The sequence below is a fragment of the Emys orbicularis genome, chromosome 7 (assembly GCF_028017835.1).
Source record: "Emys orbicularis isolate rEmyOrb1 chromosome 7, rEmyOrb1.hap1, whole genome shotgun sequence".
NCBI classification, from domain to species: domain Eukaryota; kingdom Metazoa; phylum Chordata; order Testudines; family Emydidae; genus Emys; species Emys orbicularis.
In genome coordinates, this window is record NC_088689.1 from 98,954,391 (window position 1) to 99,096,778 (window position 142,388).

The 142,388-nt window shown below is 51.7% G+C and overlaps 3 protein-coding genes across 3 annotated transcripts in view; all 3 read right to left on the reverse strand.

The window, feature by feature from the left end:
- Positions 1-4,424: 4,424 nt before the first annotated feature.
- CDC42BPG (CDC42 binding protein kinase gamma) lies at positions 4,425-66,518 on the reverse strand. The gene is made up of 36 exons (XM_065408584.1): positions 66,362-66,518; positions 39,691-39,782; positions 39,229-39,312; positions 38,775-38,870; positions 38,161-38,309; positions 37,896-37,989; positions 37,420-37,620; positions 35,917-36,165; positions 35,549-35,628; positions 34,909-35,024; positions 34,078-34,199; positions 33,632-33,874; positions 32,355-32,465; positions 31,482-31,681; positions 30,178-30,271; positions 27,972-28,096; positions 27,325-27,439; positions 26,936-27,084; positions 26,373-26,461; positions 25,243-25,295; positions 24,619-24,723; positions 24,159-24,227; positions 22,435-22,540; positions 21,968-22,101; positions 21,380-21,519; positions 13,985-14,066; positions 13,347-13,563; positions 12,876-12,938; positions 10,980-11,567; positions 10,454-10,551; positions 9,929-10,013; positions 8,677-8,797; positions 7,664-7,781; positions 7,069-7,183; positions 6,511-6,596; positions 4,425-4,490 (listed from the first exon to the last, which is right to left on the reverse strand). The coding sequence occupies exons 1-36, from the start codon at positions 66,516-66,518 to the stop codon at positions 4,425-4,427; spliced, it is 4,812 nt and encodes a 1,603-aa protein (XP_065264656.1).
- Positions 66,519-72,733: 6,215 nt separating this feature from the next.
- Positions 72,734-105,089, reverse strand: EHD1 (EH domain containing 1). The gene is made up of 5 exons (XM_065407248.1): positions 104,686-105,089; positions 100,676-100,773; positions 81,909-82,321; positions 76,775-76,939; positions 72,734-75,546 (listed from the first exon to the last, which is right to left on the reverse strand). Exons 1-5 carry the CDS (start codon positions 105,087-105,089, stop codon positions 75,022-75,024), a joined length of 1,605 nt encoding a protein of 534 aa, XP_065263320.1. The 3' UTR covers positions 72,734-75,021.
- A 28,825-nt stretch (positions 105,090-133,914) lies between these two features.
- Positions 133,915-142,388, reverse strand: part of LOC135881392 (atypical kinase COQ8A, mitochondrial-like) — an 8,593-nt gene continuing 119 nt past the window's right edge. The window contains exons 1-14 of the mRNA XM_065408042.1: positions 142,370-142,388; positions 140,940-141,224; positions 140,562-140,628; positions 139,981-140,058; positions 138,622-138,744; positions 138,249-138,334; positions 137,961-138,101; positions 137,379-137,460; positions 136,907-137,000; positions 136,415-136,556; positions 135,989-136,096; positions 135,000-135,065; positions 134,723-134,809; positions 133,915-134,193 (exon numbers count right to left, since the gene is read on the reverse strand). The exon at positions 142,370-142,388 is cut by the window's right edge and continues 119 nt beyond it. Of these exons, the coding sequence (XP_065264114.1) occupies positions 133,915-134,193; positions 134,723-134,809; positions 135,000-135,065; positions 135,989-136,096; positions 136,415-136,556; positions 136,907-137,000; positions 137,379-137,460; positions 137,961-138,101; positions 138,249-138,334; positions 138,622-138,744; positions 139,981-140,058; positions 140,562-140,628; positions 140,940-141,224; positions 142,370-142,388 (1,657 nt within the window). The remainder of the gene's footprint in view (positions 134,194-134,722; positions 134,810-134,999; positions 135,066-135,988; positions 136,097-136,414; positions 136,557-136,906; positions 137,001-137,378; positions 137,461-137,960; positions 138,102-138,248; positions 138,335-138,621; positions 138,745-139,980; positions 140,059-140,561; positions 140,629-140,939; positions 141,225-142,369) is intronic.

The following is a 142,388-nucleotide window of genomic DNA, read 5'->3' on the forward strand; positions in this document are numbered from 1 at the left end:
TGAGGCCTCACCAATGTCGAATAGAGGGGAATGATCACGTCCCTCGATCTGCTGGCAATGCCCCTACTTATAAAGCCCAAAAGGCCGTTAGCCTTCTTGGCAACAAGGGCACACTGTTGACACAGCTTCTCGTCCACTGTAACCCCTAGGTCCTTTTCTGCAGAACTGCTGCCTAGCCATTCGGTCCCTAGTCTGTTGCAGTGCATGGGATTCTTCCGTCCTAAGTGCAGGACTCTGCACTTGTCCTTTTTGAACCTCATCAAGTTTCTTTTGGCTCAATCCTCTAATTTGTCTAGGTCCCTCTGTATCCTATCCCTACCCTCCAGGATATCTACCACTCCTCCCAGTTTAGTGTCATCTGCAAACTTGCTGACAGTGCAGTCCACGCCATCCTCCAGATCATTAATGAAGATATTGAACAAAACCGGCCCCAGGACCGACCCTTGGGGCGCTCCGCTTGATACTGGCTGCCAACTAGACATGGAGCCATTGATCACTACCCGTTGAGCCCGACGATCTAGCCAGCTTTCTATCCACCTTATAGTCCATTCATCCAGCCCATACTTCTTTAACTTGCCGGCAAGAATACTGTGGGAGACCGTATCAAAAGCTTTGCTAAAGTCAAGGAATAACACATCCACTGGTTTCCCCTCATCCACAGACCGAGTTATCTCCTCATAGAAGGCAATTAGGTTAGTCAGGCATGACTTGCCCTTGGTGAATCCATGACGACTGTTCCTGATCACTTTCCTCTCCTCTAAGTGCTTCAGAATTGATTCCTTGAGGACCTGCTCCATGATTTTTCCAGGGACTGAGGTGAGGCTGACTGGCCTGTAGTTCCCTGGATCCTCCTTCTTCCCTTTTTTAAAGATGGGCACTACATTAGCCTTTTTCCAGTCATCCGGGACCTCCCCCGATCACCATGGTTTTTCAAAGATAACGGCCAATGGCTCTGCAATCACATCCGCCAACTCCTTTAGCACCCTCGGATGCAGCCCCATGGATTTGTGCTCATCCAGCTTTCCTAAATAGTCCCGAACCATTTCTTTCTCCACAGAGGGCTGATCATCTCCTCCCCATGCTGTGTTGCCCAGTGCAGCAGTCTGGGAGCTGACCTTGTTCGTGAAGACAGAGGCAAAAAAAAGCATTGAGTACATTAGCTTTTTCCACATCCTCTGTCTCTAGGCTGCCTCCCTCATTCAGTAAGGGGCCCACACTTTCCTTGACTTTCTTCTTGTTGCTAACATACCTGAAGAAACCCTACTTGTTACTCTTAACATCTCTTGCTAGCTGCAACTCCAAGTGTGATTTGGCCTTCCTGATTTCACTCCTGCATGCCTGAGCAATATTTTTATACTCCTCCCTGGTCATTTGTCCAATCTTCCACATCTTGTAAGCTTCTTTTTTGCGTTTAAGTTCAGCAAGGATTTCACTGTTAAGCCAAGCTGGTCGCCTGCCATATTTACTATTCTTTCTACACATCGGGATGGTTTGTTCCTGCAACCTCAATAAGGATTCTTTAAAATACAGCCAGCTCTCCTGGACTCCTTTGCCCCTCATGTTATTCTCCCAGGGGATCCTGCCCATCAGTTCCCTGAGGGAGTCAAAGTCTGCTTTTCTGAAGTCCAGGGTCCGTATTCTGCTGCTCTCCTTTCTTCCTTGTGTCAGGATCCTGAACTCGACCTCATGGTCACTGCCTCCCAGGTTCCCATCCACTTTTGCTTCCCCTACTTCTTCCCGGTTTGTGAGCAGCAGGTCAAGAAGAGCTCTGCCCCTAGTTGGTTCCTCCAGCACTTGCACCAGGAAATTGTCCCCTACACTTTCCAAAAACTTCTTGGATTGTCTGTGCACCGCTGTATTGCTCTCCCAGCAGATATCAGGGTGATTAAAGTCTCCCATGAGAACCAGGACCTGCGTTCTAGTAACTTCTGTTAGTTGCCGGAAGAAAGCCTCGCCCATCTCATCCCCCTGGTCCGGTGGTCTATAGCAGACTCCCACCACGACATCACCCGTGTTGCTCACACTTCTAAACTTAATCCAGAGACTCTCAGGTTTTTCTGCAGTTTCATACCGGAGCTCTGAGCAGTCATACTATTAGACTAGATTAGAGAGTAACACACAGAGAGAGAGTCTCTAAGAGTGAGAGACACAGCGAGGCTACTCTCTTAGCGGAGCAAGCGGGAAAGAGACACACCAAGTCGTCTCTCAGAGGGCCCCAGCCAGGAGGGGAGAAAGGCAAAGGCATTGGAGGCGGGCTCGGGACTCCGCAGCGGCGGCTCCGGTGCGCTCAGACCCACCCGCTGCTCCAGCTCACTCACCTCTTTGCTCCGGATACTGCGCAGCCACCTCTCACTCACACGGAGGCTACTTCCAGGTTTGTACCCAGCTCCTGCCTCCCCATTGGCTACAGCCATGACCAATAGGAGACGCTTGTTATGGTTAAAAGGCGCTTGCTCGGCTTCCACCTGCTTGTTCCTAGGGCGCCTGCACCGGACAGCTTTTTCGAGCCATGGGCCTTAGGATCAGAAGCGCCACTAGGGGGCGTCTCCCCATGGCCTGGCCTCAAACTAACCCCTGCACTGAGGAGGCAGCTGAGTGCTCCACACTGATCGTCCCCCCACCCCAGCAGAGGGGGAATTTTTCCAACTCGCTTCTGGTCACTATATTTTCCACAGTGGCCTCTGCTCTCTCCGGTCACTGCCAGCCAGGCACCCACTGGTGGTTCCCAGGCTGCTTTCCCACTCAGGTACCACAGCCCTCTTTGCTGGAACTTGCACGTGGGTAACCTATTTAAAACAAAATCCCATCGCACCTGCTGGCAAGCACAGGGTCTCTTACAGCAGCCCTGGGCCTGCTCTGTTTTATGCAGAAGGCCAGGCACACGCCCTGCAACGGACGCCTGGAACCCACATTTGCCTTCTGCAAGGGCAGCAAACACATAACTGACAACAAGGGGCCATGGGTTTTTCATCTGTTCATAACACCATTGAGCCAAATCTTGCACTAACACAGCTGAGGCACAAGCAAGTTTTAATGCCGTCATCTCAGCGTTGAAAGCTAGAAGAGCCCACTAATGTCATCTCATCTGGCCTCCTGTCTGATGTTCCCAGAATTAATTCCTGTTTGGTGTAAAAACGTCCAGCAATGGAAAATCAGTCCACAATTCTTGGACAACTGTTCCAAAGCTTAATCACCCTCACTATTAAAAACCTGTGCCTTAATATCACACCCCCCTTAAATGCACCCACAAGCCAGGATCCTTAGAGTATCAGTTGTCTCTGTCCCTCTTTCAGCACATCCTCCCTTGCTGTATAGAACACAGCAGACTGCAAATCTTTGCACAGCATTTAATGGTGCAGTTGTCCAATTATTTACACATTTGCTTCCTAAATAAATCCGGTCTTTGACCCACCCTATACCTTTAAATAAGTGTCCCCCAGAATTTGAGTTCCTGGAAGGATTCTCTCCCCTTCCTTTGAATGGAAATAGATAATCTTTGGTTTCAGCATTTCTTGGTTCTTGCAGGACTATGAAAGGTTTAAGGAAACACTGAAGGAAATACAACCAGGATTAAACAATGTCATGACCATTCAGCAAAGCAACCCAATCCCTGAGTAGTTCAAAAAGAACCCTGGATATACAGTGGCACAAGACGATCCAGATAGAGCCCTGTGAAACCAGATTTACGCCAATGGATCGATACAGGTGATAATTGAGATCCGAATCTGGCCCAAGCTGGACTAATTTCTGTTAAACAGCAGTAAAAAAAAAGCAGAATCCGTCCCTGATTCAGATGGCTGCTAGGATTTGGGGATTTCTGGGAGAAGCAACACCCCCACCACGATCTTTGATGCTTTCTGCTCTAGTGGTTCCAGGTACTGCAATAGTACCACCCATGGCCAGCAGGGTGTGCTCTTCAGGCGATGCAGCTCCAACTCCCCAGGTAAGTTAGGGTGCACCTTCACCTGCTTTCTTTCAGGCTTTTCACCACTTGGGGCATCATCCCACTGCACTATCCAGAGGCAAAGAACAGAATGCAAGCAAGGAGACGCTATTCTCCCTGGTGAAAGCATGCATGTGTGAGGGGGATCTTTCTTCACTGCTTTTAACACTTAGCGGATTGCAGCTTCCTCTCTCTACAGGGGTGCCTCAAAGACGGTAAGTGGTATGTCCCGGGGCAAAGGTTTTTTGGGTGATGCATGGGGGGGCAGAGAGATAGGGGAGATCAGGTGGAGATATTTTGGTACCAACATTTATGTATTTCAATACAGGATGGACAAATTCCCCAGTTGCAGAGCACAGCCTCAGTGAGGGGAATGTTCCACGGACGGTGACGGTGGCAGCAGCATTACAGCACCTTGCGGTGGCATCTCCGGCTAAAATACACAGATTATCATGTGGTTTGTGGCATCGGTCCTGCCACCTTAAGAACTGGAGCTTCCCTGGCTGGAGCTGACAGAGAGGTGGAGGCTGCGGGTCTGATCTGAGATCTGCAAGGAGAGAGAGAAGAGTTAGGGTGGAGGGGGACCACCAAAAGCAAGGAACTGGCACAGCAGGGCAGCCTGTGATTACCACCATGTGGGTTACAGAAACACCCAGAGGCACAAATCAAAATCAGGGCCATAAGACAGTTATTGTTTGCTTCATCATTAAAAACATTCCTGGTGACCAGATACTCAACACAACTAATATTAACAACAAGGGGGAAGGAACACAGGCCAAAATAGGGAAAGAACAGGTTAAAGAATATTTAGCGAAGTTCAATGTCTTCAAGGCAGGAGGGCCTGATGAAATTCACCCTTGGATGCTTAAGGAACTAAGTGAAAGCAATCTTGGAACCGTTAGCCATTATCTTTGAGAACTCATGGAGGACGGGTCAGCTCACAGAGAACTGGGGAAGGGCAAACGAAGTCCCTATTTTGAAAAAAAGGGACCAAAGAGGACGCAGGGAGTTACAGACCAGTTGGGCTAATTTTGATACCTGGAAAGATATTCGAACAAATTAGTAAAAAATCAGTTTGTAAACACCTAAAAGATTAAGGAATAGCCAGCATGGATTTGTCAAGAACAAATCATGCCAAACCAACCTAATTTCCTACCCTGACAAGGTTACTGGCCTAGTGGCTAGGGGGAAGCAGAAGATGGGATTTATCTTGATTTCAGTAAAGCTTTTGACCCAGTCCCACATGCCATTCTCAAAAGCAAACTAGGGAAATGGAGTCTAGATGGAATTACTGTAAAACTGGATGAAAACCTGAACTCAAAGAGTAGTTAGCTACGGTTCACTGTTAAACTGGGGGGATGCATTTAGTGGGGTCCCGCAGGGGTCTGCCTGTCTTGGGTCTGGCACTGTTCATTATTTTCACTAATAACTTGGATAATGGAATAGAGAGTTTGCTCATAAAACTTGTGGATGACACACCAAGCTGTGGGGGTTGCGAGCACTTTGGAGGACAGGATTAGAATTCAAAACAACCTTGATAAATTGGAGAACTGGGCTGAAATCAACAAGACGAAATTCAATAAGACAAGTGCAAAGTTTTACGCTCAGGAAGAAAAAAAAAATCAAACAGAACTATAAAATGGGGAATGACTGGCTGGACAGCGGAACTGCTGGAAAGGATCGTGGGTTAGAGTGGATCACAACTTGAATGTGATTCAACAATGGGATGCAGCTGTGAAAAAGGCTAATATTCTGGGGTGTATTAATGGGAGTGCCACATGTAAGACACAGCAGGTAACTGTCTCACTCTGCTCAGCACTGCTCAGGCCTCAGCTGGAGTGCTGTGTCCAATTCTGGGTGCCGGGCTTTACAAAAGAGGTGAACAAATTGGAGAGAGTCCAGAGCAGAGCAACAACAATGATAAACGGTTTAGAAAACCTGACCTATGAGGAAAGGTTAAAAACCTGGATATGTTTAGGCTTGAGAGAAGAAGACAGAGGGGGGACCGGGTAACAGGCTTCAAATATATTAAGGGCTGTTATAAAGAGGATGGGGAGGAGGACAAGAAGTAATGGGCTTAATCTGCAGCAAGGGAGATTTGGTTAGATATGAGGCAAAACTTTCTAACTCTATGGGCAGGTAAGCTCTTGAATCACTGTGATGGGAGGTTTTTGGGAATGGTTTGGACAAACAGGTGTCAGGGATGCTCTGGGTTTACTTGGTCCTGCCTCAGTGAACCAGTGCTACAGTAGTAGCACCTAGAGGCCCACACTGAGATCGGGGCCCCGTTGTGCTGTCTGAGGTGACAAAGGGTGAGAGGGGAATCAAGGCACCAAGAAAGGAAGGGACTTGCCCAAACAGCAGGTCAGTGGCAGACCCAGGAACAAAGCCCAGGAGTCCTGACTCGCAGCCCAGGACCTTCACTACCAAACCAGGCTGTCTCTTGAAAAATAGCTTTAAGTATTAGGGTGCTGCAGCCCCTCACCTCTCAGTGGGGTGACGCTGAGGGTATTGGCAAGGGAGGCCTGTCCCTCCTCGGCCAGGTCTGGCTGCTTGGGGTCTCTTACCTCCGTCAGCATGTCAGTGCCTGTGAACAGGCCCTGTGGGGAGGTGAAGGAGTCATCAGAGATGGAGCTGCCTGACTTACGCTTCGCTGCAAGGGAACAGAGAGCTGTAGTCACTGGCTGGTGCAAACCTTCCCAGCTACTGCACAGGGAATCTGGGACCACCACCAGCCTGGGTCCTAAATCCTGGGATAGAACCCAGGAGTCCTGACTCCCAGTCCCCACCCTGCTCTAACTGCTAGACCGCACTCCCCTCCCAGAGCTGGGAATAGAACCCAGGAGTCCTGGTTCCCAGGCCTCCCACCCTAGCCACTAGGAATCCTTGTCCTGTTCTAAAGGGCTCAGATTCTTCCCATTGCAATTCTGGATCTTTGAACGTGGCCTCAGGGGATTTGGGGTGCATGGGGATGCAACGATCCCCAGTGGTTAGAGCAGAGAAGCACAGCTAGTCTCACAGGACTTGCTGTCCCCTGGGAGAGTAATTCCACTCTGGGCCAGACAGGACCTGAGAGGTGTCTCCCTCCCTGATTCATTCCCCCTCCAGTCGTGGGATCCCTTTACCAGATGCAGAGTCCCCCAGGGCGGTGTCGCTGCCCGAGGACGATGGGTGCCGGGTCTCGGTGAAGCTGCGCCGACGCAGCTTGGCCTGTGACTCCCGTCTTTTCTCCTCCTGGGCCTGCGAGACACAATCAGCATAGGGCTGAAAGCCCGGAAAGGGGAAGCACAGAGGCGGGGGGGAGCCCGGCTCAGCGTGGGGACATCAGCAGGACGGAAAGCAGAGACAGGGGGTGCTCACCAGGTAACCCCTCCCGCCACACCCCTCTTGCTGTTTGCTTATATCCCTTCAAAGAGGTGACACCTCCAAGCCAAGGGTGGTTTGTTACCATCAGGTCACCAAGGGCCCACCGGAGACAGTCTGTCACTGTAGGGTCACCAAAGGCTCACTGCAAGGGCAAGTTTGTTATTGTAGGGTTGCTCCAGCTCACCCAGGCTGGCTTGTTATTGTAGGGTCTCTTGCAATCACGAGGGCTAGATTTTGGTAAACTCTACCCTGGCAGAAGATCCTGCCCTCTCTGCAAACCCAGAGCTGGTTGTAGCCCCACCCCTGCCCTGGGCAGCATCTCACTGGCCGGGTTGCCACCCCCTCAGTGCTCACCGTGGGCAGGTCCTGCAGCCGGTGCTGCCCGTCGCCCGGCCCCACGTGCACCAGGTGGTTAAAGTTGGTTGGGCCGGAAATGAGTTTTGACCTCACACTGGGGTCTCGCATCATCTCCCTACAGGGGGAACAGAGAGGAGCAAAGAATAGCTGGAGCATGCCCTGACCATGGACTCTGCAACACCAGCAGGGGGGGCATGCTTACAGACAGACACACATGGGGGTGGGGGACATGCTTAGATAGACACCTGGGGGGACATGCTGACAGACAGAGACACATGGGGTGGGGGTGGGGGGGGACTACATGCTGACAGACAGATATGACCCACTGCCCCAGATTGCAGCACCCAGCATGAGGAGCCGGGCCCAGCCTGGCTGGACAGGAGCCACCACTGTGGGGTGAGTGCGGGGCAGGCTCTCCAGCTGTGTGAACATTCATGCTGTACACCTCCGTTTGTCACCTGCGTAACGTGCTCAGAAAGGCACCACACATACACCTGATGGCTTCGGGGGGGGAGTGGGGCAGTCACTTCCCCGCCCCCATTAGCTCTGCCAGTGGACTTAAGATGCCGGCCACAGATTCAGAGTACCTCACTTCAGTTCCTGGCTCTGTCACAGACTTCCTGTGTGACCTTGCCCAAGTCACGTTTCCCTTCCTATGCCTCAGTTTCCCCCCCCGTAACATGGTGAGAACTATCTGCTTGTCTGCTCAGCCTATGAGCCCTTCAGAGCAGGGACCGTCTGCATTGCGCCAGGAAGGATGAGTTGTAGGCCTGGAGGTACTACCGTAATAGTACTAACACCACACACATCACAGTGGGACCCTTATCGGAATTGAGGGCTACAGGCACTACCGTGATCCGTACAGTATTCCCATGAATACAAACGGGATTTGCACCATGCTAGCTAGGATGGAATGACAAGCCTCTGTCACCCTCCAGGCTTCCGGGTGAGGACAGGAAGGTAGTGCAGGACACACACACCACTCCCCCCCCCCCCCACCCCGGCCTCACCTCCTCTGCTGCTGCCGCTCCTCTGCTGATATACGGAAGGAGAATTTCCGCTTGTTCTTGGTCCTCACCAGCTGCCGCCGGGTGTTGTCTGTGGTCTCGGGAACATTGAATTCGTCCTGGTCTGGAGCAGAGGGGCGAAATGAGGTTGCGAAGATGGGTCTACTTGCAGTTACACAATTCAGTCACTAGGTGCCTGGGTCTCCTGGACTAGTGGCTTGGGGCACTGGAATGGGACTCATGAGTCCTGGGTTCTATTCCCGAGACTGCCATTGACCTGGGGCAAGCCCCTTCCGCCCTCTGCGCCTCTGTTTCCTTTCCCAGCTGTGTCCATTCAGCCTGTGAGCCTTTCTGGGCAGGGACTGTCTCTCACTGTTCGGCACAAGGGGGCCCCCTAATCTCGGTCAGTGCCACAAGGCACTACTGTAATATTAGCAATGGGACCCCAGTCTCAGCTCTGACCGCTAGACTCTACCATAAAGCTACTAATAATGGAGAGCACATAATGGGGCCCTGATCTCTCTCTGGTGCCTCTAGATCAGTGGTCCCCAAACTGTGGGGCGCACCCCGCAGGGGAATGCAGAGGAACATTTGGGAGGGTGCGCGGCGGGTCTGGGGCAGCGTGATAAGGGAGCGCCGCTCTGCCCCCAGCCTCACCCCCCAGCTCCTGACTGTGGCCCAGCCATGGCCCTGGCCACAGCCCTGCACCCGGCCTTGGCTCCCAACCATGGCCCGGCTCCACTCCCGGGCGTGGCCCCAGCCGCAGCTCTTGCCTCAGCCCCCAACTGCGGCTCCCGGGAGGGCAGGGGAGATTATATTAGGGGTGGGGGGGGGGGCACAACTTAAAAAGCTTGGCGACCACTGCTCTAGGTGCTACCGTAATACTTTTAATAATGTGCACATGATAATAGGACCCTAATGGGGCCTCTAGGAGCTGCCATAATACTGCTACCATAATGTTACTAGTATTTGCTGCTGTATGGAATTCTAGATGGCAGTAAGATTAGCAGCCCAGGCGCACTGCCAGAACCAGAACTGACCCATGAACCCACATAGCCTGGTATCCCATCTCTGACAGCAGCCAGTGCCTGTAGCTGGTACGCTGGTATCAATCTGGAGTAACTCCATTGACTTCAATGTGGACTAGAGCCATTGAAGTCAGTGTAAATGAGATGGGAAGCCGCTCTGGGGCTGAGCCCCCTAGTGTTCCGACTGGGCGGCCTGGAGCAGGGAGCAGGAGGGGGTGGGTGGTTACCTGCAGACTTGTTCCTGAGATAGGTCAGGTGCACCTTCTCGCTGCCGTAGGTGCAGAGGGAGCCCTCGGAGTTCAGGGACCGCACCTGAGTAAGAGAATAAGAGTCATCCCCAGAAGGCTGCTGTTCCCAAGGAGCTGCTGGGTGGCAGGTCATCGCAACCTCCTATGCTGAGGTGCAGGGAGGTTATGGCAGGTGCCCAGACTTCAAACAGAGAGATGGTGGCAGAGCCGAAAAGAGAACCCAGGCTCCCAGCATGACCCTTTTCCAATCACTAGACCCTATTCCTCTCTCAGCACTGGAAATATAAACCAGGAACTCTCCCAGGCCCTCTCTGCTCTAACCATTAGAAACTGCTCCTCTCCCTGCGAATGAAACCCTGGCTCCCAGCCCCATTAAATGGTCCATTAAAATAAGAATGAACCAAGAAAAGTTTAGCTGAGCTTTATCGGCCTATCCGTCCCACATTCACCCCAGACTTGGCTAAATCCTGGGTCCCGGGGCTTGTTTCCCCCTAAAAGCCTCACCTTCTTCAGAGGGACTGTCTGTATCCATTCAGCCTTCCGCACATCAAACACATCCAGGGCGTTCTCACTGAACACACTCAGGTAGGGGGCGCTGTAGCCTAGGAGTTGAGAGACCAAGGGCATTTTAAACCTGCATGCAAATCCCAGCCAGTACAGCTGTCAGCTCCCTTCGGTGCCCACTAGAGGGCATCTGGTGTTGGCCTGTCAAAGACGGGATACTGGGCTAGATGGGCCCATAGGTCTGATTCGGGGCAGCAGAGGGTCGTGGTGTGACAATACTGGGCTAGATGGTCCCACAGGTGTGATCCAGGGTGGCAGGTGAGTGGAGGGGGAAGCTACCAGATCAGATGGCCTCACGGATGTGATCTGGGGCAGCCGGTTCTGGTGACGGGGCATTTGCTGCCCCCGCTGGAGAGAACAGAACTCCCCTCTGCTCCATGCATGCAGCATCTTTGAGAGCAGGAAACACCCCCATCTGCCCTTGCCTGCCCCCAACCTCCCTTGACCCCACAGCCCCGCCACTCACAGCAGCTCAGGGGAGTCGCCGGCCACATCAGCTCCTGCTGCCGCGTTCTCCGGCCCTGCCCGTCCACGTAGAGCCCCAACCCACTGAAGCACAGGATCAGCTCACTTAGGCTGACCTCCACGGCCCGCAGGGCCTCCATCTGGGCCACGGACGCTCCACGGGGGTCCTCAGGGTGGGGCAGGTGGACGGGGGCCCCCTCGTTCAGCAGGGGGTAGAGGGAGAAGCCCGAGGGGTAGCCTACGCAGAGCCGGTCGCCCATGATGTCCAAGCACTGCACGTAGCCCTGGGCCTGGATCTCCTTGATGCGCCGGGAGTGGGGCCGGGAGTGGGTGAGCTGGTAGCACAGCACCTGGCGCTTGGAGGCCACGCACAGCACGGAGGTGGTTCCCCGGCAGATCAGCCCTGACACCATCGTCTGGCAGTTCTTGGTCTCGGCGATCTTGGTCCCCGGGGACTCTGGCGTCTCCAGCTCGACCCAGGAGAAGAGGCGCACGCTGTGGTTCTTGCCGCACAGGACTGAAAGCACCTGGGCCTGGAGGGAGACCAGGAGCAGCTGGACCCGCCGGCAGTCACCCAGCTGGAGCACCTCTGCAAACCGAGACAGACAAAGGATGAGAGTCAGAGATGTAAAGTCACAGGGGGGCTGCATTGCCAGAGTGCTATGGAGGTTGCACTGGGAAGGGAGATACTTATCTCAGCTACTCACCCGTGTAAATCTGGAGCAATCCCTGATTAAATCCAGAGTAGCTCAAGGAGTCACACTGGTTTGTAACTGAGATCAGATTCTGGCTTGGCAGAGTTACAAACAGGTGTAAACCCAGAGTGACCCTGATTAACTCCATGAGCTACTTTCCCTTTGCAGTGGTTTGTCACCTAGATCAGAATCTAGCTCGGTGGACTTCTGTTGAGTTACAAACTGGTGTAAATATGGAGTGACTCCATGAGTGACTCCAGATTTACACCAGTTTGTAACAGAGACCAGAACTTGGCTCGGTGGACTTCTATCAGATTTATGTATAATGTCAGGGTGTGACCCAATGGTCCAAAATAAAGTCAGTATATAATGGACTTCTGTGGAATTAATCTTGATTTACACCAGCATTTAAGGTCAGACCAGCATCTGGCTTAATTACCTAGAATGGATTACTCCACATTTACTCCAGTGTGTAACTGAAATCAGAATACGCTCCAGTGACTTCAGTGCAGCTACTCCAGATTTACACCAGATTTGTGACCAAGGCTGGAATCTGGCTCAACAACTTGACTGCAGCTACTTCAGACAGCATGTAACCGTGGTCAGAATACAGTTCTGAGCCCAGTGAAGTCAATGGAGTCACTCCTGATTTATACCAATGTGTAACAGAGACCAGCTCTGTTTTAATTATCTCAAAATGAACTACTCCAGACTTAAACCTAGGTCACTGAAATCAAAATGTCGTCCCTAAACCCAATTCATTGAGCCAAGTCACTCCAGATTCACACCAGATTTAACAATCTGTCTCATACCCAAGATGTACCCCCCTGTTCATAACAGATTATCTATATATCAGAATGACTTAATGGAATTACTCCTGACTTACTCCAGTTTGTAACCAACAATAACATGTGCTCTTAAGTCCACTGACCTAAGTGCAGCTACACCAGATTTACTAGCCATTTATATATAACAAGTAGTATAACTAAAATCCAGTCTGCCTCAAGGATTTCTCTGGGGTAGCTCCAGATTTGCACCAGGGTGTAACCAAGATCAGAATCTGATCCAGAGCCTTAACTAGTGCCAAGTCAGGCCATCCAACTCTTCCCCATGCTGGGCCCCGGACCAGCCCAGCTGCATGCGTGTGTCATTCCAACCCCGCTCCCTATACGCCTGCGAACTCAGCCCGTGACAGCTCTTACCATTGGTGTGCAGGTGAATCACAAACAGCCCCTCTTCGGTTCCCAGCGCGATTCGCTCCCGGTCTGCAAGCAGGACAGGGACAAGTGTCAGAGCGAGGCAGCCTGGACGTGGAAAAGGCTAGGTTGCACAGGCTGGCTGGCTCCTCCCTATGGACCCTGACTGCTCTCAGACGGCAATACCGCCTGGGAAGCTGGGGGTTTTATTATTCCCCATTTACAAAGGGGGAAACTGAGGCAAAGGCAGGTGCAGGGACTTGCCCAAAGTTATAGAAGTCAGTGACACAGCAGGAAATAGAATCCATGAGTCCTGACCCCCCCCCCAGTCATCCCCTGCTCTAACCTACTAGACCCCACTTCCCCTCCCAGAGCCGGGATAGAACCCAGGAATCCTGGCTCCCAACCCCTCCCCTCACCCAGCAGACTCCACTGTCCTCCCTGGGTGGTCTGTCCTTGCCTCCTATGCCAGCTCACCAATGACAGCAGCGGAGAGGGCCTGTGGTATTAGCGGCAGGCCATTGTCATAGGCTTCCTTCAGGATATAGACGGAGCGGTCGTGGTGCCGGTTCTCCTGCAGGATCCGGTGCAGCTCCACCAGCACCTGCACCCACTGCTTCATCTCGGCCTCACTGTCAGCAAGGAGCAGCAGGGAGCTGGTGGTGGGGGGCGTGGCCAACTGGGAGGATGTGATCTATGGGGAGCAGGGGAGGGCAGCTTAGCATTGTTCTAAAAGATGCAGATGTTTAGTGCTGGATTCAGAGCTCAGCTCCCACAAGGTCAATCTGGGGTCACCTCCCAACTGCAGTGGGTTCAGGGCCGGATTCGGATCTCAGCTCCCCTGGGTCAATCCGGGATCAAGCCCTGACTACAATGGGGCCAGGGCCAGATTCTGATGCCAGTTACTCCTGGAGTAAATGCAATTATGCCAGCTCTGCACCATTGATGTAACCGATTAGCACTTGCCCATTGCAATAAGGATCTGACACACAAGACGACTGAGATGGAACTTGCCAGACTTAGTCATGTGACCCGGGCTGGAATGACGCGATTGCAGAGCTCTGTTGCTCTGTCCCTGACCCAAGATTGTAAGTGTCCCGACTCCCAGGACTTACCCGGAATATGCAGGGCACGTCCTTGTTGCTGGCATGGATGACGTCCGAGGCCAGAACCGACGTCACCGAGAACTGTTCGTCCCTTTAAAGAGAAGACGAGAGGCATCAGCACCAACCAGTGCAGCCTTCCCAGCTGCACCTTACAACACCCCAGTGGCAGCTGCTGTGCCCCACAGAGCAACTGTAAGCCTGGGAAAGAAGAGGGATGTAGATTTGTTCACTACAGTCATAGATTTTAAGGCCAGAAGGGCACGTTTGATCATCTAGTCTGACCTCCAGTACAGCACAAGCCAGAGAACATCACCCAGTTACCCCTCTATGGAGCCCAGTCGCTTGTGGATCTCTTCCACGAAGGCAGACAGGCTTTGTCTGAAGACATTCAGAGGTGGAGAATCCACCACTTCCCTTAGGAGTTTGTTCCAAAGATTAATCACCCACACTGTGAAAAAAAATGTAGCTTATTTCTAATCCATTTGGCTTTAACTTTCAGCCATTCATGGTTTTTCTGCATTTCCCCGCCAAATTAAAGTAACTGGTAGCAGTAGTAGGCTTTTATCCTCAGTGTGGACGAGGCACACGCTTTGCCACTGGGTTCTGCTATTTGTTGAAAGTGGAAGAATGTCGAGGAAGGTAGCATGCTCTGTTGGTTATAAAAACCTTCTGCCCATGACCTCCCCAGCCTCTCTGTATTTTCCTCTGCTCCTATTCCCCATCAACAGCAGCAGAGGGGCATCAAGAACAAAAAAAAGAGAGAGCAGGTGACTGATAGGGAGTGTGGATGGGGTGGGGGACAAATAAACAGTGACAAGTTTTTAAAGTGCTTGTACACAAATGTTAGAAGTCTGAATAATAAGATGGGTGAACTAGAGTGCCTCGTGTTAAAGGAGGATATTGATATAATAGGCATCACAGAAACCTGGTGGCGTGAGGACAATCAATGGGACACAATCATTCTGGGGTACAAAATATATCAGAAGGACAGAACAGGTCATGCGGGGTGGGGGGAAGTGGCACTATATGTGAAAGAAAATGTAGAATCAAATGAAGTAAAAATCTTAAATGAATCCACATGTTCCATAGAATCTCTATGGATAGTAATTGCATGCTTTAATAAGAATATAACAGTAGGGATCTATTATTGACCACCTGACCAGGACAATGATAGTGACTAAGCTAAGGGAGATTAGAGAGGCTATCAAAATAAAGAACTCAATAATAGTGGGGGATTTCAATTATCCCCATATTGACTGGGTACATATCACCCAGGGCCGGCTCCAGGCACCAGCTTGGCAAGCAGGTGCTTGGGGTGGCCAAAGGGAAGGGGCGGCAGGTCCGGCTCTTCGGCAGCAGGTCCGTCGGTCCCTCTCGGAGGGAAGGACCTGGCGCCAAATTGCCGCCGAAGAAGAAAGCGGTGCGACTGAGCTGTCACCGATGACGGCTTTTTCCCCCCCCCCCCCCCGCCGTTTGGGGCGGCAAAAAACCTGGAGCCGGCCCTGATGTCACCTCAGGACGAAACGCAGAGACAAAATTTCTCGATACTTTAAATGACTGCTTCTTGGAGCAGCTGGTACAGGAATCCACAAGGGGAGAGGCAATTCTTCATTTAGTCCTGAGTGTAGCGCAGGATCTGGTCCAAGAGGTAACTATAACAGGACCACTTGGAAATAGTGACCATAATATAACAACATTTAATGTTCCTGTGGTTGGAAGAACACCTCAGAAGCCCAACACTGTGGCATTTAATTTCAGAAAGGGGAACTATGCAAAAATGAGGTTAGTTAAAAGGTACAGTGACTAGAGTGAAATCCCTGCAAGCTGCATGGACACTTTTCAAAGACACCATAATAGAGGCCCAACTTAAATGTATACCCCAAATTAAAAAAACACAGTAAAAACTAAAAAAAAAGAGCCACTGTGGCTTAACAACCATGTAAAAGAAGCAGTGGGAGATAAAACGGCATCTTTTAAAAAGTGGAAGTCAAATCCTAGTGAGGTAAATAGAAAGGTGCATAAACACTGCCAAATTAAGTATAAAAATGTAATAAGAAATCCCAAAAGGAGTTTGAAGAACAGCTAGCCAAAACTCAAAAGGTAATAACAAAATGTTTTTTAAGTACATCAGAAGCAGGAAGCCTGCTAAACAACCAGTGGGGCCCCTGGATGATTGAGATAAAAAAGGAGCACTTAAAGACGATAAAGTCATTGCAGAGAAACTAAATGGATTCTTTGCTTCAGACTTCACGGCTGAGGATGTTAGGGAGATTCCCAAACCTGAGCCGTCCTTTGTAGGTGAAAAATCTGAGGAATTGTCACAGATTGAAGTGTCATTAGAGGAGGTTTTGGAATTAATTGATAAACTTAACAGTAACAAATCACCAGAACCAGATGGCATTCACCCAAGAGTTCTGAAAGAACTCAAATGTGAAATTGTGGAACTATTAACTAGGGTTTGTAACCTGTCCTTTAAATCAGCTTCTGTACCCAACGACTGGAAGATAGCTAATGTAACGCCAATATTTAAAAAGGGCTCTAGAAGTGATCCCGGCAATTACAGACCAGTAAGTCTAATGTCAGTACCGGGCAAATTAGTTGAAACAATAGTAAAGAATAAAATTGTCAGACACATAGAAGAACATAAATTGTTTGGCAAAAGTCAACATGGCTTCTGTAAACGGAAATCATGTCTTACTAATCTATTAGAGTTCTTTGAAGGGGTCAACAAAGATGTGGACAAGGGGGATCCAGTGGACATAGTGTACTTAAGGTACGTCTTCACTACCCGCCATATCGGCGGGTAGCAATCGATTTATCCGGGATTGATATATCGTGTCTCGTTAAGACGCGATATATCGATCCCCGAACACGCTCACCGTCAACTCCGGAACTCCACCAGAGCGAGCAGCGGTAGCGCAGTCGACGGGGGAGCCGCGGCCGTTGATCCCGCACCGTGTGGACCCCAGGTAATTTGATCTTAGATACTTCGACTTCAGCTACGCTATTCGCATAGCTGAAGTTGTGTATCTTAGATCAATCCCCCCCCCAGTGTAGACCAGCCCTAAGATTTCCAGAAAGCCTTTGACAAGGTCCCTCACCAAAGGCTCTTATGTAAATTAAGTTGTCATGGGATAAGAGGGAAGATCCTTTCATGGATTGAGAACTGGTTAAGACAGGGAACAAAGGGTAGGAATAAATGGTAAATTTTCAGAATGGAGAGGGGTAACTAGTGGTGTTCCCCAAGGGTCAGTCCTAGGACCAAACTTATTCAACTTATTCATAAATGATCTGGAGAAAGGGGTCAACAGTGAGGTGGCAAAGTTTGCAGATGATACTAAACTGCTCAAGATAGTTAAGACCAAAGCAGACTGTGAAGAACTTCAAAAAGATCTCACAAAACTAAATGATTGGGCAACAAAATGGCAAATGAAATTTAATGTGGATAAATGTAAAGTAATGCACATTGGAAAAAAATAACCCCAACTATACATACAATATGATGGGGGCTAATTTAGCTACAACTAATCAGGAAAGAGATCTTGGAGTCATCATGGATAGTTCTCTGAAGACGTCCATGCAGTGTGCAGTGGCGGTCAAAAAAGCAAACAGGATGTTAGGAATCATTAAAAAAGGGATAGAGAATAAGACGGAGAATATCTTATTGTCCTTATATAAATCCATGGTACGCCCACATCTTGAATACTGTGTACAGATGTGGTCTCATCTCAAAAAAGATATACTGGCATTAGAAAAGGTTCAGAGAAGGGCAACTAAAATGATTAGGGGTTTGGAACGGGTCCCATATGAGGAGAGATTAAAGAGGCTAGGACTTTTCAGCTTGGAAAAAAGGAGACTAAAGGGGGGGGGGGAGGATATGGTAGAGGTATATAAAATCATGAGTGGTGTGGAGAAAGTGAATAAGGAAAAGTTATTTACTTGTTCCCATAATATAAGAACTAGGGGCCACCAAATGAAATTAATGGGCAGCAGATTTAAAACAAATAAAAGGAAGTTCTTCTTCACACAGCGCACAGTCAACCTGTGGAACTCCTTGCCTAAGGAGGTTGTGAAGGCTAGGACTATAACAGGGTTTAAAAGAGAACTAGATAAATTTATGGAGGTTAAGTCCATTAATGGCTATTAGCCAGGATGAGTAAGGAATGGTGTCCCTAGCCTCTGTTTATCAGAAGTTGGAGATGGATGGCAGGAGACAGATCACTTGATCATTACCTGTTAGGTTCACTCCCTCTGGGGCACCTGGCATTGGCCACTGTCGGAAGACAGGATACTGGGCTAGATGGATCTTTGGTCTGACCCAGTATGGCCATTCTTATGTTCTTATGGGGGCTAGAACCCACAGAATCTGAGAACAGCACGTACAAATAAATTTCTCAAACACCTAAAACAACTCCACCTCTTTGTCTAAAAAATCATACGTGTCTCTATTACATGGGTGACGGGCTGTATTAATAATACAGATGGACAGGACCTGGAATTTCTGTTCTCACCATTTCAAATTTTTTTCAATGCAAAACTGGGGGGGAAAAAAACAACAAACTATGAAGTTTTCCGCAAAATAAAATTTTCAACAAAATAAATAATCTTCAAAACATGTAGTTTAAAGAAATCAAAATGTTTCAATTGGATTCTGACTTCTTGTATTGATTTATTTTTTAGAAAGTGATTTTTAAACAAAAAGTAGTTTCAAAACTCAAGGTTGAAATGTTCCATTCCAAAAATGTCAAAATGGAACGTTCCAAGCTAATGGACATACTGTTCCCACGCCCCCTGCAATGAGACTGTGTCGAAATCAACATGCTCCCTGCCCTGGGAAGTGTCAGCATTTTCAGTTGGACAAACATGTCACGGGGAAATTTTCAAGCGGATTCCATTTTTAATCCAGATAAATGATGTTTTCAGGTGAGCCGGCAGATGTCCTCCGCTTGCTAGCTTCTGTGGGGGCGCCTCTCCTTAGCAGCACCATGGCCTGAAGAACACCCCCTCCAACTGAGCTCTGCTAGCCTTTTAGCACAGCCAGGCACTCAGTCAATTAGCTGCCAGCCAGCCACCTAGGCAGTTAATTGCTCACAAATTGGCTGAGATGGGCTCATTCCCCTTAAAGAACCCCTAAACAGGGCCAACACCCATTAAAGAGACCAGCCACCCCATGATAGTTACAAACAGGAGGTCACTGTCCTGCTCTGCTCTGCATGGGCGAGGCCTCAGCTGGGGTATTGTGTCCGGGCTGGGAAGAGCAACAAAAACGATCCGAGGTTTAGAAAGCCTGACCCGTTGGGCATGTTCAGTCTAGAGAAGAGAAGGCTGAAGGGGGACCTGGTAACAACCTTCAATAGGTAAAAGGTTGTTACAAGAAGGACGGTGGATCAATTGTTCTCCGTGTCCACCGAGGGTGGGGCAAGGAGCATTCGGCTTGGTTTGCAGCAAGGGAGATTTAGGTGGGAGATTAGGAAAAACTTCCAGGATGGAACAGGTTACCGGGGAGATGGCAGAATCCCCATCACTGGAGGGTTTTAAGAACAGGTTGGACAACATCCGTCAGGGATGCTCTGGGTTTACTTGGTCCTGCCTCAGCGCAGGGGGCTGGGCTTGATGATCTCTCAAGGCCCCTTCCAGCCTGACATTTCTACGTAACCCTGTGCCGGGGAAAGAGATTGCTACCGCCCATGGTTTGGACACGCTGCCTTCATTGGCATCAGAGTGTAGCCTCAGCCTTAGCTTCAACCTGAACTGATCTGACCTTCCCAATATCAGCTGTTCAACCAGAATGTGTGTGTGTCAAGTGGCACTGGACCTGGTAAAGCCCAGTCACTTAGGGGCTGAGAGCTAAACAAGACTGCTGCTCTTCCCACGTACGAGGTGGTGCCTCTCCAGAATTGTTGGTTTATTTGAAACACAGAAATCTTAATTCAGAATAGGGAGGTTCCGTTACTTCTGTATTTGGCCCTGGTGCAACCACTGCTGGAGTACTGGGCCCAGGGCTGGGGCCCACAATTGAAGCAGGATGTGGATAAATTGGAGAGAGGTCAGAGAAGAGCCACGAGAAGGATTAAAGGGTTGGAAAACCTGCCTTGCAGTGAGAGACTCCAGGAGCTCAAGCTGTTTAGCTTAACAAAGAGAAGGTTGAGGGATAACTTGATCACAGTCCATATAGGATGGGGCTCTTCAGTCTAGCAGACAAAGGTGGAACAAGAGCCACTGGCTGGAAGTTGAAGCTAGATAAATTCGGACTAGAAATGAGGTGCACGTTTATCAGTGAGGGGAATGAACTCTTGGGACACTTGATCTACGGCTGGGGTGGATTCTCCATCACTGGGAATGTTTAAATGAAGGTTGGGTGTGTTTCTAACACATCTGCTCTAGTTCAAACAGGAATTAATTCAGGGCTGGCCTACAGCTTGGGTGACACAGGAGGTCAGACTAGATGATCACATTGATCTCTTCTGGCTTTATTGTCTATGCATATGGTTTAATTAATCTGATACGTCAGTTGATTTGGTATCAACCCGTTCACACGGATTATTTACGTCATGCTTTTTGCTTCATTATTCGGTTTAGTGAATAAAGCTCATACAATTGGAAACCCCGAGGGAGCGGAAGTTTCTTTCCCAGACACCAGGATCACAACCTACATGAGCTCTGGGGAGAAAACAGACAACTCGACGACTCACCCAGCAGTGATCCATATCTGGAGGGGTGGTAAACCCATTGGGGCAACAGTGACGTTATGCTGCACGAAGAGTGGTTCAGCAGGGGGAGCTCTTGCCTTGCACTCAGTCCTGTGGGCTCATTGGTCTGATCTGGGGCAGCAGAGGCTGGGGGGATACCAGGCTAGTTGGGCCCGCTGGTCTGATCCAGGAAGGCAAAGAAGGGAGGGACACTGGGCTGGATGGGCCCATGGGTCTGAGCTGGGGTGGCAGGATGGGGGATACCGGGTGGGATGGGCCCAGGGTTCTAAGCCAGGAGGTGGGGGCGGGGCGGGGCAGGGAAATACCGGGTGGGATGGGCCCAAGGGTCTGACCCAGGATGGCAGGAGGGGGGATACTGGGCTGGCTGGGCCCAGGGATGTGAGCCAGGAGGCAGGGTGGGGGATACCGGGCTGGCTGGGTCCAGGGGTCTGAGGCGAGGGATGGAGGGGGGAAAACCGGGCGGGATGGGCCCAGGGGTCTGACCCATGAGGCAGGAGGGGGGATACTGGGCTGGCTGGGCCCACGGGTCTGACCCACGAGGCAGGAGGGGGGATACCGGGCTGGCTGGGCCCAGGGGCTGATCTGCGATGACAGAGGGATGCAAGGCTAGGTGGGCTCAAGGGTCTGACCAATAAGGCACTTCATGGGTCCCCTTTCCCTGCGTTTTGCGGGGGCCGGTCGTGCCCCTCCCTACCTCATATCCACAACCTGCATGACGTTGACACCGCACTGGGAGCCCCGACCTTCTGGCACATCGTAAAGGAAGAGCTTTAAGTCGCTGACCATGGCGAATGCCCTCTGCCAGCCCTTCTTCACCCCCGCCGGCTTCGGCACCTACGGGGATGGGGGAGGGGAGACGGTTACAGCCTCATTCGCCACAGGAAAATTTGGCCTGTTGTTGGCCCACCATCCCGGGTGCTAATAGCACCCAGCAGGGCTTGACTCTGCCTCAGTTTCCCCTGGGACAGGGTGACTGTCATATGGAAATTGGATACAGAGAGGGCGAGTTACCCAAAGTTACACAGCACATCAGTGGCACAGCTAGGGATAGAACCCAGGAGTCCCGGCTCCCAGACACCTTGTGCTAACCCACTGGACCCCGCTCTCCTCCCACAGCTGGAGAGAGAACCCAGGAGTCCTGACTTTTGTGCCCCCTGCTTTAACCACATTCACCACAGCCGAGAAGATCGGGGGAAGCGTGCTCGCAGAATCATCTCTGCCACGCCACATCAGACAAAAGCCAGCCTGACACAGGACACCCACAGAGGGTGGGGGGACTTACCGACAGATACCCCTCAAATGCTGTGCCTGTCCCAGTAACCGGGTTGACCCCCATGGTTTTCCGGAGCTGTTCGGGGGGCGTGGGGCAGATGGCTATGCCCCCAGCGCAGGACACATGGCAGACGTAGTTACAAGCTGCAGGGAGAAGCCAGGATGCGGGGCATGAGTGAGGGGAAGGAGACGGACTCTGACAGGCACCTGATGCAGGGAGAGGGGCCAGAGACCCAGGCACCCCCCCAGGGCCCAGCATCCAAGCCTGCCTGGCAGGAGACCCAGGTGCCAGGCCCCAGTGCCCTGCCTGGTAGAAGACCTGGGTACCAGCCCCATGGCCCAGCACTCAATGCCCAGCCTGGTGGGGACCCGGGTTCTAGGCTCAGAGGCCAGTGCTTAGCCCCATTCAGGAATTCACCTCAGGGAAGCAATTGCAACGGGGCCCGCACGGGGCAGAGCCAGCCCGGCCTCACTCACCCTCACAGGCGTAGCCCTGGCGCAGCAGCCCCACCATGAGCGCAGTGCAGCGCGTGCATTTGGTGGGCACCGTGAAGCTCCACATCTTGAAGTGGTGAGATTTTGGCTGGAAAATGGGGGGAAAACAACAAAAAGGGGTTTCGATCTGCAGTGGGGGAGGGATTGGAAGCCAGAGACACAGGGGGATAAATGGGCATTTGTCTGATGTGTGTACACAGACCCACACAATGCACTACACACACACACACACACACACACAGCTCATCCCATACCTACAGCACAGCCCCATGCGCACCTAAATACACCCATAGAGAGATATTGCACACACAGCATACAAGTGTACAACAAACACACCACACATACAGCAGGCGCACATGCCACATCCCCATGTTCACAGCATACAACTGTACAACACACTGACACATACACCTCCATGCTCATAACATACATATACAGAGAACATCCCATATGTACACAACACATCTGTAATAGACCTACATACTGCACACTCTGGGCATTCTAAATATACACCCCCACACTCTCAACACACGCAGAAAAAAATACAATATCAGGAAAATTCCAGGGGATTTATGTCATGTGCACACATACCCAAACACCCCCTGCCATGCAACAGGCAGACATACAAAGCGAATGCAACACACAATATAATAATGTGTGCGCAAAAATACCCCCACGACAGCTGACTAGATGGGGTTTATCTGACATTGGCAAGTATATACACACTCACCCACACCACCACACACAGGAAACACACACCCACACAATCCATGGTATAAATCCTCTCCATCACACACCCCCCCCCCCACACCAAGCATATGGACACCCCAACACCACACAACAAATCCTCGCTACATAAATGCTCTATTTTCACATGTATCTCACGCCATATGCCAGAGAGAAACCACAACCACATGCCTATATAAACACAGATTCACGCCACACCCGCACTTACGTAAATCCACTAGAAAAGGGCAAGAGGGGATTTCTCTGCTAGCCACGTGTGCAGACACAAAGATGCCTAGATACGTGTACCGCACACCCCAACTATCACATACACTCAATCATAGACAAAGTCCACCCTGCGCCATCAGGCTGATGTGGTTAAGGCCCATCAGTTTCCCTAGCCAACAGTACACACGGGCTAGCACCACATCCAAACACACTTGGCTCCCCTAACCTGATGGATCAGGTACCCAGTTGTAGCTGGGTGGACCGGAGGTGGCCTGTCTGGGTGAGATCGAGCAAGACTCGAACCCACAAATTCCCGGGCTGTAGCCAAGCACCTGAACCACTCAGCCACTGCGCCACACCAGCCACATGTCGAGAAATCATCTGGCTAAGTGTGGAAATGAAGAAGGCTCTGATCTTACGTAGCAGCACAAACAATCACATATCATTACTGCAAACATGCACCTGAAACATGGAGAGAACTTGCACACACAAAACCTTCTCCCATGAACAAACAAAAAACACACACGCACATAGTACCAACACACCCTGAAATGCCACAAACACAACACTTAATCCTGGCTCCCAACCTGACCCCACCCCCTCCCAGAGCTGGGGTTAGAACCCAGGAGTCCTGACTCCCAGCCCCCAACCCCCATTCTAACACACACAACTAAAATACCCCCATATACACACACTCCATGCCCTCCCCCACACAACAGAGCAAACACACACATACACAAACCCCAGGTTACCTTGAGTGCACCTGAGCTGCTTCCTTCTGCAGCAACAGCCACCTGTGCTGGGGGTTTGGCCAGAGCCGGCTGTGAGGATGCAAGGAGAGAGAGGGCAGAGTCAGCACAGAGAGCTCAGAGGGAAACATTTCAAAAGGAGCTGCAGGTAAGTGACTTTTTCCAAATCAAATCTGGGGAAGAGCTGGGAATAGAACCCAGGCGTCCTGCCTCCGAACCCCACCCTGCTCTAACCCACCAGACTCCCTCCTGCTCCTAGAGGTAGGATAGAACCCAGGAGTCCTGGCTCCCAGCCCCCCACTCCCACCCATTAGACTCCCCTCCCCTCCCCGAGCTGGGGACAGACTGCCATGGGCTGGGGTAGAAGTGTGAGCCCTGGGGAGCCAAGAGCTACATCCTCCATCTGCGCCTCTCACTGGGGGTGGGGCATCACACAGCAAGGCTGTTAGCATTTACTACTCACGTTGGCTCGGAGGCTTCTCCTCCCTTCTGGGCGCAGCTGGGCCTCCTCGGCCGATCTCCGATTCTCCTGCGTGTCTGGGGGACTCCCAAAACTGATCGCATCCTTCTGCCAAAGAAAAAGCACCATGCAAACCCACCCTGCTGCGGCATGTAAGGCAACGAGGCAGGGGACGCTCTCCCATGGAGTCAGTGCTTGCCTCGCATGGCACTAGGGGGCGCTCTCCCCTCTGAGCCAGTGCTGGCCCCAGTATGGCACTAGGGGGTGCTGTGCTGGAGGGAATGGGGTGGCGGCTCAGTAGGGGGCGCTGTTCCCTTGCAGGCAGTGCTGACCCCGGAGTGGCACTAGAGGGCACCATATGAATCAAGGGGCTATTAATTCCCCCGAATGGGTGGGACCATCAGTGCACGCAGCTAAAGCACAAAGTCCCCTGTGTCAATGTCTTGAGAGACCAGAGCCAAGAATAAAACCCAGGAGTCCTGACTTCCAGCCCCCCCAACCTAACCAACAAACCCTATTCCCCGCCCAGAACTGTGGACAGACCCCAGGAGTCTTAATTCCCTCGATATAATCCAGGGGCCCTGACTCCCAGACCGCCCTGCTCCAGCCACAGCCTGACAGACGCACCTCCGCACTCCAGAATGATAGGAAGGGAATTAGCGGCCCCTGTTGTTTTGTGCCTAGAAGAAAGAGAAAGATTCACACACAGCACTGTAACACCTCAGCATCCACCTGTCTATGGCCCAGAGTGGATCCCAGCTCCTCCCTCCCAAAAGCACAGATCCTACCTATTTGCGCTAAAGGAGAATCCCCCATTAGCTGCTAGCAGTACAGGTGATTTGACACATGGTGGAGAAGTTCCCATTGCATCCAGCAAAGGACAATAGCACATAGACACACAGACACACACAGTAGCCAGTTCACAGAACCACTGCGTTGGTCAATGAGAACATGACGTGCTGGTTAGGGCTGGGAACTGGGAGTTTTCACTTCTAAGTGTGTCCCACCAGCACTGAATTATTACAATAGCATCTATAGACCCCAAATGAGATCGGGGTGGGCCCCCACGCAGGCTTCCCCCACCCCGGTTGAGCCAAGTGCCCACCACAATGCCCCCCACCAGTCGTTGCACACACAGCGAGTCTCAGGACCCCAGAGCTGACAGCCTGGCCAGACAAAAGATGGCTTCTCTCCACTTTACAGGTGGGAAAGCAGAGGTCAGAGTGACTCTGTGACTTGCCCAAGCTGCGAGTGGAGCTAGTGAGGAGGACACATGGGTTCTATTCCCGGCTCTGCCAGTGACCTCAGGAGAGTCCCTTCTCCTCTCTGCCCCTCCGCTGCCCCTCCCACCCTTTGTTTAGGCCTGGAGCTCTTGGGGGCAGGGACTCTCTTACCAAGGGTCTGTTCTGTGCCCGGCACATCATGGCCCCCCCCCCGATCTCGGTCGCGGTCTGTGTAGCGCCTGGCACAACTGGGTCCCCCAGTCTTGGTCAGGGAGGCCCACGCAGCGTCTGGCACAACGGGCGAGCCTCTGACCTCGTTCAAGGGTGGACCTGAGCAGCACCAAGGACAGACCCCCTGATCTAAATCGGAGGGTCCATGCAGCCCCTGGCATGGTGGGGTGTCCCTGATCTCGTTTGAGGGATCCCCTCCCAAGGCCCCTCAATCTCAGCTGAGGCACCCCAGGCTAGAGCAGTAACCACACAGCTGCCATCCTGCGTGTGTACTCAGCCAGGCTGGAAATTCCAGGGCCTTACCTTCCACAGATCTGACCTTCAGCTCCTCCTTCAGCTTCTCCAGTTCCAGCTGCAGGGCCCGGTTCTGCGCCTCGGCCTCTTGCAATTTCCTTGTCAAAATATCCCAACAACAAGGGAAACCCTTGTCTTTATTGCTCCAAAGGTGCCACGGGGCCAGGGCAGCACAATGCAGTGCCCACGCAGCTGATGGCAGAGGCGCCAGCCCCTCCCCAGACAGATTTTACCCTGATGAACATCTCAGGGGGTGAAAACTGCTGAAGCAGCAGCATTGTCTAGCCATTGTAGCAGGGGGCTGTGGGCTCCTCTGTCCTATCCCCAGCTCTGGGAGGGACTGGAATCTGGTGCTTAGAGCAGGGGGCCTGGGAGCCAGGACTCCTGGGTTCTAGTCCCAGCTCTGGGACAGCAATGGCATCTAGTGGTTAGAGCAGGAGGGGCCTGGGAGCCAGGACTCCTGGTTCTAGTCCCATTTCAGCCACCGACAGTCCCCCAGCTGTCTGGCAAGTGTCCCATGGGGCTCCCACCCCTTCCCTGGCTAACAAGTATCAGCTCCCCACCCGCCTCACCGCTCGGTGGCCAGGTGTGCACCCTTCATCTCAGTCAGCTCCTCCTGGACACCCTGCTTGGCCCGGAGCTCGGCTTCCAGCGCTGACTGCAGCTCCAGCTTGGCCGAGGCCTCCATCTTCTGCAGGCGCCTGGCCTTCCAGTGATTGTCCTTCACATTCAGAGAGAGAGGAAGGGCTGAGCTAGGAGCAGGGAAATCCCAGGGCTGGCTGGATCAGAGGGAATGGGACCCCCGGCCTTCCCTCTAGGGGGTGCCAGCTCCAATCCCAGCAGCAGGGCAGGGTACTGGCTGGCTCAGAGGGGTGGGGAATGGGATATGGGGCTGCAATCCAGCCCCTCCAGATACATGCTGGCTCCAATCCAGCCCCACGCAACCCTGCTGAGCTCGTACCGGGCTTCTGGCGCCTGAGGTTTTTGTGCTGATGTGTTTCAGGGATTCCAGTTCCTCGGTCATCCGGGTGGCCAGAGCCTGGAGATAGCCCCTGGACTCCTTCTCGTCACTGACCCTGGGGGAGTGGGAGAGAGAGTCAGGAGAAAGCCCTGCCAGGAGCCAGCTAGACCAACCCAAGTGGGACCAAGGCGGCAGCAGCATCTGCCCCTGCAACCTATTTCCCAATCCCAGGGAAAGGAGCCCCCAGCCCAACACATTCATGTCAACCAGATGAGAGGGGTAAGTGATCTGGGGCAAGTCACACAGCCAGCAACACAGCTGGAAATAGAACCCAGGAGTTCTGTTTCCCAGCCCTCCCTGTTCAAACAACTAGACCCCTCTCCCCTCCCGAGCTAGGGATAGAACCCAGGAGTCCTGACTCCCAGCCCAGCCCCCTGCTCTAACCACTAGACCCCACTCTCCTCCCAGAGCCAGGAACAGAACCTAGAGTCCTGACTCCCAGGCTATACTGTTGTTCCCTGGTACAATGGGATGCTGTCTCATTCTAAGAGCAGGATAACCCTTGTGTGCTCTCATTCCACCCCACAGTGAGCCCTACTTGGGGCTCTAATCCCTGGACCACCCGGCTCGGCATGGGGGGCTCATACCACTTCAGAATGTCAGAGATCTGGGCCTCCCAGTTAGTGACTGTTTCTCTCCGGTCCTCCAGTGAGCGCAGCTCCTGCTCCAGCTGCCTGTTGGTTGTATTTAGCTTCTCCACCTGGCCTAGGAGCTGCGAACAGGTAGGGTGACCAGACAGCAAATGTGAAAAATCGGGACAAGGGGTGGGGGGTAATAGGAGCCTATATAAGAAAAAGACCCCAAAATCGGGACTGTCCCTATAAAATCGGGACATCTAGTCACCCTACGAGAGGAAGACAATGCCACAGGGACCTTGGGAGGAAGGACCCTGCAGTTAGAGCTGGGTGGAGAATGGGCTTTCATCCCCTCGCAGTTCCAAAATATCAGGAAAAAATTTGTAGCAAGTCGACCAAAAACCAAGTTTTTTTTGGAATTTTCGACGAATCAAAAAGTCAAAAAAGTTTTGTTTCAGGTAAATTGAAATGTGTCATTTTCAAGTCCCTCTCCCCCCTTGAAATGTTATTTTAAATAAAATTAAAGGTAATTTCAAATAAGAATTCATTTCACATCAACAAGTCAACATGTTACAAGTTTTGGAGCTTTTGATTTGTTCGATTTCAACCAAAACAATTGGCTGAAGTTGACCCAAATTCACAAAATGTTTCCATCTGCCTGAATCTGCATTTTTCACTGAAAAAAAGTTTTGGTGGAAAAAGTTCGGCCAGCTCTACCTCCCCCCTCCCCTCAAATCCCTCCTATTCTTTTAACTCCGGGTGCCATGAGAGCTAGGTCAGTCCACATGTAGCTAGCTTGTTCGCGGAGTGTCCCGAGCGTGCTCTAGTCACTGGCCAAAAACTTGGCTAATGCAGAGTTACGGCTGATCTCTTGCTGTTCTGGAACATCGAATTTAGCAAAACTCAAACCTCTGGAAACCAGGACATCCAGAATTAAGGCACATGCATTTTCCTAATTATCTGCTGTTCTCAGATTCCATTTCCCCAAATAACCTCGGCTCGCTACCCTTCCTCGGATGGAGGTGGCAAATCTTTCTCTGACTTCTCTGCAGAGCAGGTTTTAAATGCACATTGCCTAGGTGTATACTCAGGTTCAGTACCCACAGCATGTCCCCTTGGTCCATCCAGGTCACGTGAATAGTGAATGACTCGAAACCCTCTTGGCTATTCTCTCTGCACACATACGTTGCAGTGCATTCAGAGCACGCGTCTAGTCAGACAGCTTAAAGCAGTGGGTGCCAATGCCATGCACTAGCAGGGATAAATGGCAAGTGTTTGAGACGATCAGACCCACAGTTTGAGCCCCAGATCTGCGCAATCAAAGTTGGTGGAAAAGTGTCAACGTTAAGAAATGCTGGGGGATTGGGGGGCTGTATCTCAGGAACCTCGTTTGAATGCCCCCAAATTTGGATCACTAACCCCACCCTGTGCCCGCATGAGGCAAACCAAATTTCAAGGCAATTCAATTAAGCATGTGAATTTTACAGCACCTGATAGAGTTGACCCTTAAACAGAAAGAGCTTCTCAGCCTTAACTACAGCAGAGCTAGTGGTCGGCTATAACACATGGGAGAGATCTGTATATAGCCAGCTAAGGAGCATCTTGAGAGTGTGCTGTACGTGGGAGAGCTCTGTCTACATACAACAGCTATTTAAATTGCCAGTAGAGGGTGCTCCATGCAGAATCGTTCCTGGGCTTTTCAGGGCCAATTCAAGCTGTGGTGCACCATTGCAAACAGCTGCTCACGTACAGCTCCAAGCGCAGGGCAGAGCTTGCTCTGCTGGCCAATGAGATGAGACAGACCGGCCCTCAGGTACCAGCTAGGGCATGGGGTAGGGCTCTGTGCCTCCTCCAACATGCTGCAGGGATTCCAGCAACCATGTACTCTGCCTCTGGGGGCTAAGATCCAATAGCCCCACTGCAGCCTGCATTCCCTGCTCCAGGACCCCTCCCTCTGCTACGTGCAGCCCACGTGCAATCCCTCCGTCTGCAGCAGGCAGACCACAGCACTCTCCCATCAGGAGACGCCCCCTGTGGCATCAGGCGGTACTGCACCTTGCAGGGATGCAGCCCCTGCAGCTAGCCAGTAGTACAGCCCGCAGCATATCAGCCATGCAACCCAGCAGCAACCAGATTGCAAGAGGCTGAGCCCCATTAACTCTGGAAGATCCAAATCAAGCCCACCTTGGAGAAATGGAGAGATTCAAGTTCCTCTTACCCTCTCCTGTTCCTGGGCAAATTTACTGTTCTCTTCCTGCAGCAAAGTCCTCTCCCGTTCGTTCTGGTCTTTCAGCTCCTTGTGTTCCCTTAAACTAGAGCCCAGGGGTTGGAAAAGAACATTAGAGCCACGACTAACAGGAATAATGATATTAATCCCTAGCTTTTATCCAACACTTTCCACCTGTAGCTCTCAAAGTGTTTTACAACAGTGCTTCTCAACCAGGGGTACGCAGAGGTCTTCCAGGGAGTACATCAACTCATCTAGATAGTTGCCTAGTTTTACAACAAGCTACACAAAAAGCACTAGCGAAGTCAGTACAAACTAAAATTTCATACAGACAATGACTTGTTTATACTGCTCCATATACCATACACTAAAATGTAACGACAATATTAATATTCCAATGGAATTATTTTAGAATGATATGGTACAAATGAGAGAGTGAGCAATTTCTCAGTAATAGTGTGCTGGGACACATTTGTATTTTTACGTCTGATTTTTTAAGCAAGTAGTTTTTAAGTGAGGTGAAATTTGGGGGTATGCAAGACAAATCAGACTCCTGAAAGGGATACAGGAGTCTGGAAAGGTTGAGAGCTACTGATTGAAAAATCTGGTCGATATCATAATCCCCATTTTATAGATGGGGAAACTGAGGCACACAGAGAGACACTGACTTGCTCCAGGTCACCTAACAGGCCAGTGGCAGAGCCAAGAACAGAACCCAGTCTGGGGCTGTAACCGCTCGGCCACACAACAGCAACTATGTCTGAAGGACATTTCTTTCCCAACTCCTCCCCTGTTAAAAATGGCCATTTATCTGGGTTAAAAAATGTGGATTTTTTTTTTTGAAATTTTTCTTCAAATTAACAAATTTTACCCTTTCCCCTCCTTTTAACCATTAAATGGAATTGAATAAATGGTTCTTCCCCCTCCTCCTTCATTTGGTCACTCTCGCTATTGGAAACTCCCCAAATTCCTGAAACGCGACGGAACAGGGAAAAGGGAAAAAATTCCTAGGATGCAAAAATAAATGATTATTGGAAAAAATGGGGTGTCCAGGTCTGTGGCAGAAGTGGAGAAATGAAATCAAAGAGGATGAGAGAAGAGGGAGGAAAATGAAGAAAAACTCCAAACATTTTCTTGTGGAAAAAATGTCTCCAAATAAAAAAAGAAATTGTCTCACAGGAAAATCCACCTTCCTTCTCCCCCCACCCCCAGAAAAAACATAATTCCCCTCCCTGCCCCTGACCAATGGGGATGCTGAGCCCAGGAGAGAGTTCTGCGTTCAAATCACCACTCACCTCTCCTTCCTGGCTTTCTCCAGTTTTCCCTGCAGTGGGGCAAGCTCACCCTGCAGCACCCCCTGCTGGCTCTCCCTCTGCTGCAGTGGCTCACGCAGGCTCCTCCGCTCCCCCTTGGGCTGCAGGTCCCCTCGCAGGAGTGTGGGGTCCTTGGTGTGGTTGGGGCCAGCAGGGTCCAGAGAGGCTGTGCCATGCTTCACCTGCAGGGGGCAGGAGAGTTCAGCCACAGGCACCCACTTGCCCATTACCATGGGGGGCACTTATGCAGTATATCACTAACTGTTCAAAGAGGAGTGCTGATGCCTAATCCTGCAAGGGGCCCTAATGCTCCCCGCAGGGACCCCCCATTGACCCAGCAAGGGGCCCTCACACACTCACCAACTGACCCCCAAAGGCCCCGCTGACCCGACAAGGGGGCCTCGTGCACTCACCAACTGCCCCCGGGGATCCCCTCTGACTGGGGAAGGGGCCCTTGTGTTCTCACCAACCAACGCCCAAGGACCCCTCTGACCAGGCAAGGGGCCCTCATGCGCTCACCAACCCCCTCCCCCGGGATCCCGCTGACTGGGCAAAGGACCCTCATGCACTCACTAACCCCCCCCCCCCAGGGGCCACACTGACTGAGCAAGGGGCCCTCGTGCACCCGCCAAACACTCCCACAGGGACTCCCACTGACCGGGCAAGGGGCTCTCGTGCGCTCACCAATCAACCCCCCCAGGGGTTCCCACTGACCAGTCAAGGGGCCCCTGTGCTCTCACTGACCCTGCTGGGCAGGGGAGGGAAATGCTCTGGAGGCTGCACCCTCTGATTGCCTACCTGTGCAAGGGGCACTAGTGCGTTACTCCCCACGTACCCAGCCCCCTTCCTCCTCACCTTCAGCCCCTCCAGCTCCTGCCTCATCTTCCTTGCCTGCAGCTCACTTCTCTCCTTCAGCTTCTGCTGCTTGGACACCTCGCTGGAGAGACCTTTGATCCGAGACTCCAGCTGTGGGGGTGGAGGGCCATCAGCCTCCAGCACCCCCACAGCCCCAGGGCTGGGAGAACAGCGGGCCTGAGGCAAGGGCACTGGGGGACCTGGGCCCTTCCCTGGTAGTCAGACCCGGGGGAGGAGGAATGAGACATGGGGCCATTCCCCTCTGGGGCCCCCTGGCTCTGACCCAGCCCCAGGGTGTGAGGGGCCTGGTTGAGGGTTTGGGTATGGATCCCAGCCCACTCCCAGCCCCTGGTGATGTGGGCTTGCAAGGCACAGCAGAACCAGGACTAAGTACCCAGCCTCAGGCAAGAGACAGGAGGACAGGGCCCAGAGATGACAGTCCCAGTAGAAGGGGCTCAACCCAGGACAAGGAGAGGAGGCCAAACGCTCCTTGCCGGTGCCCCTGCCCCAGGGACGCACACAGGAGTCAGGTTCAAAGGCAGCAGGGACCCTCTTCTAACCCTGGCACACCCCCTCTCTGTTTGGGGTCACCCCCCAGGGGTGCCAGCCCCTCCTGACCTAAGGCAACTCACAAGGGGGCTGGCTTCTGCTCCCCCATCCTCCAAGCCACCCAGAGAGCCTCAGAGACAGCACGGGGGGGAACCGGGATTACTGGGGGACACTTAGCAGCAAAGTCCTTTTGATGGGAGGGGTTATTTTTATGGTGCACCCCTAACCAAGCCCACGGCACAGTCCTGCCCCAGTGGCCTCCTACCCCAGCACAGCTCTGCCTTGCAGCCCCACCCTGCCTGTTCTTAAAGGCACCCATCTTAACTATGCTCAGCTGTCACTGATTGCCAGATAACTGGGATTTAACCCCTGCCCTGTCCCCCAGCTGCCAGCTGGGGAATGCAGGCAGTACTGGCCAGCAGGGGGCACTGTGCATTCAGCACAAGAGGCATGTGGCTCAGCATCATGCACAGCTGACGGGCTGCCAGCAGAGGGCGTGTGTGGGGGGGTGAGTTGGTGCTGTATGATGTATGGGTGCAAGGAGCCACCAGGCGAAGTCCCACTCGTAGCACTGGGAGGCTGGTGCTGCACAATTGTAAAGCTGCAGGGCAACCACCAGGGGGCATCTTATGCACACAACAGGGAGGGACATGGCCTGGTGATGCGTGCATGCAAGGAGGCGTCCCATGCTTGGTGCAGCCAGGAAGGGGCGGGCACTGCCCAGTTACCTCCTTGCGCCCACTCTCCACCCGTGCCAGCTCCTTGCGCAGGCCATCCACACGCCGGGCAGCTGCCTCGGTCTCCTCCTGACGTTCCCGCAGCTGGCGCACATGCCGGAGTAGCTGGGCCTGCAGGTCCCCGCACTTGGCCTCAGTGCAGCGCAGTTCCTCTGCCGTTTGCTTCTGCCTGGTCAGGAGCTCCTGCAGCTCCTGGCCCTGGGCCTTCAGCCGCTCCTGGGCCTCCAACAGTTCCTGTGGGGGTACAATCACCGTTAAAGACAGCTGCTGTGCTCCACCCCAGAGGCAGCTGCATCTCAGCACCAGGTGAGGGCTCTCTGTATGAACAGCTCCTCTGCCCCACCCCAGAGGTGGTTGTATCTCAGTGCCGAGTGAGGGATCCCAGTTATTCTGTACAGGTGGAAGGGGCAATAGCAGAACTCCTGGGAGTGTCTCACCTTACGGGCCTCGTCCCTCTCCTGTCTGAGCGATTTCAGTTGCTTCTCCAGGATTTTCACCTGCCCAGACGCCTCCCCCTTCAGCCGCTGTTTTATCGTGTCTTCAGCTTCCGACTGGTTCTCTGAGCATGAGTGAGAGACCAGGGAATTTACTGGGATTCCTTACCTCTGATCAGACCCATGGGCCCATCCAGTCCAGTTTCCTCTCTCACCACCCCACTACTCCAGATCAGATCCCAGATCAGATCAATGCCCCAGCTGATCCACGGCCTCTATCCCACAGGCGTCAGTACTTGTCAACTTTCTACACAACATCTCTATTTCTCTCTTCAAGCTCCCAATTTCTGAGTTCTTGTCTGGGGCTTTGGAAACTCAGGGTGGGAATCTGGGCAGCATGTCTGCATGGGGAAATGCCAAGTGGAAGCAAAATGGGTCAGCCCCCAAAACTGTGTGAAAGGGACTGAGCAGGAAGGAGAGGGATGGCCGCAAGCTCCCTCCCAGGGCATCCCTCGTAAACAGCTGCTGGGTTCTCTCCCCAGCTCTGGGAGGGGAGAGGGGTGTAGTGGAGCAGGGGACTGGGTGTCAGGACTCCTGGGGTCTATCCCTAGCTCTGGGAGGGTTGGGGGTTAGAGCAGGAGGTTGGCAGGCAGAGCTCCACCCTGGTTCTGTTCCCAGACTCATTGTCACTTCCTTTGCCAGATGGGGATGATGCAGATACATCCATGAGCAGGTGTGTGGAGACCACAGGGATAAGGGTGCAAGAGGAGGCATCTAAGCTGCTAGACAGGGCAGATCTTTGGGATTTAACCCTCGGAGCACCACCTGCCTTACCTCGAAGTTTCCGGGCCAGCTCCAGCTTCTCCCGCTCCAGGTTCTGGATCTTCTTCTCCAGCTGGGCCACGGCAGGGGATGTGGAAGGGGACGGGGGCTTCTGCTCGGAGATGGGGCTGCGGGACACGGGGGGGAGGGGGCGGCGTGCGTGAGCATCCTGCTTGGTCAGCTTAGCCCAGGATGTGGCTCTTTGTCTCCCCCTGGTGGCTGCACCAAGTGGCAGACGCCTCGGCATCCCCAGACTGGGTGGTCCTTCAGCCTGACCTCTAGAGTCTCATGTCTCTAGATCTCAAGGTGATGAGTTCAATCCTGGCCAGAGGGCACCGAGTTCACATGTGGCCCATGAGGGAATACCAGGCTGGATGGGCTCAGTGCAGCAGGGAGGGGGTCCCATGGGTCTGACCTGGGGCAGCAGGGAGGGGGTCCCATGGGTCTGACCTGGGGTAGCAGGAGGGGGGCCCATGGGTCTGACCTGGGGTAGCAGGAGGGGGGCATGCTGGGCTGGATGGGCCCATTGGTTTGATCCAGGGAGAGGAGATCATGAATGCGCATTGAAGTGGTAACAACGCTGGCCACTCTGGCCCCCAGGGGAACAGCTGTGGAGGGGGATGGGGTGTCCCTGCCAGGGGCTCGTACTCACCAGCCGGAGGTGAAGGTGAACCCCACAAAGGGGAGATGATGGCCAGTGAACGCACTGTGAGAAACTGGGGGCAGTGTCTCCTGGGAGATGAGAGAGGGGACAACACACATCACAAAGAGATCACGGCAGCCAGCGCGGATACACCCCCACTCATGGAGCGGGATGCGGGGGCTGTTTACACAGAGTCTGAGGAACCTCAATGAACCTTTGTACCTCAGTTCTACAGACTCAGAGGAAAGTAGACCCTGCCAGCAGCACAGCACCCATAGCATAGCACTGGGGCCAGCACCGACTGCGAGAGCAGAGTGCCCCCTACCAAGCCCCGCCACCCCACCCTGCAGCACAGCGCCCCCTAGCGCCGCACTCACCAACTCCTTGAGCGTGTCGTCGTCCACGTCAAAGTTGGAGGTGTCTGCGGGGCTGTTGACCTCAGGCACGTAGGGGGGGGTGCTGGCTCGGATGTTGTCCCAGTCGATGCTCTCAAAGAAGGGGTGCCGCTTGAAGTCCTCAATGCCGTTCTGGCCCAGTCGCAGCTCCTTGTGGCACAGCAGCCCCCGGATCAGGTCCTTGGCTGGCTCCGACACGTCCGTGATGTCCGTGGGGAACTGCAGGTGGTTCTGGAGCGGGGTACAAGGCAAAGGGGCTCAGTGCAGAGGGACTGATCGGGGAGTCAGGCTGGAGTTCCTTGCTGGCTTCCTAGCTTGATGCCCCTTTGCCCATCGCATTATCTGCACCTCTGGACAGAGCTATCAGCACACATGCCAAATGATCCCAATGTATGCAAATTAACATGAATACACACACAATTGATTGAAATGGCCACACAAATCAGTCTCCTGTATGCACAATTTATTCAAGAACATGCAGATGTATTCATATTTATCCCCCTCTACCCACCCAGTTATCACAATACATCCCCTTTCATCCCCATGTGCCCATCCTTCCTCCATTCCATTCATGCAACATCCCTCTCCTTCCCTCCACTCCATCTACTCACCCCCCCATCTACCCTTCCATTCCTCCCTTCCTTCATCCCTCCCTTCCCATCTACCCATCCCCATCCATACACCCATCCATTCACCCAGCCATCCATGTTCATCTATCTATCCATCTGCCCAACCATCCCCAACTCCATCCCCATCCATCCACCTATCTGCCCATATTCATCTACCTATCCATCCATCCCCATTCCCCATCCATCCATCTACCTACCTATCCACCCATATTCATCTATCCATCCCCAACCGCATCCCACCCATCCCCATCCACCCATTTCATCTATCCATCACCATGCCCCATCCATCCATCCACCTTACCATATTAATCTATGCATCCATCCATCTTCATCTACCTATCCATCCATCCATCCATCCATCCATCCCCATCTATCCAATTTCATCCATCCATCTATCTACCCATATTCATCCATCTACCTATCTACCCATCTATCCATCAACATGTCCCATTCATCCATCCACCTTACCATATTAATCTCTCCATCCATCCATCTTCATCTATCTATCCATCCATCCACCTACCCACATTCATCTATCCATCTTCACTTACCCGTCCATCCACCCATATTCTTCCATCCATCTGTATTCATCCATCCATCCATCCATCCATCCATCCATCCATCCATCCAGACATCAACCCATATTAATCTACCCATCTATTCATCCCCATTCCTCATCCATCCCTCCCCATCTACCCACAGATTCCCCCAACCCCCTCACCAGCCTACCTCCTCTCAGACTCTCCTAAGCATCCACCCCTTTGCAGCAAAGCCTGCACCATACATCCCCTGTTCCAAGGCCCCCTCAGCGAGCTCAGGGAGGCCTGGCCAGGGCACCCTGCCCTGCCAGGCTCACCTCATGGTTCATGATCTTGCCATAGGTCTCCACCAGGGACTCGGCATAGAAGGGTGTCTCCCCGAAGAGCAGCTCGTACATGCAGACGCCCAGGGACCACCAGTCGCACTCGGGGCCGTATTTCCCCTTTCCGTCCTCCATGGCCTGCAGGATCTCAGGGGAGATGTAGTCAGGGGTCCCCACTGCCACCGCAGATTCCACCTGGCCAGGAGGGGAGACAGGGTGTCTTTCTCTGTGTGTGGCCATGACAGCCCCCATCCCATGGGATCCACATCCCGGAGCAGACAGGAGCTGGTCAATCCACCTCCATCTCCACAAGGGAAGGGCCAAGAGCCCCATTGCCCAGGAACTGTAACCCTAGACTGACCGGAGTCCTGGGCAATAGGCTGTAGGGGCTGACCCAGGCCTGGGTCTGTGGGGGTTCCTGCTCTGCAGGCAGCACACACTCAGTTCCTGCGGCAGCTTGAGCCTCTCACCGTCCCATCTGGTCGCAGTCGAAGACAGGAGCCAAAGTCGGCCAAGCGGATGTGCCCATTCATGTCGATCAGGATATTATCTGGCTTGATGTCCCTGTGGGGAGAGAGGGGAGAAGGCAGAGAGGGACCAGCCCCTGATAAGTAAACAGGGCTATATGACTACAGCAGAGGGCTGTGAGCCAGGACTTCTGGGTTCTATCCCAGCTCTAGGAAGGGAGTGGGGTCCGACGGGTTAGAGCAGGGGGGTCTGGGAGCCAGGCCGTACCTGTGCACGTATTGCAGCTGGTGGATGGAGTGAATGGCCAGGACCATCTCGGCCAGGTAGAAGCAGGCCATGTCCTCAGGCAGCCGGTCCTCGAACTTGCTCAGCAAGGTCAGCAGGTCCCCACCCACGTAATAATCCATCACCAGATACTGCAGACAGGGGGCAGTGTTAGTTGGGGAGATGGGGGGGGAGATCCCCTCCCTGGAGGCTGCACCAGTCACCTGCAATGAGCCTTTCAGGACATGCAAAATAACTCACGGCAGCTGCAAGCAATGCAGCCCTACAGCGCCATCTGCTGGGAACACCCAGCACCTGCAGTTCATCCAGCAATGCCAGGCACCCACGCAGTGCCCCCTGCTGGCAATGCCCAGCCTGCCCCCCCACACATCCTGTTGGCAATGCCCAGCACCCACAGCGCCACCTGCTGGCAACCAGATGCATACCGCCTAAAAATTTCCTCTGGATGCAGCCGGAGCAGGATTTAAACCAGGCCTGTGCAGCTGCTTCCTCCAGGGAAGGGTCTCTGGTCCATGGGAGCAAGGAGATGGTGACCAAGGGTCCGCTTGCAATGCAGAGCCGCCCCCCCCCCCCCCCCCCCCAAGGGAGAGTCTTACCAGGTACTTTTCATCCTGGAAAGCGTAGTGCAGGGCTGTGATCCACTGGCTGTCCCCTTTCACCAGTACGTCCCTCTCTTCCCGGAAGCAGGCTGTCTGCAAGAGGATTGCAGGGAGATGGCGAGGCCTCAGGGGATGCACCCCAGGGCAGGGAGGTTGCAGGGCTCTGTCATAGCAAGGCCACTGCAGAAAGTGCTGCAGCACTGGGGCAATGGGCCCATCCAGCCCAGTCTCCCCCCACCCCCTGCTGTTCTGGACAGACCCATGGGCCCATCCAGACTGGTATCCCTCCCCCATCCCCTACCATTCCAGATCAGACCCATGGGCCCATCCAGCCTGAAAATGGGATACCTGCCATTGTTCACTGCCACTAGGCCGGGAATCTGTGGGATGGAGGGAGGGGAGCATGGGTGGTGAGTGTGCGGGGGGGGAGTCTGAGGGTAGGGTTATGTACCTCTGCTCTCTTCAGCATCTCCCATTTGTGCAGTATCTTCATGGCATAAACCTTCTCGCTGTTCCGCAGCCTCACCACTGCCACCTGATGGCCAGAGAATGGGATCAAAGAGGGGACCTCCGGGAGCCAGTCTGAATTGGCCCCGAAATAGCTGCAGGGGCAGCAGGGAGGGACCATGGCTGCATGGAGCCCTAGCCCCTCCCCTTGTGGGAATAACCTGCTACAGCCCCACTCCCTGGTCTTCCCTCTGCTACCTGCAGCCCTCGTGCCCCAGGACCTCCCCAGCCTCCCAGTGACAGTAGGCAGTATTGCACCCTGCAGGGCTCCAACAGCTCCAGCCCCACCCAGTGACACCAGTAGGATACAGCAGTGGCAGCAGGCGATACTGTGCCTGGCACTGCACCTGGGACTATGGCCACTAGCCCCTCATGAGTCCAAGCAGGGATGGCTGGCAGCGCTCACCTCACCAAAGGCCCCTCGCCCAATGACCTTCAGAAGCTCAAAGTCCTCCCGGCGCAGGCACATCTCTTTCACCTTGGTGACGAATGGGGTGGCTGGACAGGGAGACACAGAGAGAGGCCTCAGTTTGGGCAGCAACTGCTGCCCCAGCACTACCCAGGGGCTTTGCAAATGAGGGGAGCTGCCTGGAGACAGAGGGGTGGGCTAGTGGCTTGAACCCAGGAATAGAAATGGGAGTCAGGACTCCAGGGTTCTATCCCTGACTCTGGGAAGGGAGTGGGGTCTAGTGGGTTAGAGTGCAGGGAGAGGAGGGGGGGCAGCGAGTCAGGCCTCTTGGGTGTATCAACAATTTGAAAGAGGAAAGCTGGCATTGTGGTTAAGGCACTAGGCTGAGGCTTCCGGCTCCAGCATTGACTCCCCATTTGCCCTTGGCAAGTCAATGAAGCGCTCTGCACTGATCCTCAGCTGGTGTAAATGGTTGTGACTTCACTGACCAGTGGAGCTGTGCCCATCTCCATCAGTTGGAGATTTGGCTCTCTGGGACTCGGCTCCTGAACCTGTAAAATGGGGCAAACAATCCTTCGTCTAGTTAGATTGTGAGCTCTGGGCAGGGACTCGCTCTCATGTGTCTGTGCAGCGCCTGGCACAATGGGGGCCCTGATCGCAGTTGGGGTCTGTGCAGCGCCTGGCACAATGGGGACCCTGATCTCAGTGGGGGTCTGTGCAGTGCCTGGCACAATGGGGGCCCTGATCTTAGTCGGGGTGTGTGCAGTGCCTGGTCTCGGTCAGGGTCTGGGCAGCACAATGGGGCCCTGATCTCTCTTACGATCTCTGGGCACTACCAAAACACAGATGTATCTGGTTGGGTTATTTACAGGGAATTAAAGCCAGAACTGCTAGATTTAAAACAATCAGTCTCTAACCTTAATCTTTGGGCACAGCGCCTCTAGCTCAGAGCAGTAGCACACTCATTAGCCCCTAGAGGGGGCAAGGACCCACACTGTTGGGGTTGGTGGGGTTACACCAGTAAGAGTGTATAGGGATAGGGATTGGGAATGGCTGAGCCATTACAAACATTGAATCTATCTCCCCTTGTAAGTATTTTCACACTTGCTTCTTATCAAACTGTCTGTACTGAACCATCTTGATTATCACTTCAAAAGTTTTTTTTCTCTTACTTAATTGGCCTCTCAGAGTTGGTAAGACAACTCCCACCTGTTCATGCTCTCTGTATGTGTGTGTATATATATCTCCTCAATATATGGTTCACTCTTTATGCATCCGAAGAAGTGGGTTGTAGCCCACGAAAGCTTATGCTCTAATAAATTTGTTAGTCTCTAAGGTGCCACAAGTACTCCTGTTATTTTTGCGGATACAGACTAACACGGCTGCTACTCTGAAACCTGTCATTATGCAAGGCACTGCATTTAGCCGTATGGAGTGGAAATCCATCAACTTCATGAAAAAACTCGTACAGATACAGACAGACATCATCTTCCTTTCCAAATGCAAGCAGATGGACATCATACCAAAAGGACTAAAGGTAAAAAATCCATTACAATCTACATATCACACAGACTATGCTGAGAGACTGTGTCACACTCTCAAAGAAACTGCGAAACCACCTGATCAGCATCCTATACAACAAACAGGGAAAGATTAAGAATGAGCTCTCAAAACTGGATACTCTCATAAGAAACCAACCTTCCACACAAACTTCCTCATGGATAGACTTTACAAAAACTAGACAAGCCATTTACAAGACAAACTTTGCCTCTCTACAAAGGAAAAAGGACACTAAACTATCTAAACTGCTACATGCCACAAGGAGCCACAACAGTAGTTCCCTTAACCCACCCAGCAATATTGTTAACCTTTCCAGCTATACTCTTAGCCCAGCAGAAGAGTCTGTCCTATCTCGGGGCCTCTCCTTTTGTCCCTCCAGACCCACGAACATGATACAGTTCTGCGGTGACCTAGAATCCTACTTTCGACGTCTCCGACTCAAAGAATATTTCCAACATACCTCTGAACAGCATACTAACCCACAGAATCCCCCCTACCAGCACTACAAACAAAAGGATTCTGCGTGGACTCCTCCGGACGGTCGAAACAACAGACTGGATTTCTACATAGATTGCTTCCGTCAACGTGCAAAGGCTGAAATTGTGGATAAGCAACATCACTTGCCCCATAACCTCAGCCATGCTGAACACAATGCCATCTACAGCCTCAGAAACAACCCTGACATCATTATCAAAAAGGCTGACAAAGGAGGTGCTGTCGTCATCATGAATAAATTGGAATATGACCAAGAGGCTGCTAGACAGCTCTCGAACACCACATTCTACAGGCCATTATCCTCTGATCCCACTGAGGATTACCTAAAGAAACTACACCATCTGCTAAAAAAACTCCCTGACAAAGCACAGGAACAAATCTGTACAGACACATGCCTAGAACCCCGACCAGGGACATTCTATTTGCTACCCAAGATCCATAAACCTGGAAATCCTGGACGCCCCATCATCTCAGGCATTGGCACCCTAACATCAGGCTTGTCTGGTTATGTGGACTCTCTCCTCAGACCCTACGCTACCAGCACTCCTAGCTATCTTCGAGATACTACTGACTTCCTGAGGAAACTAGAATCCATCGGTGATCTTCCAGAAAACACCATCCTGGCCACTATGGACGTAGAAGCCCTCTACACCAATATTCCACACACAGATGGACTACAAGCTATCAGGAACAGTATCCCCGATAATGTCACAGCTAACCTAGTGGCTGAACTCTGTGACTTTGTCCTCACCCACAACTATTTCACATTTGGGGACAATATATACCTTCAAGTCAGCGGCACTGCTATGGGTACCCGCATGGCCCCGCAGTATGCCAACATTTTTATGGCTGACTTAGAACAACGCTTCCTTAGCTCTCGTCCCCTAACGCCCCTACTCTACTTGCGCTACATTGATGACATCTTCATCATCTGGACCCATGGAAAAGAAGCCCTTGAGGAATTCCACCATGATTTCAATAATTTCCATCCCACCATCAACCTCAGCCTAGATCAATCCACACAAGCGGTCCATTTCCTGGACACTACTGTGCTAATAAGCGATGGTCACATAAATACCACCCTGTACCGGAAACCTACTGACCGCTACACTTACCTACATGCCTCCAGCTTCCATCCAGGACACACCACACGATCCATTGTCTACAGCCAAGCTCTAAGATATAACCGCATTTGCTCCAATCCCTCAGATAGAGACAAGCACCTACAAGATCTCTATCAAGCATTCTTAAAACTACAATACCCACCTGCTGAAGTGAAAAAACAGATTGACAGAGCCAGACGAGTACCCAGAAGTCACCTCCTACAAGACAGGGCCAACAAAGAAAATAACAGAACACCACTAGCTGTCACCTTCAGCCCCCAACTAAAACCTCTCCAGCGCATCATCAGAGATCTACAACCTATCCTGAAAGATGATCCTTTACTCTCACAGATCTTGGGAGACAGACCTGTCCTCGCTTACAGACAACCCCCCAACCTAAAGCAAATACTCACCAGCAACCACACATCACTGAACAAAAACACTGACCCAGGAACCTATCCTTGTAACAAAGCCCGATGCCAACTCTGTCCACATATCTATTCAAGTGACACCATCATAGGGCCTAATCACATCAGCCATACCATCAGGGGCTCGTTCACCTGCACATCTACCAATGTGATATATGCCATCATGTGCCAGCAATGCCCCTCTGCCATGTACATTGGCCAAACCGGACAGTCTCTACGCAAAAGAATTAATGGACACAAATCTGACATCAGGAATCATAATACTCAAAAACCAGTGGGAGAACACTTTAACCTGTCTGGCCATTCTTTGACAGACCTGCGGGTGGCTATCTTAAAACAGAAAAACTTCAAAAACAGACTCCAACGAGAGACTGCTGAGCTGGAATTGATATGCAAACTAGACACAATCAACTCAGGGCTAAATAGGGATTGAGAATGGCTGAGCCATTACAAACATTGAATCTATCTCCCCTTGTAAGTATTTTCACACTTGCTTCTTATCAAACTGTCTGTACTGAACCATCTTGATTATCACTTCAAAAGTTTTTTTTCTCTTACTTAATTGGCCTCTCAGAGTTGGTAAGACAACTCCCACCTGTTCATGCTCTCTGTATGTGTGTGTATATATATCTCCTCAATATATGGTTCACTCTTTATGCATCCGAAGAAGTGGGTTGTAGCCCACGAAAGCTTATGCTCTAATAAATTTGTTAGTCTCTAAGGTGCCACAAGTACTCCTGTTATTTTTGCGGATACAGACTAACACGGCTGCTACTCTGAAACCAGTAAGAGTAACATTCAAAGGCTGCAGAGAGGATGAGTGTGACAGGCTTATTGCTAGAAGTATTACAGTAGCGTGCAGAAGCCCCGACTAAGGCTGGGGCCCCATTGTGCCAGGCGCTGCACAGACCCAACAGTGAGGGACAGACAGTCCCTGCCCCAAAGTGCTTACAGCCAAGACAGACATGGGTGGCAGCAGAAACAAAGGCCCTGAGAGGGGAAGGGACTTGCCCAGGGTCACACAGCCCAGGGAGGTGGTCTGCAGATGTGCATCAAAGGCTGGGCCTGCTGGGCAGGGCTGTATAAATCACCCTCCCACCAGTCATCAGACCCTACTCCCCTCCCAGAGCTGGGAATAGAACCCAGGAGTCCTGACTCCCAGTGCTCCCTGCTCTAACCCCTAGACCCACACCCCGTCCAGAGCCAGGCACAGAACCCAGCCTCCCTGCCCGCTCACAGCAGCAAGCACAACGCAAAAGGGATTTACGATGTTGCAACTTTTCCAGATTGTCTCCAATTAGGCGCTTGTGGTTGCTACGCACCAACTTGTTCACCTGCCTCAGGTGCCCCTTCCCCCGCCTCTCTGCAGCATCCCGAGGCACAGCGTGATCAGGGCATGCCCCATCATGTCCTGCCCCCTCGGCCCAGGACACGGATTGGGATAGCTCGCCTGAAGTGGAAAGAGAGTGTCTGACTCTGAGGTCATTTCAGCCCCCGATCTCGCCAAGGAGACTGTGGGTGAGGAGAGAAGCTAGAGCACGGGTGTCACTAGGAACACAGCTGAGACCCATCAAACTCGTAGCAGATGTGGGACACCCAACAGTGGCCAGATGGGAAATCACTGGGTGTGCACAGACCTCTGTAGGCAACCCTACAATAACAAACCAAAGCTCATGATCCTTGCTTTGACAGGAGAGCGGGGTCTTGTGATTGGATCAGGGGAGGTGGGAGCCAGGATTCCTGGGTTCTATCCCAGCTGTGGGAGGGGGGAGTGGAGTCTAGTGGGTAAGAGCAGGTAGGCTGGGAGTCAGGACTCCTGGGTGCGGTCCTCAGCTACTGCAGAAGCCAGTGAAGGAGTCTTGGGTCTTCACACTTTTCTTTCCCATCTGGGCACAGTGATGGCAATGTCTAGTTTAAGCAGCGTGGAGGGTGTGGTCTGGCCTGGATGTGCCCGGGAGAACCTGCATCGCTGCATTCCTCCCTCAGGGACAGTGCTGGGTCTGGAACCACACAGGGGAGGCTGCCAGGTTGGCAGATCTGCCTCCCACAGCCCGGTCACAGGCCCCCACCCAGCCACTAGGATCCCAGCTATAGAGTGACAGACCTTACTAGCTGGATGGGCCCTGGCTCTGATGGGGGGTGGCAGGGAGGGTGGGAGGGATACCAGGCTGGGTGGGCCCCAGGTCTGAGCTGGGGTGGCAGGGAGGGTGGGGGGGATACCAGGCTGGGTGGGCCCCTGGGTGTGATTGGGGGTGGCAGGGAGGGTGCGGAGGATACTTGGCTGGGTGTGCCCCGGGTCTGAGCTGGGGTGGCAGGGAGGGTGGGAGGGATACCAGGCTGGGTGGGCCCCAGGTGTGATTGGGGGTGGCAGGGAGAGTTGGGGGATACCGAGCTAGTTGGGCTCACACAATCACAGTGTTCCAAGCTCAGTTGGGGCCTCCAGGCACTACCGTAATCCTAACAGAAATGTGCATGACATAACGGGGGACTGAACTCAGTTGGGGTCTGTGGGTGCTACTGTAATAGTACCAACACTGCACACACCTGATGTGCCACCGGAACATTAATAGAAACACGCATGCTGTAACAGGGCCCTGATCTCAGCTGGGCCAGTTAGTATCTACTGTAATACTACAAATAACGCACACACGATAACAGAGCTGTGCTCTTGGCTGGGGCCTGTGGGCAGTACCATAACCCCGGCCCAGCTCACGAAGGCCCTGATACTTGGTTGGCATTTCTGGGTCTGTCTGTGGGCCAGGCTATAAGTTATGAGCACCGCAGCCAATCGCTTCCAGCGTTTCAGGGAACGGTTGAGGCATCATTGGCCAGAATCCTATGGATTCTGGAGCAAATCGGGAAAGCGGAAGGGGAAAAGTGGGACCCATTGAGCCTCTGCACAGCCACAGCTCCGAGCACCTCTGCAATAGTCTACAGAGCAAGGACACCTATTAACGCTTCCAGCATAACACCAGCCCTGCTCAGCTCAGCCCAGCCTCCCAACAGAGTGTACCACGGAGATGCCCCGACACCCGGAGTGACATTGCCCAGACAAATAATAAGTGGGGGATGGCAGGGGGGGGGGGGAATGTGGGCCTGCACTCAGCCTCTGGCATGGGGGGAGAATGCAAGAGCGGGGTATGGGAGGGAGCGGGACATGGGAGGCACACAGAACCCTGGCAAGGAGAATAATAGGGGATCTTGGGGGGGGGGGGGGGACGGACATACAGAGCCCATTGCATGGGGAGGAGTAAGGGGAAACTCTGTGTGCCACTGAGGAGAATGGAGGGTATGGCTGGTGGGACTGGGGGCACACACAGAGCCGCTGGGGGGTGGGTGGGACTGGGGGCACACACAGAGCTGCTGGCAAGGGGGGATGGGACTGAGGGCACACACAGCCACTTATGGGAGTGGGAGGAGCACATAGCACCCCTGATGGGAGGGGTGGGGGGTTGCAGGGAGTCCCTGATCTAGCGGGGGCTGGGAGGGTGGCCCGAGGCACCTGCTGGGGATGGAGGGAGGCAAGGAGCTTGGTCTACACAAGCTATGATACGTGAGCGCCCGTCACACCAACACAGTATCTAATAATAACGCTGCTTGGCATGCTGAGGCCACTCAGCACTTCGCAGCGGCAGCGAGGAGACAGCTCAGCTCCTCCTGCTGCCAAAATCCTGCGTCCTTCAGCTAATGGACAATTGCCATTAGCCGCTAGCAGTACGGAGCTGATGACACACAGCTGAACAGGCCTGATGCCAGCCAGTAGAGGGCAGCAGTGACTCAGCTCTACTGGCCAGCAAACTGCAATCCAGCCCTCCCTGCTCCTACCACTGGACACCCCCCCCACCCCCCTGAGCTGGCGATCGATCCCAGGAGACCTGACCCCCATCCAGCCCCGCGCCCCCGTTCCCACAGCTAGACCCCACTCCACAGTTCTAGCACCAGGTCTGTGAGGGGCGGGGATCTAGGGGTTAGAACAGTGGAGAGCAGGGACTGGGAGCCAGGACTCCTGGGTTCTCTCCCCAGCTCTATGAGGGCAGTAGGATCTAGCGGGTTAGAACAATGGGGAAGCTGGAAGTCAGGACACCTTGGTTCTATCCCCCGTGTTCTGGAGGCGCACCTAGCACTGGGAGGAGTCCAGCTCCCCAGTGGGGCGATAGGAGAGACGGCCAGTGCCCGGGCACGTTGGGGCAGGTGCTAGCTGAGTCACAGAGGAACAGGCGCCAGCAGTGTAAAGAGAAAACAAACAGCCTCCCTGCTTCGGCCACACACACAGGGACGCGCCTACAGAGCAGATCAGGGGCTGCTGGGAGACCGGGGGGTCAGGAGCAGGAGGCGCTGGGGTGCAGGAGGGACCAGAGACACAGAATTAGGAGGGGCGGGGCAGGGGCAACATTAAAAGCCGTGGAGGCAATGAGGAGGGAGCAGCATTAGATTCATAGGTTCCATGGGCAAACGGGACCATTGTGATCACCAGGTCCAACCTCCAGTCTAGCACCAACCAAGGAGCATCCCTGCATTAATTCCCTCTTTGAACCAGAGCAGATCTGTCAGAAAAGCCTCCCATCTGGAGTTCCAATTGCCAGTGCTGGAGGATCCACCCCCACCCTGGGTCAGGTGTCCCAAGAGTTAATTTCCCTCACAGTTAAACGTTTGCACTTTATTTACAGTCGGACTCGGTCTAGTCACTGGATCTCATTAGACCTTTGTCTGCAAATCGAAGAGCCCTCTGTGATCCCATTTCTGTTCCCCACGTCGGTTCCTGCGATCCAGTCACCCCTGAACCTTCTCTTTGGTATGCAGAGCTCCCAATCGTTTAATATCTCTTCTGACCCTCTCCGATTTACCACATCCTTCTCCAGGTGTGGGCCCCAGAGCTGGACACACTGTTCCAGCAGCACTGGCACCAGAGCCAAATCCAAAGGCAACAGAACCTCCCCATCCTGCTCCAGATTCCCCGTTTATACATCCCAGGACCGCATTAGCCCTTTTGGCTAAGGTGTCGCACTGAGGGCTCATGTTCAGCTGATTATCCACTGTGACCCCAAGTCTTTTTCAGAGGTGCTGGTGGGGGCAGCACTGGGAGGGACAAGGGCGGGTGGCAGCGGGGAAGCACCAGGAGGGACAGAGCTAGGGGAGGGCTAGGCTGCCGGCACTCAGGTAACAACTCTGTTGGCTACACAGGAGACAGATTAAACTTTGACTCTGGCTCCTCCAGTCACTGGGATGTCTCCTGTCCGAGCACTTGGTCCCTGTCTCAGACCGAGACCCAAGAGGGCCTGCCGAGATCCGTCCGTATTTTTGTGTGCGCATTATTAGTGGTATTACCGTACCGCCCAGAGGGGCCTGCCGAGATCAGTCCATATTTTGACGTGCGCATTACTGGTAGTATTACAGTACTGCCCAGAGGGGCCTGCCGAGATCTGGCCGTATTTTGGTGTGTGCACATTATTGGTAGACAGTTACACCAGTTTAAGCTTAAAAGAGTGAATTTACAGCAGTGTAGTTAAACCCATTTCAAAGGACCATGTGGATGGTCTTATTTTGAATTCAACTCAGCTGACTGGGAGGGTGGGGGAGCACAGGGGTGGCAGGGGCACATTAGGGGGCAACATTAGATTCATAGACTCTAAGGTCAGGAGGGACCACTGTGATCATATTTCTGGTCTGACCTCCTGCATAACACAGGCCAAAGAACTTCCCTGAAACAATTCCTGTTCAAACCAGAGCAGATCTGTTCAAAATACATCCCACCTTGATTTTAAAACGGTCAGTGATGGACAATCCACCACCGCTCTTGGGCCGTTGTTCCAATGGTTAGTTACTCTCACCGTTACAAATTTGCACTTTATTTCCAGCCTGCATTTGCCTAGCCTCAACTTCCAGCCACTGGATCTCACCAGACTGAAGAGCTCTCTATTATCCGATTTCTGTTCCCCTCCCCATGTTGGTTCTTATAGACCGTGACCAAGTCCCCCCTTAACCGTCTCTTTATTAAGCTAAACAGATTGAGCCCCTGATGTCTCTCACTATCAGGCAGGTTTTCTAATCCTTTAATCATTCTCGTGGCTCTTCTCTGACCCCTCTCCAATTTATCCACATCCTTCCTGAACTGTAGTCACTGGAACTGGAAGCAGTATTCCAGCAGTGGCCGCGCCCATGCCAAATACAGAAGTAATATAACCTCTCTACTCCTACTCAAAATTCCCTGGCTTGTGCCTGTATCTTTACCAGCACAAGTACAACTTCGGGTGTTATCCTGTTGTCTATGGGAAAGGTGTGTCAGTATCAGATAAAGTATGAATTAAAACCAATATAGTTCTACCACTGTAACCCCCGATATGGGGACACTCATTCTGGGATGAGTGACCTTTTTTGGTTTAGTTTCGGTCTCTTGGGAAGGGATTTAAGCTAACCCCAAAAAAGCCATTCTTCTACCAACAGAAGGCATGGTCTCCACCCAGACTGTGCCCTAGTACATATAATTATGTCTGCTAGGGTGTGATTTGTTTAGTTGATATCATTGTACTGGTTCAACCCCTAGCGGTTATGGCTGCCTGGATTGCGATGCTTTCTCTTTGCAGTTCGAAAACAAGCTGGCAGCTGTTTGAAAACAGCGCTGGCTCCTGAAAACCAGATGCATTATGGGATAGCTGGAGAGGACTCATGGGAGATCCAAAGACCCACCATGTGAAAAACCCCAGAATGCAGAAAGCCCATCAGTGGAACATTGCACCCTGGGATACCTGTGTGCTTACTTACATACAAGTAGTTTTGTGGCAAGACAAGATTTACTAGCGTCCTTGTCTGACCCCATCTCTGTAATATCTGAGCACCTCACCAGTTTTAATGCCGTCATCCTCACAACATCCCTGTGTGTAGCACAATGCTGTTATCCCTATTGTACAGGTGGGGAAACTGAGGCACAGAGTGGCTATGTGACTTGCCCTACATCTCATAGGAAGGCAACGTGGGTCTCTTAAGTCCCAGGCCAGCATGCTAATCATCGGTATATCCATCCCCATGGGGGTTATGCTGGAGTAACCAGAGCTCTATAACTGGTAACACTTTCCCTAAGTGAAGCCCCTGCAGCTTTCCCATTTAGACAAGTCCTACACCTCCTTCTCTCTGATCAGTTCTCCTCCTCCAGCCAGGCCAGTAGGTGCCTCTCAGTCCCTGGTGTCTGTGCCGGGCTGTGAATTTGGGCAGCAGGCACTGAGAAGATGACAGGACGCTTGGGCGTGGGGCACGCCCAACACCCACCCCCCAGGCACCGTGCAGCATATTAATGAGTGGCTCTCTGAGGTCAGGAGGGGCGTGAAGCCAGCGGCGTGCTGGCAAGTGCAGAGTTAACCACAGCCCTGCCTGTGCCTGGGGAACATTGCTAAAAGCTCCCAGGTTGGCAGTGCCGGCAAAGGACAGCCATAGGCTTATGCAGCTGAATTAGGATGCAGGACATCTGAAGTTGATTAGGGCACTAGTCTGCGACCTGCGGTCAATTCCCAGCTCTACCACTGACTCCCTGCATGACCTTAAGGAAGTAATGTCCCAGCTCTGGGCCGCAGGTTCCCCCTCTGAATACTGCACCCTTTGTCCATTCAGACTGTGAGCTCTTCAGGGCAGGGACTGTTCTCACTGTGTGTCTGTGCAGCGCCTGGCACAATGGGGCCCCGATCTCCGGCGGGGTCAGTGTAGGGCCCAACACAATGGAGAAGCAGAGGCACAGAGAGGGGAAGGGACTTGCCCAGGGTCACAGAGGAAGTCGATGGCTGAATTGGGAACTGGAGCCAGGTTTCTTGCATTTCAGGCCGGGGGGGCTAGACATTAGGCCATGCTTCCCCCCCCCCCTTCATTCTCTCTCTCTCTCTCACACACAGTATGTTCTCTTCCGCTTTTCTCGCTGAAGTACTGAGGCTCAGATCCTCCCCCCTGGGAGTCAGCTGCCTAAATAGCTCGGAGGACCTGGCCTGAGACACTGTTTGCATCACTGATGCTATATAAAAATAAGGTGCATTAGTTTCACAACCAGCTTGCTTTACCCCCATTACCTTGCGCACCAAAGGACAAACGTTGCTAACTAACACTTTGAACTCCCCCAGCGCCTTTTTAGCGGAGGATCAGAGCCCTTTACAGCCTAGCAGTATATCCATTAGAGGAAGGGAAATAATCAGTGTAAACTGAGGCATGGGGCTGGGAAAACTGACATGCCCAAGGTCCAGCCGTAGATGGTAAACCTCTCTGGAGTGACTGCTGGTGGCAGCAGCATCTGTGTGTTGTAGCTGACAATGCAGAAAAGAGAGAATTGTGAATAAAACCCAGGAGTCCTGACTACCACTCTGCCTTCTGTAGCCATTAGACACCTCCCAGAGAACCCAAGAGTCCAGCCTCCCAGCTCTAACCACTAGACAGCACTTCCGGTCTCTTCACCATCCGCATCCTGTTCCTTAGGCCTTATCCACGCAGGAAAGTTTTACCATTTATAGTTTATCCATCCAGTCATATCTGTATAATCCCCATGGGGACACTCTTATCACACAAAAGTGGCATTTTAGGTTTTAGCTTAGACCCCTTCCCAAGTGACATTAACTAACCTGAAAAAAGTCCCTCTTGTACTAGAACGTGCGTGTCTAGCTTCACAGCGTTCAAGGGATCATAAGATCATCTCATCTAACCTGTATATCCCAGACCAGAGAGTTTCACCCACTTGTTCCCCATGTACTGAGCCCAATAACTTGTGTCTGGCTAAAGCATCTTCCAGCAAGGCAGCTAGACTGGACTAGGGGGAGGGAAGGGGGGTGTCGACCTAAGATACGCCGACTTCAGCTACTCGAATAGCATAGCTGAAGTTGGCGCATCTTAGGTCGATTTACCTGGCCGTGAGGATGGCGGCGAGTCGATCGCTGCTGCTCCCCCGTCGACTCCGCTTCCGTCTCTCGCCGCAGTGGAGTTCCGGACTCAACGGCAGAGCGATCAGGGATCGATTTTATCGCATCATCGATCCCCGATAGATCGATCACTACCCACCGATCCGGCGGGTAGTGTAGACGTGGGGACTCCACCACTTCCAGTGGCTAATCACCTTCACAGGGACTTATTGCTGCCTTATTTCTAATTACAGCATGTCTGGCTTTAACTTCCACCCAGGGGGGCTTGTTCTGCCTTTCTCCGCTAAAGAGCCCTTTAGTATCTGGGATCCCCCCCGGGCAGGTGCTCTACACTGTGAACAAGTCACCTCTTGATTTTCTTTCTGCTCTCGCTGGCTGGCCTTTTCTGCAGCCCTTGGCTCATTTTTGTGGCTCTTCTCCGCACCCTCTGACTTTTCAACAACCTTTTTAACCAGACAACACACGTGAGGCTAAACCAGCATAACTGTATTGGTTAAAATTCACACCTTCCCTTACACCCTTCTGGGTGTCAGCAAAGCTGTCGATAAAATAGTTCCAGGTCGCCCACTTGCTACAGCTGCGCAGCTTCCTTTAACAGCGATTCAGTTATTGAAAAGCTCTCCACCAGGTCGTCAACAAAGCTCCTGCATCACGGTGCTGGAATGTCCGGCCAGACCAGCCAATTCATTCCTGGCTTATCATTATTACTGGGAAGTAGACAGCTGACGTACATGTTCCCCCATGAGTCACAAGGCTGATGCGGCATGTGGGGGAATGGGGTTTCCCGTACGATCAGTATTACGCCAGCCCATCACCGTCCTGACCAAGATTGGTGGTCCCCCATCATGCTGGGCATTGCAGAGATTCCCATTCACTCACTGGGTGGCCCCCACTGAAATTGGGGACCCTGTTACATAGACACCCTCCAACAAAGATTAGCACCCCCCCCCCCCCCCCAAGATCAGGGCTTCTCAGTCATACCAAGCCATTCCTGCCCCCAGGACTTTACACTCTCCCTAGACAAAAGAAGGATTCTTCTCCATGTTTCACCAATGGGGAAACAGATGCTGAGAGGAGGACTGAGTAGCCCCAGGCCACATAAGAAGCCTGTGGCAGAGCAAGGAACTGAACACATGCCTGTGTGACTTACCCACAAGACCATCCTTCTTCATGCTGCTGTGCTTAGACCACTATCCCAAAGATGGCAAGAGAACCCAGGAGTCCTGGCTCCCACTCCCGCTGCTCTGACCACTAGACCCCACACCCCTGGTACCTAATCTCATGCTCTAACCATAAATTGCTGCCCCACGCACATCCCCTCCCACGCTGGGAATAGAACCCAGAAGTCCTGATTCCCATTCCTCACTTCCCTAAAGAGTAGGCCCCACTCTCTGGTGCAACTAGGGATGCTGACTCCCCAGCCTGTATTTTAACCACAGCTCCATTTCCCTCTCCCTTCTCTGCACTTACTCTTCAAGCCACAATACCTTTCAGACTAACCCAACGCAGCCTAGGGCAGGGAGCCGCTACAGCTGCCATCTTGTTAGCGGTTAAGTTAGAGGCTTTGGCAGAGTCCTGACTCATAAGAGCAGCACTGACTCCTGAGAGAGCCCCGCTGACCGAGCCCCAAGCCAGCGGGTTACAGTGTGACTCACATTTGCTCTGCTTTGTACAGTTGATCATTAACAACCCCCTTCAATAGACATTTAACAGCTCGAGGCTTGATGCTGCCATCCCAGGGTGCACGCTCAGCAGGGCTGCGAGATGGAGCCTTAACACAGGGCTTCCTGCAGTGACGGGCATTAAGGAGGAGGATTCCATACAACAAACACCCCCAGTTACACACCCTTTATCTGCCCTTTCTGCTGTGGTGGGGAAAGTGAAGTACACACACATGCATGCTCTCACACCAGCTGTGTATACACATACATACATGCACATGGTTATGCTCCACCCATTACATAGCTATATGCACACACACACACCCCACCTATCCACACACGTGCTCTCACACCAGCCACACACACACACACACATCCCAGCTATCCACACATGTACTCTCACTAGCTCTATTCTCTCTCTCACACTCTCTCCCCCCCCCCCCCCCAACTACTTCAACAGTGAACTTTGGACCCTAAGGAAAACAAAAAACAGCCTTAACACCCATCTGAGACATGCACCACGATTCAAAGGCCTCCACAAGGGAAGGTTGGCTCAGTGGTTAGGACACTAACCTGGGCCTTGTAGGATCAGGATTCAAGTCCCCACTCTGCTACAGACTCCCTGTGTAATCTGGGGCAAGTCCCTTCCCCCCTTTGTGCCCCAGGTTCCCCTCCCCCCATATTGCGAGTGGGAGCGCTGCTGGGCAGGGATGGTTTCACCATACGTGTGTACAGCACCTGGCCCAATGGGGATCCCGCTCTCAGGTGGGATCCCAGCTTCTACTGTAATGTTACTAATAATGTGCACCCCATAACAGGCTCCCACTCTTGGTCTTTCATGTGCTATCGTAACACATCTAGTAAGTTAGCTACACTTATTAATCTCGCTAAATGAGACATTAACATAGTGACAAACAGCTGTTCTCAGCACGTCAGGGGCATGAGCAGCGTGTGTTATAAACACACCACACAAGGGGTTAAAGACAGTGATAAGCAGCTGTAACAATCAATCAATCAGCTATTCATTAAAACAGCTAGTGATTTGTTAACCCTCCACATGCCTGTTTTGAAATGGAACTTGAACACAAAGTGGTGGCAAAGGGCCACCGATTCCTTTCAGGAGTGCTCCAGCAAATTCAGTGCAAGGCTGAGGCAAACCAGACACTGATGTAGCCGGAACCGGACAGGAAATGGTAAAAAATTGGTAATGTCCCTTTTTAACAGCTCGGCGTTTGCAGGAAGCCTCAGTTCTTTTACCAGTCAATCAATCACTCGACACAGACAGAGCCCTCTGAAATCAACAGGCGGTGCTGGATCCAAAAATTACCTGCCAACCAAGATTCCAGCTAGGTTACCCTGACGACAGGAACACACACGCACACACAGTTGACACTTGTGCTTATTTTTTTTAAAATTTATTAGCTCTCATCCCCACTCAGCCCTGGCAGTTACTCACTGATAGCAAAAGGTACAGGGAGATGTTTGTATTGCAGCAGTGCCTAAGTGTCTGATCTGAGACCCACCAAGCCAGGTGCTTGCACAGACATCCTCCCCCTCCCCCAACCAAGATCTGGGGGCCCTAGTTGTGCCACATGCTGCACACACACCCCTGACCACGATCTGGGGAAATCCCTGCCCCCCTCAAGCTGTGCTGCACAGACACAATGGGAGACCAGCCTTGCCTTGAAGAGCTCACAGTCCAGGCAGATGGAGTGAATAAGCCGTCCCTATTTTACAGGGAAGGGAAACTGAGGCACAGATGAAGTGACTTGGCTGAGGGTTCCCAAGAACTGTGCGGTAGAGCCAGCCCTTGAAGCCAGGTGTTCCTCAGGCTAGTGTAGGGCTTTCACCAGAAAGCCATCATTGGCCCGGCTTTGGGATGGAGCAGGAGTTGTTCTTACCTAGGAGAAGGTGTTAAAACAAAACAATCAAGGGATTTTGGGTCTGGGCAGTGCTCCCCACGACAGGGGCCCTGATCTCCTTTGGGCCCTACTATAGTGCAGGCAATGATACAGATGCTGTAAATGGGCCTCAGTCTCAGCCAGGGGGCAGCACCTGGCCCAACAGCAGGCCCCCTCGTCTGAGCTAGAGCAAGGCAGTACCATATTACTACTGCATACCATAGAATGGGCCCCTGCTTTCACTGGGACCCTCTGGGCATTACCATAGTACTATTAATAATATGTATGTCATAAGGGAACCCTGATCTTGGTCGGCATCTTTTGGCTGTACCTTACTACTACTGCTCATGCACCTGCCATAATGGTCCTCCCCCAATCTGGATCAGGGTCGGTGCAGTGCCTGGCACAACAGGGCCCCCTTCCTTGTCTCATAGAGCTTCCAGCCCCTGCTGTCATACAAACCAAGGCGCAGTAAAAATGAGGGGATTTCAAAAGCTATTTTTAACAGCCGATCATCTCTGAAATCCAGGTCATGAGCTGAAATAAATCAAGTTTCCTTTCAAGTTAGTCGCACACGCATCTGCTGTGGTCCCAGGGAGAATATGCCCTGCCGCCAAAATGATTGATTAACTTTAACAAAAAATAAAAGGTAATTTCCTGCCAAGTACCAGGCATGGTTTTCTGAGGTTTTTGGATCCTACAGCAAGATCAAGTGCTTTACCTAACGCAGCCAGCGCCTAAACCTGAAAAACGAGTCCTGTGCAGTTGGGGAGCGTGAGTAATCGTATTTCCACTGCCTCGCAAGAAGGAGCCAGCAGAGGTAAGAGTTACATCATAGATGTTTTTTAAAAAGGCTGGTGCAGCAGAGAGTTTCAGACAGGAGTGGCAGGCGGCACGCAGTGAGATGCTGCCTTGGATGATTGCGATTCTCAGATCCCTTTCTGGTGTATTACTGTGGCAGAAAAAGCAAAGTCTTGTCTCCACTGGGTGATTCTATGGGCTGCTGGAGATCTTAAGAGGTCTGTCAAATAAGGAGCCAAGGAAGCAATAATTTAGATTATTATATGTATCACAACAGTACCAAGAGCCCCACTCATGGACCTGGACCCCTTGTGTCTGGTACTGTCCAGACACAGAACAAGAGATGGTCCCTGCCTCAAAGACTTTTTTTTTTTTTAAGATAGATTTAAAATTGCTGTTCTTCCAAACAAATTACAAAACACCCCAAAATCTGCTGAAGATTGAAGCAGACACACACACAGGGAGGACAAGCTACTGTGGCCAATTTCGTTATTGCGCTAGGAGAGACAATATGTGGTTTTCCTGCTATTTCTCTACATCAAGCAGACACTGAACAAGAGCGTTCTCCATCCTCTGTATTACAGGAGTAGCAGAGGCAGGATTAGAACCCAGCTGTCTCAATTACTAGCTTAGAGTGTGTGCCTGCTCTTTAAGCCAGGGGTAGTCAATTATTTGTGTGTCAAGGTCCAGACTCCTGAGAAAATAATAAAAACCCAATAGTGATCATAAGTAAACAACAAGATTTCACAGTCCGTTCAAAAGCGTCTGGTGGTCTGGATTCGGTCTGCAGCCCACCTGTTGGCCATCCCCACTTTAAGCCCTTGTCTGCATACAGTAGTTGTATCGCTTTAACGCTGCTGCTGTAGTTAAAGTGGCACAATGCACCTGACATAGCCAGAGTTTTACTGTTATCAATGTACATCTACTAGGACAATTATTCCCATGGAGCAGTGGCTTTCAAACCGGGGCACGCGTAACCCCATGGTACATGCGTTCTCATCTGGGGGTATGCGCAAAAAATCCTGTAATGGTGGACAACACATTTTATTTAGTAAGACTTGGCAATGGAATTGTAGGTATTTTATGACCCTGTCTCAGATGGGGGTATGCAGGGTACACAGCCTAGAAAGCTTGAAACCCACTGCCCTACAGGAAGGGGAATAAGCTAGACCAGTCTAAGGCAGGTGGCACCTGCAGAACAGAGAAGGAAATTTTTCCTCCATTGCACAATTGGCCAAATGTAGCTGGGATTTTCTCACCTTCCTCTGACAGATCAAAGATCAGCTACAGCTGGAGACGGGACACAAGTCAAACTAGGGCTCTGAGGTGGTCCAGAGAATTCACTGGCTTTGATGCCTGGTGGTGGATCTTGCTCCTGTGCTCAGGTTCTTACTGATCAGCAGATTTCGGGTTGGGAAGGAATTTCTCCCACATCAGATTGGCAGGGACCGGGGGGGCGGGGTTTGCCTTCCTCTGCACCATAGGGTGGGGGTCACCTGCTGGGATCATCTAGGCATGTCTCACCCAGGGCCGGCTCCAGACACCAGCCCAGCAAGCAGGTGCTTGGGGCAGCCAAGGGGAAGGGGCGGCACATCGGGCTGTTCCGCGGCAATTCGGCGGTGGGTCCCTCTCGGAGGGAAGCACCTGCCACCGAATTCCTGCTGAAGAAGAAAGCAGCGCGGTGGAGCTGCCGCTAGAGTGCCGCCGGTCGCAATTGCGATCGCGGCTTTTCTTTTCTTTTCTTTTTTTTCCCCCACCGCTTGGGGCAGCAAAAACCCTGGAGCCGGTCCTGGTCTCACCTCGTTCAGGCCCCTGCTATGGCAGGGGATCAGGCACTGGCGGTCTCCTGTTCTGGGCCCAGGGCTCACAAGGGGTCCGGTGCCCAAGGACTGAAATGCGTTAGTCTAACTCAAGTCATTGAGCTAAGTACAGAGGTAGCTGGGTGAAGTTAAAAGGGCCTGAGACACACCAAAGATCAAACTAGATGATCTCATTGTCCCTTCTGGCCTTAAACTCTATGAAAGAGCATCCACGCTAGGCAAGGTCGTGGTACGTCTCTCTCATACATACCCCCACAACCACCAGTACGAAATCTGTGGGTAGGCCAGGCCTGAGCAATAAGACTGGACAACTAAGTTTTTCTTTAGCCGATTGAAGCCTCCAGTCCTGTATGTGTTTAACGTGAAGCACACGCCTCATCCCCTTGCTTCCCCGGTGACACCACCCCTCTCTTTCAGGGACCAGGCCTTCCATCCACAATGGCTCGGTAAACTAAGAGTACGATTCTCAACTGGGAGGGCAAAGGAGCCCCAGTTCAACCCCTCCCCCTGAGTTAAAGAACCAGCAGCTGGGAGTGGAATTAAAATTCACATGGGGAATGCAGAAGCAAATTGTCTCTGTTGGACACCCGGGGGGATTCCCCCGGCACCTGCAGAACTTTGAAATCAAGCCTCCATATTTTGTCCCAACGTGATAGATCTGGGCCCCTCCCCAGCTTGTTGGCTCAACACAGGAAGCAGCAGGTGTTCCAGCCAGGGTGATGCATGAGGCCCAATTAGATTATAACAACCCCTTTCTGGTCTGGAAAATTAATTAATTGTGAACTCTGCTTGGATTGGAAGCTCTCTGGGGCAGGAAGTGCTTCTTGGTAGGAGGCTGCACAGAACCTAGCCCCATGGGACATACCTCTGCTGGCAGGCAGGCCTGGGCAGCGTCTAGCACAACAGGGACAGCCCCATGCGCTTAGTCAGATGGAACAGGACATCTCCCCCCATCTCAGTGCAGGGGTCTGAGCAGCAACTGTCCCACCCCCGCTGTCTGCCCCTTCTCCCCCAATCTTCTGGGGCCTGAGGTGGTACTGGCCTACACAGAAGAACAGCTGGTATCTCATGAGGCTGCTGTACCTCAAAGCTGGGGTTGCAAAAGCTGTGATGAATGTTTGTTTGGAAAATATCAGCTATTTACAGGGGAGAACTTAAGGTGCCCGAGGAAGGAGGCCACTGGCCTGAACCTTTCGGAAGAGCTTGTTTTTGACTAACCTGAGGTTTTCCAAAAACGCAGTCACACTCCTTTTAAAATAACTAAAAGCGTGCCTCTGGGCCAGAGCCAGACTAGTGCGAGTGTAAGCTCTTCGGGGCAGGGACCATCTTTCGTTCGGTTTGTACAGCACCTAGCGCAATGGGGCTTGATCCATGGCTAAGGCTGCTGGGTCCGACTGCAGTATGCATCAAGACAGATCTCCAGTTGTTAGACTATTTCTATCCATAATAGGTGTTTTCACCACTTTTCACACATCCCTTAAAGCCCCGGCGCTCACTCGGCTTCGCTTACAAAAGGGAAGGTGAAGCGGTGACTTGGTCCCAGTCTAGCAGTACCAACATGAGGAATCCTAATTTGAAAATGGGCTCCTCAGTCTAATAGATGAAGGTTGAACACGACCCAATGGCTGGAAGCAGAAGTGAGATGAAATCAGAATGAAACCAGGGGCCCGTTTTAAAAGACAGGATAATTAACCAAGGGCTGTGGTGGATTCCCCATCAGTGGCAATGTTTAAATCAAGACAAGATGCATTTCTAACAGAGCAGTCCTAGTTCAACCAGGAGTTACTTCAGAGATATCCTAGGGCCTGGGATACACAGAAATCAGACTAGAGAACCACAATAGGTCCTTTTGGCCTTAAAAATCAGTCAGAAGTTATGCTTTTATTTCTGAATGGCATTATTTTGACCCAAAAAGTCAATAGCTTGATTATCTGCCTGCTTCTCATTTCCTCCAAGTGACAAATTTTAGAGGTCTGTTAAAATTAAAGGACCCGGAACGATCTATTGTTAGTTATACTTGTTTAACGTTGCAGCAATAGCAGTGTTCATCTGTGGATCTCAAAACCACTTTACAAAAGAATAACAGGAGCCCCATTTTACAGAGGATGAAATAGCAGCAGAGAAAGGGGCAATTAACTCACCCGGGGGCACCCAGCAGGCCAGGGACTAGAACCCAGGTCTTTGAGTCCCAGTCCAGTGCACCTAGACCCCTAGACCAAGAACCAGCCCTGCCATCACACCTGGCACTGGGCAGACATGCAGCAAGAGACAGGCCCTGTCCCAAAGAGCTCACATTTTAAACAGACAGAGGGTGGGATGGGAAACAGACACCGAGGGGAAGGGACTTGCCCACGGTCACACAGCAGGCCAGTGCAGAATTAGGAATGGAACTCATGTGTCCTGTCCCTTGGCCACGTTTCTTATCAGGGTTTCCCTTTGGAGTGAGTGTAGGAAAGAATAATGATCTGCACCACAGGAACCACTGGATGCAATTCTATGGCTTGCGTTATCCAGCAGGCCAGTTTCCATAAGAGCCAGGGCCGGCTCCAGGCACCAGCGCAGCAAGCAAGTGCTTGGGGCGGCCAACGGAAAGGGGCGGCACGTCCGGCTCTTCAGTGGCAATTCGGCGTCGGGTCCCTCAGTCCCTCTCGGAGGGAAGAACCTGCCGCCCAATTGCCGCCGAAGAATGAAGCCGCAGCTTCCCCCCCCCCCCCCCCCCCCACTGCTTGGGGTGGCAAAAACACTGGAGCTGGCCCTGGTAAGAGCCACCTCCAGTCTCATATGTTTTGAGCAGTGGTGAGACAGTTAACAATGCTGACCTCTGAAGTACCATTGCTGGCTAGCAGACAGTATCCAGAGCTATTGTTTCAGGCTCTCTGCCATCTCAGACAGCCATTGCTGCACCAGATCATATTTTCAAGGTTCTCTGTGCAACTGTAACTAGAGTAGCAAGAGGACATCATAGACTATAACCAGATCTGTCCACTCTCCCCCCACAGCTAGGCCCAGTGCACCCCTGTGGGCATAATATCTCCTTTAGGACACACCTGACTCATTAAGTCACAAAGCACTCCCCCAACTTACATAAAACCATTAAAAATCCCCAACAAGCCATGTCCTAGCAAGAGCTGGATGGAAATTTTCCAAGTTTTGTTAAAAAAAAAAAAAAAAAAGCCAACTGGTGAACTTGAAGTGTTTCGCAAATACTCTCTGGGTTTGACAGTTTGTCAAATCGCAGGCAGGGTTCTTGCCAGGTTCCCTGCCAGATCACCCAGCATGCTGCTGGGGAGCCAGGTTTCCAGGGTCTGTGGTCCTGGGGCAGTCCCACCATCTGGACTGCCCCAGACTGGGGATACCTGGGCTTCCAGGCACCTTGCAATGGAGAAGGGAACCTGAGGACCCCCAACTCTAACGGGCTCAGCTCTCAGCCCCCAGAAGGGAGCCTGGAAGCCCTTGCTCTAGCCAGGACTTTCAGGCCCCCTACTACTAGCCAGTGTCCTGGGGCAGCTGGCTCCCCAGGCAGCCCAGGGAACCAGCTGACCTGGTAAGCTGGAAGTCCTGGGTCCCCAGAACCATGGCAGATACACCTAGGAGTGACAATCCCCAGGGTCCTCAGCAGCTGCTCACATGATTCAGGTCAGCTTCACCCCTGTCATTCAGTGGAGAGCAGAATGAAACTGACAAGAATCATGTCAGTTTCCCCATAGCATCTGCTGGGATAGGTATTACATTTTGGAAACAGTGTTTCCGTATTTCTAAAATTAACATTTTTTAGCAAGTCTGACATGTCCTGCAAACCAGAAATCCCAAATTTCAGTCAGCTTGAGTGCTAGGGCAATGGTATTGCAAATGCAGTACAGACACCCCCATGGCAAGACATTAGGGCCTGATGTGGATCTCACTTTCACACAGGAGGAGGGCACAGAGTCATGCCTTCTCATTTTGAATCTCTCCCACATTTTTACTTGTGAAGAAAGGATTTAAAACAAAAACAAAGAACACGGAAGCAGGATCATTCCCCCCCACACCACCTCCAATCTTCATTCCTGCAGCATAAATCACTCCCAGCATGGAGAATACACGTAAGCAGTGGGAGTGGATGCAAACTCTCACAACACAGAGATTCCTGTTTTCCTGCAAACCAGCTCTCAGGGAGTGGAAGGAGAGAACACAGCACTTTACAATTAGCTAATGAAATGTCATCACCCACCCTTTACAGCTGCTGAATTATCAGCCTCAGTTTTACAAGGGAGGGGCAGACACGGGGCTTAGACCTGGGAAGATAGGTATTGCCAGACTAGATCAAACCAGAGGGCTGTCTAACCCAGAACTTAGATCATCATAATTTGGGGACAGGAATAGAGTTGTTGTTTAGTGTTTGTACTGTGCCTAGCACAGCAGAGCCCTTGCCCATGACTAGGACTTATAGGCACTATAGCAATACAAACACCACCACCCGCTAATGCTTCAGAGGAAGATGCAGGAATGCTGGAGGGAGCTGATGTAGGATAATATATTCCCAATGAAGGTCTCCTCCTGATTACTAATAAATCAAAAGATGAGCTTAAACCCTGAGGTTTAATATCCCTGCCAAAGTTTGCGAACATTAGCTATAACTGGATATTCTTGTTATCCATATAACCTGTCCAATCCTTTTTTGAAACTTGGTAAATTCTTGGCCTCAGTGACTTCCTGTGGCAGCAAGTACCATAGTCTAAAAGAAGTACTCTATCCTTTGATCCGTTGTGAACTTCATAAAATCATAGAAATGTCCGGCTGGAAGGGACCTTGAGGGGTCATCAAGTCCAGCCCCAATACTGAGGCAGGATCAAGTAAACCTAGACCATGCCTGACAGGTGTTTGTTGCAACCAGTTAACCTCCAGTGATGTGGATTCCACAACCTCCCTTGGAGCCTGTTCCAGAGCTGTCCCCTAAGAGTTAGAACATTATTTCCTAATATTTGACCTAAAATCTCCCTTGCTGCAGATTATTTCTTGTCCTACCATTAGTGGACATGGAGAACAATTGATCAAGTACGTTAAGGACTGTTTTAAGGAGCATGGTGAAGACTTATCAGGTCCCCACTCAGTCTTTTCTCAAGACTAAACACGCCCAGGTTTTTTTTAACCTTTCCTCACAGGTCAGGTTTTCTAAAGACGTTTACCATTTTTGTTGCTCTGCTCTGGACTCTCTCCAGTTTATCCACATCTTTCCTAAAACCCAGCACCCAGAACTGGCCACAGCACTCCAGTGCCAAGCAGAGCAGGACAATGACCTCCTGGGTCTTACATACAAGACTCCTGTTAATACACCCCAGAATAATATCAGCTTCTTTTTTTTTTTTTTTAAACCCACACAACTGCACCACACTGTTGGCTCATTCAATTTGTGATCCACTACGACCCCCAAATTATTTTCCAGCAGTACCACGGTCTAGCCAGCTATTTCCCATTTTATCGCTGGGCATTTGATTTTTTTCCTTCTCAACGTGTAGTGCTTTGCACTGGTCTTTACTGATACCTTCAGATTTCACTGTGGGCCCTTGTTCTTATGCTATGAGGCCAGGAGATCCTGATCTACCCTCTCCCCCCCTTTATTAGTTGATAGACTTATCTCAGGAGGCTTGGTCTGTGGTGCGAGAGCAGCCATCCTCCACTGGAGTGAGCATGGAACAACACCACACTCTTTACTAGGACCTACAGGCTGCAGCCAGTCTTGGGGCCAGATCCACAGCTGGTGCAAATGAACGTGGCCCTGGGGCTTCAGAGATTGGCAGCAGGTGGCAGGACACAGAAAAAGACCCCAAGCATTGGCGATGCTGCGGCCAATCCATTACAGTAGATGTACAAATGACTCTCAGAACCAAAGTTCTGCACTTGGCAGCATCCCTCCCCTGTCCTATTTTCCTCTGTTTAGTCCAAGCTTTGGGGCAGGGACCTTCCTTTGTCGACAAAACAGCTTCAAATCGCCACTTAGTTATTTGGGGGCTGCCCAACTGGATGCACCTTAAATGGACCCCTTCCATCAAGCTCCTTTAAGGAATGTCTCCATTTGTGCACCCAGAAATCCTTATGCACTTGGGAAAATTTGAGCCCTCCCATCATTCGCTCTGTATCTGGAGCAGGAGAGGGACCAGTCTGCTGGGAGCCAATATGCTGGTGGCGATGGGCCAAACAGGAAATTTACAAGCTTTTTACAGGCTCTGGTATCAAATGTGTAGGTTTCCTTCTGTGAGAGAGGTGGCCAGATGCTACAGCAAAGGCTCCATGAGAACACAGCTGGATGGTTAGAAGGCAGGTATTCTGTATTTTTAAATAAAGGCAGCAGGTGGATTTTTCAGCACTTAAAAAAACTGGCTGTTAAACAGCAAGAATGTCTCAGCCTGAACTAAAATGGAGCTCCTGCCATGCTATGACAAGAATATTCATAGTTTCAGGCCAGAAGGGACCATTAGACCATCGAGTCTGACCGCCTGTATAACACAGGCCAGAGAATACCACAGCAGTTATCCCTGTACTGAGCTCCATCACTTGTGTTTTTCTTAGAGATCTGCTCTAGGAATGATTTTGGAGCTGTTCTCTGGCCTGCGCTATACCGGAGGCCAGACCAGATGACCACAACAGTCCCTTTAGGTCATGGAATCTATGAACCCACGTTTGACTGGAGCATCTTCCAGCTGGGCAGCCAGTTTGGAGTGGGTGACATCAAGACATGGAGTATCCCTCCCCCCCATCCCTTGCTTTCAGAGTTTGGTCCCTGAGAAACATTGGAGTCTTATTTCTAACTTGAATGTTTCTGACTTTAATCTAGTGGAGAACAGTAGAATAAGAACCAAGAGCTGGAAATTAAAGAGCCCTTTAGTATCTGCTGTTTCCTCTCCCTGGAGATACTTGTACACTGATCAAACCACCTCTCAATCCATCACCGTCCTCCAAAGCAGTGCCGCACGTCTAGCACGGCTGGATGTGCGGTTAAGGTACTGGAGACCTGAGTTCTATCCCCAGCTCTGCCACTGACTCCTTGTCTCACTATGGGCAACACACTACAGCCTCTGCCTCAGTTTGCCCCATTTGTAAGTGGTTCGCTAGCCGATAGATGCTTTGAGGATAAACCAGCCAGACTAGGAGGCTCTGATACTGTAATGACAAGAGCCCTGTCAGGCCAGGGTGGCACAGGGAGATTAACCAGAACTGCTAGTCCAGAGGAAGAGTGAACTATTCCACAATAACTATTGTGCTTTAAATTCACACCCTACCTTATTCCAGAATAGCTTCCTTGTATTGACAAGCCCCAAGCACCTAGCAGTGATCCAGACTCAAGCCAACTGCTTGAGGGGGCTGCATGACATGAGTTTGCCAAGTCTCAGACTAGTCCCTAGTGGGTCATTTAGTGCCCACCTCCCCATATAAATAAATAAAAGCAGCTACTTTCTCAATCAGCACAGACCAGAGGGAGGAAAGGGCAGGGGGTGGGGGAAGCATTGCAGGGGGCAGTGTGTGAGTTTGTGCTATATGCTCACACCTCTCTATTTCCTCCCCCTGCCCCTTAGTGAACAGGGGTAGGGGGCACTCAGAGGGGGCACATTGCACCCCCACTGCACAGAGTAAGGGGGCACTCAGGCACAGCCACTCCTGCCTTGCCCCCACCCACCACAGGGATACCCATTACACAAGGTGGGGGCACCCCTAGCTATCACGTATGGTGGGGAGCAAGTCCTCTCCCCTTCCTGACCTTCCAGTATCCCACCCTGCATTGCAGAGTGCTGGGCGGCAGTATATCCTGCTATTGCACCCCAGGGTCAGCTCTCCCATTGCACCCTGAAGGCAGCCCCCCCATTCTACAGCTCCCCTCTAATTGCACAGGGCCAGGGGGGCTTACAGGACAGGCTTCTTTCCTTCACTGCAAGAGCTAGGAGGGGCAGCCTCCCCTATCACCTGGGACTCGAGGGGCACGACCCCCCCCCCTTCCTCCTTGCCCAGCCCACACTGCACGGCGCTCTGGGGGCAGGAGACTCACCCCACTCCAGGAACTGCTGCACGCTGCGCTCCCGCCGCAGGGGGGCGCCGCTGCACTCCCGGTACAGGCACAGCAGCACGTCCAGCAGTGACTCGAGCCCGGGCCCCTGCAGCAGCTCCCGCAGCCCGGCCAGGCGCCGTTCCACCGGGCTGCACATGCTGCCCCACTCCGGCCGCTCCAGCCTCGCTGCCTGCCTGCCCTTCCCCACTCCCCGCAGCCCGGGCCCCGCCCCTGCCGGCCGGCCCCCAATGGGGAGGGAGCTACCGACACCTGGGCCAGGTGGGGAAGGGGCGGGGCCAGCTGTGCCAGATGTGCTCTGACAGCTCCACGCCCCCAGGGCTGGGGGGGAGAGAAGGGGAAAGCGGGGCAGAAGGGGAGGAGAGGGAGAAAGAGACCGACGGAAGGGGATGGAGGACGGACGGACAGACGCCAGGGGGGAAATAGAGGGAAGGAAGGTGTGTATGGGGAGGAATGGACAGATGGATGGCAGGAGAGACGGGCGCAAGTGCGGGGGGATGGATAGATGGAGGACGGCCAACGGAAACTAGAGGGGGCGGGCAGGCAGGTGGCTGGAGAGGCAAAGCTGCAAACAAGGAGAGTCTCAGGGAAGGCTGGCTCAAGAGAAGGGATGAAGAGGTGAGGAGGAGTGACAGCCAGCCAGGGCCGGGAGTGGATGGACAGACAGGAGAGCCCCCCGAGGGAGAACGGAGAACAGAAAGAAAAGAGGGGGAGAGAGATTAAGATTAGAATGAAAAAGAGGAAGATGAAATGAGAGAGGTATGGCACATGCTTGTTCTCCCCACCTCTACTCTGCCACAGAGGAGCCAGTCCACCCCCCATCAGGGCCAGGCTGAGATAGACCCCATCGCACTGGCAACCCAAATAAGACAAGAATGGCCATACTGGGTCAGACCAAAGGTCCATCCAGCCCAGTATCCTGTCTACAGACAGTGGCCAACGCCAGGTGCCCCAGAGGGAGTGAACCTAACAGGTAATGATCAAGTGATATCTCTCTCCTGCCATCCATCTCCACCCTCTGACAAACAGAGGCTAGGGACAACATTCCTTACTCATCCTGGCTAATAGCCATTAATGGACTTAACCTCCATGAATTTATCTAGTTCTCCTTTAAACCCTGTTATAGTCCTAGCCGTCACAACCTCCTCAGGCAAGGAGTTCCACAGGTTGACTGTGCATTGTGTGAAGAACTTCCTTTTGTTTTAACCCTGCTGCCCATTAATTTCATTTGGTGGCCTCTAGTTCTGATATTATGGGAACAAGTAAATGCACCACTCATGATTTTATATACCTCTATCATATCCTCCCCTTAGTGTCCTCTTTTCCAAGCTGAAAAGTCCTAGCCTCTTTAATCTCTCCTCATATGTGACCCGTTCCAAACCCCTAATCATTTTAGTTACCCTTCTCTGAACCTTTTCTAATGCCAGTATCTCTTTTTTGAGATGAGACCACCACATATGTACACAGTATTCAAGATGTGGGCGTACCATGGATTTATATAAGGACAATAAGATAGGTCTTATTCTCTCTTTTTTAATGATCCCTAACATCCTGTTTGCTTTTTTAACTGCCGCTGCACACTGCGTGGACGTCTTCAGGGAACTATCCACAATGACTCCAAGATCTCTTTCCTGATTAGTTGTAGCTAAATTAGGCCCCCCCCCCCCTCATATTGTATGTATAGTTGGAGTTATTTTTTCCAATGTGCATTACTTTACATTTATCCACATTAAATTTCATTTGCCATTTTGTTGCCCAATCACTTCGTTTTGTGAGATCTTTTTGAAGTTCTTCACAGTCTGCTTTGGTCTTAACTATCTTGAGCAGTTTAGTATCATCTGCAAACTTTGCCACCTCACTGTTGACCCCTTTCTCCAGATCATTTATGAATAAGTTGAATAGGATTGGTCCTAGGACTGACCCTTGGGGAACACCACTAGTTACCCCTCTCCATTCTGAAGATTTACCATTTATTCCTACCCTTTGTTCCCTGTCTTAACCAGTTCTCAATCCATGAAAGGATCTTCCCTCTTATCCCATGACAACTTAATTTACGCAAGAGCCTTTGGTGAGGGACCTTGTCAAAGGCTTTCTGGAAATCTAAGTACACTATATCCACTTGACCCAGCAAACTCATCTCACACCAGGTCAGGAGGCACTGAAAGACTGGTGTTTGACTGTGACCAATCTGGGGCTGGGGGCAAAGTGGAGGGTCTCAGGCAGACCCCTCTCAGCTCCCCACCCTGGGAAGAAGGCAGCTGTTCAGATATTAAGGCCAACGCCGCCCTCTCTAGCAGCATTAGGATAATGGCTAGAGCCCACGTTATGCAGCGTGGGTTACCACCAGCAGTGCAGTAGGGCGTAGAGCAGTGGTTCTCACCCTGTGGCCCATGGGCTGCTTGCAACCCAATTAGCACACATTTGTGGCCCATGTGACATCCTCAGGGCCATACAGATTAAAACAGAGACCTGCATCTGTGGCTCACAATGGTAAATAGACTGAGAATCACTGGCCTAGAGGCACCCACTGGCACTTGATGCCCCACCATGGCATGTGCATTATTAGTATCAAGGCAGCATCTAAAGAACCTTAACTCGGATCATCCACTGCATAGACCCTGTGCCCCAAAGAGCTTGCAGTCTGAACAGACAAAAGGTGGAAGGAGAAACAGCAGTTTTGTGGGGGGAGGGGAAGGGAGAGAAGGACTCATTCAAGCTCTCACAGGGCATCTAGGGCAGAGCCAGGAATAGAACCCAGGTGTCCTAGGTTCCAGTCCCTTGTACTAGCCTCTTGGCTATTCTGGCTTCCCTTTTATATTGTGAAGCACCTAGAGGCCACAACACAGAGGCTGGGGCCCCTCAGGCTACCAAGTGCTGCATAGACTGCTCTCCCCAACCTGACTGGGGTCCCCCATCACACCAAGATGCATAGGCCCAACAGCAGTGGGGTTTCCTTACACAGTTTAACCAGAGGCCATGGCAGGGATGGGGGGGGGGGGGGGGGGAGAAGAGAGGGGGTGGGAAGCTTACATGAAGCAACACTACCCCCTGCTGGATGACTGAACTAAGGGCAGGTTATTGGGCTAAGATCAAGCTAACCCAAGGAAGCTCAAGGGTTCACTCCAAGCCCAGACTCCATCCCCCTCCCAGCTGGCACTTGGAGGAAGTGAGAGACTTCTCCCTGCCATCAGGCCACCACAACAGAAAGCAACCAACGAACGCTGTGCCCACTCATTAGGAGAAAGCAGAGACAGGGCCTCATGCTAGAGCAGCACCAACTGATGCCAGACCCACACAGCTCATCTGACCCAAAACACTGTAGAGCCTTCCCAGACAGCATGTGCCAGGTGGGGAGGTGGTGACGTCTCCTTATAGCAAAAGCACGGGGGTGGGAGTCAGGACTCTGGGTTCTATTCCTACTTTCACCAGACTCCTCCGCTTGTCCTCAGGCAAGCCACTCTCCCACTGCTGCCACTAATTATACTTACCCACCTCACAGCACATGCTGCAAAGATTGATCTAATGATTGTGACCCCCCACCACACACACAATGCTGGGATTCCCTATAAAGGGCTAAGGATGAGAGACATACATAGGGTCAGCAAAAAAAAAAAAAAAAAAAAAGTAGGGACTCAGTTCAGCTGACAGTAGGAGGTGGCAGTCAGCAGCAGGGAAGGGGTTAAAGGCACATATTAGAAGTTCTTATCCTACAGCAACTCACTAGCTGTTTTTGATTGTAGAAGCAATCCAGCCTTGAGCAGGAATCCCCCACACACTATTCCCAGCATAGAGAATACATTGGGAGTTCTAGCCTAGGAAGTGACCTCACCAAATTAGTGAAAATACCTCATGCTAAGAACTTCCCCTCTGCATAAAATTCCACCATTCACAAAGCTTCCCCCCTCCCCCATTCCAAATTAGGGCAAAAAAGCTGAAATTGCAAAGTTTCCCACAAAATAGAAGTTTGATTCAGGACCATCAACATGTGATTCAGCTCAAAAGTGAAAGGACTTTTTGACTAATGAACACAATACACATACTGTACTGCCTGTTGAAAATTACAATAGAATCTATTTAAAATATTAAAGTCTAGACCCAATCAATTAGAATATGGGAGTCTCAATGAGTTTGACTCTCCCCCCATCCCAACAGTTGGTGAAACTGACATTCCCACAAAGCATTTTGATTAACCTGCACTTGCATGGAAACCCTGAGAACATGTGAACTGGCTGCTGCCAATCAGATGGCCAAGAGGGGCAAGATCATGCTCGCCCATCTTCCTCCCCTCTCTAGGCCTGCCCCCACCCGAGACTCCCAGTGGGTGCAGTACAATCAGGCCCTTTTATTTTTAATGGGAGGGCCCAATCCTGGATTCTACCCTCCCTCAGTTGAAAAGCCCCCACTGAGTCAGAGTCGGCCTCTAAACCTGCCATGTGCTGCACTTTACATATCCCCTACCCCCAGTTGTTCAGGGCTGCTGGTGCCAAACACCACCTCCCCCTCCCTTAATATCTGGCCCTAAAGCCATAATTCCCTGCAGACAAATGGCAGCTGCATTTCAGCAGCAGGTGGTACAAAGACCCTTCCAGCTGAACTCCAGCATCCAGGACTGCATGCCAAGGATGGCAGGACTCAGCTCCTGCAGCTCTTAAAGGAGTAAGCTTTGACCAGGAGTCTCCACTCTCTTGGATACTGGCTGTACAGGGCTTTTGGAACAGCTGTGCAGTATCCATTCCACTCAGCAGAGGGCAGCAGCATCCCACCCTTCCTCCCTTTACTGTATTCCATGCAGCAGCATCCAGTCTCATTACATGCTGCCTCCACCCACTATTTGTTCCTACATTCCACCCAGCAAAGGGCAGCTGCATTTTACCCCTTCCACCCACAGGATTCACCAAGAGTCTCAACGCTGGTGCCACTGGCCCCCCAGCCCATTCCTTCCCAGCAGTAGCCCTGCAAGCAAGCTTCTCCCTCTCTGCCATGCTGCTGGGACACACCGCCCCCCACATTGCATGTAGACTCTCACCTTAAGTAGGAATCCATCCTTTCCCTCTGACAAGAGGGAAACTTTACTCCCTCTCCAGGAAAAGAGAGACACTGCCCCCACTGCATAGCAGCCCCTCCTCCCCACCACCTGTTGGAATGGACAATTGGTAACAATAGGAGCTGGATGTTGAGAAGGGATCAACACTCTGGGACCAGGACAGCCCACTGAGGAGGATGCAGAACAGGTCTCATAGGAAAATTCCATCCCCTCCACCAGCTGGGAAGGGAGGGAAGCTGTGGGATAGGAAGGGTATGGGCATGTGTACACAGGCACTTGATCACACCAGGAAGTAGGAAGATGCCCTGGCACAAGCCCTGAAGGTCCAGAGCATCAGCAGCTTCCTCCTATAGACAGACTCAACAGCTGTTTGGTTGCAAACAGACACTGCCCAAAGTCTGTCCCTCCCCAAACAACCCAAGCTCCTGCACTCCTACCCCTCAACCCCACAGCTATGCCAGAGCCTGCTCCTCAACAGCTCCTGCTCATCTGATCAGGTTTCCCCACACTTCAATTCTTCCCTCCAGCTCTGTGCTGTATGCCCTTCCCCACTCCCCTTACTGCTCTCACCCAGTGGAATCTTCACCCCATTACAGGGGCTGGAACATGGTACAACAGCTGCATTCAGGAACAGAGTTAACTGTGCTTAAGGAGGGATACCCATTTCTCCATGGGGTACATTGCACTAGGGAGAGGCAAGGTAGCCTTGTGGTTAAAGGCCCAGGACTGGCAGGCCAGGTATCTTGGTTCAAAAAATCCCAGCTTCCCTCAGGCAAGTCTGGCTCTGTTTCCCCATCCGTAAAGTGGATGAAGGGGAATAATCTTCCTTCCTTAGACTGCAAGCAGCATCTCAGCACTTAGGGTATCAGACTCTGGACACATGGGTTCTATTCCCAGTTCTGCCATTGATTTTAGTGGAGTCCCTTCTCCCGCTCCCCCTACCCCTTTGATAGTAACTTTCTAGCTGGTAAACTAAGCCAAGTAAGTGGTAGCTGACCCTATTTCTCTTTACAGGGAGCAATACACAGGCCACCTCTCCCTCCACCAACAGAAACCATGTAATGTTAGGGCCACCTCCTACATGTGGGTCCACGGTCAAGTTTAGGCTGGTGTTTTGGGCCTGCACTGAAGAGCAGTTCCCCAGCTCAGGAGATACTCCTGCAGGAGCCCCATGTTGGTAGAAGCTCTTGTCAGCACAGGTCCATCTCTGTTAGGATGTGGACCATTCCCTTTAACAAAGCTCAGAAGCCACCTCCCCTAGCATTTCCCAGGACTGGACAGGACGCAGACTCAGGAGCTGCAGAACTTGCCAATACATTTTAATGTTTCAAAAAGATTTAGACAGGCTTAAACAGAGTGCACTTCCCCAGGCCTGTGCATCAGAAGAGGGGAGGCCCTCCCCTAGGCCCCCCCCCCCCCATTGAGAACCGCTTCATTGTACAGGAGGAAAATAATTAATATACATAGTTAACAGATGTTGGAGCAGTCCTTAAGTCTGACACTCCCTTGGCACAGGAGTCCACATGGAGAAGCCCAGGAAGCTGGGAACATTCTAGACAGTTACCTGAAGTATCAGAGCTTTAGTCTCTTGACTGTCACATGGACTCAGCCAGAAATACTGGACCCCCTTCCTCCTCCCCTGGCAACCTGATGCCAAAAAGCTTTTGATTCTCCATCAGTGGAGTCAGCCCACAAACCAAGTACATACCGAGCAGAGCCAGGCTGTTAAGCAGCTGATAGCTAAAAATGCTTTGCCCAGGGTTCCCTGCTTGCCTGTGAAAGCACTAAGAGAAACCCACCTAACCATGTTGCCTCCACTCCAACAGTCACAAGAATAAGGCACATCTCTTAGAGTGTTCCACTTTAACCATCCCCATCTCACAGCCTAGCAGGATGATGCTGTGGCAAACCCTTTAGGCCTCTCCCAGCACTGTGCTAACGCTGCTTCACAGGAAGCTCTGCCTCTTGAAGGTTTGAGAACAGCCTAAATTGGGTGCCCAATCCCAGAAGGATTCAGTGCACCTAACTGTAGGTGCCCCTAAAGGCTGCAGTCTCTGGGCTAGGTCCTCAATCAATGTTGGTACAGAGAATGGTTAAAATTGCAAGCAGTTGAGTTGTTTGAGGGCTGCTGGCAGGGCCCTGAAGTTGACAGAGAAGGCCAATAAACTCAGGCAACTTAAGGAACTGCAATCACAGCCTGTGCAGCAGTGAATCAGGAAGATGGCCACCCTTTCCCCACAAGTTCTTTGCTAACAGTTCCAGATCTAGCGCTGGAGGTTGACAAAGACAGGCTGAGTTTAGTGATAGTCACTAGCATCAGACTGGAGCAGGCTACCAGAGTAACTGTCTTTACCCCACCTTGCGTTTAATTCCAAGGCTTCTCAGGATAAATGTTTCTAGACAGACAAGAGTTAGAAGTGAACACATGACCATGTGATGCAGTGCAAAGTGTGTCAGTTACACAGGGTGAGGATTAACAGGCTCAGATTAGGCAATACCTTGCACATCACTTAGACTAGGGCAAAGCCAGAGGGAATAGTCTGCACTAGAGCAACTGATGAGACAAGGCTTGGGACAGTGAGGTATCAGACCTGTGGCATTTTAAGGAAGAGGCAGCCTCTGGAATAGACTATCTTCCTGTTTGAGAAATTCAGGCTTCCCAGAACTGAGATGTGGATTGTGAAATTGACAAGTCGTCAGCAAAGGAGGTGTCTAAAAGGAAGTGAGGGCTCTGAGAGGGATTCAAAGCAAGTATGACTTGCTGTCTTCTGTAAGAGGAGTCCAGGAGTGAAAGGCACAACAAGCAGCACCAGGGTTCCCCCACCAAAGAGAGGTCTGTCCATGTTCCTTTAAGAACCCCTCTCCAATTTTAACTAGTCTACATTTTTGGTAGCTAGAGCCAAGAGTAATTAACACTCATTTACTTGTGAACATTTCTGTATGGGGAGATCAGGAAGCCCTGGAGAAATGACCCAACTATCTTAAAACCAGCCACCTGGGTCATTAGCATAAAAACTGCTCTGTACATGGGGGAAGTCAGCTGAGAACTGAACTGATGTGTTTGGATCACGTTCCAAAGAGAATTAGAAATGCTTCACCACTACGGGAAGTTACAGTGCCTGCTCCCCCAGAAAAAACCAGACAGCTGGGGAAAACAATTGTGCCATCCCAGCACAAGGGTAAAGCTGATTCCATTGTGAACAGTTCTCCCAGGCAGGGGGATTGAACTGATGTTTGCAGCTCAGCCATGCTGCCCTGCCACAAGGAGCCGTTCATTCAACACCTTAGGAAGACAAACCAGTTGCATTAGCAGCTCCTGGAGCAGCACCCCAAATGACAGAAGGGGAACAAATGTGGCCTTGAATATATTAAAAATATTCTTGTGCACAATAAGACATGTATGAGGGTTTCATTCAGGTCTTATCACTCCCATAGATGGGAGCATTTGGAAGGAAGGTGTAAGTTCAATGCCTTTCGAAGCAAAATTCAAACTGTCCACCAGCTCAGGGGTTGTGGATCTTTAGCAGAGTTAGAGGTTGAAATCCAGGCATCTGGCTGCCCATCTCTCCCCCCCCCCCATTTAAAGGATGCTGGGGAGTCATTCATGTCTGCGTTTGGAGGGGGGCACAAGATGGGGGGGCAGTTCTGCAGGCAGCTCATGCCCTTCTAGCTTCACCTTGATCAAGTGGTTGGCCAGGGCAAACTCCTCGTCATCTAAGAATCCATCTTTGTCCACGTCAGCCAGTTTCCATATCTTGCCCAGGACAGTGTTGGGCAACTTGGATTTCACCATCTCCTTCTTGGCACTGGCACCCGTGATCTTGCCATTGACAGGTGAGAGGGTGTAGAAGATCTCATCATAGCTGGGCTTGTCTTTCCCTACCACCCACTCAATGTCATCAATGCCCTCACCAGCCCCCTCCCCATAGCCATGGCCAAAGGGCCCATTCATAGTGCCCTCAAAGGCCCCGCCCTTCACCGCCTGGGTGGGCATCTGAGACTCTTCCTGCCGCACCATCACCATGAGCCGGGCAATGTCATTGGCCAGCATGTCGTCCACTGCGTCCAGCAGCTTGGGCTTCAGGAGCTGGAACTTGCTGAAGTCTTGGCTCAGCAGGAGCTCCTGGGAAAGATGGCAGAGATCAGCATTCAGGGTGGGCTTTGGCACTTGGGAACAGGCTGCTCCCCTATCCTACCCAATACCCAGCAACTCCAACTCACCCATCAATGCCCACATTTCCCTGCCCCCATCCAGCCATGGGCAGCTGTCCCCCAATCCCATCCATCCTTGAATCAGGCTGAAATACACCCCCATATGCCCCTAAACCAGGCCATCCCCAACCCATCCCCAGTGCCCACCTTGAGCTGCACCCACTCAAGCCATCTGTCCCCTCCTGGACCACTCCCCCCAGCCCCTGGATACAACCCTCATCCCAGACACCCAGGCCTTAGACTTTATTTATAAGTGGTATGTGAAGCACTGTCTGCAGCCACCTATGGAACGGAGGACAGCTTCCAAGTTGCACACTGCACCATGGGGAATGGGAAATTATTGTCAAGGGCATATGGGGAAAGAAACCTTATTCCTAAGCAAGAAGCCAGGGACTCTCCACATCTATGGAAAGCTGGCAGCTTGTTTGGGTCGCCCCCAAGAACAGTCCATGGTGTGACCTGCATGGAGGCCTGTTCACCTTCCTTAGGGAGTGGGGTTTAAGTCATCCCAGACAGGGGATTAGCCTATGGTTCCAGGAAGTATTTTAGATGCAGGGAATCCCAAATCCCAGCACCTCTTGCTCTAACCCACTAGACCCCACTCTTCCCAGCACTGGGGACAGAACTCAGGAGTTTTGGCTCCCAGCACCTCATGCTCTTCCCATGAGAATACATTTCCTTTCAGATTAGCCCTGCTCTCAGGAGCCCCAGTCCTGGAGGACAAGAGCACTTTCCCTCCAGGCTACCATAGAAGCCCAGCCACTGCCTTGTATCAGTGCTATGCTGGATTTAACAGTGGCATGGAGGGAATCTCTTGCCCTGCCTTAAACATGAAGTCTTGGCCCAACTCTGAGCTGGAATCACAAAATCACCTGTGCAGCAGCAGGAGAACCAGGTAAGACAGGGATGGTCCTAATCATCCATAGTGGGGGGGCACTAATGGAATTCACTTCCATGCCAGAGGCTAGCCAGATAAGGCCACCAGCAAACAGGAGTCTCTGGGGCATGCGAGAACTTGACCTTAGCTAACATCAGGTGCATCTGTGACTGGGCCTAAATGTCTGATGAAAATTCCTATCAGGATGGCTCAAGGCCCCCCATGTAAACTGCATTTCAGCCCCCACGGCATGACTTCACACCTGCATCTTGCGCAGATTGGGGAAGTCCCCAGGTGAGATCTGATGCTCCCGCTCAATCTTCAAGTAGATCTCGCCCAGGTTGTTCACCAGCTCCTTCTTTCTGCTCTCCTTCCCAAAGACATTGGGCATCTCCTTCTTCAGAGAGCTGATTATGTAGGCATGGACCTAGGGAAAGGAAGAGATGAGCTATGATGCTTGGTTGACAGCATAATGTTCCCACTTCCCCTGCCCTAATACAGACCCCCAATTCCTTCCTAGAGCAGGAAGTAGAATCCAGGCATCCTTGCTCCCAGCCTTACCGCTACTCTAACTCACTTGAGCACACTCCCCTCAGTGCCAGGAATAGAGCCTATGAGTTTTGACTCCCAGTGAGATGCCCTATTCATGCCACAAAACCCATGAGTCAATCTCAAAGGTAGGTTCCATACATGGGGCAAGTAGCTTTATCCTCACTTTAGCAAGGGGAAACTGAGGTACAGGGGTGGGGAAGGGTCACCCAACAGGGCAGGAACAGAATCACCTAACAGAACCTCCATCAGGGGCTGGGGAAGGAAACTTGATGGATCTAAAGAAGTCAAATCAGAAAGGGTGAGGAATTTTGGAGAAGAATGGAGTAAATTTTTGAGTAAAAGAGGGGGGAATGTAACATGTCTCACGGAGGTAGAAAATGTTTGGAGGATTCTCTTGTTAAACTCTTGCCAGTATATCAGTAGATACAATAAGATCCTTAGTCACTGCCATAAGGCTTTACCAGTCACTTACCTTCCTGCTTTCAGATGTCCCCTTCCTTTACTGTGTTAAAAAGCAAAGCTCCCATTGTTGGGCCCAGTCATGCAGGCCCTTGTGGTGTGGGGAACTTCCATTGATTTTGATTTTAACACAGGGAGGGTTTGTAGCATGCTTCTTTCCCCCCCCACCCCCAATCATTAGTTTTATATGGTGGCCAAATCTAGAATGGTTTGTTACTTGCATATGCGTCTTACAAAAAAGAAACTCAATATGTTCATGGAGGATAGGTCCATCAATGGCTATTAGCCAGGATGGGCAGGGATGGTGTCCCTAGCCTCTGTTTGCCAGAAGCTGGGAATGGGTGACAGGGCATGGATCACTTGACTACCTGTTCTGTTCATTTCCCCTGGGGCATGTGGCATTGGCCACTGTCGGAAGACAGGCTACTGGGCTAGATGGACCTTTGGTCTGACCCAGTATAGCTGTTCTTATGTTCCCACCAGGGACCACTGCCTCAGGTCCCAGCCTGTGGGGAAGCTTAGCCACAGACTGTTGGTCCCCCTCACTCCTGACCTGCAGTGGCAGTGGCTTTGCTTCCCAGCCTCTTGCTCAACATTCCCCATGAAATCCTGTCTCTATTTAGATATGGGCATTTGCGCATCACAATGGATTTTATCCTCACTACTGAAGTACAGAAGGATTCTCCCCATTTTACAGGTGGGGAACTGGGCAAGTCTCTTCCCTCTGGGCCTCAACATCAGAGCCAGACTTGAATCCAGGTCTCTTAAGTGACAGGTTAGACCTAGTGATTCATTCCCCATGGAACACCAAGTGGGCTTAACTGGCACTAGCCTAGGGATCAAGTTTAAAAGCATCTAAGTTCCTTAAACCCCATTGACTTTCACTGAGACTTCAGTTCCTGAGGCACTCTGATAGTTTTATCTTAAGACTGGAGTCTGAATGGGTGATAATGGCCTATGGAGCAGTCATCAGGCCCAAGCCATCAGATATTAAGGTCAGAAGACCCTTGATCTAGCCCAGCCTCTTGCATAAAAGGCCAGACAGAAAGGATGGTTTAATAGTTAGAGCACTAACCTAGGACTTGAGACCTGCATTGAGTCTGACCTTGGAGAAGCCACTTTACTGCTCTGATTCAGTTTTCCCACCTATAAAATGGGGATAAGTCATACTGGCTCCAGGATGCCACAGGTATATTTAGAATTGTAAGGCACTAAAATAGAGAGAGAACTTCACCTAGCTATATGGAGCCCATAATTTGTTTGAAGCTATGGAGTTGTTTGGAGCAACATGCAGTCCATTAAGACCCCACTTAATGGAGAACCCACCACATTCCTTGTGGAGTTCTTGCAACAGTCACCCTCACTGGGAAACATTTGCACCTTTCCAGTTTGAATGTCTTGCTTCATCTCATTCAGCCTTTTGCTTTACTGAAGAGCCACCTACTATCAGAAATTTCTTCCTCATGTAGGGCCTTGAAGACTGACAAGTCACCTCTTAGCCCAGGTCTACTGACTGCTGCCACTGTAGCTATGTTGGCAAATCACACCTGTTCTACACAGCTATACTGACCTGCCACCTCATTAGCAGGTTGGTGTGAGCTGCACCTATGCTAAGTGCCAAACAGTGTTACTAGTGTAGCCCATTTTGTGCAGAAGGGCTGGAATGAGCTATACCAACAAGAGCAGTTTTGCCAGTATAGCTGCATGCACACTGGCAGTGCTTAGCCAGTGCAGTAGACTGGTATTCCTGTAGTGCTTTGAGTGTAGGACCTGCTTTAGTCTCTGGAGAGTCCTGCTAAGCCAGCAAGACTTGCTCAGGCACATTTCCTGGATTCATTTTTGAGATCTGCTCAAACTTCTCTGCTTTTAGCGCAGCAGTGATTTCAAAGCCTTCTTCCATCTGCAAGGCATGCTGGGATCACAAGGACCTTGGAAGGGTTGGAATGCTTATCAGGTGAAACTGGATTCTTGCCCTTTGTAGGCACAATTCATTTAATGGTAAGATGTCCTCCCCCTTCCCCACATGTTGCTGCACTGGTGGCTTTTATGCCTGCAGTGGTTGTGTGGCAGGACAAGGATGGAGTTTCTGTTGTGGAAATGCTATCCTGCCTGGGGTAGTCCTTATTGTCAAACCAGTGCTATTTGGATCAGAGTATAAAAATGACTGAATCCTAAGAGTCAAGTGAGGGGGGAGGGATCAACTTGCAAGTTAGTCACATGCCAGACAGCCTCTCAAACTGCTTTCAAGCCAAGTCGACTAAGCTGGGCAGTCTCTTCCCCTCCCACAAGGTCAGTGGCACAGCCAGGCATTTAACCCAAGTCTTCTGACTCCCACTTGGTACCTTAGTCACTAGCCCACACTGCATCCCAAAGCATCATTTCAGGTGGCTAGTGTACATAGACTTGCTTTGAGGGGTGCAGCCTGGCATGACAGGATTAGACATTCAGTGTAAAGCTTCCCCTCCCCAACTGGTGAGTCTACTGAGAATAGATGGGGAAATGGCAATTTAAATGAAATGTCTGAGTCAGTGTCTGAGAGAACAGGTGTGTGCTGGACATCTCACCTGGCCACTTGAACTAATTAACTCTACAGGGAGAGTTATTACAAACTAGTATCCAAGAAAGATGAATCCAAACTGGACCAGATGCAGAGGAGGGCTCTTAGGCTGATCAGGGGAATGAAGAGCAGGTCTTACAAAAGGAGGAGACTGAAAGAGCTGTGCTTGTTTAGCCTTTGAAAAACAAAGGCTGATTGCTCTCTCTAAATACATTTGGTGGTAAACCCCAGGGAGGGAAGAGAGCTATAGAAGCTCAAAGACAATATTGGCACAAGAACAAAGAACAGAAACTGACCAGGAATCCACTGAGGCTGGAAATAAGGAAGGAGATTCTGGAACAGCCTCCCAGTAGGAATAGTAGGGATCAGAGACAACCTAACTAGTTTGGAGCTGGATCAGTTTGACCAGGATGGGACTACAGCTGCCCACAATAGCAGGGACTGGATAGCCATGACCCAGGTGGTCCCTTCCATTTATGTTCCTATACATCTCTGCTGACTTACATTAAGTTACAGCATGTTTTAAGTACTACAGTCATGGACAAGAATTTGATCTGTTAGACTAATCAGAGTTAGGGTTTGAAATTGCACTGATTGTAGAAGGCTGAAATCAAGCAGCAGTTTGGATCTTTGAGAAGCCTAGTGCCAGCTCTGGGTTCAGGAGCTATTTCTGACCCATGTCAATGTTGAGCCTTATGATTTCTCTGAAACAATCAAGGTTTTTACAGCTCCTTCCAGCCAGTTCAAAGAGAAACTGAAAACAGAGCCATAAAAACAGCTGTGTTCCCATAAAGAGCTGCACTTCTCCACCCAGGTTTCGTTTAGCTAGCTAGGCTTATCTGCAAGCAAATAGCTTATCTGCAAGAGTGATGCCTTAAAGAGATAATGCCCAGAACAGCGCAGAGTCCTCTGCAAGGTAAAGAGTTTAAGGCCACTGGGATTTAAGGTGGAATTTCCTCAGCATGGCTCAGAAATTTCCATAATCTTTCCCAAAACTGACTCAAAACTCTCCAGCAAGGGATGTTAATCTGAGGGGTTTCCCTGCTGTAAAATGCAGCTGTCAGTTAGTAGGCTGTGGCAGAGCCAGGAATAGAACCCAGAATTTTCCTATTCGATCTTATCACAAAACCCATACTTCTGGGACTAGTGTGCCATTAGTTTGAATGGAGTGGTGAGAACAAACCACTGCAGGTTAGCAGGCAGTACAAGCTATGCCTCACCTACTCTTGGATTGGAGCCATGGCTGTTATTGTACTAGGAGCTTGCACTAAATGCCAGATACTATCTGCACCAGTGCAGCATCTACATTAGGGGGTTGTATTGACACAGCTAAAGCAGTGGAAACATGGATTGGGAGTCAGGACTCCTAGGTTCTCTTCCAGCTCTGGGGGGGGACATGTGGTCTAGTGGGTTAGAGCAGGGAGCTGGAGACAGCACTGGTGGTTGCTATTCCCAGGTCTACTGTTAAACTGCTATGCAACCTTGAGTGAGCCCCTACCCCTCTGTCTCTTCCCACCCTGTGGATATCCAGTCTGAGCTCTCTGGAGCAGTTATTGTCTCATTAGGGCTCTCTGCAGTGAATAGTGTAATGTCTCCCCCTCCCCCATCTTTGCTAGGGACTCTGATCTCAATCGGGGGGGGGGGAGAGAGAAGTGCCAGGTGTCTGCAGGCACCTCGCACATCCCTGCACTTGGTCAGGGGAACTCTGAAATGCTACATTAATGCTAGTCAAGTATCACCCTCGTTCAGAGAAGGCTTCATCTAGACCGAATCCCACCCATGTAGCAGTGTCTGTGGCTCACTAGAGGGAATGCTTGGGACACCGTACCTTGGCTAGCCTGGCTCTCTTGATGAGGTCATTGAGCTTGCGGAGTGCAGCATTCCTGGGCAGGGACTGGATATCTTTGAAGAGATCCTGCTCTTCTGCTTCAAAGAGCTTCCTGTTCTCAGGGATGAGGAGTGGCTGGGACCAGAAGGAGCCAATGTAGACCCGCACCACCTCTGGGGTGTTTATGATCTTCCCCAGTGACCACATGAGGGCACCGTAGACCCGCATCAGCTGTTGTGTCTCAATCTGGTCGGCTTTGTTCAGCACCACCCGGATCTTGTCCTCGTGGTTCTTCAGGGCCTTGATCACCTCTGAAAACTCATCTGAGATGTCCAGCTTGTGAGCATCGAAGAGGAGGATAATACGGTCCACACGCTCTGCAAACCACTCCAGTACCGCCGCAAAGTCATAGCCTGCAAGAGAGAGGGATGTTTTTACACAAGGACTGCAGCTAAGGCGGCGGCCTGAGAGGAGAGCATCAACTTGGGACTCTGGAGACCCTGGGTCTACACTCCCAGCCCTGTCACTGACCCTGACAAATCATTGCCCCCCATGCCTCAGTTTCCTCTCACATCTTTGTCTTACTCATTTGTGTTGGGTAGCACCTAGGAGCCCCAACACCAGCCATGGAACAGAAGTTGTGCTATGCACTACACAAACTGCCTCAGAGAACTTCCAATCAAAGTCATCTATTAGATTTTTTTTCGCCTTCCTCCGCAGCATAGGGCAGGGGTCGCAGGCTGGAAGATTCTGTTGTGGGTGAGTCAGCTTTTGTGGCCTGCATCATGCGGGAGGTCAGACTAGATGACCATATTGGTCCCTTCTGACCTTAAAGTCTATGAGTCTATGAGATTGCACACTTTGGATCAGGGACTGAATTGTGCCCACCACCTAGCACAACAGGATCAGATGAACTACCACCAGTCAGTGCAAGCTATATTACACATCCAGGAAACTGAATGTTCCAGAACCCCAACACATGCCACAGGATTAGATAGGCGAAGTGTTGATGCTGAGCTCTCCACACACTATTTTCCCAAGCTTAGATCTCAAAGATCTTCAGAAAGATCTCATTACCCCTGGTTTAAAGATAAGGGAAAGTTTAAGGCCAGAAGGGACTATCATATCATCTAGTCTGGCCTCCTCTCTATCAGGCCATTCAATTTCACCAGATACTCTTATACCAAACCGAACAATTGAGTTAAACCAAAGCATTTCAGCCCTCAGGAGATGAACCTGTTGTGAGCCCCAGTCAGAAAACAAGAGGAAACCAAAGGGCTGTCAATGCCAGAGGCCCCTGCAATGGCAGAGAATTGCTGCAGTGAGACACCTAGTGATACCAGCAGATGACCCATGCAGCAGAAGGCAACCTCTGCCTGCACAAGGCCCATCCCTCCCCCCCATTTCTGCAAATCTGACCTGGAAGGGAGGAAAGTATCTTGTCCCAGGATCAACCAGCAGGCCAGTGGCCAACCTAGGAATAAAGCTCTTTGGAGCAGGAACTGTGTTGACAGGGTCTGGTCCATGATTGGGGCTCCTACACATTACAGATCTCCCAAGTCCCAGGCCTGTGCTTTGGCCACTAGGCTGTTAGTGTCAGCAGAAACAGTGGTTACCACAGGAATGACTGAGCATTCTCCACATTAAACCCCATGTGAGTGAGTCTGCAATCCGACTTTCTGTAGCAGGAGCATGGCCTGCTACTTTAACTTCTAGTAATGCTGGAGATAGTGCTGTACAGCTGCCACCTGCAGTAGCAGATGCACTCCAGTCTAAGAAATCTTGCTTCCAGCAGTGCAGTGCCATGTGAACACAGGATGCCCCAAGCAGATATGCAAGTTACACAAGAATTGCTTAGCTCAAAGTGCTGCCACCTCTGGAGTGAAGCCACTGAACAGCACCCAGCAAACATATCCCACACACTGCAAGGGAGGGATTTTTGTAAAGGTTGATGTAGTTACTGAAGTTAAGTTTGTTGTCCTAGCAAGATCCTAACACCCTACAATTGTCTTCACAAAAGGATTGTCTCCCATTTGTGAGCCAGCTAAGCGTTGCTCCCCATCTCATCTGGGAAACTGCACCTACTGCCACAGAGCTCACTAACTGCACCTCAGGGTGAGAACTAGAGCTGGACAAGGACTTTTTGGTCCATTGGCAATTTTGAAGAGAAACTTGTTTTGGGTTGAACTAAGTGTCTTGAATTTTAATAAGCTTCAAGGAAATTGAGAAAGGACATTGAAGTGTTTTGTTCAAACAGTGTTTGAGTCAGATTTTTTTTTTTTTTTTTTTTTTTTTAAACACAGCAAAACCACCATGAAAGCTTCTCAGAGAAGGTATTACCTCACCCACCCGGTCTTATGAATTTGTGAAACATGTCACTGAATTTGCATTTTCACTGAAGAGTTTGACAAAAAAAATTCACCCACATCTACTTATAACTAGGGTTACCATCCGTCCGGGTTTCCCCAGACATGTCTGGCTTTTTCAGCTTTAAATGGCTGTCCGGGGGGGGGGGGGGGGGGGGGGATTTCTAATAAAGTAAATGTCCGGGATTTCCCCCTTCCCCTCATGCAGAGGGCAGCGTGGCCGATTGGACGGCTGGGCCTGATTGAAAGCCACTCACAGCCACTGGGGCCTCTAGCAGCCAGAGTCCCTCCCCCACTCCCTCCTCCCCCACTCCCTCCTCCCTGGCAGAGCAGTGCGAAAGTGTTTGGCTGCACGTGGAGCTCGCAGCTCTCCCTTTGCCTGGTGGGGGAGGGGAGGCTGTCAGGAGAAGGGGGTGTAGAGAGCAGTTGGGGCAGGCAAGGGACAGGGAACGGGGGGATTAGATAGGGGGTGGGGGTCTCAGGAGAGGGCAGTCAGGGGACAGGTAGGGGGATTCTGAGGGGGGGCAGGAAGTGGGAGGGGGTGGGGCTAGGGCAGCACCCCATGTCTTCTTTTTTGATTGTTGAAATATGGTAACCCTACTTATAACTCAGGGAAAGTGCCACCTACCTAGGGCCCCTAGGCCCTAACTAAGATCACAGCACCTTTGTGCTAGGTGCAGTACAGTGAGAGCCTCCTAGGCCCAAGTCACAGCTTGAGCCTGGCTGCATGGTAGCCATGTTACCACCATACCGGTCTGCAAAACAATCCAATGTCACTGTTAGCAAGGCAGGAAGGACTACTCATGCTGACTTTCAACACCCCCTCCCCCCATCAAAAATAAAAAAGGGATTGTTTTTGGCTTAATTGGCTTGTGAATTGCTTGTTGGCTAGTAGCTTCTTTTTTTTTTTTTGATCGGCTCTGGGCAAGGAGGGGAGAATCAGGGGTGCACAGCAGTCCCACCACTGTCCAGACTGTACGCTGGGGATCTAGTCAGAGTGTTGGGGTTCTTAGGGATTGGCTTGTTTTGAAATGGGATTAGCTTGATTTTTGGCTTATTGTGAAAGTCAGGGTGCTTATTTACTGTGTGAAAGGTGGCAGCTGTGCTCTCTTCGCCTGTAACATCCTTTATTTGTGCATTTGGAGAGACATCAGGATGCCTGCATTTAAACCTTTCACTGAAAAGGTGTAATTGCATACCAGGCAGACTCCATGATCAGCCAGCAGAATCTCTCCATACGAGAGAATTGTTGGTTGGGGTTAAGACACTGAACTGGGACCCTCAGATCAGAATGGTCCCTTCTGACCGTAAGTCCATGATTCCCAAACTCTTCTACAGACTCCATGTTACTTCGGCCAAGTCCTTTCCCCTGTGCCTCAGCTCCCTCCCTCCCTCCCTCCGGGTGAATAATAATCCTTTGTCTATCTGGACCGAGTTAGAAACTCAGCACACTAGATGCTGTATCTCAGTGGTTTACAGTCTTTGTTTGTGGACCCCTACAAAATTTTAGAAGGAGGCAGACCCATTTGGAAATCTATTGTGTATATATTGCTGAATTCTATTCAGTCAGTTTTCAGTTTAAGTCTTTCATGGACCCCTCAATGTGCAGATCACATTGAAAGCCACTGCTATACATACACACAGTATCTAAGGGTTCCTGTAATACAAGTGTAAAACAGATGTTAGATCCTCTGCACAGAGGAGAGAGTTAACCTTTAGCCACTCATTCAATAAAGAAGAGTCACTTCAGTCATCACTCCCCTTCCCATATTTAAAGGCCTCAATCTAATGCCTTTAGCCTCTCACCTCTTGAGGCAGGGCAGTACTATTATCCCTATTGTACAGATAGTGGCAGAGACTGAAGGACTTACCCAAGGTCACATGGGAGGTCTGAGCTGGGAGACCTGGGTTCAACTCCCAAGTCCTAAGATAGCTCCCTAAGCACACTACACCATCCATCCTTCCTCTCCAGGACAGCATGGAGAAGTGATACCAACTTCGCTCTTGAAGTCGAGACTAACAATCCATCCTGAGAATTGCCAGCATTCAGCTGTATAGGTGTTTTGCTAAATGCTAGCATACTTTTTATAAAGTGACTCAAATCTCAGTCTCCTGAGAATAAAGTCCTTTAGCTAGTGTGACTGTGGCAAAGACAGATTTCTGGTAGTTTCTGGGGCTTTCAGAGGGACTCAACAGTATTCACTATTAAGAAGAGTCCTCAATCAATCATTCTAAGCAGCAGCCCTACTGCTATGCAAAGTATGTTGACACTATCTGATTTTTCCCTCTTCATCCACAGGCCTCAGCACTTCACAAAGGAAGCACTCTCATTTTACAGATAGGGAAATTGAGGCACAAATGGGGGGGAGGGGGATGACTTCTCCAGGTCTCACAGTAGGCCAGGGGCAGAGCTAGGAACAGAACCCAAGTCAGAGTCCTAATCCAGTGTGCCTGCCCACTAGATTATATTGCCTGCCCTAAGCTCAAGAACTCAGACTAAACTTCAGAAGAGGTGGCATTGGTAAGCATCCTACAGCATTTACACTTCTTGCCCTTCTAGAAGACTTCAAATACAAAGGCTCCATATACCTGGTATCAAGAAAGGAGTGATGTGATGTACTCCAGAGTCAATTTGTACTGCAATAGTGCCTAAAGGGCCTGCACCAGCTGAGATCAAGACCTCATTGTGCCTAGACACCCCCTGACTTAGAGCTTGCGGTGTAGAGAGAGTAGAGGGGAAACAGACACAGGGGAAGGCACTTGTCACAGATCACAGCAAAGATCACTGGCAGCACTAGTAATAGGACCCAGGAGTCAACTCCAGTGACTAGAGCAAGGCAACTGGGACTGTTACCTCCCCCAGATTCAAAGACAGAGCTTCTCAAGTTTTTAGATGCACAGCAGAATGGAATCCCTTATGTCATGGGAGAATGACAGTTGCCTCCCCCTCCTATATCTGGCTGTGTACATGGCATTGGAGAGTAAGTACTCTAAAGTCCATTGCTCTGCTGATGAACTATTTACTCAGACTGGCCACATGAGTTCTATTTACTGACTAACTGAAAATGGGAAGTAACCAACCGTGTAGTTCTGCAGAAGCCAAAGGGGAATTCTGTCCTTTAAGAGCAAACACTATGAACAAGCCAATATACCAACAGCTGCCAGTTGCTCTGGAGGAACCTCAAAAGGCAGAGACCTGCATTGTATCAGCACTGCCGACTCACAAGATGTCATTTCTTAAAGCAGGGGTCCCCAACGTGGTGTCTGCGGGCACCATGGCACCCACTGAGGCATCCATGTGGGCCTGCCTACTGGCAGCCGAAAAAGCAGCCACTGAAATGCCGCCGAGAAGCGGCAACATCAAGAAGTGCTACTGCTGAAATGCTGCCGAATTTTGGCGGTGACGCCTCTTGACATTGCTGCTTCATGGTGGCATTTTGGCAGCTGCTTGTCTAGCAGCCACGGTCCTCGGCAGCTAGTTGTCTGGCACCCGCCCCACGGAAAAGGTTGGGGACAACTGTCTTAAAGCCTTGGCTCCCAGAACCATATTATACAACACTCCTTAAAGTCTCATGGTCTTCATGGTTAGAAGGGAGAGTTTGAAAGTAGGACTACTAAAGCCTCAAGCCCAATGACAAACAGATCTGTCTTAAAATCTCAGGATTTCTTGAAGCCCCAGCCTACTTTCCCAGTGCTTGGGCTGGTCACTTACGTACTGGAAGTTATATTGTGAATAATCTGGCTTTTTCTTGACAGCTACAAGCCATCCTGTTTTGTATGACCAACTGGTTTTAGAAGTTTGGGGTAATCTTATTTACTACAAAGTACAATACACATTAAGGCCAATGTAAAAAACCAAGGGTTGCTGAAGTTATGGCAGCATGGCTAGTGGTAAGGACAGGGGAATCAAGTCAGGACACTTGGGTTTTATCACCAGCTCAGCCAAATTCACTATACTGGGACCTTTGGCAACATAAGCCTGAGAGTACACCCCCCTCTTATGGGACATCTGGAGGTTTAACCTGCACAGAACATGGATAAGGCATTATGCCCCTCTAAAGCAAGGCAGAAAGAATGCAGCCCTTTAGAGGCCTGTCTTTGTGTTGTGTGCTCCCTTGCTGCTGAACCACACCTGACAGGTACAATACACAGTGCTGTCTCAATCTTGACCTGACATATTTCCCCACAGAGGAAAGCACTCAGTATTACCATATTCTGGTGAGTACAGGGTGCATTGTGCAGGTGGGGAGAGAACCAACCTATCTGCCTAGACTCACATTACAAGACATTAGTCAATTGCAGAGTCAGGAATGGAGAGAATTGGAGATCAGCACTCCTACAATACATGAGGAATGTTAGACACATTCCAATCCCACAGCTGCTTGTGAATCAGCAAGTCTGATCCCTGCTATGGGTCTGCTCTTTTTTTTTTTTTAAAGCAATGTTTTAAGCAAGTTCTCCTTTAACAACTCCAGGAGGAAGTTGTGGCCTGTTTGGTCAAATGTGGAACTTTCTCCCACAGCCTCTCAGTTGCTCCTGGGTAGAGCACAATTAGAGGTTAAGAAAAGTCAGACACTGCATGGGACTGTTCAGGGGGAGCAGATTTGTCTTTGCATTGCTCCACTCACAGGAGAAGCAATCTATAGGTAAGGTTGGGTTATATCATGGTGACAAGGAACACAAGTAAATTGTGTGCCTTGGCTGGCAAGTTTTGCCAAGTAGAGTTTATAGAAAGTCCTTGCCTTCCCTTGACAGAAATTCAAGCAGAATCAGTGGCCCACAAACTTCCCATGTTTCTGCAGAACTGTAAGTTCAGTGTTGTAGCCATGTTGGTCCCACAATATTAGAGCTCTGTGTAAGCTTGAAAGGTTGCCTTTTTCCACCAATAGAAGTTGGTCCAATAAGGATTACCTCACTGACCTTGTCTCAACTGTAAGAGACCTGTGTATCTATCAAGTCCATTATCCTATTCCCCACTTTCCACCACCAGTAGCCTGCAAGCTTTTGAATTGGATACTAGAGACAGGACAGTCCTTGATCCACTGAGACCTGATCTAGTTGAGCATCCACCTATTGTCTCTTGTCCTTTGCTTGTATTTTTAGGGGCAGGGATCTTTGAGCTGTTTGTGTACAGAACCTGGCATAATGGGTCCTGTCCATGTCTGGGGCTTTGGGTACTACAAGACAAGCTGATAATGTAACTGAAGGTTCTCCCTGGGCACATAAGTGACTCTTGGAACTCTGCTAGGCTCCTTACGTGACACCAAGTTCCACAGGAAACTACATTTGTAGAGGAGTTTCTCCTTTCATTTTGAAATTTGCTGCTCCTCATTCAGTGATCCCATTTCTGGCTAGCCAGAGCTGTTATCTTCTCTATTATACAGGACAGGAGACTACATCATGTAGTAAACAAGCTGCAGTGCATTATGCATTGTAATAAGTTACTCTGCCACTTTGCAATGTAGTTTAATAAAGTGTTACAATGTAGGTTTTTAGGGTTTTTTTTGCATCCAGCAATTGGTCACTTGGTAGGCTCATCAAGTCCCTGGGTGGTTCTGCTTGATTTCTCACATTCAGGGCTCCCCCAAAAATGTGCTGCATTTCAGAGTAACATTTTCATCAGAGGCTGAAGTAACTGCCTTATCTGTGGGCAGGGCCTTGAAGTTAACACTGGCAAAGCTAGTTTCAGTGGTGAATGGTGGAATGTTACAAGGGGGAAGATGTTCCAAAGGTATGTAGCTATGTTTGTGCAACAGATCCTAGAGGTGCTAGACACTACACCCCAGTGATCTCCAACCTTTTTATGCCGAAGATCACTTTTTAAATCTAAGGGCAACCCAGGATCCATCCCACCCCTTCTCTGAGGCCCTGCCCACCTCACTCCATTCCCCCCACCCTGCCTGTTGCTTGCTCTCCCCTACCCTCACTCACTTTCACTGAGCTGGGTAGGGGATTTGGGAGGGTGTGGGCGCTCTGGGCTGGGGCCAAGGGGTTTGGAGTGTGGGAGGGGGCTCTGGGCTGGGCCCGGGGCAGGTGTTGTGGTGCAAGCTCTAGGAGGGTGTTTGGTGCAGGAGAGGGTCCAGGGTTCTGGGATGGGGTCAGGGCTGGGGTGCAGCCTACTGGACAGCCCTTACCTCTGGCAGCTCCCATAGGTAGTGCAGCATGGCTGCCGCTAAGGCAGGCTCCCTACCTACCCTGGCCCCATGCTGCTCCTGGAAGGGACCAACACGCCCCAATGGCCCAGAGGGCGGGGGGAGGCAGAGGGGCAGTGTGTAGAGCCACATGCCCACTGACAAGGACCACCCCTGCAGTTCTCCTGGCCAATGGGAGCTGCAGGGGTGGTGCTTTCAGGCAGGAGCAGAGGGAGACCCCCGCCCCCCCTCCACCCCAAGGGCTGCACTGGGCACTTCTGGGAGTGGTGTGGGGTAGTCAGGGAGCCTGCCTTTGTGCACTGCTGGAGATTGCAATTGACTGGGAGATCTTCTAGGATTGACTAGTCAATCACAATTGAACAGTTGGTGACCACTGGGCTACAGACCCCTTTGATTTGCTCCCAAAGGCAAAACCAAGTGGTGTGTAACTGGCTGTAGCATCTTGAGCTGACAGCTATACAGCACCACCCCCACGCCACACACACCCCATCCCACGCTATTCAAAAAAAAAAAATCACTGATGGATCTTTTCTTCAGGGCCAGCCTACACAAAAAGGCTCTCCCTTGGTGTTGGGAAGCCCTTGTTCAACTGGCTTTTCCCCTTACAAAGCAGTTCATATTGGTTTAACAAGCAGTCCCATCTCTATTAATGGTGCTGCCAAGTACTGTACTGGTGCATTAGAGGCCCCAGAATTCACTGGTACAAGTCAGAGGTAGAAGAATAGTTTATGCAGCAAGCCATGAGTTGCAATGGGCAGCCAAATTCAGCTGTTTAAAATCTCATCTTAGGCATTGTCTAAAACCCCAACACAGCCACCAATGCTAACTTCCAAGATAAGCCATGCACACCAGGGCAATAGGATCTGCATTGAGGCAGCTACACCAGCTGCTAAGACCCCCCCAAAGTGAATGACTCTCCCCACAAGGAATCCTACAGTTTATTCCTGTAAGGTCTTGAGGCCCCAAAATTCAGATCAGGGCCCCTTTGTGCAAAGTGCTAAATAGACTCAGTCCATATCCAGAGGATTTCACAGAGGCTAAACCAGGGGTCAGCAACCTGCGGCATGCGTGCCAAAGGCAGCCCGTGAGCCGATTTTTACTGGCACGCTGGCCAGGATCCCAGTGGCCAAGACCCCAGCTGGCAGGAGCTGGCGGCCGGAACGCCAGACCACAGCCCGCTGCCAGTTTGGGGTTCTGCCCGCTGGTGTAGTGTATTAAATTTCTCCCCATAGGAATGTGCTACTTGCGGAGCACCAGGACTGGCAGCCGTAAGTAGCACATTCCTATGGGGAGAAATTTAATACACTACAGGTAAGGAAGGCTGTGCCTCCCCAAACAGCCTGCCCCCTCCCACTTCCTGCCCCCTGAACCCCTGACCCATCCAACCCCCCCTGCTCCTTGTCCCCTGACTGCACCCTCCTGGGACCCCCCTCCAGCCCCCCCACCCATCCAAACCCCACTGCCCCTTGTCTGCTGACTGCCCCCTCCTGGGACCCCCTGCCTGTCCCCCTCAGAATCCCCCCCCATCCAACCCCCCCACTCCTTGTTCCCCAACTGCCCCCTGGGACCCAACCCCTCCCCCATCCAAGCCCCCCTACTCCCTGTCCCCTGACTGCCCTGACCCCTATTCACACCCGACAAGCCCCCCCAGGACTCCCATGTCCATCCAACCATCCCTGTTCCCAGTCCCCTTACCATGCCACTCAGAGCAGTCAGGACTGGCAGCCCCAAGTAGTACACCGTAAGTAGCACATTCCTATGGGGGAGCAATTTAATATACTACACCTGGCCCCACTCAGCCCATGACAGTCTGGAGTTCTCAAAAATGCTCTCGCACCCTTATCAAAAATTACACTACAATTAGCTTAAAAACTTGGAAACTTAAAGTTTGTATATTACAGTAATCATTAAAAAAGTATGATGTTAATACATAGGTTTGATGAAACAAAGTAGTTGTACTTATGTGCCTGTGCTTAATTTGTGTTTGATTTACCTTCTAAAAAAATTCACATGTCTTGCACCCCCAGAAAGGGCATCTTGCACTGCCAGAGGGTGCGTGCACCCCAGGTTAAGAACCATTGCACTAAACTGACAAGATCTGCATTTTAATTTAGTTTTAAATTAAGCTTCTTAAACATTTTGAAAACCTTGTTTACTTTACATACAATAGTTTAATTATAGACTTAGAGAGATCTAAAAACGTTAAAATGTATGACTGGCACGCAAAACCTTAAATTAAAGTGAATAAATGAAGACTCGGCATACCACTTCTGAAAGATTGCCGACCCCTGGGCTAAACTCATGTTTAGCATACTTTCTACCATTTCTGGTTGGCTCAGACTCCACCCCCTGCTGGTGGATGAGCTGGCCTCACTTATTCACATCTTTTCTGGCTGGACTACACCACTAGGGCATGAAGCCTTTAGGCAACTTCAACAGATACAGAACATTAGAGTACATCTCCTCAGCAACCTCAGTTATCATGAGTGCATCAAACCTCTTTTCTACGTTGACATCCCATAGAACAGGGGTTTGTGACAGGTTGGATCACAGAAACCCCCTTGGGAGCTGCCACCCAATGTGCAAAGACTACCCCTGCTTCTGTTTTCCCTGCCAGCTCAGGACTCCAGCACCCCGTCTCGCTGAGTCAGACACTCCTGTCTGGCTCCAACACAGAACAAGGGTCCGAATCAGTTGTCCTAAAGCTGCAAGTTTACCCAAAACCAGCTCACAGGAGTGTGCTTGTCTTTAGCACTCAGATGCCCAACTCCCAATGGGGTCTAAACCCAGATAAATCCATTTTACCCTGCATAAAGCTTATGCAGGGCAAACTCATAAATTGTTCGCCCTCTATAACACCGATAGAGAGATATGCACAGTTGTTTGCTCCCCCAGGTATTAATACATACTCTGAGTAAATTACTAAATAAAAAGTGATTTTATTAAATACAGACAGTAGGATCTAAGTGGTTCAAAGTAGTAACAGACAGAACAAAGTAAGTCACAAGCAAAATAAAATAAAATGCGCAAATCTATGCCTAATCAAACTAAATACAGATAAGTTCCTCACCAGTTCCAGAATGCTCCCTTTTACAGGCTACTCTCCCTTTAGCCTGGGTCCAGCAATCTCTCACAACCCCTGTAGTCTGTCTTTTGTTTCAGTTTCTTTCAAGTATCCTGGGGGGGTGGAGAGGCTCCTTCTTTAGCCAGCTGAAGACCCGATGGAGGGGTCTCCCCCAGGCTTAAATAGACTCTCTTGTGGGAGGAGACCTCCCTCCTATGCAAAGTCCAGCTCCAAGATGGAGTTCTGGAGTCACCTGGACAAGTCACATGTCCCTGCATGACTCAGTCTTTACAGGCTGAAGCCATTGTCCACATGGTATCTTGCATGTCTCCAGGAAGACTTCTTATGTGGATTGGAGCATTCCAAGATGCATTGTTCCCCAAGTGTTTCCTGATTAGGTACTTAACCTGGCGAATTCCTTCCTAAAGAAGCTGACCATATGCCTCCCAAAGCTTACTTAGAAACCAAGCAAGCATACAGCCCATATTCTTAACCTTAAGTAGAAAATGATATATATATGTACAAACAGGATGACTAGATATAGTAGACCATAACCTTTACGGAGATATGTTACCTGGCACAGGCAGCACAAAACATATTCCAGTTATGTCATACATACATTTATAAGCACCCCCTCCCCATAAAGCCTTATGGGGTACACTGTCACAGGGTTCTCAACCTTTTTCTTTCTGAGGCCCCTCCAGCATGCTATAAAAATTCCATGGCCCACCTGCACCACAACTGTTTTTCAGTTTTGATTAAAACCAGGGCCAGCATTATGGGGTGGCAAGTAGAGCAATTGCCCAGGGCCCCATGCCACAGGAGGCCTCGCAAAGCTAAGTTGCTTGGACTATGGCTTCAGTCCTGGGCAGTGGGGCTCAGGATTCAGCTTTCTGCCCTGGGTCCCAGTGAGTCTAATGCTGGCCCTGCTCTCTGGTTTATTTTGGTGGACTCCCTGAAACCTGCTTACACCCCACCCCACCCAAGGGTCCCCAGAGCTGTGGTTGAGAACTGTTGCCATAGAATATGAAATCAAGAGGTCAAGATCTCAGTACTAATCTTAAGGTGCACTGTGGCCTGGACCCAGGGCATGAGAAGGCTGTCTAAAATTCCTGGATGGAGACCCACTTCTGTTCCTCTGGCCCAGTAGAATTCTCCACATTCTCACTTGTGCAGGAGACAGCTTTTTGGAGGTTGGTCTGAGATTGCAGAATGAACTCTCCCAAGAGCAAAGGCACATCCCAAATCTCACCACCTTCCACTCTAAGTGCAAGGTGCATCTCTTTGCCCTGCCTTCTTTAATGAAGATTATCCTTCAAAACCCTTCACTGTGATGCCTACAATAAACTTGACAATGGTTAGGCCACTGGCGTGCTGAGTCCACTGCCCATCATGCTGACCAATACCAACTCAATGTTTCTTTGAACTCCTGTGCTAATCTCCATCTGTTCATCTGGTCAGCTCTTTGGGGCTAGGACCAGAAAGGATGAACGAACATGTGACAGATGTTCGTCCTATTGCTTAACCACTGAAGGTGCTCCGATAGTATAGTGGTGATTTTGGGGCAAGAACCTATGCAGAAGAGCTTACAATCTAAACAGACAAGACAGTAAGTGGGGGGAAGGGACTGCCCTGGATCAAAGGTGTTCAGCAGCAGGGAACTGAATTCACATCTGACTCCCAGTCCAGTGCTTGGTCATCACACCAACTCAAGATCATTTGAAGTAGGCTTATGTTAGAATATTAAGCCATGCACAGGACTTAGATCCCCACAGCACCTCTGTAGCTGCAAAAGACAGCCTTCATACATGTTCACCAGCCCCTTCCTACTCCAGTTATGTGGACTGGATTTGGTTTTGGTTTGAGCAATGCTCTTACAACACAGAATAGAAGTTTGCATGTAGCAGACTCCAGATTTCCTGTGACTCAGCAAGACCCACAATGGAAGGCAATACTGTGCAGAACAGTTATGTAAATCAGGAACAGAAAGAGTTAAGCAAGCTATGCTAAAAGCTGTTCTAAACACCAAGTTCCCAGCTGACCTGTGCATTCTTGAGATGCTCTGATATGCACTTATGCCTTAGCAGTATTGTCAGAGACCAGGAAAGCCAGGACTCCTGAATCTAAATTCCCCTGCTGAGTCAAGAGTAAATTACAGCTCTCTACAACTTCCAGTCTCAGTTCTGCCACTGAAAACTTGGCAGACCTTCACAAGAAAGTGTTAGCCAGTATCAGGTAGAAGTAGATCAAGCCAGCCTCTCTGCATAGCAGTCCAGCACTAATCAAAGCTCTTTACAGGCAGACTATCCAAGGGCATTCATTTGCTTCAGACCACATGGGGTGAAAAGGATGCAGGGCCACTCACTCTAGAATGTGGGTTTAATCCCTAGCCAAGATTATGGGAAATCACTAGCATCTGAGGTGAGAGGAGTTGGTGGGTCTGAGCCCATGAACAAGGTGCGTGTCTAAGTCACACAACAGAACTGCTGGTTGTCAGCAAGTCCACCCATGTCTGCCCCTTCATAACCTTGGAAGGTGATCCCTTCCTAGTCCACCTTCCCTGGAAAGTAAAGATTATGCTTCGGTTTTCCCACTTATAAAGCCAGAGAGAACAGATAAAGCAGCTTTCCCCAAGGTCACGGAGTCTGGAAATTGAAGCCAAATATTTTGCACCCTGTCCAGCACTTTAATAGGGACAGCATAGGGCACAGATGAAGTTACCACTCCTGCCTATGAAGAAAACTCCTTAAACCATTATGGCAGGCATTTCAGAAATACCTGAGAACAGGATTGAAATCTCAAGAGCACCTAATCTGGCACCTTTCATGCAGCTAAGGTTCAAGACTTCTCCAACAGAAGAAATGCTAATTGGTTAAGATCTGAACACTGGGGAGGATTTAGACTGGATAAAGGCTATTTTCCATGCAGCAGATGGCTCCTCCAATGAGTATTCCTCTGGGGCAACACACCATGAACAGTTCTAATCAGCTGAGAAAACTCTACATTAATAATGACTGTTTCTGGGGCCATACTTGGTCAGATCACCTTATTTTAAGACAAGAAGGGACCATTAGAATAGCTCATAGTGTGACCTTTTGTGTATCACAGGCCATTAAACTTCACCCAAATACCCTTATGTTGAATCTGATGACTTCAGTTAAACTAAAACGTTTCAGTCCTCATGTTCTGTGTCTGGGACAGAAGTCTCCTGAGACCAAGACTGTGGCCACACTACAGAACTTACAGCTGTGCCACTGCAGAGGTGCTACTGCAGATGCTCTAAGCTGATGGGAGAGAGCTCTCCCCTCAACATAATTACTCCAGCCCCCTCATGAGCAGGGATAGCAATGTTGTAACACCACCCACACCAGTGCTTAAGTCAGTGTCACTTAAGTAGTTCAGAGGGGTGGCTTATTCACACTCCTGAGTGACATACCCACAAGCTGTAGTGTGTATATAGCCCAAGGCCCACCAATGCCTGAGGCCCTTGTGACAGCAGGGAATTAGGTGAGATATTAGGTGATCTCAGCAGGTTATCCAGACCCCTTGCTGCAGAAGGCCAAAAAACCTCAAGGTCCATGATAATCTGACCTAGGGGAAATTCCTTTTCTACATCAAATCTGGTGATCACAGACAGACCCTGGCGCGTGTGAGCACATGCTAGCCAGGCAGCTAAGTCAGGATACTTTGCACCACCTGAAAGCACCATTCCAGCCTCTCATGTCTGAAGTCCTCATACCCTCAGTCATTGCTTGGACTTGCATACACACTGTCCTGACATGTAGGAATTTATACCAAGTGCAACGGTCTCTACAAAGGGAACAGGTGAAGATAAATAGGCCACCTAGCAGCCTGAGACTAGAAGCCATCAGCTATGGAGAATCACAACTATGTACCTGCATCATTAGCACAGGCTTCCTCCATGCAAGCCATACCTGAAGCACTAGCACAAGACCAGACACTGCAGAGTATGTCCCAATGAAAGTTTAGAAATTAAAAAAAAAAAAAAAAGGGGGGGGGGGGAATTTCAGACCTTGTTTTCTGAAAAAAGTGACCTGCCTATCCCTCTAAAGTGGCCCAAAAGTCTCACTACAGGAATAAGAGACAGCTAAACTCTTACATTACCAACAAATTGTGGTTTGTAAGGGGGAGGGGTAGAATTGTTCCACAATTCATGGTGCTTTGTTTAGTGTTACATCCTGGTTTCTTTCTGATTAGGGGCAGCAAGAGCCTTATCTTTGAAAGCAGTTTCCTGCAGGCATTACTAGTCACTGGAAAAAATCTCAGAGGGGGGTTTGGAAAGGCTGATGTGATTAAGCAAGACACTTTCCTTCCGGCCTTTGCCATAACCAAGAAGCCACAAATACAACAGGAGCTTCTGGAGCAATGCAATCAAAGCCAGGATTTTGATACTCAGGAAGAGCCAAGCTAAGTTACAAGACTGCAAAGATCTGAACAAGCCCAGAGATGGACACAGAAGGGAATGTGCAGGGACCAGCCTCAGCACAGAAGTGACAAGCCCAGTTTCTCTATTGGGGAATAGTCACAGTGGGGTGCTTTGAAGCTGTGTGGGGTACAGAAGAGGAGTGAAATCCTTTGGCAGAAACACTGAGAAACCAATAGAAAGAAACTGAAATACTAGGTCAAGGTCAGGCACTTGCTAGAGTCAGACCTGGATCATAGCCAGCACTAGGTCAATAGACCAATAACAGGCCTGAGATTTTGAGTGTCAGATGTTGAGAACCAGTGGGGCTAGAGGTAAATATTTATGCTGCTTGGGAGCCAGAAGAGCCAGGTCAGTACAGAGCATTTGCCTCTAGAACAGTGATCCCCAAACTTTTCAGGGTCATGTCCCCCACTCACCCACTGGGGTGAGGCCAGGAGTGGGACAGTGGACAGAGGTAAGGGGACCAAGGTTGGAGCCACAGCTGAGGGTGGGTCTGAGGCCAGGGCTGTGACCAGGGCCAGGTGTGGAGCTGCAGCTGGGCTGCAGTCAGCCCAAGGCTGTGGGCAGGGCAGGGCCAGGCATGGAGCAGGGCTTGGGGGCCCTCCCTCCCTGCCCTCTGTGGGGGCTGGCCTGGCCCTGCCACACACCCCTGAATGTTCCTCCATGACAGTTTGGGGACCTCTGCTCTAGAAGGAAAGGAAGGCTAGTCTTGTGGTTTTGGAAGTGGGCTGGGATTCACAAGATCTGAGCACTAGTCCCAACTCTGCAGACCTGGGCAAGTCCCTCCATAAAATGGGGATAAATACTCCTTTTCTCACTTTGTGGTCTTATTGTACCAGGCACTGTGCACACAAAGATGGCCCCTGCCCCAATCTCAGCTGTGACTTCTAGGAGCTATGCATGCAAACAGGGCAATCAGAAGTCAGCCTGTCCTGCCCTCTTTACACCGGGTTCTCAGATGAAGGTCAAGATATTGGTGTTTCTCCCAAGGCACTCCAGGCACTTAAAGGAGCCAACAGCTCTGGGATGGGGACTAGGGTTGACAATGCTGCTTCAGGTTTCTACCTTAAGCTCATCCATGCAGGAGACAGCTCTCTCAGGAAGCCAGTCTGAGAGAGTGGTTATCAAAATCCCATTCCAAATTCCACCACCTTGAGCTCCAAGGGCACAGTGCACTTCTGACCTCCCTGGTCCAATATGGAGAGAGCAGCATGAACCCTGTAAGCATCACTACATGCATGCACACACCCCTGCCCCCCCAAGGGAGAGGTTAGAGAATAAGCCACCTGGGATAATTCATGCATGACTGGAAGGTACTCCAAGTGCTGTCCTAGAGCTATGTATTCTGGTGATACGGATGGGACTATACTTACAACAGGTTCAGATGTATGCACTTACGTAGAACAGATCCTATTTTTACTCCGAGCACCCAGCCATGGGAAATTACTGCCTGCCAAATTCTCCCCCTCAATATTTAGCCATGTAGATAGTGACTCAAGTCAGCCATTGTCCCTACCTCCAGTACAGTGGAGAGGAAAGGAAACAGACCATATACATGCATTTTGAGAAGTGGCTCAGCTAAGTAACTCATTGAGATGATCTGAAGTGCTTAGCATTCTCAGCAGCATGCTTCACAACTAACTGAGGTGGGAGGGTGTCATCCCCATTTTATGCTACAGAAAGAGGCACATTAATGAAGCTAGTTACCCCAGAGCAAAGGCAGAGATGGGACTAGAACCCAGGAGTGCCAACTCCCCAGCTCTAACCATTACACTGCATTCCTCATCAATCTAGAAATAGAACCCAGGAGTACTGACTCCCAACAGCCAGCTCTTATTTCATTTCTATTAAAATTACTAGCCCCACACACAGCAAGGGAGCCTCTGTTCTAAATAGGCCAGACAGGGTGAGAGGGGAGTGACTTGCCCTGGGTCACAGCAGAACCAGGAATAGAACTTCTCTCAACTCCAAGTCAAATGCCCTAGCCACTAGACCAGGCTGCTCTTCCCCTAAACGGCCTTAAAGCATTGACAACCCAACAAGCGATCCTGCATGCATCCAAGGGGTGCCATGCTAGCCTCCCAAGATGAGCTGGACTTGTCCTAATACAATGGTTCTGGAGTGGACATCAGATGCACTTTGTCAGCTTCACAGTTAAGTCTCAGCGCCTCAGATCTACTTCAAGCTAGTCTTTGGACAGACTTTCCAAGTGAGGGAATCACCTCTACTGACACTATTCTCTTCCAAACCCAAAAAACAGAACATTCACAGCTCCCAAGATAGACAGCTCCAGAAAGCCAGACTAGCACTGGAGTTTTAGCCACCAGTGCAATATGATTTGCAGTGATGTCAATCATTTGTATACTAGGAGTTGACACTGGGGCAAATATCTCAAGCCTTGGCTGACAGAGAACCAGGAAGGTTAAGTGGATGACTTAAGAATGTCAAGCTATTTAGCCTTTAAGGTGAAACAAATCCAACTGCCTTTGCTTGGAGCAGTAACCTGCTGCTGTTGTACCAAATGCTTTGCACACATGTTCTTCAGACCAGATCTCTAGAAGAGGCCAAAAATACAGAGGGATAGTCAAGTTTGGCTCAAGCTAGTCTGTTTTTATATTATGTAGTATCCCCGGTTTCACGCTTCAGGACTCCATGGTCCCACTGGTCTGTCAGATCCAGTCTGGAAATTCTCATCCAATGTAGGCACTGGTACGCATTTAAAGCGAACAAACAATTACCTCTGCTTATGCGTTGCTTCTCTCCCGAGAGGATACCAGGTGTGTCAATGATACTGATGCTATCCAGGACAGGGTTGGGTAGTTGGGCACACATGAACCTACATGAGAAGAGATACTCAATTAGAGAGGCTAGGCACTTTCCTTCTATGGTATGTAAAAGATCAGAGGCAAGAAAAAAAAAACAAGGAAGACCAGCCATGTGGTCAAGGCTGTAGGCTGGGGCTCAGGATATCTGGATTCAATTGCCTACTTTGTCAGACTCCCTATGTGACCAGGGGCAAGTCTCCCTCCCTTCTGCCCCCACAGCAGACACTGCCTTAACTCCCCTATCTGTAAGGGGGGGGATAAGAGTTTTACCTAACAGGGTATGGTGAGCATAAATCCAGCCTCGGGTATATGGGAGGAGGGCTGCTAAGCTAGACAGCAGGCTCTTTGGGGAAGGGGCTGTCATTTATTATGTTTGTATAGCACTAGCAGAATGGGCATCTATAAATCACTCCACCTCTGTGATTCACTGTCTTATAAGAAGTGGCTACCTTAAGGAGGTGCATCTCTTGCATTCTAAGTATGTGAAAAACTGGACAGAGTCTGTAGCTTCTTTGGCAGATTTACTAGCAATAGTGACCAATTTTAAGCTACCAATTATCAATTTTCTTTAAATTAAACCTGGAGCGTCACATTAATGTATCATCTACAGAGCAACACACCTGCTCTTCAGCCTTATATGCATAAAGCCACCATGTAAGTCTACAAGGCTAAAGACAAGGGAGCCATACTGGAGCAGTACTGTTATTTAGAGATTTCTATTAAACCCCAATGAAGACAATAGACTTACTCTTCAGCTGGTGTAGATCAGCTTCAATGGAGTTCTAATTTAGACCAGCCCAACATCTAATCTGTCACTTTTAATTAAGCTATTGCTCTCTGGTATCTGAAACCTTTAAGCCCAATAGTGAAATGTTAGATGCAAGCAGCAATGTGAGTCATTAAGAATATTAACGGGAAATGTCAGTCAATACTGCAAGTTACTGTACTTTATACCTTCCAGCTGCTGACAGAGTGGCAAGCTTGATGCCAAAACACAGCACATTTTTTAAAGGAAAGAGTGCCAGACTTTAGAATTCCACACCTAACCTTTCCACTACTCCAACAATACAATGATCAGTAATTTAATGCTGCCATTCACTGTTTCCTAACTTTTGATCAGATCTTCTCTTGAAAATGAGTCATCTAAAAGAGGGAGAATTTGCTGGAATTCATTTATTTTTCCACTAGGCAGACCAACTGGCAAGATATTTAGCTTGTTCTTATTTCAGAAGTTGAGTCCATAGCAATTTTAGTTACTCAGTGGAGTCAGCAGCTCCCTTCTGTTGGGAGGAGATTTCAGCTAGCTATGCAGAAAGGAAGAGTCTGATCAACTACAACAGCAAAGCAATCGTGCTGAGCTGACATGGATTTCATAGAGAGGCAGGAAATCTCTCAACTCCTGCACAAGACTCATTGTAAGCCTTAATCCCTAGTGTTTCAAAAGAGACGGAGCAGTTTTAAAAGCTGGACATTTCTACATTATCTTCCAGACACACACAAAATCTTAGTTTCAAACTGCATGCCTTGCTGCTCATACACAGACACCTTTAGCATGGTGATTATAGCACAGCAGTGGGGGGTAGGAAAAACAAGGACATGTTACTCCTTTATTGAGCCTAGAGACCCACTGTGCTCTTTTAAGGAGCTTTAGGATGAATGCAAGAGACAAACCTTTGTTACATGCCAGCTGAAGAACCCACTGGCTAGGACAGTTAACAGATTAAAAGGATACAGTGTATTAAAGCTGCAGTACGCAAGACATTTTTAATCACACTAGGCCATCAAGATGAGAACTTGGGTTAAGCATTAACACTCTTCACTCTCCTCCAACAGGGAGATCAGAGGCCAACATTCCAGAGACCCATTTAACAGGGATGTTTAAATGCCATCTAGAATTGGTTTATAAACAAGCCAGCCCAAAAACAGCTAGTAGATCCTGACCTAGAATTGTCCAAAAGGCAGCCTTCTGGGCAGAGAGGAAGCAGCCATGAACAGAGAGGGGCCCTGATCACGAGTTCAAGCTGCATGCTATGCCACTAGTATGGCTTTCAAGTGTTTCATTCATGCCTTCCTGCATCATGCCCTTGTGGTCAGCTATGAAATCATCTTCTATCACCAAGGGCAGGGAACCCATTTCTGGATGATTATGAGTGTTATGAGAACCTGTGGCTGGATATGCCTGAATTACCCACTTCCTTATGGGTTTCACTTCAAGATTAAAATAGAAAATTGTGACAATCTCTCCCCTTTCAACTACAGAAGCAGCCACATGCTAGGAAATGTCCACTAGCATTAGGCTTTAATCAGCACCTTAGGGCATCAGAACATTTCCATGCCCCCTGTATTATTGAGGTCACACTTTTGCACAAGACCAGGGAAGCCCAAGGGGAAACCCACCCTAAAAAAAGGTATTGGTTTAGTTTGAGAGAAGTTAGACTTGGCAACTCTTTGCTTATGCTTTGGGGTGACAGTCTCAAGAATCTCAAAGTTACAGCAGGCATCAGGAGACTTATGTTTTACCCCCAGCTGTGGGCAGGCTTGGCTGAGTCACTTCAACCCTGCCTCTTAGTTATTCCATCTGTAAAACAGGGATGTTACCCTAAGAGCTTGGAGAGCTACAAGTGGGTGTTTCAGTTAGATCCAGGCCCCTTTACACTGTCAACAGCTATTATAGGTGCCAACAGTACTGAGCAAGAAGGGACTTCCCAGCTGGTACAGAGGCTTCATGCCAGCCCTGGGAGCAGAGGTACATGACAGGAGTACTCTACAATACCTCTGCATCCAAGGGAGCCCCTGAACTCCCTTGCAGGAGCAGAGAAGTGGGCTCTGAGTTATGAAGGGACGCTGTCATGTTAAAAGACTAATGAATTATGTCCCTTCTTAGAGTTACTATCCTCTTAGGTTTAGAGGATTGGAGTCTGAGATGTTTAAGTTAACTTGCTTTAATATTAATTTCTCCCATTTCAGCTTGGGAAATCACCCGGTCAGTTTCATGTTTGTTTAGGATCAGTTCCTAGTCATTTCATTCAGAGCCCCCTCCATGCACCACTCAGAGGTGGCCAAGATAACATTGCTATCGAAATCTGAGACACTGACAGGAAGGCATCACTATGCAGTTCTGCACAAAAATCCCCTTCTGCCTGAGGCCACTCAGAGACGGAAGACTGCCTAGGGGGCAGGGAGGGAGTTGTAAGAGAATTTGGCTGCAGAGTTTATAGGGTGAGGCATCCAAGAACTATGCCTTAGAGCAGCGGTTCTCAAACTTTTGGCCTCAGGACCCACTTGTAAACGTTTATGGCCTGTCAGGACCCAGTAAATAGTCCGGGGGTGGAGGCCCCAGGGTGGTTTCAGTTAGGTCAAGCTCAGCATTAACTGTACAATGGCAGCTCCCCATCCCCACCTACCAAGGTACCACCCCAGTGACCATGTTCCTCAACAGATGAAAGGCCTAATGCTAGGTTTGGAGAGGGGGGTATTATGTAGGAGTTGGTACAGGGCTCTGCACGAAGAAGGTTGCCATAAGTCTGGGGGCTGACAAGTATTGTTGGCAGGCTTCCCCCCCCGCCCCCCATCCTGGGGCCTTCACACCAGGGTCTAACGGCTTGGAGATGGTACTAAGCTCGAACTGGGAGTGCCATGCAGTGCCACTCATGCCCACCCACCAGCCCAGACTCACCTATTGAGGTATGGCGCTGGGGGGGCCTGCAGGTGAGTGTGGCACTGCAGGTCCCCCCATACTCGGGCTCTCACCTGTTGAGGACGGTGCTAAGCTGGAGGCTAGGGGTGCCATGAGTGGCCATGCAGGCCCCAGGCCAGCCCTCACCTGGGGAGAAAGGCGCTGAGGGGCCCCCCGTCCCGCCCCTCACGTGTTGAAGGAAGGCGGCGAGCGACGCTGCAGGCCCCCGCGCCGCCCCCCCGCTCACCTGTTGAGAAAAGCGTTGCCGAAGGAGTTGAGCTTGCGGAAGGGCCGCCGCGGGTCGACCACCAGGGCGTTGCCAGGGACAACGCCCTCGGTCTCGCCGCCCATGACGGCGATGAAGGAGTCGGTGGTGGGCTCGGGCCCGATGCGCATGCCCGGGAAGTCCTGCTCGATGAGGTGCCGGATGAAGGTGGTCTTGCCCGTGCTGTACTGCCCCACCAGCAGCACCATGGGCTTGTTCTCCCAGTCGGCCGGCTCCAGCGCGGGGGAGTGGAAGTCGTGGAAGCGGTAGTACTCCTCCAAGGGCAGCAGCTTGGTGGCGTAGAGCTGCTTCAGCCCCTCCGAGACCGTGCGGAACAGCTCCGGCTCCTTGCGCCGCCGCGCGTCCTTGCTCACCCAGCTGAACATGGCTGCGGGGACTGGGGGGGGCGGGGAAGGCTGCGTTACAAGCGGGGACGGGAGCGCTACAACGGGCCAGCAACGCCCACCGCTGTGCTCAGCCGCCTGCCACTGAATGAAGCGCCCCCCTCAGAGCCTGCATTTATACGTATCCCCACGGCCACGCCCCCGAGAAGCTGATTGGTGCCCGTCAGTTGGGCCGCTTCCGCCCCGCTCCCTCATTCCAAACGCTCCTTGCCACAGCTCTACAATCGTAGTGGCGTCACTTCCGCCCCTCTCCTCCGCGTCCGCTTTTTGCCTTTCCCTGCCCTCCATGACAGTTACCGAGGTGGAAGTACAGTAGCTCTAAATTCTCACATCTCCGCCCCTACCCCCACTAGTCGCCATGACAGTTACTGAGGCAAAAGTAGCCTCAATCATTGGCTGATGTAGGATCATGTGGTGTTCAGGGACCGCAGGGATTTGACCAAACCCACACTTACAATGAGGGGTTGCTATCTTCACCCTCTGCCTCCTCACCACTGCCACCCCGGTGGCCCGGCTCCCCCCACGCTGGGCGTCTCGGATACCATTATCACTGAATCAAAATCGCCTCACACCATTCCCCCAACCCCTGACTCCCCCATCAAAATCAACCCCCAGCCCCCACTGCCCACCGAAATTAGGGGTTGCCAACCCTCCAGGATTGTCCTGGCATCTCCAGGAATTAAAGATTATGTCACGTGAGGAAACCTCCAACCAAAACTGGCAACCCTATACCGAAATCAACCCCAAAGCCTCTGACACTGTCCACCTAAATTAGAGTGACCAGATAGCAAGTGTGAAAAATCGGGACAGGAGGTGGGGGTAATAGGCACCTGTATAAGAAAAATCCCCAAATAGCAGGACTGTCCCTATAAAATCAGCATATCTGGTCACCCTAACCTAAATCAACTACCCAACACTGCCCACTCAAATCAAACACCTGATTCTGCCCACTGAAATCAACCTGCCAACCCCAACACTGCCTTCTGAAATCAACTCCCAATCCCCAGACAATGCCCACCTAAATCAGCTCCCCAACACTTACCACCAAAATCAAACACCTGACACTGACCACCAAAATCAACCCCCAAACTCCATGATATGGCCCAAAAGAGTCAACCCCACACTCCCTGACACTACCCACTGAAATCAACCTGCCTATCCCCCAGTGCCCATCAAAATTAACCCCCAACACTGATCACCAAAATTAACTCCCCAACACTGACCACCGAAATCAACTCCTCAACCCCCAACACTGCCACTGAAATCAAACCCCCAGCCACTGATACTATTCACTGAAATCAAACCCCAACTCCGACAGTGTCCACTGAAATGACCCATCAACTTCCTGACACTATCCCCCTAAACACCACGCCTCCTGAATACCATTCCCCCAACACCAACCCCCCAGCCACTGTCGTTCAAGTCGACCCAATTTATCCCCCAAATCGTCCAGAAACCATCCCTCCAAATCAGGGCCGGCTTTAGGAACTGCGGGGCCCGATTCGAATACCCGGCGGCGGTCCAGGTCTTCAGCGGCACTTCGGCGGCAGGGGGTCCTTCACTCGCTCCGGGTCTTCCGTGGCACTGAAGGACCCCCCGCCACTGAAATGCCGCCGAAGACCCAGAGCGAGTGAAGGACCCCCTGCCGCCGAAGTGCCGCCAAAGACCCGGACCGCCGTCGGGTGAGTAAAAAAAAATTAAAAGGTGCCTAAGTTAGGCGCTCTTCTTTAGGGCACGGGGCCCTCTTAGGTGCGGGCGCGGGGCCCAATTCCGGGCAATCGGGGGAATCAGCCTAAGGCCGGCCCTGCTCCAAATCCTCAGACACTGTCCCCCCAACCTTTTGACACCATTCCCCCAGTCGCCCTCTGACTCTATCCTGCTGGATGCTGCCGCTCCAAATCATCCCCCAAACCGCCTGATATCATCCCATCAAATCCCCTGACACCGTCTTCCGGCTAGATTGATCCATGGGTCTGATCTGGGGCTGCTGGGAAAAGGGATGGGGGAATACTGGGCTAGCTTACCCCCAGTGGGGTGATCTTAGGTGGGAAGAAGGAGGGATATCAGGCTAGATGGGCCCATTGGTTTGATTCAGTGTGGTGGGGAAGGGAGTAATCCTGGACTGATCTGTTCTGATGTTTCTAGGAAACAGGGAAGAGACAATGGGTGGAGAGAAAGATTTGAGGAGGTTGAGGGAGGATCATGCTCATATTTCTATTCAAGCGTTTGAGGAGTTTCCTGTCTGGGAATGAATCATGCCCTCCCCACAGTCGCTGCCATTTCTCCTCCTGGAGAATCTCAGTGTTGGACAAACACATTTTCCCCTTTATCACTACCTCTGTCTATAGCTCCCCAAATATATATATATACATAAAGAGAGATGGCCCGACCCTCACCCGAGCTGCCCTCGTCCATTTCCGCCCCTTTGGCCGCTCCTTTCACCTTCCTCTGCATCATTAACAGGCAATCTGGAACTTTGCTTTGTCAATGGGCTCTTGCATCACAGATGAAGTCAGCAAAGTTCTGGAATGAGTCACTGTTAGGTAAAGGCTTGCTGCTATGCCCCATCACCCAGCTCCTTTCAGTTCCTCCTCCCGGACAATTCTACTCATGCTGGCAGGTATCAATGGCAGCCTGATTAAAGCCACTGCCCGTGCGAACCACCCTTCTTTCGGGAAAAACACAAGGAGCAATTAAGTCCCATAGAGCAGGAGAGCTGGAGACAACAGAAACCACCCAAGGCAAACAGCTGCATGGAAAAGCATGAGCATGGCTAAGCCATGTTGGCTGCGGGGTTTCCCTGGGACTGATTGCAAATGCAGGGGCTGGGGGATTGCTTGGAAAGCTGAGTCTGTGACCATGTGAGAGAGGCAGAGAGCCAGCAGACAGCAAGAGGAACAGAGGTGAGCGTGGCCTTGGGAGGCAGCAAAGAGACAGATCTTCTAGGACTGACTGGAGAGGCAGACTTGGAAACTGTGAGCACGAACACTGCTGGTTGTTTGTTCCTCCTGTGCTTAGGGACACAGGACAGTGTGGATATTCTTTGCAAATAAATAAGATTGCATCAGAGAACATACCCGCCTCACATCCTCTTCTTCCTCCTACTCTCAGAAACAGCCTGGCAAGGCCCCAAGTGTTGGCAAACTGCTTGTTCCAAAGGGGAAGCAGTTCACTTAGGGTGTGATCCAATGCCCATTGAAGCCAGTGAAAAGAGTCCCATCAAGTCGCTGGGAATCATCAGTCAACGTGTGATGGATCAAGCCTTTAGTTCATCTTCTGGGGACCGTCTACATAGTTACTTCACACTAGCATTTAACTTCATAAAGGGCAACTACACAAAAATGAGGAAGCCAGTTAAACAGAAATTAAAAGTTACAGTCACAAAAGTGAAATGCCTGCAAACTGCATGAAAACTTTTAAAAAACACCCTAATGGAGGCTCAAATGTAGAATCCCAAATTTAAAAGCATAGAAAGAGGGCCAAAAAAGTGCCACCATGGCTAAACAACAAAGTAAACGAAGCAGTTACAGGCAAAAAGGCATCCTTAAAAACTGGAAGTTAAGGCCTACTGAGAAAAATAGAAAGAAGCATAAACTCTGGCAAATCAAGTGTAAAAGTATAATTAAGCAGGCTAAAAAAGAATTTGAAGAGCAACTAGTAAAAAACTCAAAAACTAACAGCAAAAATATATATATTTTTTAATTACATCAGAAGCAGGATGCCTGCCAAACAATCAGTGGGGCCACTGGATGATCGAAGCGCTAAAGGAGCACTCAAAGAAGACAAGGCTGTTGTGGAGAAGCTAAATGAATTCTTTGCATCAGTCTTCATTGCAGAGGATGTGAGGGAGATTCCCACACCTAAGCCATTCTTTTTAGATGACAGATCTGAGGAACTGTCCCAGATTGAGGTGTCAGTAGAGGAGGTTTTGGAACAAATTGATAAATTAAACAGTAATAAGTCACGAGGACCAGATGGTATTCACCCAAGAGTTCTGAAGGAACTCAAATATTAATCTGTAAGCTATCACTTAAACCAGGAGACTGGAGGATAGCTAATGTGACACCAATGTGACGTTGCACTCCATAAGAGTGCTGAGCACTGGGAAAGTCTCTGTTAACTAAGAAACCCCTGAGCTGAGTGCATCTTAGTTTCAGTGAACTACAGAGGGGTGTGGCCCAACCTCTGGGTCTCTGCTGAAGCTGACTAGAGTGTCTAACTCAGCAAGACAGGAGTGGAGGGGCGCCTGTTCTGGCAGGAGGGGGTTCTCTATGGTATCCCAGCTCATCGAGTGGTGGTCTCAAGGGAAGACAAATGGAAATTGATGCGCAATTTGCCCGGGAAAAGGCTGCCCTGGAAAAAGAAAAGGCTGCCCACCAGCAAACCCTGGACTTAAAAGTCAAAGCAATTGAGGCCCAGAGACAAGCACAAATTGAGACCCAGAAGCATGAACTGGCTGTAATGAAGTGGAAGAGGTGCACAGAGACATGTATCCTGGAGCTGGAAGTTGGGGTCCTGGTGACTGCTGTGGTGGGAACAGGGCTGCCCAGAGGATTCAGGGGGCCTGGGGCAAAGCAATTTTGGGGCCCCTTCCATAAAAAAAGTTGCAATATTATAGAATACTATATTCTCGTGGGGGCCCCTGCGGGGCCCGGGGCCTGGGGCAAATTGCCCCACTTGCCCCTCCCTCTGGGCGGCCCTGGGTGGGAACAGACCCCAAGGACTCTGTACCTGAAAACAAGCCCAACCTGAGTGAAGGGGGGGTGGGATTTTGCTGGCCAGAGAAGGGTCTGTCATAGCTGGTAGCTGTGAGCCCACAGCTAGATCAGGGTCACCTTCCCTTTTGGGGGACACAGGAGCGTCTGCCCCAGAGGAGAGCCCAAAGAGGAATTTTAGGTATACTGCCTCCGCCATGGACAGTGTCCAAGTCTCTGGCAGTAAGTTCAGGAGGAGGGTGTGACGTTGCACTTCATATGATTTTATGAAAATATGCTAATGAGTGTGAATATAATGTAACTGGAATATGCTTCATGCAAAAGGTCTCTTGTAAGATATCATTACAAAGCTTATAATCTACTGAGTATGTTCATATTATTTGTATGAATGTATCATTCTTGTATCTGAAACTAGAAATATGAAATATAACTCTGAGGTCCTATTGTAATTATGCAAAGTGTGGGCCATTAATGGTGGTTTGGAATCTTGATGGCTCCCATTAACCAGGACAATGGTCTGTAGATGGCTCTGTTTACTTGCAAGCCTTCCTGTGAGTCAGGCTGGGAAGAATGAAGGCTTGGAGTCTCACAGGACATGTGACCATGTCACCTGGTACTGGAATCCATCTTAAACCTGGTGGTTTTCCATATAGAAGGAGGGGTGGGGACCCAGAGAGACAAAAGATTCCCGCCTTGTGCCAAAGCTATAAAAGGGGGTGGAACAGAACAAAGGGGGCTGCAGGCATGAGAAATCCCCTCGCTACCACCTGAGCTGGAACAAGGACTGTACCAGGGGAAAGGATTGGGCCCAGGCTAGAAAGGAGTCTAGTCTGTGAAAGAAGCTTATTGGAACATCTCTGAGGGTGAGATTTCATCTGTATTCAGTTTCCTACTGTATTAGGCTTAGACTTGTGTGTTTTTGTTTTATTTTGCTTTGTAATTTACTTTGTTCTGTCTGTTATTACTTGGAACCACTTAAATCCTACTTTTTATACTTAATAAAATCACTTTTTACTTATTAATTAACCCAGAGCAAGTAATTAATATCTGGGGGAGCAAACAGCTGTGCATATCTCTCTATCAGTGTTATAGAGGGTGAACAATTCATGAGTTTACCCAGTATAAGCTTTATACAGAGTAAAATGGATTTATTTGGGGTTTGAATCCCATTGGGAACTGGGTGTCTGGGTGCTGGAGACAGGAGCACTTCTTAAGCTGTTTTCAATTAAGTCTGCAGCTTTTGGGGGACGTGGTTCAGACCTGGGTCTGTGTTTGCAGCAGGCTAGCGTGTCTGGCTCAACAAGACAGGGTACTGAAGTCCCAAGCTGCCAGGGAAAACGGGCTCAGAGGTAGTCTCAGCGCATCAGGTGGCAGTCCCAAGGGGGTCTCTGTGACCCAACCTATCACAACCAATTTTTTTTTTTTTTTAAAAGGCTTCAGAGGTGATCCCGGCAATTAGAGGCCAGTAAGTCTAACTTCAGACACATAGATGAACATGATTTGTTTGTTGGGGAAGAATCAATATGGCTTTTGTAAAGGGAAATCGTGCTTCACCAATCTATTAGCATGCGTTGAGGGGTCAACAACATGTCGACAAGGGTGATCCAATGCATATAGTGTACTTGGACTTTCAGAAAGCTTTTAACAAGATCCCTCACCAAAGGCTCTTAAGCAAAGTAAGCAGTCATGGGATAAGAGAGAAGGTCCTCTCATAGAGCAGTAACTGGTTAAAAGATAGGAAACAAAGGTTGGGAATAAATGGTCCGTTTTCAGATCGGAGAGCGGTAAATAGTTATGTCACCTAAGGATCTGTCCTAGGACCAGTGCTGTTCAACATATTCCTAAATGATCTGGAAAAGGGGTAAACAGTGAGGTCACAAAATTTGCAGATGATACAAAACTATTGAAGAGAGTTAAGACCCAGGCAGACTCCGAAGAGCTACAAAGGGATCTCACAAAACTGGGTGACTGGGCAACAAAATGGCAGATGAAATTCAATGTTGATAAATTCAAAGTAACTCACTTTGGAAAACATAATCCCAACTATACATACAAAATGATGGGATCTAAATTAGCTGTTACCACTCAAGAAAGATCTTGGAGTTATTGTGGATAGTTCAATGTGCAGCAGTCAAAAAGGCTAATGGAATGTTAGGAACCGTAATAAGGCAGAAAATATCATAATGTCACTATATAAATCCATGGGATACCCACACCTTGAATACTGCATGCAGTTCTGATCACCCCATCCCAAAAAAGCGGTATTAGAATTGGAAAAGGTACAGAAAAGGGCAACAAAAATGATTAGGGGGATGGAGCAGCTTCTGTATGAGGGGAAATTAAAAAGACTGGGACTGTTCAGCTTGGAAAAGAGGCGACTAAGGGGGGGATATGATAGAGATCAATAAAATCATGAATGATGTGGAGAAAGTGAATAAGGAAGTGTTATTTATCCCTTCCCATAACACAAAAACCAGGGGTCACCCAATGAAATTAATAGGCAGCAGGTTTAAAACAAACAAAAGGAAGTATTTCTTCACACAACGCACAGTCAAGCTGAGGAAACTTGTTGCCGGGAACGTTGTGAAGATCAAAACTAGGGTTACCATTCGTCCGGATTCCCCCGGACATGTCCGGCTTTTTGAGCTAAAAATAGCGTCCGGGGGGAATTTGTAAATGTCTGGACTTCCCCCCCCCCCCCCATGCAGAGCGCGCGTGGCTAACAGGGCAGCCGGCCGGATGGTGCCACTTACATGGGGCTCCGACAGCCAGAGAGAGCCCCTCCTCCTCTCCCCTGCAGCAGAGATCACTCCCTACCTCCCTGCATTCGCAGATCGCCTCCGGCAGTCTGGAGCTCCTCCTCCCCTGCTGCCCAGCATGCCGGGACGAGCGGCTCAGGCCGTTCCTGAGCAAGCTCACAGAGACGTTAGGCGAAGGCCAACAACAAGGGGGCCAGGGGGTCGGAGAAGGGGCAGGGAGGTTTTGGAGGGGGCAGTCAAGAAACGGGGGGGGGTCGGGAGTTCGGGGGGGGATAAGGTTTTGGGCAGTCAGGGTACAGGTAGGGGGTAGGGTCCTGGGGGCAGTTGGGGGGGGTCTTAGGAGGGGGCAGTTAGGGGACAAGGAACAGGGAGGCTTAGGTAGGGGGTGGGGTCCTGGAGGGCAGTTAGGAGCAGGGGTCCCAGGAGGGGGCAGTCAGGGGACAAGGAGCGGGGGGGGGGTTGGGAGTTCTGGGGGGCGCTGTCAGGGGGTGGAGAGTGGTTGGATGGGGCGTGGGAGTCCCAGGGGTCTGTCTGGGGGTGGGGGTGTGGATAAGGGTTGGGGCAGTCAGGGTACAGGTAGGGGGTAGGGTCCTAGGGGGCCAGTTAGGATGGGGGGAGGGTCTCAGGAGGGGGCAGTCAGGGGACAAGAGGCAGGGAGGCTTAAGTAGGGGGTGGAGTCCTGGGGGGCAGTTAGGGGCAGGGGTCCCAGGAGGGGGCAGTCAGGGGACAAGGAGCGGGGGGAGGGTTGGGGGTTCTGAGGGGGGGAAGTGGGAGGGGCAGGGGCGGGGCTAGGGCAGGATGGGGCGGGGCTAGGGCGGGGCTCCTCACGTCCTCTTTTTTGCTTGCTGAAATATGGTAACCCTATCAAAACTATAACTGGGTTCAAAAGAGTATTCGATAATCTCATGGAGGATAGGTCAGGGATGCAACCCCATGTCCCTAAGTCTGTGACTGCCAGAAGCTGGGACTGAATGACTGGGGATGGATCACTCTGTAATTGTCCTGTTCGTTCATTCCCTCTGAAGTATCTGGTACTGGCCACTGTCACAGACAGGATACGGGGCTAGATGGACCATTGGTCTGACCCGGTATGGCCGTTCTTATGTACTTACATGGCCCTGTGACTGTAGCATCTAACCACCTTGCCATTGTTAGTGTATTTATCCTTGCACTCCCTACTGTGAAATAGGGATGTACCATTATCCCCATTTTGCAGAGAGGGAAAACTGAGGCACAGAGCAATTATGGGCTCTCCTTTAGGCACCAAAAGAATTGGCCAGATTTTCCATAAAGATCAGGACTGAGGAATCCCAAGCCCTTGAAACCCTGGCCCCAAATAAGTGTCTGGGGTACAGCCAGGAACTGAACCCAGGCATCCTGACTGACAGGGGGGATCACATTATGAAGTTTGCTTTGTGAAATGACTTCCATTTTTATAGCCTGGTTCCCATTTTACATCCTAACAGCCATTTTGTTGTTCTGGGTTGAAAAGCCAGAGAAACCTTGACAAGGGTAGTCTATTCCAGGTGGAGAGATATGGAGCCTCTTGAAGAGGCCTATCAATAAGGCTAAGATTACATCACAGAGGTCACGGATTCCGTGACTTCCAGAGACCTCTGTGACATATTCTGCTTCAGCCCCGGGGTGGCAGGGATGGAGCTGTGAGCCGGCGGGGCCCTGGAGCCCCCACAGTTCCCAGCCACCATGGATGGTGGGGGACCTGGAGCTCTGAGCTGCCATGGGCAGGTTGGGGGACCCCAGAGCTGTCAGCCACAGTGGCGGTGGGTGCTGGACCTCCACCTCTGCCCCCCCCCCCCCCCGCCAAAGGGCTCGGGCTCCCATCCCCATTTTGTCACAGTTATTTTTAGTACAAGTCAGGGACAGGTCATGGACTTCCATGAATTTTTGTTTATTGCCCATGACCTGTCCCTGACTTGTACTAAAAATAACCATGACAAAATCTTAACCTTACCTATCAATGAGAGAGCCAACAAGGGCCATCAACTCTGAATGACTTTCAACTGACCCCACCTCAGGAGACAATACTTTGGGGTTCCATTAAGATCTGATACAAAATTCAGTGGTGGGGGAATTGATTTGATTGCAGCTGTGTCATGTGCCAGTTTGTTTGTTTGAAGAAGCCGAGAGTACAGACAGAAAAGGCCAGGAGACAGACAGAACATGCATTAGGAGCCTGGCTCTGAGTAAAAGCCTAGAGAGAGAAGAGAGATTTTTGGGCTGAGGACTGTCTGGAAAAAGGCTTGGAACTATGAGCAAAGAAACTGCCCCCTGCTGTTTGATTCGGGGGAACAGGACTTTGTACATTCTTTGTAAATAAACAAGATTGCATCAAAGACACCTGACTCCACATCAATTTCTCCGCCTAACCAAAACAACCTGAATTTTGGCTAACTGTGTAGGTCAAAAAAGGCATGGCTGGGGGTTGGAATTTCCCACTTTGGGCACAGGGTCAGAGCCTATATTTAAGCAGGGATATCCTCAAAGGGCCATCCACTGCCAGCAGAGGCAGCGCTAGGGGCCCTAAGCAGGAATATGCCTCCCGCCTCTCCAACACATACTAAAAACATGAATAGGGGGTTTCTTTGAGCTGCTTGGGGCCCTAAGCAATTGCTTAGTCTGCTTATGCCTAGCACCGTCAATGGCTGCCAGGAATCAGAACAGGCTGGAGAGAAGAGAAGCCAGGAGGGACTCTGCCTTACCTGAAATGGTGACCAGACCTCATACTCACAGAAGGGGTGAAATCAGACTTGGGGCACGGGAGCAGACTGTTATTATGCAACGATCTGTAACTCTTGCGTGCTTGATGATGTGGACCTAAGATGGTCAAGCCTCTTGGAAATGCCCTGGCCTGGTGCTAGAAAGCTGGTCCATGATAATTACATTACTATAGTATTGTTTCTATCACAGTAGTAACTAGAAGTCTCAGTTGAGACTGGAGTAGTGTCAGGCCAGGTGCTGCACAGACCCTGACGGAGATCGGGGCCTCCATTGTGCCAGGCACTGCACAGACCCTGGCGGAGATCGGGGCCCCCACTGTGCCAGGCACTGCACAGACCCTGGTGGAGATCGGGGCCCCCACTGTGCCAGGCACGGCACAGACCCTGGCGGAGATCGGGGCCCCCACTGTGCCAGGCACTGCACAGACCCTGGCGGAGATCGGGGCCCCCACTGTGCCAGGCACTGCACACACAAACAGAGGGAGAGACCGTCCCTGCCCCGAAGAGTTTACAATACCAGCAGGAGGGGATACAAAAGGGAAAAGGAATGTTGCTCAAGGTCGCACAGCAGAGCCAGGAATAGAAACCAGGTGTCCCAAACCTCAGCCCTACCCACTAGACCACACTGCCCTTCTCGGGAGGCGTAAGGGATAGATATATAGAACAATCCTGTGCTGGGGCTCCCCAATCCACTGCCCACCCTGGGGTTACATTTATTACTGTCCCTTGCAATGGAAAGAGAATTGACCTGACTGTTGGCCCATGGGGCCAGCTGCTCCATGCTTGTGCATTAGAGAGTTTTCTTGCACCTTCCCTCAAAGCGTCTGATGATGGCTAATGTTGGAGACAGGCTACTGGGCTGGGTGGGCCCATGGGTCTGATCCAGCCCAGCCATATCCATGTCTCTAACCGCATTAAAGGACTAGCTTTGCAAGCAATGCTCTTTGCAAAGCCCTACTCCAAAGCGATCCCATTGCACCAGCCTTTGTCCAGCTGGCTGTGGGAATGGGGGGTGCCATTGGGCTGCTTGGGGATTAAATACCGATGGCTAAAAATGCCTCTGAGTACCCAAGCCAAGAAACCAGAACAAAATCAGGCCAGTTGTCCTCCCAAATAAGGAAGAACAGGAGGAGAGAGGCTGCGGATTCCCCTTAAGGGGCCAGCGGCTAATTTTTTCCGCTATTAAAAGTTTGCTGTCTGGGCTCCCAAGCAAAGGAAAACTGTAGCTCATGGCAGAGCTGGGGAAGGAGGGGAGACGCAGGCAATAAAAAGCAAGGACTTGCAGGGAGAGGATCATGGCATTGATTCCTCAAACCCTGCCCAGCCATGCACCCTCCTGGCTCACATTCCAACCAGCCAAAGAATTCAGGCTTGACCACTCCCTGTTTGTGCTTCTCACTGACCCCTCGGGGATTGCAAAAGGCTTTTGCAGTTCTCATGCCCTGTCATTCCCCTCTCCCGCCCCCTCAAGGATCCAGCTGAACTTTGTGGAGGCTGAGATACACCCACCTCTGGCATGGGGCATTGTTTATAAAGGGATCCCAGCCGTGGGGGTGGGGCACTGTGACTATCCAGGGATTCCCTCACCCAGTGAGGAGATGCAGCCACCTTTGGGGTGGGATGTGGGGGGCTGTTTACACAGGGGCCCCTCACCTAATGCTGAGATGCAGCAGCCTCTGGGGTGGGGGACAGGCGGCTGCTGCATGCAGCATCAGTTTGAGACAGGAAGTGAAGGATGACCCTGTGTCCAACTGAAGGGAGGCAGCATGGAACTGAGTGTGTTAGGATTTGGCTTCAACTTTGGGGTTAACGTCCCCACCTGTGGGGGAAAGTACCAGTTCGGGGGGAGACGGAAGACTCCATCTAATTAGAAAATGGCCATGGAATGAGATTCAGACAATAGGGTCTTAGGCAGAATCCCAACCCCTACAACATCTGCTCAGAAGCTAGGCTCCTGCAGGCCATATGCACTCAGTAGGGGGTGAGCAGTGTTCTCCCTGACCTGGGAATAGAACTCAGGAGTCCTGACGCTTCCCCTCCCAGAGCTGAGGGCAGAACTCAGGAATCTAGACTCCCTAACAAGCTCTGAAAACCAGGAAACTTCCCTGCCCGAACAGCAAATGTTCCCCTGCTCATGTAACATACTAATATGCTTCCCCTCTGGGAACGGGAGGAACCCAGCCCTAACCCTTATCGTGATGCTGGCAGACAGGGGCAGCTCTAGGCACCAGCAAAGCAAGCACGTGCTTGGGGCAGCCCATTTGCAGGGGCGGCAGGGATCCAGCATGGGAGCGGAGAACCAACAGAGGGCCCTGGGAGCTGTAGTTCCTTGGTTAGCTCCCTGCCTATAGATCCAGCCCTGGAGCAGGGAAAGAACTACATTTCCCAGCACTCCCTTGGCCACTACCAACAGGAAAGAGGGGGAGGGAGTGAGGTAGCTGAGACCTCATGCTGCAGCTTGCTATGAATGGAGAGCTGCACTCTGAAGGGTAGGGATACCATATTTTAACATTAAAAAAAACAGGACACTCCACAGGGTGGGAGGGTAGCCCCACCCTGCCACCATCCACCCCCTCCGACTGCCCCCCACAGAAACCCCAACCCATCCAACCCCCCCCTGCACCCTGTCCCCTGATCACCCCCTCCCGGGACCCCTGCCCCTAACTGCCCCCCAGGACCCCACCCCCTATCTAAGTCCCACTGGTCCTTGTCCCCAACTGCCCCCTCCTGAGACCGCCCCAACTTCCCCCCAGAACCCCACCCCCTACCTGTCCCCTGACAAATCCCCGGGACTCCCATGCCTATCCAACTGCTGCTTGTCCCCTGACTGCCCCCCCAACCCCTGACCCATCTAACCCCCCCTTCTCCCTGACCCTGACTGCCCCCCCGAACCTCCGCCCCATCCAACCCCCCAGCCCCCTTACCGTGCCACTCAGACCAGCATGTCTGGCTCCGCGCAGCGCCAGACACACTGCTGCATACATGCTGCCATGCTCCCCCCGCGGAGCCACAGCCCCCTTTCCCCCCCCCCCCCCCAGCACCTGCCTTCCAGATTTGAACACCTCAAAATTCAGGAGTGCTCAAGCTCAGTTTGGGCAGCTGTTACTTCATTTCTCCCAAATCAAATATACTGATCCACTGTAACTTGCTGTAGAAAAAGTAGGATAAAATTGAGCAAGAAATGCTTCCCAGTGGTTATTAGGACTGGAATTGCTATTTTCAACAGCCATTGCCTTTTTGTTTGTTTGTTTGTTTGTTTTGTTTGTTTGTTTGTTTGTTTGAAAGGAAGACAGTGATATTGCATTGGCAAATTCACCATAGAAAGAAAGAGTGGAAGAAAAGAATAATAAAGGCACCTCAACTTTTCCTCATTTATGTAGAACAGTCTTATAATATGCATCCAGATATCCTCCAATCACACAAGCTGAAAATGGTTCCACTTTACTGCAGTTCTGTAACCATATGGGAACCAATCCTGTCTGTGTTCTGTGCACATCTAAAATTCATGCTGAATGACCTGCCGTGGGAGCGAGTTACCAGTGACCCAGGGCTGCGGCGGAAGGAGGGTGCAGGTGGGGGAGGGGGAGAGAGAGCCCAGGGCTGGGGTGGCAGGAGGTGTGTGGGGGGGGGCAATGGTGGGGGGAATGAGGGAGCCCAGAGCTGGGGCAGCAGAGGGGGTGGGTGGGGAGAGCCCAGGGCTGGGGCAGCAGGGGAGTGCGGCGAGGAGCCCAGGGCTGGGACGGGGGCAGGCAAAAAACCTAGAGCCGGCCCTGCTGGCAGAGCCCCAAACTCACAGCTCCTCTCGGAGTTAAATAATCCAGATCCCAGAGAAAGAGGGTGGGGGCTGCAGCGAAAGAAGCTCTTGCATGCCCTCCTCCCCCAGCATGGAGTGCTGTAGCTCCAGAGAAGGGGGCTCTTGCGCGCAGCGGATGGAGAAAGTGGAGAGCATTGATATGCGAGCAGAGGGAGATCAAGGGCCCTGGGGCACAGGGACACTACAGTGCATGCAGAGGGGTCTGAGGGGGGTATTAGCACAGAGCAAGGTGCAAGAGCCTTGTCCATTGCAGCACCCACCTCTTCTTAGCTGTTTCACTGGCTCTGCTCCTGCTTCTACTGCCCCCTCTCCCCAGCTGTTGAAATAGCCCATCTGGCTGGTTACACCTTGTAAACAAGGCTGGGAAGTTTGCCCAGCAGAATGGCTGCTTCCTCCATAAAATCCTGGCTCCGGATGATCTCTCGGGACAGCTTTCATCCCATGGTCAGCACCGGCAGAGGACAGTAGCCCTATGCCCAGGCTATTAAAGGATGACCTTGTGGTTATGGTGTTTGACGGGGAGTTAAACAAGCTGGGTTCTAGTCTCACCTCTGCCAAAAACTACCTGTGTGACCTTGGGTCAGACACTGTGCCTCCATTTCCCCAGAGGTAAAATGGGGTGGAATAATCCTGCCTTTGTCTGCTTAGACTGTGAGCTCTTCATGGCAGAGATTGTGTTTCTGTACAGTGCCTGGCACAATAGGGGCCCCAATCTTGGCTATGTGGTGCCTGGCCTGATGGGGGCCCTGATCTTGGTCAGGGCCTCTAGATCAGGGGTCGTCAACCTTTCAGAAGTGGTGTGCCGAGTCTTCATTTATTCACTCTGATTTAAGGTTTCGCGTGCCAGTAATACATTTTAACGTTTTTAGAAGGTCTCTTTCTATAAGTCTATAATATATAACTAAACTATTGTTGTATGTAAAGCAAATAAGGTTTTTAAAATGTTTAAGAAGCTTCATTTAAAATTAAAATTAAAATGCAGGGCCAGGACCCGGGCAGTGTGAGTGCCACTGAAAATCAGCTCGCATGCTGCCTTCGGCACACGTGCCATAGGTTGCCTACCCCTGCTCTAGATACTACCATATGTTCTGCTAAATCAAATGTGCCCTGGTCCTGCAAACACTTACACAAATATCTTTACTCATCCAGTTCGTCTCATGGTCATACTCACATGAGCCTAGCAAGAGAACCCTGGAGTCCTCACTAGAGTTGCCAATTTTGATTGGACGTATTCATCACATGACATAATCTTTAATTCCTGGAGAGTTGGCAATCCTAGTTTCTAACTCACAGCCTCCCCCCTCCTCCCCAAACTATTAGACTACACTCCTCCACCAGAGCTGAGGACAGAACCCAGGAGCTCTGACTCTCAGCCCCCACCCATTAGACCACACTCCTCTTCCAGAGCTGGCAATAGAACCCAAGAGTCCTGACTACCAGCCCCCTGCTCTAATCCAGTGATTCTCAACCAGGGGTATGTATACCCCTGGGGTACACAGAGGTCTTCCAGGGAGTACATCAACTCAGCTAGATATTTGCCTAGTTTTACAACAGGCTACACAAAAAGCACTAGCGAAGTCAGTGCAAGCTAACATTTCATACAGACATTGACTTGTTTATACTGCTCTATATACGACACACTGAAAGGTTAGTACAATATTTATATTCCAATGGATTTATTTTAGAATGATATGGTACAAATGAGAGTGAGCAATTTCTCAGTAATAACGTGCTGGGACACTTTTGTATTTCGTCTGGGTTTGTAAGCAAGTAGTTTTTAAGTCAGGTGAAACTTGGGGTACGCAAGAGAAATCAGACTCCCGAAAGGGGCACAGTCGTCTGGAAAGGTTGAGAGCCACAGCTCTATCCCACTAGGCCCCACTCCCTAGCATGGCTGGAGTCCAAAGGAGGAAGCCACATGTATTAGCCTCTGAGCAGCTGCAGTCCCAGCCCCAACCCCTTCCTCCCATCATATGAAACCCCTCCCTACTCCCATCCCCGGGGCCATGGCCTGTCATAGCCCAGTGCTGAGCTCACTGCAAAGCAGCTGGCAGAAGAGAGCAGCCAACACCCCATGAGCTCATATCCCCCTCCCCGTGCCTAGCCCAGACAGCCTCCGCTGACCATGGGGAGGGGTGCTGGCCAGGGAACCCTCCCATCCCAGGGAGCACCAGCCACGCCTGGGGGGGCAGCTAAACTCCAGCCTGGGCGGGGGCCACATGTCCCCTTTGTGTCACCTGGGAGGGAGCCTTCCCCACTGCTTACAGCAGGATTCCTGGGTTCTATTCCCAGCTCTGGGAGGGGAGTGGGGTCTAGTGAGTCAGAGCGGGAGAAGGGGCACCTGAGAGTCAGGACTCCTGGCCTGGGTTCTAACCTCAGCTCTTTGTCCAAAAGCGGGTTTAGCGTGCCTCCTGGTGGATACAGTTGGTTACTGCAGGGAGGGCTTGGTGTACTCTATTCACTAGCAGGGGGAACCGGATTATCATGACTGGGGGGGGACTGGAAACCCTCCAAGCAGCAGCCTGGCCGGACCCATAGCTAGCACACACACCCAGCCTGGCCTGACCCAGACGTCCTGCCCCCCCCAACCTGATCCAAACCTCCTGGCACACAGCCCGGCCTGACCCAGACCTCCTGGAACACACCCCCTTCCAGCCTGTTCTGACCCAGACCGCATGGCCTGACCCAGACCTCCTGGCACCCCCCCCCTCCCAGCCTGGCCTGTCTCAAAACTCCTGGCACACCCCCCACCCCAGGCCTGGCCTGACCCAGACCTCCTGGCGCACGCACACACACGCCTTGCCTGACCCAGACCTCCTGGCACACACCCCTCCCAGGCTTGGTTTCGCCTGTACTTCCTAGCACACACTCCCACCAAGCTTGGCCTGACCCATAGCTCCTGGCACACCCCTCAGCCTGGCACCAGCCCTCAGGATGGAGGGGTTCCAGGCTGGGGCAGGTAGTTGTGGTCCTGGGATGGGTGTTGATGCTTATGTTCCCATATGAGCTCCCTCAGGGGCTCAGAGCTTGGCTCCCCCTGCCCATCCCCCAGAGTGTGCAGCTAATGAGGTAGGGGTCTGGTATCAGGGACTCCTGCTATACCATTAACCTTGTGGTGCCCGGAAGACGCTGGTGAAAAGCTCCCGCCAGCCTCCCGCACGGATTGTAGAGCCAATAAGGAGCCTCACACGTCTTTGCTGGGAATCCAGTTTATTTCCCCTCCTCAGGTCTTCCCCGTCCACCCCATCATCCCCCATCCCTCCCACCCCAGCCTCACGTAACCCCTTGCACCCTGGCACACCCGCCCGTCACCATGCCGAGGTCATGGACGTGAACATACCTGTGCCCTACAGAACTGACAGCCAGGGCGCGGCAGAAGGACTGGCTGTCAATTCATAGGTCATAGTCCTGTGCACTGGGTCTTGGGGGGCTGCTCCCTATCTGCCCTTCCCCCACCCGGTCTTAAAGCCACTGTGTCCCAGAGCCGCCTTCCAGCCCTGCTGCAGGTGGGAAACTGGCTCCACCGCCCCACTGGCTAGAACAACACACAAGGGAGAGCTGGCCAGAGCCCTCTGAATCTCCAACTTGACTCCCAGCATGGGACTGGCTGTTGTCAGCCTGTGTTAAGTGTATAACTGAGATTGGGCCTCATTAAAGCTTGTGCATTATTAGCAGTATTACAGTACCATTTGGAGGGGGAACAAAATTATGTCATGCCCACTATTAGTAATATTATGGTAGCTCCTAGAGGCCCCAACTGCGATCGGGGCCCCATTAGGGGGTGCACATTAGTAGTAGTATAAAAGTTGTATCTAGAGGGCCCAATGCCATTGTGAGGTGCACATTATTAGCAGTATTACGGTAACAGCAGGAGGTCCTAACCCACATCAGGGTCTTCTTCTGGAGTGCACATTATTAGTGGTAGAATGGTAGCATCTAGAGGCCCTGATTGAGATTGGGGCTCTATTATGTGTGCATTATTAATAGTATTATGGTAGCACCCGGAGGCCCCAACTGAGCTCAGGATCCCCATTATGGTGTGTGCATTATTCTGAGTATTACAGTAATACCTAGAGGCTCTAGCTGGTATACACCCTCTGGGGGTGGGGGCGGGGCTTGACCCAGCATCTCCTACCCCCCCACAAGCACTCTCTAGCTGAAGTTCCCCCCTCCTGCCCCCTGCTCCATGCGACGCTCCTGACAGCCTATCAAAAATAACAGCAGCCCCACTGGAAAAGGGATTAAACCTTCCACATGGAGTTGCTGTTACATCCAATAGGCATCACCTTCCAGCAGGGGGCAGTCTCCCACTAGGCAGGAGGCGGTGTGTGTTGCAGGGTCTGTCACTTCCAGCCCCAGGGGATCATGTGCAATGGGGGCTTCCTGCACTCTGGGATCCGAGTTCGAGGGGAAGCATTTCTCCAGGTGATGCTTGACAAGTCAGACGCTGGCAGGAGGTGATAGCTGTGTGCCGGACTCAGGTGGGGATGGAGATAGTCACCTGCCAGGGACAGGGGATCCTGAATTGGGCACCTGAAGGAATAAGGAAACCAGTACCAATTATTAGCATTATTTATTGATTTAGCTTCATGTTTATCATGGAAGTGCTTTGGGACCAGCCAGGAATTGCCCCTGACATGCGAGGTGCCATACAAACACAGGAGCAGATACGGCTTTGTCTTTTCTCCTTTCCTGGGTTGTTTCTCCCTCCTTCTGATATTAGCCTAATAATAAATCATACTAATCTTTCTAGAGCATCCCAAAGCATACCAGAGTGTGCTCCTCAGCACTGAGATGCAGCCATCTCTGGGCTAAATTACTAGGAGTAATTTAAATCAAGACATTGTGACTTGCTAGTGAGATACACAGCCACAAGCCTTGATCATGTCTGCACTACATATGTACCTACACAGTACTCCAGAATCCTGTCCCAGCAAGCACTGGACTCAATACAAACCCAGGGACTGGTTCACAGTAGAACAGTCTTTTCTTTGGTGGTTTCAAACTTCTGGTCAGAAATCTGGAAGTTGTAACACCAGCTAAATGGAAATTGTTTATTGAGGGAACCCTTGTACGGTGCTGAGATGTAGCTGTCTGCAGTGGGATGCAAAGGCTGATTACACTGGGATCCCTCACCCGGCGCTGAGATGCAGCTGCACAAACATTTAGGACAGGAAGAGAAGTAGATTTGCTGAAAAATGAATAAAGGATGCAGAATGGAGCTACCCAAATTACAATGTGCCCAGACTGTGTTAAATCAGCACTGACTGTGAGGGGAGAGTGCCCCCTAATGGCCCTCCAACCCATTCACTGCAGCACAGCCACCCCTAGCATGGCATTGGGACATTGAGGGCAGCACTGGCTGCAAGGGGAGAGCGCTCCCTCTGAGCCCCCCACCCTGTTCACTGCCGCAAAGCGCCCCCTAGTGCTGCACTGGGGCATTGGCAGGGAGAGGAGAGATCCCCCTACTGAGCCACCCGGAAACTGGCACAGAGTCACAAGTTCACCATCCACGGGATTGTTAGCCCAGCTCCCCGGCAATAAGGAAGCTGGGGCAATAAGGCATGTGGGGCAATAAAGCAATGAAGCCTGCTTGCTTTACGATCTGCACTGCCTGCAGCACCCAGGCCAGGAGCTGAACTTCGCCCCTTGGCATCTGGGGTGCCAAGTGCTGTTAAAGGCGACTCCTTGATAAGGAACCATAATAAAAGGACTCTGATCCAGTGGGACCCAAGATCTCTGACAGATTGTGGGCTGGATGCCTAAAGGTCCAGGGTTTCAAGGAAATGTACGGGGGGTGGAGGGGAGGGACTCTGAAAAAGATTTAAGGATTTTATTAATTGTACCAGACCCCAAATGATCTAACTGGATCTCAGCAGGGATCAAGATAGAAAAAGCTCCTGGTGCTGCAAGGAGCAGGGTGGGGGCACTCTCCCACACAGCCAGTGCCCCAGTGTGGCACTAGGGGGCGCTGTGCTGTAGGGAGTGGTGTGGGGGGCTTCCATGCCCAGTTAATCTCTAGGGAGGAGTTCCCACTGGGTGGGTGGTTTAGCCTTATTCCCCATGAACCAATAACTCCCGGGCCAGAAGTGTGGAAAGGAGCAAAGAAATAAACCAGACCTTTCTCCTTCATAAACTGTGCCTGGATCCCACACCCTTGGGCGACGGTCGGGACAGGACCCAGCGCCAGGGAGGGGACACAGGGGCACACAGGAACATGGGCCAGGCTGGGTAGGGAAACAGAGGAAGAAACACAGAGATTCTGGTAAGACAAATTAATTCACATGGGGGCAGCAGAGAGGGGGCAGCAAACCTCAGGATTCCTGACATTCAACAGTCGTCGTCCCCCCCCCCCCCCCCGCCGTTCCCATCAGATTCCCCTCCCAGGGCTGGGATAGAGCCCAGGAGTCCTGACTCCCAGCCTGCCTGCTCTGACCACAAGACCCCACTCCCCTTCCAGAGCTAGGGCTAGAACCAAGGAGTCTTGATGCCCAACAGCCCCTAGACCCCTCTTCTCTCAAATTCAGGGACAGAACCCAGGAGTCCTGACTCCCAGAATGGCAGACTGAAAAGCCATATCTACTTCCTGTTCAGACACCTAGGCGAGTCCTGACTCCAGCTTGGGGCTCTGTCCTTCCCTATTGCTGTGCCACTGGGGGGTTGCAATGACATCACAAGGCCAAGCGGTCCGAAGCCTGTGCGGCTTGTTGAGATCCAAGCTACTTTGCACTAGGACTTCGTGATGGACACATCCCAGCTGGGCTGATTCCATCCGGCCTTCCTCTATCCCCCATGCCATGTCAATGAGAGACCAGATTCCCCTTCACTGCCCGTCCCAAACTGTTGTGTGTTGCTGTGTGCTGTTAAACAGCAGCCGTACCCCACCCTAGAGGTGGCTGCATCTCAGCGCCAGGCAAGGGATCCTTGTATGAGCAGCCCCCGCACACTCTGCAGAGGCAGGTGCATCTCACTGCTGAGTAAGGGGCCCCCTGTAGTAAACAGCCCCTGCGCCCCAGCCCATAGGTGCCTGCATCGCCATGTCAGGTAAAGCATTCAGGGACACCTTCCAGGGTGCCACGGAGATGGCCCCTGAGTCCCTCCAAGGGGGTCGGGGAAAAGACATGGCAGGTGAGACTCCTGCCCTGCAGGCACATCAGCCTGTCTGGAGACAAAGGGGTTAAAAGATCAATGCTGGGTTCAGAGAAATGGAGGAGGGTACCAGGTGGATTGAAAGAAAAAAAAAAAAACTTGGAAAGGGTCTTACCTCGGCATCTTCCTAGGGTCTGTCTGTCTGTCTGTCTCCCCTTCGCTGTGCCCCCGCCAGCCCGTACCATGCCAGGGCTGGAGGGACTGATGGGCCGGGCGGGGCTGGGCTATCTTTTCACCAAGAGGCCAGGCCCATAAAGCACCAGTAGGTTAATGATTAGTCTGGCTGTAAATATTTGATAAGCACCTCGGGATTCAAAGTACAGCCAGCCACAACCCAGCCCTCCTCCCACACAGCAAGGAGGGGCTGCCCCAACAGCCCCCCCTGGAGGAGTCAAAGGCCAAATTTGGCCTGCCCTGGAAGGACCCTGTCTGGGGGCTAAATGTCAATAGATTAGCTCAGTCCGTGACCTCTTGGTTCTAACCTCAGGCCCCACTCCCCTCTCAGAGCTAGGGCGAGAACCCAGATGACCTGACTCCCAGCCCCCCTCACTTTCACCTACTAGATCCCCCCTTCCCTCCCAGAGCTAGGGATAGAGCAGGGGTTCTCAAACTGGGGGTCGGGACCCCTCAGGGGGTCACGAGGCTATTACATGGGGGGGTCACGAGCTGTCAGCCTCCACCCCAAACCCCACTTTGCCTCCAGCATTTATAATGGTGTTAAATATATAAAAAAGTGGTTTTAATTTATAAGGGGGGGTCGCACTCAGAGGCTTGCTGTGTGAAAGTGGTCACCAGGACAAAAGTTTGAAAACCACTGGGATAGAGCCCAGGAGTCCTGGCTCCCAGCGCCCCCAGCTCTAACCCACCCAGCCCCCCTCCTGCATTGGCTTTGACCCCTGTAAGAACTCCAGGATTACTCGTTATATCCCCATTCCCATCAACCCTCTTATCTGGGGGGTGGGTCAGAGACCCGGGCAAAGGAAGCAAGCTCTGCTCCCTCCCCCACCCATGCTTAGAGGGGCAATTAAGCTCGGAGATAGTGCTTGGCAAAGGTTAAAGATAAACACTCCTGTGCCGGGAGTGGTGAGGGGGGAAGGGACGCACCCCAGAAGGAACTAGGACTCCTGGGTTCTATCCCCAGCTCTGGGAAGGGGTGGGGTCTAGTGATTAGGACAGGTGGGTGGGAGCTGGGAGTCATTCTGAGAATAACATCTGGACCCAAATCCCACCACCCAGAATCATGATTGAAAAGCCCCTCCCCAAGCCCAGGCTGTGTGCAAACCTCCTCCCCCTCGAGGGGCTCACACACCCCTGCTGTACACCAGCCTGCAGTGGGCACTACACAGATACTGACTTTTGGCTCCCCTGCCCTGGCACCTGCAGCTCTGACCCTACGCAGGGGAGGTTGGGCCCCCAACCCCATGTCTCTGGGATGTGCCCCAGATAGTGGGGAGGCCCAGGCTGTGGATCCTTCCCCCACCTTATCTCCAGAAAGCAGCCAGCCAGTTCACTGGCCTGCAGGGCGGGTCCCAGGGGCGCTGGGGAGAGAACTTTCGGTTTGGGTGGCGTGTCAGGGCCAAGGGCAGCGTGGAGGGTGTGTGCATGTGTGTGTGCATGTGAGCTCCCCACTTCCTGGAGATACAATGGGGCAGGGCGGGGGAAGTGCGTGATGAGCCCATCCCGAAGGGAATCAGTTTCCAGGAATCCCGACTTATGCCACAAACCTCAGCCCTGCACTGAGAGTCAGGGCATGTTGGAAAGAACCTTGTCCCAGTCAGAGAGAGAGAGAGAGAGAGAGAGAGGGGAGGGCGGAAATGGCTGGCTGTAGGGTATGTGTCTGGCCAGCTGGTGTGGATACAGACCGATAGGTAGACGAGTGGGGGGATGGATGGAGAGGGAAGTGGACAGCAATGGATGTGTGGATGTATAGATGCCCTGGCTTTCCATGTTTCCTCCTTTCCAAATGGTCAGTCACATTCGTCGCTCAGCACTTTGCTCTTAAATGCAGGTCGCTGGAGTGGGTGCAGCTTGGCCTAAGAGAGGGGTATCTCTGCTAGACAAAGGGTTTCTTCCCAATGCCTCCCTAGAAAGAGGAGACCCTCGCAGCCAGAGCCCTGGGGATCAGAGCCCTTGGCTGTAGTGGGAGCTGTACAGTCCTTTAACCCTCCAGGGCCCTGCCTCAAAGTGAAATTCAGCTCCTGGCCACCTCTTATCATCAATGATCTTGTATGTCATGTGTCCAGGGCAAATGCTAATTCAGGGACACTCCATGCTCCCTCCCTAAATGCCCCCTGCCATTTCAGTGAGATACAGGATTCTTCTGCACTAAGCTATTGGGCAGCATTGTTAAACAATTCCCCACCCCATCCCAGAGGTGGCTGCATCTCAGCTCCAGGGGAGAGGTCCTGGTATAAACAGCCCCTGCACCCCATCCCAAAGGCGGCGGCATCTCAGCACTGGGTGAATCAGCCCGAGGGATGAGGGCGCCACTTAGTGGTCAGTTGGCAGAAGTGCAGCTTCTTAACCTTCCCCTTGGAGCCCTGTCCTTGATCTTCCCCATGTGGCTGAGGGGAGGGATTGGGAGTTTATTCCTTGTACCCCAGTGCTCCATCCCCTTCTCCTGCCACCAGGAACAAAGGTGCATGAATGGAAGGGGCTGAGACACTCTCCCCCCACAGGCTAACTGCAAGTAGTGCAACATACAGACATAGCCCCTCAGCTCCATACCCTAGTCCAGCGGTTCTGGCAACAAAATTACTACATGACCCTGAGGGAGGGGGCGGAGACAGAGCCCCACAACTCTGGGTGGGGGTAGAGCTCAGGCTTCAGCCCCATGTCCCCAGAAAGTCTAATGCTGGCCCGGCCCTGGTGACCCCATTAAAATGGGATTGCAACCCTCTTTGGGGTCCCAACCCACAGTTTGAAAACTGCTGAGGCCTAACCCATCTTGCCCTCAGGATAGATCCACTGCCCACCTTTGGGACACAAGTCTGATTCCTCTCCCCTATGCTTGGAATTGACTCCCTTCTGCTATTCATCTTTGGCCAGCAGGGGTCACTCCACCTATAGCTCAGCCCATGCAGCAATTGGTAGCAGAGTAGAAAAGCCTGCCCGACCTATATCTCCCAGACTTGGCTATCAGAAAAGGCCCTGTAATAGCCAAAGCGCATCCTTGAATCCACAGGTCTAATTTCCCCTCCCCATTTCGCAGGGGGAGACATGCCTTTAACCAGTTCAGGGAGCCACTCACACTGGGCTGTTGGGCAGGAGCTTTTCTTGACACCATTGTAAAGTCCCATTCATTGCCCCACCCCACCAAAGGCTTTGCCACACACACACACCAGTTCAGCATTTCATTCTTTTTATTGGGGATACGTTGGTTGCTGCATTTGGATTACAATCCTCAGAGTTGCCTCTTTGGGAAGACACCAAGACTGCAATGCACATGTGCTGCATTACCTAGAGTTACACCTAGGGGGAGACACACACTGCAATGTGCCTGGACTACAATGCCTGGCTCTGCCCAGAGGGGGAGACATACACACAGTGCAATGTATATGGGCTGCAGTGTCTGGCTCTCCCACTAGGGGGAGATACCTGTACAGCAATGTACATGGGCTGCAACTAGGGTGACCAGATAGCAAGTGTGAAAAATAGGGACGGGGTGGGGGGTAATAGGAGCCTATATAAGAAAAAGACCCAAAAATCGGGACTGTCCCTATAAAATCGGGACATCTGGTCACCCTAGCTGCAACGCCTGTCTCAGCCCTTACTTGGAAATGCACATGTAACCCCTGTTTGTGTTTTTTTCTGGGGAGCCTTGGAATTTCAGAGTCTTGGGTTGCTCCTTCCCCAAGCCCTGTTGGTGTTTCCCTGAAGCTTCCTAACAGTCTGCTGCAATCTCTGAGATACCCTTGCATGATCTGTCTTGTTTTGGCAGTCCAAGGCATAGTGACCATCTCTTCCACAGTTATAAAAGAAACCTTCTTGCTGGCTATCACCCCTCCTGCTACTCTCCCCTCTTGAGGATGGCACAGTATGTCCCTGAGCCTTCATCATGGCCACTTCTCGGGTCAAATCTCTCAGTGCTGCTGCCACTGACGGGGCGTCTTCCATCTCTCCAAGCACTGTGGTGGTGCGACTCCCTGCCATCTTCGGCTGCACCACTGCATCCACTTGCAACAATCGCTCCTCCTCTTCACGTATCTCTCGAATGAGCTTGTGGAATGGGAGTGGGTTTTGGGCCTGCTCCCTCAGCTGCAGTCGCCACAACATCAACCCATCTTGTCGGGTGCCCCAAAGGATTTGGTCCAACCTAGCGGAATCAATGCGCTTGGTGGGGATGCCCTCCTTCCACACTACCTGCTGTAGCAAATCCTCTAGTCTCCTGATGAAATCCGACAATCGTTCGTGGGGCTCCTGATAGGTATGGCGGAAACGATAATACAGGTCTTCACTGCTATCAGTAGTACCGTAGACATTCTCAAGAGCGGTTAAATAGTCTTGCACTGTGGCAGCTGGTTGTGAGTCTTTCAGGGCTCAGATAATTCGCATGGCAGGTCCCCTCAGACTCTCAAGCACACGTTTCCGCTTCTCAGCATCAGAGCATTCCCACTCTTGGACAAGTGGCACTGTAAAATCCCTCCAGGTCTCATAATCATCCTCCCCTGAGGGTACAGGTGACACCCCCAAGAATGAACGTAACCGCTTGTAAGGAGCACTTTCATATACCGGCTTCAATGCATCTTTGAAAGCGTTTCACAGCTCTTTGGTCCATCCCACCAGGCTGGGTGCTGCAGGTGTTGGAGTCCCTCCTAATGCCAAAATTAATTCTTCTCTTGTCCGCTTCTCATCCACCATCAGAGCTTGCAATTTCTGCGCTAAAGAATCCACCTCAAGTGACACAGGCACACTAGGAGGGGACTGCTCTGCCCCCAGAATTGTCCAGGGAATACCTTCTACTTGCATCTCTTTGGGCACTTTATCAAGATCTGCTTCCTTGGAGTGAGTACACAGTGCTACCATGCCCTTCACTTTGCGGTTGTAAATATGGGTGCGGACCTTTACCCTCCCCAGTATTTCAGCTGCATCTAGGCTCTCCTCAATTTCATTTGGATCCATCTCTTCTGGGAACCCCGCCACCAGCACAGCTTTGGTTACTGGGATTCGTACCCCTCGGCACAGGTCTTCTAGTAATCCTCTCTCCGTTTTTTTTTTTTTAAACTGAGATGAAAGTCACTCAGGAGTTTCTTTGCTCTGTGAAGAAGAGCCCAGGGTGCACAATGTAGGTGTGTGTGTGTGTGTGTGTACTGCTAAGTCCCCGTACGGGCCACCAAGTGTAACTTTAGCGCCCTCGTGGCCAAGATGGAGTCTGCTTTGCAGGCAGCTCTGGCCAAGAGAAGGCGCGCGCAAGAATGCAGCAGGAGAAATCCCTTCCACCCCAGGGGCACCTGTTCCAAACCCCCCAGAGTGAACACCCACACCCACAGGAAAAGTACAGTGGATATAACAAGGGAAATATTTATTTACAGAGGGATGAGAGGAGAAAAACAACAAGGGGAAATATAAGGGAGGGTAAAACAGGGTTGCATCCAAACCAAGGCCCCACAGGCCCAGTGGTAGCACAGTCTGGAAGGGCAGACACTGAGCAATGTGTCTGCACACAGAGTTCAGGAGTCCTGAGCAAAGTTCCAGTCCAGTGGTGAGTCTTGGGTGCTCCTGGTCATCTTCGGCGCCAGTGAACTTTCCCCAACAAACCCCTCCGGTGCCCTCTTCTGCTGCTCTCTGCAAAGCCACACAGAGCAACCACCTCCCCACTTAACTACCTAGCAACCTCCCTCCTTGTTCCCAATGCAGAGTCACAAGCCCCAGTACTCACAGCCCCATGCAGCTCTGGGCAGCAGTGATCAGGGCCGGCTTTAGAAAGTGCGGGGCCCGATTCGAATAGTTTTGACAGGGCCCCGGCAGGGATGACTAAAAAAAAAAAAAACCACGTAAAAAAACACGTGGGGCTTGTACTCACCGGGCGGCGCTCCTAGTCTTCGGCGGTGGGTCCTTCACTCGCTCCGGGTCTTCGGCGGCACTGAAGGATCTGCCACCGAAGTGCCGCCGAAGACCCGGAGCGCCGCCGGGTGAGTAAAAATTAAAAAGGAGCCTCTAGCCAGGGAAGGGAGTCTCAGCCACTTCTTCCGCCCTGCCCCCCGGCGGCCCTGCCACTGGGCGCGGGGCCCTCTTAGGCGCGGGGCCCAATTTGGGGGAATTGGTGGAATTGGCCTAAAGCTGGCCCTGTCAGTGATACTGGGTCCGGCCTGTCCTTCTCTGGCAATTCTTCCCTGACACAGTGCTCCTCCTGGCTCCTGTCCTGGGCTGTCCCCGATCGGCCCTGTCCGTCTCAGGCCTCGGGAAGGTTCTCTGCTGCTTCACTTTTCCAGGGCCTGCAGGCTGCCTCCACCTCTCCTTGGAGCTCCAGCCCCGGGAGTTTCCCTCCTTTTTTTCTTACTCTTCCCCTCCCCCAGGAAAAAGATTTAAAGGGGCCATGCTCTCCAAACCCTAAAGGGGTTACACACACATGCACAAACACCCAGCCTGGTGCTGCCCCTAGACAGAGGAAGATATCCATACAGTAAAGTGCATGGGCTGTAATGCCTGGCTCAGGCTCTGGGTGAGGACACGCGCGCCCACCCTGTAGTGTTCATGGGCTGTAATGCCTGGTGCTGCCCCTAGGGGAAGGCAGGCATACACCACAATGCACATGGGCTACATTGGCTAGGGAGATACGTGAAGACTGGGAGACAGATGGGGTCGCTCCCCTGCTGTGGGAGGGTCATGACATCAACTCCTTTGCTCCGCCTCTGATGCCAGCATGAAGTGGAGGGTTCCCCATGGAGCCGCAGGGCCTGTTTCTGGGTGGGGGATCCCAGTTGGGTGCAGAGATGGATGGAGGGCAGGCTCATGGCGGCGGGAGGGGTTACAGTGGGCGACAGGCCTTGGGCTCCCCTGTGTAGAATTCACCAGCATGACCAGGGTGGGAAAGGGGAACCCCCCCAGCTTTCCTCAAGTCCATGACAATTACCCAATCACCCCCTCCCCGGCTCCCTCTGCTTGGTGTTTAGTTTCTTAATGGTTTCCTCAAAAATCTCATCATCCTGTTCGAGCTCCCTCGAAACTCACATAAGACTTCCTAATAAGGGTCCCTTGAAACTCCCACATCCCTGAGGGCTCCCTTGAAACTCCTCTCATTCTATGAGGGCTCCTTCGAAACGCCTCTCATTCTATGAGGGCTCCCTCAAAACTCACCTGAAACCTACCTATGAGGGTCCCTTGAAACTCTCAGTCCCACCCTTCTATGAGGGCCCCTTTGAAATTCTCCAGTCTCTGAGAGCCCCCTTGAAACTGTCACGAACCTGAGGGCTCCGTTGAAATTCCCATCATTCCATGAAGTCTCCCTAAAAAATCCCTTTAGTCCAGCCCAGAAAGGTTCCTTGAAACTCCAATCATTCAAAGGCGCAGGGGCTCCCAATGTACTCTCCATGATGGCATCCATAAGCCCCCAGGATCCCCCTGTGGGTGCCACACCCCGAAATGTCTGCTGGGCCCCCCACCCTACCAGGACGCCACCCACATTCTGCAGTCTCAGCCCTCCCGGCCCCAGTAGCGGGCATAGGCCTGGCGGAAGATGGGCCGGCAGGGGATGCGGGCACCAAGCCGGGCACAGATGAGGAAGGAGCCGGCCATCTTGCGGTGGAGGGAGTAGGTCTCCTCAGGGGGCGGTGTCAGGCGGTGTTGCAGCATGATGGGCAGGAGGGTGTGGATCCGGTGTGTCGTGTTCTGGGCCCCAAAGTCGAAGGGGCCGTCGGCAGCAAAGGCCTCGCCCAGGATCATCACGGCGTCTACGTGGGCATCCTTCATTGCCTGGGGGAGAGGAGCATAGGACAGGCCCAGGGCAGGACGCCTGGGGGCAGGAGGGGCATGGGGGGGTAGGCTGGGAGCTTGGGGGACATGAGGGGTCAGGGTGGTGTGAGAGCACCTGAGGGGCACAGAGAGGGCTGAGTGGGTGGGCAGGGATTGGAGGGAAACATGGTGGACGGGACCGAGGCGGGCATGGAAGGGGTTAGAGTACGGGGGGGGGGGCATAGAGGGGACTGAAGCAGTGAGCAGGGCCTGGGAGACATAGGGTGGGGTCAGGTAGCAGGGGAGACAGAGGGAGCTGAGGGTGCAGAGGTATGGGGAGGTGGGCAGGACCCGGGAGCACAGAGGTGACCGAGGGGAGCACACAGGCAGACAGGAGTAGGTGCAGGAAACTGGCTAGGAGAGCCAGGGAAGTTGGGCAGAGCTTGGAGCATAGAGATGGCTGCGGGGAGCAGGGTTCTGCCCCCCATCATCTGGGCACTGGCCCCCCCAACCTCCATGTTGTGGCCAGGGAGGGGCCCAAGGGTCTCACCTGAGTCTCATAGCCCGTGAGGAACCGAAGCGCAATGGATCCCTGCAGCACCCCAGCCCGGTCGCCCTCAGCCGCAGCCTTAATGATCTGGAACCATTAGCAGAGCAGCCCAGAGGCCTTGTGAGATGGGCACAGGGCTCAAAACACTCCTGCCCCGCTCCCTATAGTGCCCTCTGCTGGGAGAGGCCAGGGCTGGAGTAGCCAGGGGCTCCCCCCAACAGCCAGAGCTCCTGCCTTCCTCCCTGCAGCACCCCCTGCTGGACAGTAGTAGTCTCACCTCAATGTACTGATCCGTAAAGGCCTTGTCAAAGCTGCGGGTGGCTCCGAAATCCAGCAGCGCCACCTGATGTCCAACACAGGGAAGAGTGGGTCAGAATCAGCTGAGAAGCCCAGGTCTGGGATGGGCTGTGGGGGCTGGGGAGGGATCAGCCCACCCTCCCCCACAAATCACACTGTTAGTGCTGGCCGGGGGAGGAGTTGGGCTGCCTGGACCCAAACTGAGTGACACTACTGGGGGAGGGGAGTGCAGCTGCCCGTGGTCAGGGGGAGGCCCCCAAGCTGTGTCCTAGGGACAGTACCGTGGGACGTGTTACATTTGTGGGGCAGGTTGGCACTGAGCATCCAGACCATATCTCCCACATGATTGGAGTGGGGTACATGGGCTAGGCACATGGTGGGGTGGTAGGACATGGTTGAGGGGTTCATAGTGAGGAGTGCAGCTGGGGGAGGGGGAGCTGATGGGAGGGAGGGAGTGGGGGTGTCAGCCATGCAGGGTGGGCCTCAGCCCATTCAGGCACAGTTGGCAGGCTGTGGCATGGGGGGCAGGAGCATAGTGCGGGGACATGTGGGGTGGGGGTAGTAGATCACTGCTTGTAGAAGGGAGACAGGATGCAGGGGAGAATCCCCCCATATTGGGAGGGGGCATGGCTGGCAGGCTGTGACATGGAAAGACAGAGGCACAGTGGGGAGGGGGCAGATGTGTGGGGTGGTGGGTCTCTTCCTATGCTGGGAAGAGGGTTGCAGCAACACAGGGGGCAGTAGGGGTCTCCCCCATTCAGGGAAGGGTAGGGTGACCAGACAGCAAGTGTGAAAAATTGTGACAGGGGGTGGGGGAGTAATAGGAGCCCATTTAAAAAAAAGCTCCAAATAGGGGGGGTCATGGCTGGCTGGCTCTGACATGGGGGGGCTGTAGAGGGTCTCCCCCTTCGGGGAAAGGGGTCGCTGCTGGCTGGCTCTGATATGGATGGCAACGGGAGGTGTCCATACCTTGCAGCTGTGTGGATCATAGAAGAAGTTGGACCAGTTGGGGTCAGTCTGCATGTAGCGGAAGTGGAAGAGCTCCCGCACGCACAGATCCAGGATACTGGAGCAGATCTGTGGGGGCGAGAGAGAGCCCAGCGCTGAACACAATGGCCCCCAGCCCTGCTCTCCCCCTCCCCATGACAGGCCCCCTCCCCCACTAGGATCAGGCTGGGAACTGCCTCCCTCCGATAGCAGCAGCACTGGCTCCACGTCCCAGAGTTAAGGTGAAAAGGGTCGGACATGGAACAGGGTCTGCGGGTGCAGGATCCTGAGGCAGGCGTGAGCAGAGGGCATCCAAGAGGGGGATTCCAAGGGGGGTGAGAGAGAGACTAGGAGTGTGTCCCAGGGCGTGGGATCCTGTGTGCATGCGAGTGTCTTTCCCCCCCTCACCATGTTGCGTGTCTCCTGGTCCAGCCCCTGGGCCTGGTCGAGGGGGAAGCCGGGCACCAACTCCATGGTCAGTACCCGCTGGGTGCTCAGCTCACTGATCACCGACGGCACATAGAACACCGGGTCGCCCTGCAACAGCTGCCTGTGGGGGCAATGTAACCGGAGAGGCTATGTCAGTGTGGGCTCTGTACCAGCCTAACCCCCCCAACACACACACACACTGGGGGACTGTGCCTGAGTGGTCGCCTGTACCATCCCCATGGTGACTGTGCCAGAGCGGCTGCCTGTACCATCCCTTTACCAGGCGGTTGGGCCAGTGTGTACCATCTCCCGGGCAACTGTGCCAGAGTGGCCAACTGTACCACTCTTCCAGGTGATTGTGCCAGTGTGGCTGACAACACCAGCCCCCAGGCAAGTGTGCCAGAATGGCTGACTGTACCATCTCCTGGGCGACTAGGCCAGTGTGGATGTGACACTGACATGGGCACTTACTGAAATCTCGTGGCACAGGCAGCCTCCCGCTTGTAGTCGCACTCCAAGGCCAGCTCACGGCTCATTACCTCGATGGCATGTTCAGGGAAAAGCCCTGCGGGGAAGCGGGCAAGGAAGGAACGTCAGTGCCAGCGCTCAGCTCAGCCCAGCATCTAGGAGCCCAGAGTGAGTCACACCCTCTGTCACTATCCCCATTCCAGAGACAGGGAAACTGAGGCTCCCAGAGGGGAGGGGACTTGCCCAAAGCCACATATGGTCAAGCTTGAAACCCAGGAGTCCTGGCTCCCAGCCCCGTCCCCGCACACACCACGCTCGCAGAATGTCATTAGAAGAGTTGGGATTTGGCCAGGACACCAGGGTCCCAACTCTTGGGGGAAGGCCTAAGAGGGCTTGGGCTCTCTTGGGACCAGGAGGGGGCAAGGCATGGTAGCACCCAGGGGGAATGTGGGCCCTTGAGTCTGGGACCTGGTACCTTCAGGCAGCGCGTTGCTCAGACTCAGTAGGGAGATGAGGTTCCGGACATCACTGTTGATGCTCTGGGCAATGCCTGGGTACTGGGGGAAAGGGAAACGGGGTCAGACCCAGGGGCCACAGGGCCTGCCCATGGCACAGATGTCATGAACCAAAGGACGCACATGGGGGTATCGAGGTCCTCAAAGGAGCCAGAGTGGGAAGTTAAATGTAGCCACTGGCAGGTGGGTGAGGGAAGCTCCTTCAGTCCAAACATACAGATGCCAAGACCTTTCCCATCAGCCCCTTGGGCAAACAGGCATCAGCCACAGAGGGCCAGACTGGGACATGGCAGCCAATTGGATGGGGTGAAATCACTGCCACCCAGTGCCCTGGGAAACCAGCTTCCAACATGGCCACCAGTGCACCAGGGGGACTGGCCTCCAACATGGACACCTTTGCCCAGTGCTCCAGGGGAAGCGGCCTCTAACACAGCTGCCACCAGCGACCCAGGAAGACCAGCCGCCACATGGCCACTGCTCTGCTTGCTGGGAGTTCGGGCTGCCTGCAGGGGGATCTGGGCTCGCCTGAGCCCTGCTGATACCTGGATTTTCATGGCCACATTGCGCCCATCCAGCAGCTGCGCCAGATGCACCTGCCCAATGGACGCAGCAGCGAAGGGGCGCTCCTCGAACCAGGCCAGCCGCCTGCGCCAGTCTGGGCCCAGCTCGCTGTGCAGCACCCCCTGCATGGAGAAGGGAGAATAGCAGGGTCAGTGCCAACCACCCCCACCTCTTGCCCCCGCACATCTCAGGTTTGCCCCCCCACCTTCCCATGCCCCCCCCCCAGTCCTCCCACCTTCCGAGTCTGTCCCCTCCCACACCCCACTCACCATCATTTGCTTAGTGGGCATGAAGTCGGCGCTGTGCCTGACCCTCTCAAAGATCTTCTGGAGCGCAGGGTTAATAAGAGCGTCATCTGGGGGGTACAAAGCAGGGGGGAGCATCAGAGGCTGCGTTGGGGGGGATGTGACATTGGGGATGCCACGCCTCATGACGCCAGGCTGCAGGGAAGGAGCAGTGGGGTGACACTGGGCAGAGCGAAGGGGGGTCTGGCTGGGGAACTGTCCCCGCAGCAAGCCCCACACCTGGGGGACACAGTGGAGTTCAGTGCTAGGGAGCCCTAGCAAATAGGCTGTAGGGAATGATCCTGCCCTGGATTTGGGGGTGTTGGCTGCCCCCCTCCCAATCCTCCCGCCTCCTCACCTTGGATGCTCAGCATCTGGCCGAGTTTCAGGGCCGCGCCCCGCACCTTGCACAGAGTCCTGACGATCCGCTCTGCATTGGCTTCAGACAGGAGGGCACCTGAGCTCGAGGGTGACGGCTCACCTGGGGGTGGGGGGAGAACAAAGGAGTGGTCATGTCAGAGCTAACCCCCATAACCTCTGGGGAGACCCCTACCAACAGCATGGATCCCTGCCTGTCAACCACAGCATCACAGATCTGGCAGCCAAGTACCCCCTTCCGGGGGGGAGGGAGGGGTGTTGTTCACTGGAGCTGGGTGACCCTTTTCACCCCACCTGTTACTTCACTGACAAACGGCAATTCCATGACCCCCAAACTTCTCCCAAAGGCCTGTGGATTTTGCCACTTTTTTCATTTAAAGACATTTTTCAATCCTTCAGCACAATTCAGGAGAAATCACAGGGGCCGGCTGGGCCAGCGCTGAAAAAAAATGTTGCAATTTTGCAACTTGAAGCGACTTTTTGATCTAACACGTCCTTCCATTACCAGTGACAAATCGTTTTCAGAGGCTCTGAAGCCCAAACAAAACGATTTGTTCACACCCCCCTCCCCCGCAATGAATCCTTTCCAACCAGCCAGCGCTAGTACTGCCCCTGCCCCCCACATCACTGGAAAAATCCTGCTGGCAAGGGGCCCAGCCCTGCCTGGCGGCCACATCCAAATCCCCTGCTCCCCCTGGCGCTAGAATCACACCAGCCATTTGGCCCAGCTGGCGCCCTGCCCTCCAGCCCAAGCCACAGGTTCAAGCCCTTGGGTTGTGACCTGCTTTTCTCCCCCAATCCCCACAGGAGACAATGAGGTCACAGGAAAGATGTGCCCCACTCCCATTGCGCACACACAGGGCAGGGGTCTCCAGGCAGCCTCAGTGCACCATGGAGATGGGTGTCCAATAGTGCAAGACACTGAGTGTGCATGTGAGCCAGGGAGTGTGAGATTCTACGTATGCAGGTGCCCAAGCGTGATTACTTGTGCATTGAGCCCCTGCCCCCAAGGCAGCTTCCAACACTGCTACTGTTGGGGGTGAGTTAGTGTAAAAGGGCCCCAGGTGTATTCACAAGAGCACATGTGTGTCCACATGTGTACATGTGAATGAGCGTGCGAGGGGGATTCCAATTGTGTCTGTACCTGACCACAGGAGTGTCTGAGTGTGCGAGAGGGATTTCAGTTATCTCTGTACCTGACCAGGACCATATCTGAATGTTTGAGAAGGATTCTGATTGTGTCCATACCCGACCACCAGTGTGTCTGAGTGTGCGAGGGAGATTCTGATTGTGCCTGTCCAAGTGTGTGAGTGGGCTGCCACCAGTGTCCTTCACTCACCTTTCACAACTGTTTCTGCCCGGAAGGATTTCTTGGCAGCTTCCACCAGGACCCCGATCCCGACGCTCACGGCTAAGCCTAGGGGACAGAGTGGAGGAATAACACACCAGGCCAACCAGCCCTACTTCACTGCTCCACTGGGGGAGGGGGGTACCAAGCCACCCGCACACTGACCTCCAGAGCCACCCGCCCCACAAAGCATCCAACAAGTCATCCCTTAAACCCCATGGAGCTGCTGACACGGCCCCTGGGAACACTTTCCTTCCTGATCTACTGTCTCCTGTTCCCCTGGAGACTAGCTTGCCAGCCTCTGTGTGTGTCCGTCCAGACCGGGTGCAGCAGGGCTAGTGCTATACACAACACAGCGCCCCCTGCTGAGCTGCCTCTCCTGACCCCACAGGGACCCATCCCCCGCCAACTCAGCCTCCATGACCTGTTCAACGCTGGGCCTCTCTGACAATGAAGATTGAAGCTGGGACCCCCTAGAGGGGAAATGCCCCATGTCCCGTCCCCTGGGTCAGCTGGGGCCCTTGTGCAGGGAAGACTTTCCCTTATCAGGGCATGTGCTGGATGCTTCTTACCCCCAAAGTTGGCCAGCCTGCCGAGCCGAGTCGCGGGGACCTTCCGCTCACAGGATTTGTCACTGAGCTGCAAAACAGAGCAGGGGTGACTCTCCCAGACAGCGCCTGTCTCCCCGCATGGCAGCATGGGAGCAGAAAGCCCTGTGTACTCCTACCCACTGCCTGGTCACAGACAGAAATAAAACCCAGGAGTCCTGTCTCCCAGCCCCCTTGCTCTAACTCACTAGACCCCACTCTTCTCCCACCACTGAGGATAGAACCCAGGAGTCCTGACTCCCTGCTCTAACCACTACATTCCTCCCCTCCCTGAATTGAGAATAGAGCCCAGGTACCCTGATTCCCAGACCCCTGCCCTAACCACTAGACCCACCCCCTTACCATATGTCTGTAGGGCCGGATGGGTGGCACCTTGGTGTCTCTGGCCTTTTGCACGTCTTCAGCTGTCAGCCTGCCCACTGCAGGAGAGTTCTGATGGTACAAACGCCAGGGGCCCATGGAACGGACCAGGAAGAGGGACAGGACATGGTCCAGCTGTGGTGTCCAGAGCAGAGAGCCAGCCCCTTGCCCCAGCACAGGAGACCAGCACCCTGGGCGAGCAGGTCTGGGACTGGCAAAGGATTTTGGGATAACACCAGGCGTAATGGTCCAGTCAGAGCTGCAAGTCTGGGAAAGGGGAGAAACATCACCCCTTTATGGGTGGGGGCTGGGATACTGTCTGGTACCCCTTGTCCCAGTCTCCTCCCCCCACAAGCCAGCCTGTCCTCCCACCCTATAGCCAGATCAGCAACGGTGTCCCCTAGAGAGGAAAGGCCCCAGGCACCATTCCTAGCCCCCTTGGGTCATCCAGTCCTCCCATCCTGGGGCCAGATTGGAGCTGGCACCCCCTAGAGGGGAAAGGCCCCGTATCCCATTCCCAATACGCACACTCCCGTCAGAGAATCGGACATGATAACAGACTTCAAATATGTAAAGGGCTGTTATAAAGAGTACGGGGATCAATTGTTCTCTGTGTCCACTGGAGGCAGGACACGAAGTAATGGGCTCAGGGCCGGCTCCAGGCACCAGCCGAGCAAGCTGGTGCTTGGGGCGGCAGATTGAACGAGGTGGCATTCCGCCCAATCCTAGGGCGGCAAGGCCGTTTTTGTTTTTCTTTTTTTTGTTCCGCTCCGGCCGCCCTGTAGGGGGCGGCGGCGCGGAGGACGGGAGCACCCTGCAGCAAGCCCGGCAGGGCAGTCCTCATCCTTCCCTCCCCCGCCGACCGGAGTGGAGCCCTCCCGGCAGGCGGCAGGCGGTGCGCAGCGCAGCGGGAGGGGCCGCGTGGCAGCGCCCCGCTGTAGCCCTGGCCGCCCCCCTTCTCTCTCTCTCCCGCCCGCTCCCTCCCCCTCCCCCTCCCCCCACTAGCCGGTCCCCCTGGACCCGTGCTCCGGCGCACAGATCACTGGTGGGTTTTTTTGGTTTTGTTTTTTTTTGCTTTGCCGTTCTGGCCGCCCCGTTTTTTTTTTTGCTTGGGGCTGCCAAAAAGCCAGAGCCGGCCCTGAATGGGCTTAATCTGCAGCAAGGGAGATTTAGTTTAGATATTAGGAAAAACTTTCTAAGGGTAGTTAAGCTCTGGAACAGGCTGCCAGGGGAGGCTGTGGAATCCCCGTCATGGGAGGGTTTTAAGAATAGGTTGGACAAACACCTGTCAGGGATGCTCTGGGTTTACTTGGCCCTGCCTCAGCACAGGGGGCTGGACTTAATGACCTCTCAAGACTCCTTCCGACCCTACATTGCTATGATTCTAATCTTCTGGCCAGACCCATTTGTACCTTGTCTCCTCTCCTGAAG

What these genes read in the sequence shown, in the direction of transcription:
- CDC42BPG (XM_065408584.1), bottom strand. Translation starts at nt 66,518, where the DNA reads ATGTGCAGCCCGGTGGAACGGCGCCTGGCCGGGCTGCGGGAGCTGCTG. An exon ending in ATGCAGGTTGTGGATATGAG is followed by an intron (nt 14,067 to 21,379) that starts GTAGGGAGGGGC and finishes TTCTCTTTAAAG; the next exon opens with GGACGAACAGTTCTCGGTGA. An exon ending in CCTCTCCGCTGCTGTCATTG is followed by an intron (nt 12,939 to 13,346) that starts GTGAGCTGGCAT and finishes TCCTGCTTGCAG; the next exon opens with ACCGGGAGCGAATCGCGCTG.
- EHD1 (XM_065407248.1), bottom strand. Translation starts at nt 105,089, where the DNA reads ATGTTCAGCTGGGTGAGCAAGGACGCGCGGCGGCGCAAGGAGCCGGAG. An exon ending in GGCAACGCTTTTCTCAACAG is followed by an intron (nt 100,774 to 104,685) that starts GTGAGCGGGGGG and finishes CTTCTCATGTAG; the next exon opens with GTTCATGTGTGCCCAACTAC. An exon ending in AGAGAGCCAGGCTAGCCAAG is followed by an intron (nt 76,940 to 81,908) that starts GTACGGTGTCCC and finishes TCCTTTCCCTAG; the next exon opens with GTCCATGCCTACATAATCAG.